Source organism: Dermacentor variabilis, chromosome 11 (assembly GCF_050947875.1).
Source record: "Dermacentor variabilis isolate Ectoservices chromosome 11, ASM5094787v1, whole genome shotgun sequence".
NCBI classification, from domain to species: domain Eukaryota; kingdom Metazoa; phylum Arthropoda; class Arachnida; order Ixodida; family Ixodidae; genus Dermacentor; species Dermacentor variabilis.
This window is the reverse complement of record NC_134578.1, coordinates 98853878-98998056: the sequence shown is the minus strand read 5'-3', so window position 1 is coordinate 98998056 and position 144179 is coordinate 98853878. Positions and strand designations below refer to the sequence as shown.

Sequence of the window (144179 nt, the reverse complement as noted above, 5' to 3'; positions counted from 1 at the left end):
GAATAGTGAATCGACAATGGAGCACACCAATATTGCAATTTTGCGCAGAACACCTTGCGCATTATTCATAAAGCTGAACCCAAGGAACTATTCATTGCTTTGTTATAAAAATGAAAAATTCCAATAACTTGTCCCTCACTTTTAGTGCCGGCCTGTCTACCACCATATGAGGTTTCATTTCATTGTCATTTGCATGTTAAAGCAGCTACTAATTATGAAAGACAAATACCAAATCACTTACTACATCAACCTTTTCACACCACGAGAGATCACTCAACCCACTGAAAAGGTAAGTTACTTGATAATCTTGGGCTGCTGTCAGATAAAACACAGGTAGTGGCCAGCTGTTTGTTATGCTATGTATTTTTTGAGGCTCCTAGAATATTCCTACGCATGAGCTTGCTTGGTTGTTGCTATATAAATACATAAACAACATGCAGCCCGCGCACAGCTCATTATAATAACCTGAGTAGAGCTTACAATAGTTCACTTATCGTGTGAATCATGTGTTAGCTTATTTATATATACATAATCGAAACACAACACGCTTGTATGATGCTGACAGTATCAAACGGGCTCAAGTAGACCATCCTTGTTTGCTAGCATGGCTGCCAGAGGGAGCATCCTGTCATGGTAATGCTCTAATTCTTTGTGCACTATGTTGTTGTGCATCGTTTAAATGCTGAATTAGGTAGAATGGCGGTACAATAGGTAATGAAACGGCAGATGGTGTAGCCCGCAAAGCACATGACCACATAAAATTTATAGAAGTGTTTTTACTAAGAATGAGACTTCAGCTTTGGCGAAGAGATATGTACTCAACAAACTGCGTTGTAGATGGTCTTCACTTTCAGGCAATTGCAAGTCTTTGTTCAACATCAACTCACAACTCTAATCAAGGCTACCACGATGTCTACCACGGCATCGGGAGACCCCGTATCACCTGCTACGACTGAACATTACATACACGAGCAATCTTCTTTTTCGCAATGGCCAGACAACAAATCTACGTTGTGACAACTGGGGCGCCGTGCAATCTATAAAACCTCTTGTTCGAGTGCCCACCTTACAGAGAGGAGCGTCATCGATATAATATAGATGGAAAAGCTCCACCAAAGCCCGTTGACACGGATGCTGGGTCCCTGGCCTTTTCGATCAAAACAGCTCAAAGCTCTGGACTTCTTGTTTTGTTCTATTGAGTCAATTGGTTTGCTGTCTAAACTAGGGCTCACGCACGTCCTCTGATGAGGTTGTGATCCTATTTTCTTTTGCGTTCATTTGTCTACCTGGATCGCCTCGGACACTTACTCTCCTGCTAGTAAGATGACACGACCAGCATTTTTTTTTCCTTTGTTTCCTGCTCACCTTCTTCTAAGGCCTTTCTTCTCCTTCGTCCCATTCCCTGCAGAACAGTATGTAGGCGAAAATATGCTAACTGAACGCTCTATATTAAGTAAAAAGCTTTCTCTCTCTCTCTCTTTCTCTCTAAGTAGTGAAGGGGCAAGAGATTGGGCACCCAGACTGGTAAGAAAGAATGTAATTATTTGATTTCACTCGAAATAAGTCGTCTCATCACCAGTAAAAATTATTCGCTTTCAAATAAATTTTCTGCATGAAAACATCTAATGACCTGGATAAGGTGACCGCTATACGTACATATTGCTTTTATGCCAGTCATATTGAATTGTACACTTACCGCTTAACCTTCAATTCCTTACTGCGTCAAGTCAACTCCTTATGCAGAATTTTTTTTACGAATGGTGACGACTTCATCTATGAATGAACACATCTTTTAAGGTTTTATTTAGTTTGGAATGTTTACAAGCAGCAAGTATTAAATTTCTAAGAGGCATATTTTATGCCGCACTTAGTCTTGGTAGTTCCATATATGTAAAAAAGGAAAAGGCACTTCATGCCTCCAAGTGCTTTAAGCACACTATTAACATTGGCAGAGAGAGAAAAAAGACGCAGTTTCGGCCGAAAGACGAAGCATCCATCGCGATATAATATTAGTAGATAGCTATGCGAAGTAAGGTTGGTAGTTTTATCAGTCGTACGAACTTGTAAACATTTCCTTACTAAATTAACAAGCACGGTGTCACGCGGGCACAGGTAAACATGAACACATCTCGCTCGATGAGCACGGAAACTCTATGTTAACACGCTGGAGTGAGATAGGAATTGGGCATCAGCAGTGAGCGAATTGACGTTCGTGCATCTATCGCTTCAACGCGAACGAAACGTCGAAAGCACAGCGCATACAAAGCTACTGGCAACCCGCCGTGGTTGCTCAGTGGCTATGGTGTTGGGCTGCTGAGCAAGAGGTCGCGGGATCGAATCGCGGCCACGGTGGCCGCATTTCGATAGGGGCGAAATGCGAACAACCGTGGTACTTAGATTTAAGTGCACGTTAAAGAACCTCAGGCGGTCGGAATTTCCGGAGTCCTCCACTACGTCGTGCCTCATAATCAGAAAGTGGTTTTGGCATGTAAAACCCGATAATTTAATTTAAAGCTACTGGCACTACGCGCGCTCTGCAAACATCGCAGATCGCTTTGAAGATTAGGCCCGCGCGGGCGCGCCCTTTGGCCACGTTGCAGATTGTTTTCGAGATACGGCGCCCGCACGGCCGCGCCGTAAGCAGCAGCCGCCGGAGAGGGAAGCTCCCCCCATCTCGCCGCACCCCCCCCCCCCCTCCATGCCTAACGGGCGACAGAAGTGGCGCGATTTCGCCCCGGCTTCCTCGTCGCGCGCGAGAGATTCGTCTGCTCACCCTCGCACGCATACCGTGCGCGGCGACGATTTTATCACTCTTGGACTATATAGAGAACCTCACGGCGACGGCAACGATAAAGGGCGCCTGATGTGTCCATATGATTGTTATCGCAATAAAAATCATGAACAAGCAAACGAAACCATATCAGCAACCACTACTCGGGACCTCACACGCGTCCTCAGTGGTAAAGAGGGGTGTCTTCTAGACCTACGCAGCTGCATTCCGCGGCAGTTGTGCGTCTGTTCTGTGTTCTTGCAAGCTGTCACTTGCACTGCAGAAACTGCGCCCTCGCCCCGGACGCGAGGATTTTGGATGAATCGTTTTCGGCGATACTATCACTTTCCCGTGACGTAGAACGCGGCACGTTGGATGATTCGAGAGGTTTTGCTCAACCAGCCAAGACAGCGCTCACTGAAAGTGATCGTCCGAAAATTCGTCCTATGTTGACACATGATGCGATTGCAATACATTTTCACTAGATGGCGCAGATGAGATGACTGTGCAGTGTTTCGAACAAGGATGACGGCGCCAATGCAACGTATGCGGCGTCAGATCAGAATGTGACGGCCTGGAGTCGTATTTTCACCGTGAAGCCGAAACTTGAAGTCACATAGGCAAAAATATGCCAGTGTCGTCCGCTGTCAGAAACAGTTGTCAGCCTTGACACCTTTGCTCCGCTGCATGGTTGCCAGCAGCCAACAGACCGCGTCATACAATACGAGTGCGAGGCGCTCGTGCGTGTTCGGCGAGCACCGAATTTTGCGACACGATCCGCTTTTGGGCTTCCGCCCCGGTGTGCACGGGGGCGTGCGGGAGCGGAGCGGACGCACAAATGGACCATGTTTCGGCCTTAACCCCACGTACGTGCCCGCCTCACCGTCAGTTCACGTCTGACGCAAGGTAGGTAATTCTACTGGTCGCGCCGACAACGGCTGGCAGGTGAACAAGGCTTAGAAGGGGGGTTATAGCGAGAGCAATGCAAGTTTTAAAAGAGTAAGAAGGTAAACAGGGCCAGCGATTCATTCCGGATAGAGTGAGTTTCTTGAAGCTTCCAGCATGCCCCGTTTCGTTCGACGGCCAGTGTAGAGACGTTGCTGAAATGGGCATGCAGCGTGCCATCGCCGTAGATGTGCCCAGGGACAGACCTGGGCACACCTGCCTGAATCCCCTCGCCAGACGAGAAAGGGAAAAGCATATATTGTACAAACTCGTTCGATTCCAGAGGCTTTTCGTCCAGAAGTTGCAGTTGATGTTTCCACCGCCATGCGTCAGCTGACGCGATGCTCACGTCGTGACGTACGTGTGGTTAGCGCTTTATGGTGGCTGTTTAGCTGCTGCGGTCGGTAGTGGCGGTGTGCTGCCTTTGTGTGATGGGTGTTGCGGGGTGTGCTCGTCGCGGAAGTGCACTGCGGCCCTCTTGTCACGCCTCGTCGTGTCTTTCTGATGGAGGACAGCTTCGTTTAGACCGACTGCTACTTTGAGTGAGATTCATTAATAGCGACTATTGGAGAAAAAACCAAAGGTGTGGTGAAGAAAAAGTCAAATTTTGAGAACTGAGTCGTGCGATGCACCGCATAATTTGCCCCGAATTCAAAAGTAACTTTCAATCTAACACTATAGTAGGTGTACACCTAAAGATATCTACGGAATAGTCGCTAGAAATCGGTTTGTGAATGTGGAAGTTCGCAAAAAAAAAAAAAACGTCATCGTTCTTCTCAATTTAACTCATGAATTCTGATTTCCTGGCTGAGAAGTGACTGACCCCCGCAACTGATTAGCTTTGTAGGTCATGCTCAGAACACTTATGACATTTTGCATCACCTCTGAGAAGATTCAGTTGAACTCTCGCAATACAGGTAATGTTTGTCTCTTACGTTTGATTTCATGAAAAGAAGCCGCAACAGCGAGTTTATAAATGTTTATAAAAAATTGTACGCCTGTGAGCAGACAAGTGCATTCATCTCAGTATCGTTAACCGTGCCCACTGACGCAGCAATTCCCCATCCCATCTCTCACGCATACGTGAACGTCACAGGTCAAACGACAAATGTCCGCTTCTGTGCCTCCCTGTACTGTGTCACAAGTTTGCGCTGTACACTTCTAGTGAATATGTCTGCTTCAGGGCAGATAGCGGGAAAATGCCTGTAACACCGAAAACGCTAAAAGCCGCAACAGCGTAATTAAATTGTTGGCGTCTGTACATCAAGCAGGCTGGTACGAAAAATAATTAATGAAAGTGCAACGCGACGCTCCCACGCGCTATATATTGCTACACTAGAGGAGCGCCGCGCGCAAAGTCGTGGTTAGAGCAGCCGGTTGAAGAACTGTTGGTCACATGGCAAGACAGAGCCATTTCCGTCACAACGCAATGTGGCTGCTTGCTATAGTAATTGTTTTCTCGAGCTCCGTCTCCTGTATCGACGTCACGGACGTGGATCGACATGCCAATATGAGTACCGTAAGTTTGCATGTGTTTTTTGTTCCTTGCAGTTTAGCATTTTGCACGGCCTCACTGAGGCTATCAGCTAGTTCACTGCATTTTAAACTCTACACTGATTGCCTTGCTCGCATTACCGTCGACAGTTATAGTAAGACGACTTCTGCCGAATTCCTTTAAACGCGCATTCTCACTCATTAAAAGCTAAAGCTAATGAACGACTGGCTTTATTTGCAATGATGCGTCAGCCACTGTGCCTGAATTTATGGAATAACGCAATAGTCTGTATTGGTGTGGTCTACTCGAGTCATAATAGATTCATTAGCAGAGGATGCTGAAGGTTTTCACAAGCGTTCTTTAACCGTATCTTTTACATGTCTTGCCCTCCGCGATTGCAAAAGGCCTATAATGAAACTATACATGGGTGCTATATATATAAGTAAATATTACCCAAATTAGCACTCTGCGCAGTTACAGTTAGTTGGTAAGAACGACGGAATATATTGCAGACAATCATATCCGCGCTGTCCGAGGGTAGTCCCTATCACTATCGGCAAAACTTAAGACGTGTGCACGAATCTTCGTAGTCGCAATACAGCCGGTAAATCTTGCAGAAGTGTTTGCGTGCGCTACGTGCATGGCGGTGTCTAAACGCCCCGAAGAAAATGGTTCCAAAACAAATGTTTCACATTCGCCGTTGCAGGTGTAACTACATAAGTAAATATTACCCAAATTAGCACTCTGCGCAGTTACAGTTAGTTGGTAAGAACGACGGAATATATTGCAGACAATCATATCCGCGCTGTCCGAGGGTAGTCCCTATCACTATCGGCAAAACTTAAGACGTGTGCACGAATCTTCGTAGTCGCAATACAGCCGGTAAATCTTGCAGAAGTGTTTGCGTGCGCTACGTGCATGGCGGTGTCTAAACGCCCCGAAGAAAATGGTTCCAAAACAAATGTTTCACATTCGCCGTTGCAGGTGTAACTACATAAGCGCATAATACAAATATCGTCTATAAGCGAAGAGTTCAAGGCGACGCCGCTGCATTAGGCGCTGAAAGTTGCATAAAAGATAAGTTCTCTACAAATGTAGAAAGAGGCAAGCGATCAAAAAGACGTTGCTGGCAAAGCGCATGACACGAGTTAACCGAAATAAAAAAAATGCCAAAAAACAGTGACAGTCATGGCAAGGCTCAACACTGCGCTCGCGCTCCTCGGTCGGATTCTTCGAATACGCAGGGGGCGGTATAGCGCGACGCAACGCGCGAAGCAACAGGTGTTGGCCAGCCGGGACGTTCACCTGGGAACTCGCACGCGTCTCCAGCGCTAGCGTAATCGGGCACCTGCGCCTCCCACAATGCTACGGCGTTGCGGGAGGCGCAGGCCGCGGCAACTGCACGCGCCACACACCGATGTGCGCGCGCGACGAGACCAACGGGAAACCTTCGGCATTCTTCGGTGACGAGTTTTAGGATGAGATCGTTTCAGCTGGACACGTCTATTCTCCGTTGCACTCAGACCGCTGCTCATCTAAGCCGCGGATGGCAGCATTTTTTTTTTTTTGCCTTGATCCCAATGACGAGTCGAATGAGCTACGATTGACGAGCCTGAAGCGGTGCCTCCACTTGACCGTGTTCATTCCGCAGCCGAACCCACTGCGTGTCGCTTGCTTTGGTGAGAATTTCGTAACCTCCCGCACGTGGGTGATCTCTATATTGCGACAGCACGGCGGCGGCGGTGGTGTCACCGACGGCGGGTACGCGCCACTAGCGTCTCTATATTTACTCGCGCTATAAAAAACATTCATTTATTACGTCGTTTGTCACTAACGCGCTGGTTATCGTGAAAAAAGGTAAGTCTGGCAACTAATTTTCACTATGGCTGAACGAGCACCAGAAAAAAAATTTCCCCTACTTTTCTGAGTATGAACGTCTGTTTGAGAAATGTACGATCTTGTCCCTGCTGCGGAAAGTGTACGTCGTGGTTTCTGTTTGCCCCGGAGTCGAAAGTCTAGGCTGCGGCCAGATGTCTACGATGTGGAGCAGCCGCCAGTGATACGAACTCGTGCTCTCTCACATTTGCCTGCCGTCAGCATTGTATCAAACGAGCATGTGCCACAAACATGGCCCTATCCCAATTAAACACAGCGATATCCATCGTCCCTCCAACGGTCGCTTCGCAATGTAGACCCCGCGATACTTATCAACACTCCCCTGGCCCACGAATTTGTAGGTCCGGTTGGAGTAGGTCGCCATATGTAAGGTGAAATACGTTGAAAAACAAGAACCGGCCCTTTCGGTTAATTTGGACATTCTAAGAATAGAATGTTTTCCAAAAGTTGGCAACCATTTCATTTTGCCCGTAGCGATAACAAGTAGCTTTTTTGTGTCGTAATGTTTCGCATTTTGGTATTACCAAATAACCCCTCCTCTTCTCGCAATTTATGCCTCGTGTATTGATGCTCTTGCCCCGCACTGCACAGGACACGAAAGCCGATTTGGTTATATTTAGTCGATACTAAATTTAAGAGTTTCGGTATATGCCACTCCTGTTTATACCTTCGTCATGATTTATTCAAGCCCGCCAACGTAACATAACAAATGCGCAGATACACCTAAATTACCATTAAGTCACTTAGTGCACAAAGCAGCCCATGTCACCAGAAAAGGACACCGTCACAATTGCGACGTTATGACGAAAGTCAGGCTGCACCCAGTTTTGATTTCCTGCCGCACATGGGCCCTTCAGTGTCACTGTCAACGTCTACAAAAGCCAATCGCGACGTGCGTGAATGTCGTAGCTTCTGGAAATGAAGCTGTGGACCATACACACTTAGCACAACGTCTCCCTGAATAATTTTCTCCCAGAGCTCATAGTTTGCCTGGCACCAATTACCGGGCCAAAGTTTTCCGGGTTTACCTGCCCACTCTTCCTCACGCTCGATCCCACTTACCAACAGTGAACAATTTCTCTGGTGCTCCATCGTCTCGAGCATTCTCAACTTTGGTGGCATCTGCTTAACGTTTCGTGTATATAAACCGAATATTGTACGGCATTCATCAAAACCTTTCATTTGCGTGTTATAGCAGGAAGGAAGGACACTTGTGCCTGAATCGGTGTAAAAAAAAACATAAAGCTTTCCCCTGCTTTGTGAAGTTATAGTGGGATGCAGCGAGGTGAGAAAATTAAAGAGCTGATGTCTCGTCGTAGCACGAAAGCAAAATCATAATTCATTCTAGACTGACCAGTCACGAATATGAGATATTATATCCGTAACTCAGGAACATAAGAACTACAGTTATTAATTGGCAAAACAGCTCAGCTTCCAAGTGTGTTGTGCTCGTTCAATGATCTCTAACGAACCACAAGTGGTTCCCAATGAAGCTGAACTTCTTCGCAATGGCGAAGGCCTAGCGGTTACCTTCCCCGTAAACCTCACCAATAACTGAGTCACAAAAAGAACGTGAATTAGCTCGCGTCACTCATTGGGTGGCGTCAACGGTGCTCCTTTCTGAAGCTAGAACAAGAAAAAGGCTCCTCAATATAGGTTGCTGTTACCTCAAAAGGACAAGTTCTCTCATTCGCGCAAGATAAAGAAAGTGCAATTTTTACCCTCTGTATAACTTTATTCGTTGTCCTAGCATTCTGTCGAGCCCTCAAAGTGTAACTTCATCACCCCGGCGTGGAGTCCCTGCCACACAACTTTCTGTAGCTTCACGGATAGCTTGGCGTTGTGCAGCTCATGACTTGAACGAAGGTGTTACGTCCTGCGGGGACGTAATAGGACCAACTAATTACGATTTTCATTAATCACCGACGTGGCATGCTCACAAAAAAGGCCGCTTGACATATCCTGATACCTCATAGCGGTTCAGGAATAGGGCACATACAGTCCGCGCTGTGTGTGCCCTGTATAATAGAACTTAAGTTGGTAATTCATTTATCTACACCCGTGTTTAACCTTGGTCCTGTACAATCGCAAAGGAAATACCATCGGCGTTTCTAACGTAAAATTTACGGTCCGTTCCGCTCAGGCCACTGTACATGCAGTGTGGTGCAGCATGTCCACAGCTGAACAGCAGGAACGGTAGCCTTTGGGCACAAGACGCCGATGCCAGCAGCGGAAGACAGAACACTGCATTGGCCATTGAACACTGCATTGGCCACTCTGCTGCATAAACAATTGAGCAAGGCAGGACTGCGCACCAGCTTGGTCCTTGTCGTTCAGTTGGCTACGTTGGTTTTGAGACCATACGAACTGCGCGTCTCTCGCTTTTTTTTTCGTTTCCGTCTTTCCTGCTCCCCGCACGAGCAACACACCATCCGTCGATACCGCAACAGCACGGCGGCGTGCCTCGAGTGAGCCTCTAGTTGCCATTGCAATAAATGTGCAGTCATTAGAAGACCAGCTCAATTGCAACGGAAGAATCAAGAAGTTAAACCCCACTAGGGGTGGTTATCTAGTACACGATCAAGTTGCGCCATATTGTCCAGCTTGCACCTTGCCTGATCTAATTGGCCCACACAGCTTCCGAGGCCTTTCTGGTCGGTCTAAAATAAAGACGAGGCAGAATCGGACAATATGGAGAAATTTATCACCCCCCCCTACACACACACACACACCCCGCAGAGTAGCAGCCCCGGAGACCATTTTTTTTTCAGATTACCAGCGTTTTCCGGTGACAGACCGACGAACCGAAGGAAGCCACAGCTCGAATGTTCGTTTACGATACGTAAAATGGCTATTGTAATGAAGTGTACGCAGCAAAAATGACGTACGGCCATTGGCAGCATTCGTCATGAGGCAGTGAACAGATGGCGGGTGTCGTTGGCTTTGCCGGCCTGGAATGCTACCGCACGGTGCACTCGTGTCAAAGTACTACATACCCTTCGTTGATGGTATCATTTGGCCGTTGATTATTTCTTTTATTTCAAGCTTTCTTTTTGTGATGTTATCTGTATTGCTTCTGTGTGTTGCGCTCCGCGCAGCTGTTTGCTTCTGCAGCCAGACCGAAAATGAGCTTTTGCTCCTTTTGAGCTACACAGAAAGCTACATCATCGTACGAGAGAAAGTTTATGAGGCGGTGCCAAGTCATTAAGTTTCAAAGCTGCATTCTCCACGCAGCTGTATTCCTATTTGTTCCACTGAACATTCGTTTCAGTGGCGGTGTAGCAAGGCCATTTTACTGAGGAGCAGCGGAGCACTACATCCGGTATATATTTGTTACTTATTTATTAATCACTCTCGGTGTGATTTATCAATTCATTTCTCCCTTTGCGAAAGAATAAATGGCGAAAACCCAGACGACGGCAAAGAAAACAAGCAGTGGAACTGCGCTTTTTTTATTTTGTCTTTCAAAAGCACCGCGAGAGAAGCTTTCCACTGCAAGATTGGGTGGTGATATGGGTCATAGGACGAAGTGGCCCTGTCGCCTGTTTGTTTTCTTTTTTTTTGTCCGAGTTGCTGTTCCTGCCGTTTACCTTTCCCTATAAGTGACAAGCTAACGATGCTACATTGTTTTATGCACTGGTTTCGTCGTTAGATTGCTCGTTTATTGGGTTTTACAATCTAACGGAACGCAGAGACTATTAGAGACGCAGTAGTTACTGCAATTGTACGTGTCCGCCACCCTGACGAAAAAGACACATGTGAAAACGTAAAATTCGTGAATTTACGTAGTGAGCGCATGCGTCCTACAATGATGTATCATTATAACTACAATTATAACGATACGTTATGGATGTACACTAAGTTTAGGTTAGTTACAGCTAACTTTATGACTGTAGTTTAGTGCTTCAATTCGATTATCACTCTTTGCCTACTTCATAAACCCACAACCCACAACCTTCGCGAAATGCGAAGGTTGTGCGCCGCAGCCGAGGAGCGAGCGTCGGCGCGCGTCAGAGCTTGTGTCCAGTGGTTGCGCGCACTTTTCGCCCTACCGACGCGAAGCGACGCGTTCGCTTGTCGGCGCGTGCCGAAGCGTGTCGACGCGTGCCACTGGTTGGGCCTTAATGGTGTGCCTAGCCCGTCGGTCATTGCACACATCACGTCACGTCACAGCCATCTGCCTGTCTAAAGGTGTGGCCTAGTGCTTGCGTCATTGGGCACATGTCGGCGCAGCCAATGGGGGGGAGGTGGCGCCACGTCACGAGAGTATAAGATGAGTGCACTGCCTCGGGCGTGTGACCTGCTGCTCGGATTTCATCGCTGCTCTCTCTACTGCGATGTACTCTCGACGCCACTTCATGAGTTTATGAAATGGACCGGTCTTTGGCCAATATATACGCAATGCCGCAATGAATCAGCAAAAATAACTTTAATGCATGTGAAATACATCAATCGAAAACATTTCCCCAAAGGGTCTCTAATGCTTTCACATTCCCACACCTAAGTACTCTTAAGTGTCTCTGCCGAATTGTTCTATGCAAAGCAGCTTCTCTAGAAGCGCATTAAAGTCATGGTTATTTATGCAGCTCTGCGCATTTTCTTTCGCGGCAGAAAGCGCGCAACTCACCTACGTTGACTATCAAAACTGCGGTTTCTTTTATTTTACTGGTTGCATCGTGAAAGAGGCCCATAAACTATATATGACCAACACTATGTTGATTTGAACAGATGCTTCGCGATAATATTGGCCAAACAATGGCATACCCAGGCGCTCGTTCTACCACATGAGCTAACCAGGAGGTCAACATACTCCAGAGCGAAGGAGAAATAACCATCAACTCCGAAACAGGGGGGCACTGAAAGGTTTTCATTTGCAGCATCATGCTACACTCCGGTGGGTGTCAGCTCTTCCGTTCAGGAATCTTCGTCCGTGCTTCCGCACAAATGATTTCCCTAATTATCTTCCTATTCAATAAACTCGATCTCGCTTTTGTTTCGTTCAACTTCTAAAAAAGACATTTAATCACCCACTCACACAGCACAGTGTTTGCCCCGTACGTTATGCTGGAATTCCATTGCAGTGCGACCTAGTCATGGACTTCGGCTATTCCTGCGAGACATTCGAGTACACCACAGAAGACGGATACGTCCTCGAAGCGGATCGGGTAGCCGCACCAAAGAAAGGAATTGGAGCAAACCTCTTTGCCCCGCATCACAACCCTATCATACTAGTGCCGGGCATATTATCCGAGTGTGGCACGTGGTTCCTGAACTTCCCATCCCAGAGCCCAGGTAAGTTCATATTCCTCTAAGGGCTCCTCGATCTTAAATAATGTGCAATGAGTTAAAACATGACGCCTACAACGTGCTAAAGATAAAATTCTGCGTGAAAAAGTACATAATTTTCCGATTAAACTGGCATTGTATAGTCTTAAGAGGAACCTTTAGTTTGGGAGCTCTTATCTAAATACACGGGAACAAAAAATCGCCTTTCTCCCCAACTAATGCATTGAGTTTGGTGAGGTTTGTTGCATCTAAAAAAAATAAAATCTAGAAACTCTAGAAAGAGAAGTTTCTATTTATATCATTATTCTTTTAGAGAAATTTCTGAAAATTTCAAGAAGTGTCAAGTTTACAATATTTTTTAGGTGAGCAAATAAAAACAATATCTCAATTTTGTAAACCGCACATTATTAGGCATCTAATGCGGACAAAGGTATCGCATTACACAGCCCCCTCAAATATATCATTGCTTTGTGAGTATGCAAAACTTGTAAGCACTGTGGAAGCTTAAAGTAAACTATAAACTCGCATATCGCATTTCGCTTTAGAATATCTAACATATGCAGCTTACAGAACTATGATATCTGTTTTTGTTACAAGGTTACGGATTCGTAAACTTCAAGCAGAATTTTTTTAGCAAGTAAATATATGGCATTTTTTGGAAACTCATTGAGCTCATATATCATAATTATTCTTCCTAGAGTTGCCATTTCTTACTTTCTTGTTTTATATGCGAAAATTTTCATTTTTGTGGGTCCAGTAGTGGTTGTCTCATAAAAGCATTTCCGCATTTACATGTGTTACAATAAGGACATCGGAGATGACCCCAAGCTAAAGCTTCTTTTTCAACGGGCCCTGAAACACTTTTCGAACATAATGATAAAACGTTGCCGATCTTTCGTAGAGGCTGCTGTGATTACGTGAGGCAAATCTTACTGCACTGCATACATGAAGCAATTTACACTGTCGTGTCAAAAACTGCAAAAAAATGCTCGCTCTCACTTCCGCAATGACGTCATGCAGCGTCATCGAAAGAAGCTGGGCCCATCAACGCTATTGGCTGATTTTGTTATCGGGAGAGCGTTCTCAATAATTCATGATTGCTCATTTGAGCTGAACAAACGAAAAATATATAGGTCTGTGGTCTCAAAGGGACAGAAAATTCATTTCACCTTCGTGCTGTGCGTAGCTGGCGTCAGCTGCGCGTGGTCTCTCAGATGGCAGCATCGCCGTCGCCTTAAGGTTCCGTATAAAGTCTAAGGGCGATGACATTGTCGCCACGCGCCGTATTTTGTAGTTGCAGTGAACGCGTGCGAGGGTGCGCCGACGATGGCGGCTCACGCTCGCAAAAGGAAGGAAAGCGGGGAGGAAGCGCACCGTCTTTCGTCGCGCGCAAGGCTACGAGGGAAGGGGAGGCAGGGGGGCGCGTTTTACTCCGGCAGCTGCTGCGGTGCGTGTGGCCGCGGATGCTCTGATCTTGAAAGCGCCCTGCGACGCGTACAGAGTCCTCCACGCGCTCTTTGCGCTGCTTAGTTCGCGTTGATGGCAGGCAGCACGAAGGTCAATTCGCTCGCTGCTGCAACCACGCTTCCTCACTCCAGTGTTTTGACAGCGAGTTTCCACGGTCATCTCACTCGATGTGTTCATGTTTGCTTGTGCGAGCGTGACACAATGCTTCTAATTTAGTTAGCAAGCGCATGCTTACAAGTTTATACCGCCGATAACAAAAGCATCCTTATTTCGTATAGCTGCCTACTAATTTGCTATCGCAATCAATGCTTCGCCGTTAGGTCGAAAATGCGACTTTTTTCACTTCTTTGTGACAATATTTTAGGTTTCATTACTTTTAGTCGACACCAACAGGACTGATCATTGATGTCACTGCTAACCTACTAATAGCAGCCATATCTTTAATAAATGTATACCTTCCTCATGTTTGCGCCATTCACACTTTAAAGAGCAATTTGTTCACTTAACTTTGCATTTATATGTATTTTTTCGAAGCCCTGATATGCATCATGCAGCCGTTACCTAGACTTCCGCCATGACAAGGTCAGAATTTTGCATTTCTAAGTGGACGGCGTCATTATCTGCCTATATGAAACGGGAATTCTCAGCAAGGTTCTTCAGTGATCTTCATCAGCTTTTCGCATTTTGAAAAAAAATTTCTTCTGAAACCGTCACGTTTATCCATTTTTTTTTTTTTGCACCAATAGCCTGTCACGAGCGCACTGGTCTAGCGGTCCTAATATCTGCCGGTGTACACCGGTCTGCGTTGCAGGAATCCCAAAGTGTTTTCCAAGAAGTTCATACAGAAAAAAAAGGGCAGAAGACTTTACCGCTTACTTTGGCTCTAAACTGATCTATTACGACAGCAGCATTCTCCCGCAGTGAAGACCAGCCTCTAATTTGTTGTAATTGTTCTGGTTGCTTGCTTCTTCCTCAAAAAATATTGCGCTCACATATTTTTTTTCTTTGTTCGCGGCGCATCAGCATTTGACTATGTAAATATATTTGATTCAGATAATCTTGGTTCATAATTTTTATTATTGCTTCTGTAGTGAACAATTTTTACATTGTTCAGTACAACAACTTACAAACACGTAACTACTCGGCGTGACTGCCATTTGGCAGTTTAGATGGCCGTGAAATTTGACGTCTCCCTACACGATTTCTGAATTCATTTTTTTCTGTGCAAGTCAGTATATGGGCCGCAGGTGACGGGGCACCTTCTGTGTTAAAGCTTTGATGTCATTAAAGCTCGATGACTTGCTTCAAAGGTCCCGCCTGGGACCTTGAAATAGACTTTCAGCCCGAAACTCCTAAGAGAGTTATGTTACGAGCTAAATGTCGCCGTGCAACGTACGAGAATCGAGAAATTTCGTTTGCCCTATACATTTGCAGCACTACATAGGGCGCTTGGCACCTGTAAATTCTGGGAGCTAATCTGTAAACAACAGACCAAGTCGCTGTAATCTGTAATCTTCCAAGTCGCTGTTGGCGGTGGCAACCTTTTTCTCGGTGCATCCTTTACTGTGAGTATCTGTAATGTTTGAGGCTTACGATCATTACTCTAAAATACACTTCATTCGTGCCACAGACGCTTTTTTCGTGAGCATGAAAATGAACACGTATCTGTAATGTTTGAGGCTTACGATCATTATTCTAAAATACACTTCATTCGTGCCACAGACGCTTTTTTCACGAGCACGAAAATGAACACTTGCACCCAAATACATCGCCATCTTGTCAACGACAATTTCTATGTGCAACTCTTAAAACGTAATCCTCCTCCGCCACAGTGCTGCCCGTTCTGACCTCCGAAACGCAAGCACAGATTCCACTGATCTAAGAGCCGGCGTGGAGCGCAAAAAGTTGCACAAAATCGCCAGCACTCTTGTGCGATAGCGCAGTGGTTAGAACACTCGACTGCTTAATGCTCATTGCCCGAACGGCATGTGCTCAAATACCACTGGAGGTGGTTGTGGAGAAGTTTGTTTTTCTACGCACTGTGGCAATGGCCGAGCTGGGAATGACAAGGTGGCCTAACAACGGCAAAACATTACCTTTCTGTGCCGTCAGCGGCGACATTGGTCAACGGAGTGGACAAACAGATGGGACGGATGGACAAGGCCAAACCTGCTCAGAGAACTTAACCGCTCTCGGAGTGAATAAAGAAAAAATGGTGGCGTCATACGTTGCGAAGCAGTGACGCGATATCTTGTAAGATTGTGAGCATTGCGTCTTGCAACATTTCACGCGACATTATTGCTACAGCAGAGAATATGCTGAGCCTGGTAAGTGCCATCGCTCCACCAACTGCTTTAATATTGGTGGAGGAGGATCGGCTTGGAGAGGAGACGCAGGAGACACGAAGAATCATAATTTCATCACAACACGACTAAGTGACGAACAAACAACATATGAAAACGCTACAATTGAAAACCATTCGTGCGATTTGCACTCTGCCATTACCCGTTCTATAGCATTTTTTCAAGATGGACTCGACGCATGTAACACACGCGTTAGTCCTGATCAGCATGGAACCCAGATTGGCGGACAAAGCGCCGTCCACGTGAAGACGACGCGAGGCTTCAGTACGCTGTCGTCCACGCAGTACCGCCAGAAATCAATGGCGCTGCGTAAACGTCGCGTCACAGCTCTCGTACGCCATCAGCAATGCAGTCTACGCAGGGCTGCCAGCACATGCCCCTCACCAGCCCGGCTGCTTCGGGCAACACACTGGTTGGCCCAGGAACTCCAGGAGCCAATTCGATCCGTAGGACAGCACAGCTTCGACCGCTTGAGCGCGTCAACTGCCGACGACCTCAGATGGCAGGAGCGCCACGGCCGTTGGAGCTGTTTCTGAATGGAATGTGTTGTGAAATCCTTCGTCAAGCCAAGGCTGTTGTCTTTGGTCCAGTATCGTCGCTTTCGCCTTATTCGTGCATCCTGTCTGCGTGAGCAGCGATCATTCATTTTATACATTTTTCGGGGCACTTGCATTACTACACGCGCAAACATCTAACCACGTGATGCTATCTCTAGATAAAGCGCGCTTTTTTTTATAGTTCGCAGGAATGAAACCCGTAACGATTGTCTTAATGGAGAGAAAGCGTCTGAAATGTTTCTCAACGCAATCTCCAAATTTTCAATTGAAGGTTTCGTCTTTGAGTTAATAAATAATATGGTAAATAATCAATATTTCCGGTTTATAAATTACTCATGCCAAAAATCGTATCGAATTTTAGAGAAATCACCTTATACGCGTATCTACCGAGGGGCAGACGGGGCACCCCTCCCCCCACATTTAAAAGCGGGCACCGTCGTCTGTACAGTGCAAAATCCAACACAACAGCTAAGGCCCAGTGGACTTTTAAAACAGCGGCCCCCTAAGTGTGCGTTTATTACTACGTATTCTCCACTCAGGCAGCTAGGACTGTCTTTCAGGACTTGCCGCCACATTCTGTAGCAGATGACGCTGGGCTGGCAGCACTACGCATGACGTTTCTGCGTGTTTCGACCCGCCTGCGGGATGAGCCTTGAACGCCTGCATTGGGGAAGGGTTGTCGCCGGGCAGTATAAAACAAGCTTCGCCTTCCACCGCTCGCTTTGTCCCCTGTTCGTTGGAGCCGTCTAACCCAACCACCTTTGACAACACAAAATTAGCTTCGCTTTTTATGTACTACCGGTCTGTAATCACTGCTGCCCTTATAGAACTTTTGTCGATATATTTGGTGACTGTCTTGTCTTTTTGGCGACAAAGTTTCCCATTCAGTGACCAGCGTCTTTTTTGGTCAATTGAATGAACAAGTGGTGACATTTTAGCGACTTAGAAGATAGGAAACTTGCTTCAAAAATGACTTTCTAGAAATCAGTTCATTAGTCACAAGCTACGTGCAAGTGACCGAGACTCGCTGTATGACGTATAGGCTCTCTGACGATGATGAAGCAATGGTTGCCTTCACATTGTAATTTTGCTTCTCAGCACAATTGTCAATAATAGAATTCAGATTGTGCTCAAAAAATTTATATTTTCTAATTCTTTGCAAAACCCACTTGAAAAGTTGAATCAGTTGAAGCGCTGTGGATTCTGCGGCATCACTGCACTGCGGCAACTGAGGCATCAATAAATGAATTCGATTACTGGACGTTCACAAGCGCAGCAGTAAATTATTTTCCCCAAACCTGTTGGCATAAATGCTTTGTTCACACTAACAACACGGTAGGTGAATAAGGCAGGTCAACTATAGAAAGGCACACAGAAATGCGTAGATATTGGAGCAGCTCAGCTCGCTAACGTGAGCTTAAACAAGTTGTTTCCGTTTCTTTCAGCTTTCAGACCAATCAATACTTCGCGGTGGCTTTCAGATAGATCAATGGCGAAAACGTAGTATTTGACCTGTATAAAGCTCGGCTCATTGTCATGCTCGTGTTAACAACCGCCAAGGAAAATTGCAGATTTAGCTGTTATGGGCTCGTTACAATAGCTGTTTATATTGGCGATGGTGTCCACCGCCGGTGTTCGGTTTCCGTAGCAGCTATCGTCGGGAATGAGAAAAAGATGCCTTGTTTCTGCCAGCATCCGGGGCCCGCTGAGTGGGAATCAGTTTCTCTACGAGCGAGCCACGCCAGCAAACCGACGCCAGGCGGACAGTTCAGATCGTTCTCGTGAAGACACCACGAAGAGACTTCGCCGCAAAGACCCTTTAGTGCGTCTTGTCTAAGAGAAAGGAAAGGCAGGGAGGTCAACCAGACGAGCTTCCGGTTTGCTACCCTAAACTGGGGTGAGGGAAAGGGCGAATAGAAAGAATAAAAGAAGAAGGAAGTGAAGACTGTGTACGGTGAAGCACCTTGACACCAAAGTGGAGTTCGATAGGTGGTGATCTGCGTTGATCGCATCTGGGACGACCAAAAGGCCAGCGGTCGTTGCGCGAGTAGGAGGCTGCGGTTGAGCTATGGGGCTTACTCGAGAGTTGCAAGCACTGGATTAAGACCATCCCAGTACTTGCACTACACTTCGCGCTGACGGAGTATGCAACTTGCTGAAAAGTACACGAAGGGTATTTAGGAGGGACCGAAGCATCACAACCACTTGCTGATCTTCGGACAATTTATCGGAAGTCGGCGCTGTAGACTGTACCGCGGTGCGCTGTATCCTTTGATGTGACTGTGGCTGCGGCTGTGGCACCGGCTGTGGCACCTGCTGTGGAATCGCTCGTGGCTGCGGCCGTAGCATCGGTCGTGGCTCCAGTTGTGGCTTCGGCTGTGGCTCCGGCTGTGGCTTCAACTGTGGCTTTAGCTGTGCCATCGGCTGTGGTCTCGGCGTTAGCTGAAGCCACAGTGTACTGCCTAAATCCTCCTCCAGCTCCTACCTGAACTCCTCCGTGTGCCACGAACGCCTTCCATTTTCCTAGCTCTCCTACACAAACGTAGAGAACCACAAAATTTCAGGGACAATGTAGACTTATGGTGCTGAAAAAGTTTGGCTATTTTTTTTTCTTATGAATCGTACTGTATTTGTAACCTTAATAAAAGAACGCAGGATTTAAGCTATCGTCATCCGTTATTTAAATAGGTTAGATGCCAACACGGATACATAAAAGGTAATTTTACGTCTGCTCAGTTTATTGAAACGGTTCATGACTTCGTAGTAGCAATTATTATTATTAACTAAGCTCACGCAACACTATAGATTTCAGCAAAGCATTTAACAAGGTTTCCCGCAAGAAGTTACTTTATAAATTAAATGAAATCCTCCAATATACAGAGTTAATATTCTGGTTGTCAGCCTAGCTAAGAAACCAGCAGCAATATGCTGCCTGCAAAGACTACCCTCCAAACGACTTTCACTAGCCTCTGGTGTTCGACAGGGATCCGTGCTTAGGCCGCTTTTCTTTTCTCGTTATCATTAATGACATAGTAACGGATATTTTAGTAAAATTCAATTGCATGCCAGTGATTCTGTTATTTAGTCAGAGTTAAAAAGTGTTTCTGACAAGCTCAAGCTGAATCAGGATTTTCAGAAGATTACTGATTGATGCCAAAGAGTGGCGAATAGAAATTGACTTGAAAATAGGTTTTTACTGCTAATACTCGGAAATGAAACCGTTTAAAATTTAGCTATATTGCAAATAGTATCCTTCTCGCTGAAACAACTCACTTTAAATACTTAGGACATCGGATTAATAAAGCCCTTCATTGGCCAAAGCACGCAGGCCACCTTAAAGCTAACCCAAACCACAAACTTCTTTTGCCGAGAGATTAGATTATGGAGTTTCACGTGCCAAAACCATGATCTTATTATGAGTCACGCCGTAATGGGTGACCCCGGAAATTTGGACCGCCTGTTCCTAACGTGCACCTAAATCCAAGTACACTGGTGTTTCTGCATCGCGCCCCCATCGAAATGAGGGCGCCGTGGCCGGGATTCGATCCCGCAACCTCGTGCTTAGCAGCCCAACACCATAGCCACTAAGCAACCACGGCGTGTGTTCTTTCGCCGAGGAATGTTAAAATTATCAAACCCTGCTGTTGGATTGCTAACGTGCAATATTGTTGTCTTACCAATAGTAGAATATGCTTCTGTAATCGGAGACCCGTTTACTGAAACTGAGAAAAAATACGGAATATTCCCCCGAAAAAAAGAAAAACGACAACTGTCCGCTTTGTGTATAAAAATTCTGAACTTTTCAATTAGAATTCTGTGGACCAAGGCTAAAATTATCTACTATTTCCCAGTGTAATCGCTGTTGCCGTCTTAATTTTTTTACCAACTAATTATTGGGCACTACAACAATAACACATCAAAAATATCGTCTTTGTCATCCAGATAGGCTATATACCAGACAAAGCCGTAATTTATTAGGAACGGCCTTTCCCGCATGCGAAAAGGAGTTCGGAAAAGAGTGCTTCAAGTACTCTTTTTTTTTCCTGGTGTCTTTAACGAGTGGAATAGCCTCACTAATGATGAAGTTCTTGAACCAAGTGTTGACACTTTTGCTTTCAAACTAGTGTCGTCAAACTCTCTTCTTTATATTTTGTTTTGTATGTGCATTTGCTAAACATATGTAAATTATGAAATAAGTAGTATTTGATAACATACACTACCGAAATCCGCAGTCTGGATTGCAGTATACATAAATAAATAAATTAAAGCCAGCTACACCCTGTTTGTAAATTCACGTTTATCCGTCACCTACAAGCACGGACATTATTACTAACTTGAAACCTCTATAAATTATTTGCCTGTATTATGCGTTGCAACATACGTGCGTCATTAAAAATTCCCTTGACAGTTTTAGTGACAATTTCATCTACTTTCTTGTCTCACTTCAGCGACACGCTTCAAAAAAATAAAACGTGAGAAAATTTTGGGCTAGCATTCACAAAACTTTTCTTATGTAAACGCGGACATTTATTGGCCGTTGACGAGACAATAATCTCATTATCACGTGCTTATCTACAGTTATTTGTTGGCTCCCGAATGGCAGCCAATCAGGAGAAGCTCTTACGTAAGGAAGGTGCGGAACTTGGGGCCGATATCATAAGGTTTTTTTTTTTTTCGTAAGCGATGTTTGCCCTTTGCCAGCGACCTTTGTTAGATATATGAGATCTGCAAGAAAAGCAACTGGGCTAGTCTTCCCTTGAATTAGTTTTTTTTTTTTTGCCAAACAGTGAACTACGTGGTCTACTTCAATTTAGTCGTCCTATAGTCACGCATTTTTCTATTGTGCTCTACGCTTATACGAACTGCTGCAGGGATTCTTCTGTTACGTCCAGGAGATTCTTCTGTTACGTCCAACGGGCCCCTGCTTCCAGAGCTTCACCGCATCTGCTTGGTGATCCCCTAAGATTAGGGAAATAAACAAAGTCATAAGGGGTAAAATAAAGAGACCAGGGGAAATGTTCCAGGATGGCGATCTTCCTTTCGTCAAGCAACCGCCGGCTTCATTCGATATTCTGCATTCGTTGTTCAGCATTCGATGTTCTATTACAGCTCCCGTCTGTCCTCGCGAAATTAGAGAAGTGCCGAAGGATTTCTGTCTAGAATTACTGGTCATTTTTCGGGTTCTATGCTGAGAGAGCTCGCTACGGACGATGCCTCTCGTACTGAAACACGTGATGTGCATGAGTTTTTGTTTTCAGTTAACTCGCCTTCTTTTACCTCAACAAAGACGGAGACTTCCATTGACCGCCTTGCAGCTTTCTGGCTCATAACATGCGTGAAACCTGTCGTTTCGTGCATCTTATGGGCGTGGGATGAAATGCAGCCGTGACGGCCGCATTTTGATGGGCATGAAATGCAAGAACAAACGCCCGTGTGAAGTGCATTGGATGCATGTTAAAGAACCCCAGCGGTCTAAATTATTCCGCAGTCCCCCACTATAGCATGCCTTACAACCATATTGTTTTGGCACGTAAAGCACCAGGCTTTCACCTTACTGACGTGCGTAAAAGTTTCTGTTTAAATGTTACGCTGAGTATTCCAAGTCTCTTATTCTGAAAATAATGCCAATAGACGTCCGGAGTGTCGACATGTCTGTCTGTAAATCGCAGGCTACATCCTGGCTGACCACGGTTTCGACGTGTGGGCCATGAACACGCGGGAGATTGCGGCCCGCTCACGCAGCATCCACAATCTGCAGCAGAATGACGACCGGTACTGGCAGTGGAGGCAAGGGACTTTCCTCTGATTACTCTCGCCATTGTAGAACAAAAGATCATTTCGACTCCCGTGATCTGAGCTTGAGGAGAAGGATAGTGCTAGCCACGGTTGGATCTAAGCTTGCTGGGGCATAACGACAATTTACTCCGCCCGAGCGCCTGTGCGCGTCAAAGAATCAATGGCAGCTGCTATCAAAATATATTGGAACGGAAAAATCATTTCTCTCTTCATTCACTGCACCGAATTTGATGTGGTTGGTCGCATTAAAGAAAGTCAGAATCAAAGATTATGGGCGTCAGATTTATTTTAGCTTCGGCCATCCATTCTCTTCAATTCTGTAAAAGCGAAAAATTCAAAAGAGCTCAAGTGCCATAGATTAATGGAAACACTTTATTGATTAATCAAGGGAAGGGAAAAGAGAATACAGAAGGGGTAGGATGAGAGGGAGAGGGTGGGTGGGTCCTTATTCTAGGACACCTGTTATCCTGGCTACCCTCTACGCCTGGTCCAAGAAGCCCCTTTGGGCCTTAGCCCTAGCCGGGCGAGGAGACTCCCACGGCTCCCTACTGTAGATATCGATCGTTATTTATTACTGTTTTACAGAGTTGAACACATGGCACTTGAGTTTCCAGAAAGCAAACTCAAGTTCCACATTTTCATCTCTGCATGTAACTGACTGAGAAATAACGATAAAATAATTATGTAAACTGATCCTATTAAGACGTCTAAGGCGCACAACATGTATATAATATACGCGACTCTCAAGTATATCATAATTTGTGAGACGCACTTTTGCCGAAACCTCCTAAACAGTGCAACAATTCCACCCAAGCCGAAAAAACAAACACCAAGCTCGTCCGCTCTAGATGCCCTAAAGGCGGAACCGCATGGCGCGATTTCAGGCGCGATGACGCGCCGATGGTGGGACGGGCGCGTCATTTTGTCGCGTGCCCAGCATGACCCGTCACGAAATCGCGCCGCCGCGTGCTGCTGCTCGGAGTAGAAAAAAACGCGTCGCGCGGCGCGTCCACCAATCAGAGTTCAGGTAAGTCACGTGGCATCTGGTCACGTGGCATTTTGTTTCTTTTTTTGCCACCAGATGGCCCTGCTCTCTGCGCATCTCGACGGAACCTCCTTGGCGGAATTTTTCTTTTTTTCTCGTCAGAACTAGCGCGCGCGTCGAGGAAAACGTGTGCTACCGTGATTTCGTTGGCGCATCGTGTTGGTTCGCGCATCCTGTTCACCTAAAATGAACAAAGCAACTTTCAACGAGGCCCTAATAACTAAAGTGGAGAAGCGTCGCGTCTCATCGCTAATACTGGCAAGACAATTTGCTAATAATATTACCAGTGTATGGTGCTCGCTCTCTTCTCAACCAGGCAGGCCGCACCCACATGTACCTCCTGACCCGCATTTTTTCTTGCTTCAGTATCAGCATCCCCCTTAATAGCATCAATCGCCTTTTCTGCTCGGTAGTAAGCGGCCGACCCTCCTTTTTATATGTGAAGTTGTAAACAAGCAGCGGCTTCTCAGCATGCGGAAGGTACATAGTCGCAGTTTCGCACACAATATTACTGCTTGAAATTAAGCTTGATAAATACACTTCGAAAAGAAATGTCGCTGTCTAATTACACTCAGAATATTTTTTATTGTAGTGTTTTGTAAGTTTAAGGGCATATTATATATGCGGTAACAAAGACAATACATGTCGTTGAGGGTCATGTTGTCTGGCAACCCGGAAAACGCGGCGCGAAAGCACCGCTCCTTTTTTTCGTACGGGTGCTCGCGCGTCGGCGGCAACGCGGGCGTTTGCCGCCCGTTTTACGCTCGCGAAAAACGCGCCATGCGTTTCCACCTTAACGGATGTGGCTTACAGAACTGCGATATCTGCTTCAAGGGTTTAAAGTTTACCGGTTTTAGGCATCTGTTGTAAAAATAATGAGTTCCTAAATCAAAGTTCGGCTTCCTGCAGTAACTAAAATTTAGCTTTCTCTCACGAATGCAACACGCCTCATTCAAACTGGTCGAGTGGTTCTTTCGTGTGCGAATTTTTGAATCTCACATGTATTTGAATAGGAAAATCCAAGTCATCCCCGAGCTAAAGCTTCCCTGCTAAACGCAGTATAGCAGCATTAAGACAACGCTTCTCATAGATATCAGTACTATTATTTTGATTACACGTAAAATTCTACCACTGCACCAAAATGGCCCCGTACCCAATTAGATGAGTTGGCGTTTATTATTACTTGCTATGCATTATCGCTCGCTGAATAGATCGGTGCAACTCAGAAACTTCACGAATAGACGAAACATTTCTCTCCGCTGAAATATTAAGCCCTCCACCAAAGCTCGTGGAGCCCCCCATCTTATATTTAATTTTCTCAAGGAAAGTTCCGCGTTTTTCTGCCACACTCATATTATCATGAGTGTGGCAGAAAGAACACCTTCAGCTCTGCTTATGGCACAGTGCTCTTTTGCTGGGCCAAAATGAAACCCGCTTCAGCCCTGAAAACATGCTTGTCAAAGGTTTTTACATGGATACATGAGTGTACCCAATGTTTTCAATTTCACGCGTGTGTCCATTTTAACTTTCATATTCTCCCTCGTTGCTTATATCAACGCGACAGGAGTGAGAAGCCCCTTACTGGGACGATACATAGAACACCTATACTCGAAACTTTCTATCCGTACTTTCATAATTTTAAGTGTGTTTCAATAATATGCAGTGCGAATTACTTCCGCATTATTCTCCTAGTAATATTTTTTTCCGATATTCTGAGATACAACAGGGCATACGTGTTTTTTCGCCAAAGTGAGAACAACAAACCAAGCCTGCGTTAGCAAGCATTAAAATATTGCTCACGTTATCAGTGTGGTTAATTTAGGGTGCTAAATAAGAGAGCATAAATAAAATAATCAAAATTCTTGCGCGGCATAACAGAAGCTCTGTACAAAACAAAAGGTCATACAACCTATGGCGCGTTTACATATTGTATGATATGGACACCGAAAGTATTATGTGGTGGTGTGCAGTAGACGCAGACACTCAAGTTCTTGTAATCAAGATCCTCGCATTGAATTACCGTCCATGTCAATGTAATATTCAAGGTTGGAGTAAATTATGTAGCACACAATATGCAGCGTACTGCATCAAGCGCACAACTGTCTTTATTTTCGGATTAGCACATAGAGCTATGTGATGTCGATCATATCTGTCGTACAGTCAAGAGGGTTGCAGGGGCCCGCCATTGAAGTGACTTACCCCGATTTTTCCATCTTCTTCAAAGGGAACTGTTTATTGGCTAATTTGTATGTACCTGCAGTTTAAAAAAATGCACATCATGACACAGTACGAAAGAAGGCAGACAAAGGACAAATGCTATCCTTTATCGGCACTTACCCTGTGCTTGTCGTATGTCTGCCTGAATTTGTCGTTTGTTATGTGATGTGCGCTTGTTAAACCCTCTTACTCGCTGGTCCTCGAGATGCACGGATGGTGTTTTCATCCATCTTCTTGCGTTCCACCCTGTATTGCGGTTGCTGCATTTTACATATCACAGTATCCTCGCATTGAACGATGGCAGAGCAAGGACACGTAGATGCATGGAGAACGGACGGCGAGGTCATAAAACAAGTGGTGGCGGAAAAAAAATGGTGTGAGCAGGATAACACCAAAATCCGAAACAAGGAGCCCGATCTCGAAACAATACCATCTAGATAAAAAGAGACCCCGGCGCGGCTGACTACGTACCCGAAACATACAACAGCGCAACGAGCTCGACTCTAGTTACGAAGATAAACAAGAAAACAGTCTCCGCAACGATATGGAGTGCAAAATACATCCAGCGTTTCAGATTCCGAAAACGGATTCTGATGAAATTCTCTTGCATGCCGACGGCAGTGTGAGCCATAAAAATTGAGCTGTCAAAGGGTGCGGATAAAAAGCGGCAGAACCCATCTCACGATGACTCTCGACCGTAATGCATCAGCATTGAAGCAACGTAGCGACACAACGTATTGCTACCGTTGAAACGATCCAGGTGTGTATGAAAAGTGTACCGCAGCGAGGCTCCTCTTTCGCGCTTCCTTAGTCACACTGGGCGCCATCTAGTGCAAATGTCCAAGTGCAAATTGTGCATTTAGGATTTTTTAGGCTTCTGCTCAGCTTCCTCACACTCCGTATTTCAAAAATTTCATGTTGTCGTTTCATCTCGGTTCAACATGATGTCGCCCCATTGGCAGAATTAGCTGGTGGTCCCAGACGATAGCTTCTCTTAGCTGCCCGGTTACTTATCAACCCGTGAATTTCATTTCGGAATATAATAACAACGCTTGATTGCCCCTACATCTTCGGGTAGAGGCAATCTACCTAGCATCGAATAGCGTAGGTGCAAGCTATTTAGATTGCCTCTACCTAGCAGTGAATAATGACTCCAGTCTTTCAATCTGTGATTTCCATGACTTTGCTTGGTTGCCAATTTCGCCAATTTTCCGGATACGTGAGGTGCCATGCTTTAACTTTTCATGAGTCACCCACGGGTGGCAAAGTTTCGTAGTTTCACTTTCTTCTCGAGCTATAACATCTTCTTATTCCTAGATCTCTGCAATGACATTTCACATCGTGTTTGTCGCATACAGTCTCATCTTCGTCGGAGTATGCACGAAATGAGCTGACAAGTAAATGCGCTTACTTTTGAAACCAAAATACACAAATGCATAACGCCAATTATCTCTGTTAACAATCCTGAGGTAAAGGTTCATGAACTTGCGTTCTACGTGGTGATAATTTTTAAGTTTTACGTAATTTTCAAAATTTCTTGCTGGAGATAACATGCTTCTAGTCCTTGAGCTGAATTATTAAGAGAGGCGGCATTGCTGCATGAGAAATTGAAACACATCTTTAAATCATTTTTGAAATATCTAAATAAATTACTAATTTATTCATTTGCAGCACAGACTGCAATTTACGATTTGTAGCCGGTGAGTTTTCCAGGTGTATACCATTGGAGTGAATTTCCAGAATGACACCAGTCTGAAGACGTGCGCCATCGATTTCACCGTAAAAATGCGCTGTTCAACTTACTTTTCTCGCAAAACGCTCTTTTATGCATTTAAGCACAAAAGTAACTAGAACGCCAATGTATTTTGCCGCATACTCTGGGAAGCAATATCTCAAAGCTGGTGTCATTCTGGAAATTCATTTCAACTGGATACGTCTTGTAAACTCACCGGCTACGATTCGTAAATTGCAAAATGTGCCATGAAGTAAATATTTAAGTAGTTTAATTAGTGAGTTTCGGTTAATTGGATGAATACGCGTTTCGATGTATCATGATTGTAACGTCCGCATCTTCAAGTAATCCAGCTCAAGGACAATAATTACGTGATCTCCCATAGGCGATTTTTTTTAAATCCCCCAGAACTTAAAAATAATCGCTCTGTATAATACTAAAAGACGGCTGCAGGAATGATTAGGTTACGGAAGGCAACACACAGTTTTCAAAGACGTACACAGTGTCATCAGGACAAGTTACTTCAATAGTAGATCTTTTGTTAACGCGAAACACTGATCTTAAAAGACAAAGACTATTGCAGCGGAAAAGCAAAAACATTCAGACTTGTGGCGCTAGCAGCCACGCCGTTACAAAGGGGGGGGGGGGCGCGAAGGGGGGCTCGTTACGTTGATCGCCCATATATCCTTATATTTATCGAGTCAACACAGACCTTCGAATCGAATCCAATGTGTGAAAATGCGGCCTACTGCACTTTGAACTTTGAACTTTAAACATTCGTCTTGCGTGTTTGAAACAGAGCTCCCGAATAACTCATCTCACTTCTGAATCCAAGCAACTCAGTGCAGCACCTTCGAAAAGAAATGCTCTACAGGTGAGACAAGCAAGTGGGTGTGTTTGTTTCTCACTGTCCTCTACAACGTTTTGCGATGTCCCCTTCAAATATGATAATCTCAGATTCTATCTGATCCAGCTTTGCCCACTTTAATTGTAATGGCAAATATATGGACACTCGAGGCTCGTTTGCAGCGCCGCGGTCGTGCTGTACTGGTATCAAAGGCGCATGCGCGGCCGGATGGTTACGGCTCCGGGACGCGCAGTGCGTTAAAACTGCAAAAAGGACAAAGCCAAACTCGACGCAGCGTCCCGCTCCGCGCCGTCGGGTTTGCCGGAGCCAAGTTTGCAGCCGAGTCACACGCACGTAGTGTTAAGACACCGTGCGAGGGGTCCAAGCACAACTTTGCTATTCTTGCAACGTTGCAGAACCTTGTTGTGGCTTTCGACCTTTGGCCCTTCTGGCGAAATTGTCTAATTTCATCATCATCATCAGCCTGGTTACGCCCACTGCAGGGCAAAGGCCTCTCCCATACTTCTCCAACAACCCCGGTCATGTACTAATTGTGGCCATGCCGTCCCTGCAAACTTCTTAATCTCATCCGCCCGCCTAACTTTCTGCCGCCCCCTGCTACGCTTCCCTTCCCTTGGGATCCAGTCCGTAACCCTTAATGACCATCGGTTATCTTCCCTCCTCATTACATGTCCTGCCCATGCCCATTTCTTTTTCTTGATTTCAACTAAGATGTCATTAACTCGCGTTTGTTCCCTCACCCAATCTGCTCTTTTCCTATCCCTTAACGTTACACCTATCATTCTTCTTTCCATAGCTCGTTGTGTCGTCCTCAATTTGAGTAGAACCCTTTTAGTAAGCCTCCAGGTTTCTGCCCCGTAGGTGAGTACTGGTAAGACACAGCTATTATATACTTTTCTCTTGAGGGATAATGGCAACCTGCTGTTCATGATTTGGTAATGCCTGCCAAACGCACCCCAGCCCATTCTTATTCTTCTGATTATTTCCGTCTCATGATCCGGATCCGCCGTCACTACCTGCCCTAAGTAGATGTATTCCCTCACGACTTCCAGTGCCTCGCTGCCTATTGTAAATTGCTGTTCTCTCCCGAGACTGTTAAGCATTACTTTAGTTTTCTGCAGATTAATTTTTAGACCCACTCTTCTGCTTTGCCTCTCCAGGTCAGTGAGCATGCATTGCAATTGGTCCCCTGAGTTACTAAGCAAGGCAATATCATCAGCGAATCGCAAGTTACTAAGGTATTCTCCATTAACTTTTATCGCCAATTCTTCCCAATCCAGGTCTCTGAATACTTCCTGTAAACACGCTGTGAATAGCATTGGAGATATCGTATCTCCCTGCCTGACGCCTTTCTTTATTGGGATTTTGTTGCTTCCTTTATGGAGGACTACGGTGGCTGTGGAGCCGCTATAGATATCTTCCAGTATTTTTACATATGGCTCATCTACACCCTGATTCCGTAATGCCTCCATGACTGCTGAGGTTTCGACTGAATCAAACGCTTTCTCGTAATCAATGAAAGCTATATATAAGGGTTGGTTATATTCTGCACATTTCTCTATCACTTGATTGATAGTGTGAATATGGTCTATTGTTGAGTAGCCTTTACGGAATCCTGCCTGGTCCTTTGCTTGACAGAAGTCTAAGGTGTTCCTGATTCTATTTGCGATTACCTTAGTAAATAGCTTGTAGGCAACTGACAGTAAGCTGATCGGTCTAGTATTTTGCAAGTCTTTGGCGTCCTCTTTCTTACGGATTAGGATTATGTTAACGTTCTTCCAAGATTCCTGTACGCTCGAGGTCATGAGACCTTGCCTATAAAGGGTGGCCAGTTTCTCTAGAACAATCTGCACACCATCCTTCAACAAATTTGCGGTTACCTGATCCTCCCCAGCTGCGTTTCCTTTCTTCATAGCTCCCAATGCTTTCTTTACTTCTTCCGGCGTTACTTGTGGGATTTCAAATTGCTCTAGACTATTCTCTCTTCCATTATCGTCGTGGATGCCACTGGTACTGTATAAATCTCTATAGAACTCCTCAGCCACTTGCTCATCCATATTAGTAATGATATTGCCGGCTTTGTCTCTTAACGCATACAGCTGATTCTTGCCAATTCCTAGTTTCTTCTTCACTGTTTTTAGGCTTCCTCCGTTCCTGAGAGCATGTTCAATTCTATCCATATTATACTTCCTTATGTCAGCTGTCTTACGCTTGTTGATTAACTTCGAAAGTTCTGCAAGTTCTATTCTAGCTGTAGGGTTAGATGCTTTCATACATTGGCGTTTCTTGATCAGATCTTTCGTCTCCTGCGATAGTTTGCTGGTATCCTGCCTAACGGAGTTACCACCGACTTCCATTGCACACTCCTTAATGATGCCCACACGATTGTCGTTTATTGCTTCAACACTAAGGTCCTCTTCCTGAGTTAAAGTTGAATACCTGTTCTGTAGCTTGATCTGGAATTCCTCTATTTTCCCTCTTACCGCTAACTCATTGATCGGCTTCTTATGTACCAGTTTCTTCCGTTCCCTCCTCAGGTGTAGGCTAATTCGACTTCTTACCATCCTGTGGTCACTGCAGCGCACCTTGCTGAGCACGTCCACATTTTGTATGATGCCAGGGTTAGCGCAGAGTATGAAGTTATTTCATTTCTAGTCTCGCCGTTCGGGCTCCTCCACGTCCACTTTCGGCTATCCCGCTTGCGGAAGAAGGTATTCATTATCCTCATATTATTCTGTTCCGCAAACTCTACTAATAACTCTCCCCTGCTATTCCTAGTGCCTATGCCATATTCACCCACTGCCTTGTCTCCAGCCTGCTTCTTGCCTACCTTGGCATTAAAGTCGCCCATTAGTATAGTGTATTTAGTTTTCACTCTGCCCATCGCCGATTCCACGTCTTCATAGAAGCTTTCGACTTCCTGGTCATCATGACTGGATGTAGGGGCGTGGACCTGTACAATCTTCATTTTGTACCTCTTATTAAGTTTCACAACAAGACCTGCCACCATCTCGTTAATGCTATAGAATTCCTGTATGTTACCAGCTATATTCTTATTAACCAGGAATCCGACTCCCCGGTAGCACAGGACGTGCCCGCTATTTAGCACTGTATACGCTTCTTTTGGCCTCCTAACTTCACTGAGCCCTATTATATCCCATTTACTGCCCTCTAATTCCTCCAATAGCACTGCTAGACTCGCCTCACTAGATAACGTTCTAGCGTTAAACGTTGCCAGGTTCATATTCCAATGGCGGCCTGTCCGGAGCCAGTGATTCTTAGCACCCTCTGCTGCGTCGCAGGTCTGACCGCCGCCGTGGTCAGTTGCTTCGCAGCTGCTGGGGACTGAGGGCCGGGGATTGATTGTTGTGTTCATAGGAGGTTGTGGCCAAGTACTGCACCAGGGTGGCCAATCCTGCTCTGGTGAGGGAGTGCGTTGCCGGTTCTGGTCACCGGGATCAGGCCACACTCCAGGCCTGTTTGTGCAATTTTTTCAACACGCGGATTTTTTTAAAAATCCGGTGGAAAATTGCCGGCACCGGGATTCGAACCACGGACCTCTTGCCCGGGAGGCGGGTGTTCTACCTCTACGCCACCGCTGCACCTTGTCTAATTTATTTTTGCCTTATTTCGTGATTGTGCTATCTTCTTTTCAGCTTTAACGAGATCGGCCGTTACGACGTCGCCGCTGCCATTGACCTCGTCCTAAACACCACGGGCGCCCCCAAAGTGACATTGCTGGCATTCTCGCAAGGATTCACTTCTAGCCTCGTCCTCCTTTCCACAAGACCGGAGTACAATGACAAGGTACGCTGCTCATGACAGAGAGGGGGCTATATAGCTTAAATAGTCAGAGAGGTCAACCCGGGCATTGTTGCCTTCTGCTTTGCAACCTGCAGTGGTTGCTCAGTGGCTATGGTGGTGGGCTGCTGAGCACGAGGTCGCGCCATCGAAATCCGGCCGCGGCGGCCGCATTTCGATGGGGGCGAAACGCGAAAACACCCGTGTACTTAGATTTAGGTGCACGTGAAAGAACCCCAGGTGGTCAAAATTTCCGGAGTCCTCCACTCCGGCGTGCCTCATAATCAGAAAGTGGTTTTGGCACGTAAAAGCACATAATTTAATTTTTAGTTTTTTCTGCTTTTCACTGTACAACCCTGAAAATAAAGTACGCAGATGCAACGCACTCTACGGAATATATTGACACGCGCGCATTTTTATATTTTTCTGGTGACCGCTGCCCACCGGCTAAAAATGCCAAACGTTATCTCTCGGCGCACGCCGCGCCTGCATGTATTAGATTTTCTCGAATGTTACCGATGGTTCCATCCGTTGTCTCTTGTCACCAAACCTTGTGTGATCTGATTGTATGGGCTACGCGAATAGTGTAGTACTTTCTGGTAGGCACGCGGGCACGAGCGATTACGCTGTAACCTTGGACGGGTCATCTGTAGAAGCCGACGTGCTTGATCCACTGAGCAGATTTGGACGATCGTCGACAGAGCTCCCCGCTATCGCTGTTCTTGAGTATAACTCGTTTTTTTTTTCGGCCACTAGCTTGCCCAATAAAACGTTCCTTCGTGATTCACAGTTTTTACTACCGTGTTTTTCATCGTCACCACAATGTTACAATATGTAAGGCGAAGCTTTGTTGAAAGGTTACGGGTCAATGCTTTGCAAAGAGACACATGATACGTGCAGATTTATTTCAGTTTCAGTTTATTATTCTTTCAATATACATAGTTGGTTCTTTATAGTATATAGACGAGGGTCCCAAAATCAAACTACCGCAGCGAGACCCTCAGTTACCAAGATTGGAAGAAAACGATTAGTTAATACAGCAGTGTAAAATTATGCAATATATAAGTTAATAGAAAGTGAACGAAGTAGCGGAAAGGAATACATTCAATTTTTATACAAGGAGTCATACATGACGAAAAATTCGCACGTTACAAATCTAAACTGTTATAACCTATTTAATAAATTAAGTACACACTTTATGTACGAAGTAAGTTAATCAGGACAACTAGTTATACAAAATGAAATTTTTAAGTTCATATCTGAATGCATGCAAGGATGATGATGATTCAAGAGCATGGGGTAAGTCATTCCATAGTTGAATCGCTGAGAAGGCGAATATCATTTTGCCGTGATTCGTGTTGCATTGAGGTAATAGAAAGTTGTGATTATGTGCAAACCTACTGCTATTGGTATTAGTGAGCAACCTAGGATCTATTAATTAAAACGCGAGCTGTTTGTTAAGTAATCTACATAGAGTGATAAGTAAATGTAGTTTAAACAAGCCAGATGTAGGAACAATGAAGTTAGCCTGAAGGAGCGGAGCAGCATTAGAGTGAAAAGAAATGTTGGCAATAATGCAACAATAATGCAACAACAATGTAACATTTGCAACAATTCGCGAGCGTCTGCCGGACTTCTCACGAAATGTTCGCGTTTGTCACCCATGGTAGATCTCCGTCATTTGGCTTGGCAGGTAATGTGAATGTCATTGTATCCGTGCTCTGCACCCCTTTTTTTTTGCTGCGTAGCGAAACCTTGCCTAGTCTTCAAGACGGTTGCTCTCGGCTTACAGAATACGCTTCGTTCCCGTGACACAGGTTCAATGCGACACACTGCGGCAGTGGCGAGTGTTTATACACACAGATTTACCCAGGCAGCGAACCGACCGCGTGTAAACCTCCACAACGCGACTCAAGTGACCCGCACGACTGCAGATTGAATAGCTGCAAATATGGGGCCACGTTTGATTACACTATCTCCGGGATGGAACCGCTTTAATAATAAGCCGTGACCGCGGTTGGCCCAGTTCTAAATATATAGCGCAGCGCCCGGCACTGAACTGTGTCTTACATCCCTAACATTTCCCTAAAGTCAATGCTAGGTACCTACGGCCATGGCAAACATGATGAATCATTTTAAAGACGCGTGGTTGCAGCCATCATTTAAAATAAGCAAACGTAGGCTGCCTTGAAACTATCAAAATGAACAAGCTTGCAAAGTTCACCACCTTTATATATCAAGACCCGTTATGTCTAGAATCTCCAGAAAACTTAAACAATTCTAGCATTATTGCGATGGGATAAATTTGCAGCCATTCTATTTCCTAAATATCTGCGTCACTGGCCGCTAACAGTCGGTAGCATTTACGAGTGCGGTAACCACCACCGGCACTCTGTATTGAAGAACCGATCCAGCGCACTAATGCCTTTGTGAGTAGAGCATCCGATAATGTTTAAATACGTCTACCGCTACAAACAAGGAGCGAACTGTGCGATGCTACTGAACGAGGAAGATTTGCGACATAATACATAGCCGAGTTGTGATGTGTAGCATTGCTCCAAAGAATAAGCACATGGTGCACCATCGTACAAGTGCTCCTTAACAATCAATGGTCGCGTGAAATGGACAAGAGGGAGACATACTTGAGGTCACCTCAAGACGGCTTGTTATATTTATTACCCGTTTTTCCTTGTAGGTCGACCTCCTCATGGGCTACGGTCCAGTGGCCAACTTATCGGGAATCCAATTCCCTTTTCCCCAGATCATCGCATTCTCTGATCCAATCTTCGTAAGTAGCAGCTATGTCTGGGCGTTTGGGTAATGCACATTGGCTGACTAATCTGGTCATTTGCTTTAGCAACCGCACAGTAGGAAAATATGTCCACAAAATGCCCTGCCAATCAACCAGAAGAGCAGTTGAACAATTCATGTATCGGAAGTTGATTATTGTGTAAGCAGCGCCTAAGTAGCCAGAGAACAGAGTTCAATACTCATCTAACCTGAGGACATGCTTCGTTAGCTTTTCTACGGCATTCTGTTGTTTCGCGGCGAACGGCCAGGAGATCAGCTGAATGAATGTTCGTTGGAAAGTACCTTTCCTATTGCGATAATGTAGTACTTTTTTGTAGTAGGATTAGTAGTACGATGTTGTAGCACGTTTCTTATTGCAATAAAATAGTTTAATGTCCATCTACTGACCTTCCTTTCATGACGGGAAACAGACTTTGCCGGCTAAGTTAAGCCTACTGGACGAGAGAGCGTTCGTGGAACATACCGAGACCATTGATTAGACTAGGTGGTTCCAAAATTTCTAGCCTTGTCGAACCCCATCTGCCTTCCCACAGTGCCACGAAACCCGCCCTACTTATTTCGGCCACTACTGTGCTTATCCACGGCCTCGCGATGAATGTTGCGAATAATCCATTGGACGGCTTAAATGTGTCAAAAGTGCACCAATTATAGAATCATTTAAACGGCGTAATCAGTGTGTGGCTCAGTGCCAATTACGCCCCGAGGTTGCGTCGTAGTTGCATTTGGAGACGGCATGAAGGGGTATTATAATCCGTCGGCCTTCTTAAGCGACTTCAAGCGCTTTTTGGAGGCTATGTATGTATGTATGTATGTATGTATGTATGTATGTATGTATGTATGTATGTATGTATGTATGTATGTATGTATGTATGTATGTATGTATGTATGTATGTATGTATGTATGTATGTATGTATGTATGTATGTATGTATGTATGTATGTATGTATGTATGTATGTATGTATGTATGTATGTATGTATGTATGTATGTATGTATGTATGTATGTATGTATGTATGTATGTATGTATGTATGTATGTATGTATGTATGTATGTATGTATGTATGTATGTATGTATGTATGTATGTATGTATGTATGTATGTATGTATGTATGTATGTATGTATGTATGTATGTATGTATGTATGTATGTATGTATGTATGTATGTATGTATGTATGTATGTATGTATGTATGTATGTATGTATGTATGTATGTATGTATGTATGTATGTATGTATGTATGTATGTATGTATGTATGCATGCATGCCGCTATGTATACCGCCGTTTTCTCGCCTACCTGAGTCACTGCGCAGTCTATGCTCCAATGGGTAACCCATTGGGCGGCTGTGCTCAGTGTACTAACTTGGATGACTAAGTGTAATGGTTCGGCGTTGTTTCGAGTCGACGAAGCGCGGCTCAACCGGCGCCAAAAGGACACGGGAGTAGGAACCACCGAGCAAGACTGGTATTGCCAATCACTCGGGCCACGGCTGCAAAATGTAAGGTGTGGCATGCTGCCGGTGACTAGGCGAGCGGGTGACAAGCGGAGTTTTCATTGCGTCGGCTACTTTGGGTGAGGCCGCTGCACATCGCTGAACGATATAAAGCGATATTTTTTTTTATTTACTGATTTCTTTTAGCCATTAAATAGCAATTTCAGAGCTTTCTTCCTTTCTTTTTCATCTTTTATCGTGCGCATTAGTGTGTTTCATGCCTATTTGATGGCCTGTGGGATGGCTACACAGCAACAAAAACGACAAGCGGAAAGGCTGAAATAAGGTCATGGATGGCGGCAATGGAAAAGAAACCTGCCACTAGTAACTACTTAAGAGGAAAAAACGAAATCAGGAAAGAAAGAATTTATGATAGCTCAAAGGGAAGCTCATTACTTTTCGAAGCGAAATCCGGATGTCTTAGAACACGTACCCATAAAGCGATATGTAAGAAGAAAGAACAAGCATGTGCTTGCTGCGGTAAACCTAAGGAAACAATGGAGCATGCTTTGTTATAATGTGAAGACATCTGCCCAGCGGTCGATTTAGGAACCACTGGCCTCCCTGAAGCTCTTGGGTTCTGCGAGAACAGAATAAAAGTAAACATGTCCGCAATAGAGATTAGTAAGAGGTGATGGGAAGATTGGTGAAACAAAAGCAGGGAAACGACAAAAAAAGGAGACGTGCAAAAGCAAAGTTCGCAATAGGCGACAGAAAATTTGGTTGTGGGAGTTCATAGTGTTTTTTTTTTATTTCTTTTTTAACCTAGGTACGACATTAGGCCGTATAATAGCAAGAGCTTGGTGGCGCAATTGATGGAAACAACTTTATTTTGAATCCGGCAAATTTGACGACCACCCACCCCTCCGTTGTAAAGGGCACGCTCATAAGATCCATCCATCCATCCATAGAGTTTCTCACTATAACACCCAGAGGGAAAGCTGGCGCCACCGTCTACGGGAGTTTCTTAAGGGGCGCCGTGCCGTCATGGGAATGACGGTATGTGTCTGCAAGGCTTGTGTTGGCTAGTGTTGTAATAGGCTTCGTCTAAAACGTGGATGCGGCTACACAAATAATGCGTTCTTAAAGTAATATCCTCATAAAATGTTTCCATTCATGTATATTACATCTTTACTCACCTACAACGAATGACCAAGCGAAGAAAAGCAAGAACAGACGACAAACTATTCCAAAGCGAGCGCGAATCTTGTCGTCTGTCCTCCAACTTTAGCGGTCCGCTGATACTTTTCACGTATCATATAATTGTACATGCAATAACAAGTTTGCATAGTTAAACAAAAGATATTTTTGCGTAATAAAAAAGCTAAAGCAGCTTTTTATGTGCTCTTTTATCAGAAAATTAATCCTTGTAACAGACGGAACGGCGCTTGCCTAGCTCTCCGAGAACGATGCCAATCCGAATCCACAATATAGAGGCATTCCCATGCATACCAGTGCGCAGCAGCGCCAGATTTTCCTCTAGGTAATATATTGAGAAACTCAATGCATCCATTTATCCGTTGGCGATTATGTTAGTGGCGGATGGACGTGTCTTGCCAGCCCGTCGTGGGGGCGACGAAACCATAAGTTTTTTGTGCATGATTTCGTTCTTTTTTGTATTTGCTGATTTTTTTAGCCTTTAAATAGCAATTTGAAAGTTTTCTTTCTTTCTTGTTCTTCTTTTATCGTGCGCGTGGGTGTGTTTCATGTGTATTTGGTTTTGCGGGATAGTCAGAGCGTCCTATCGTGCCATGTGTTTCAACACGTGCGACCATGTGGGACGTTAATTCTTTAAAGCCTTTAATAATAATATATGGGGTTTTACGTGCCAAAACAACTTTCTGATTAAGATGCACGCCGTAGTGGGGGACTCCGGAAATTTTGACCACCTGGGGTTCTTTAACGTGCACCAAAATCTAAGTACACGGGTGTTTTCGCATTTTGCCCCCATCGAAATGCGGCCGCCGTGGCCGGGATTCAATCCCGCGACCTCGTGCTCAGCAGCCTAACACCATAGCCACTGAGCAACCACGGCGGGTAAATTTAAAGCCTTTAAATAGGAGTTTAGAACTTGCATGAATATAAGCTATTAGTGGTTTTAGTGTGTGTACATTGCTATTAGGAATATTGCTTGGGTAGGACCGTGAGAGCGTGGCCGCGTGTTTGAACACGTGCGAACACGTGTTATACCTTAAGTCGGTGAGGCATTTATTGCTCTTAAAACATTGGCGATAATTAGTTTGCAGCATTTTAAGTATTTAGGTTCCATGCGTATCTGCCTTTGCTGGTAGTTACGTGCTCTTTTCCGTGCAGCACCAACGACTCATTTTTGTTTTGGAACGCATACGTAGCATACCATGCCGTAATTGCTAGAGTTCAATTACCGTTTTAAAGAAACGCACAGTCATCGCATTCCACCAGTGCTAACATATAGGGCAGAAACCTGGAGATTAACTGAGAAAGCTTGAAAAGCAAAGGGCAGTGAGCTATTGAAGTAAAGGTTTTATGCGTACTGATAGGAGAGATAAAGACAGCGGTGCGGATTAGAGTGGAAATGGGATTAGCGATATTGAGACCAAAAAAAATGGAGTGGGGCATGCCATGAATGCGAAAGGCCAATAACGATTGGTCTATCGCGATTTCAGGATGGGTGCCAAGAGAAGCGAAGTGTAGTCGAGCAAGGCAGATAATTATATGGTGTGATGAAGTTGGGAAATGTGCAGGCATAAGATTGGTTCAGCTGGCGCAACACATGGGTAATGGGAGGTCGCTGAGAGAAGTCTTCGTGCAGCAATGGACATAAATGGATGACGTTGATGGTGATGAACAACGCCTCCTTTGACGCAGATGCTCCTCGATCCAATAGGCGACAGCGGATATTTCTTCCTTCCCGATGCACCCCGAGATGCGATGCAGGCAATCTGCGACAACTACAAGGGAGAGCTGTGCTCCACTTCCCTAGTTGTCACAATGGTCAGCAGTCCGGAGGAGGTGAACAAGGTAACACTCAGCGACGTCCCAAAATTGAAAGGTGCTTTAGCAACGTTGACACCAATGTGAGTGCTTAGGCCAGTGTTGTAAAATTACCGCGCCGATGCTTTCTCACTTTCACTAAAGAGTGTGTCATTGGACACAACCGGTCAAAGTTTTAATACTAAGCTACCAATTCACATCGTAAATTGCATAGCTCATCGTTGAGTACTGTCCCATGCGATATTTGTACGCTCACAATGTTCTGCTTTCTTGGGTAGTCATTTTCGTTGCTTCCACGCTACTTTGTACGAGATATTTTGGCAGTGGCCTGTATTTACTGCATATGCAAACACACTTATGAGATATCTCTAAAAGGTGCCTTTAGGGGTTAAATAGATTAAGATAATTATCATGACGATGATGACGACCATGACGATGATCATGTCGTCGCAGTCGCCGTGTGTTCTGTATAAAGTCCAAGGGCGATAACAGCATCGCCGCGCGCTGTATTCAGTATGTTGTAAGAGTTGGGGTCGGACATGTAAAGAGGTGCAGCTGGTCCATGCCGTCGTCCGGCTCATCTTGGCTAAGGACGTTGTTGAAGGGAGGAACGCGTTCTCGTCAAAAACGAGGAGTACTGGCTTTATTTGCAATATCTACATGAAAAGTGGGGAACGTTACATCTCATTAGTCTATAGTGTCACCTAAATGAAGCACACTGAGGAGACGAAAAGGTTCGCTTAAACCCCTTCTGTTCTCACTAGCTCCGTAGGCAACGAAAGTCTGCCGCCCCACCTTCGTCCAATCGGAGTGTCTAAAATCGTTGAAGGACCCGCGCTGAGGGTGAGAGTTCCCACAATTACTCTCGCACATTTGTTCACGAAACACATACAAAGGAGGGGAGCTTTATAAACATACATTGTCACGCTTGACTCATACTGGCGCGTCTTGGTTCCTGGGATGACCCAGCAGTTTGGTGGAGCATCTATCAAACGACCGTGTCGGTTACCGGAGTCCGTGAGGGAACGCCGAAGAACACCTTCTTCCAGGAGTTTCTTGCTCCTATTGACCCGTGACGCGACACTGAACCAACATACAACACTCGATCCGCCAAGAGTGTCGTGCCCCGCTGGCACCGCAAGTCTGTCCGAGGGGGAGGCACTGTAAGCGTCACGAAGTGATTCATCGCAGTGTTGCAGAAGAGGCTTGAAGGTCAGTCACTTCACCCACTGGCCGATCGTATCATTGTGCGAGTAAAGCACGTGAGGATGGCGGATGATCGCAGCTCAATCTAGCGTACGCTAGGAAGGAAAGCGGAGAGCAAACGCGCCGTCTTCCGTCGCGCGTATGGCCGTGGGGTACGGGAGGGAGTAGGACGGCGTTGGGCTTCGGCAGAAACAGCGTATTTTGCGACCGGGCGTAAGGGGAACTGACTATCGCGGCTCAATCTCACACGCGAAACGGGGGAAAGCGGGGAAGCAACGCGGGAGGAGGGCTTTTACTCTGCCAGCAGCTGCGTACTTTGCGCGGCGGTGCGCAGTCGCGCGCGCCGTATTTTCAAAGTGATGTGCAGGCGGCTCATACTTACCTTTGTGCGTGCTGTTCTCGCCGCTCAGTTTGTGTTGAAGCGATAGACAGCACGAAGATCACTTCGCTCGCTGCTGCTGCCGCGCTTGCTCACGATAGCGTTCTCACAGCGAGTGTCTGCAGTCGTCATGTGTGATGTGTTCAAGTTTGCCTGCGCACATTGACACAATGCTTGTTAATTCAGTTAGTAAGCGAATATTTTCAACTTTATACGGCCAATAAAGCTACTATTCTTACTTCGTACAACTCTTTACTGATTCGCTTTCGCAATCGATGCTTCGCTTCTCGGGAGAAACTCTATTTTTATGCACTTACATTCTTCGAATACTTGGCGCGTTTCCCACGATGTTTGCATGTTTGTTTCTCATGTCTCTAACCTCTTTCCCGCGAACTCTGGTAGTGCATCGGGCTGCTGAGTTGAGGGAACCGTGTTCGAAACCCATTGTTGGATCTGCCTCGCTCCGTGATTATTGTCTCCCTTCTTTCTATTCCCCTACTAGCTTCCCCCCCTAATATATATGTATATATATATATATGTATTCAATGAACATCTTTGGCACCAACTTGGGTCACTGTGTATGTGTCAGTAATATCTACCACTCTTCAATAAAGCTCTTTGGCTCTATCTTGGATAGCTGAGCGGCATTGAAGCTGTGTACTCGCACATGCACAACGTACGGGCTTCGCGGTGGCAACGCTAGATGGCGCAGTGTGTCCAAAGGGAAGCGTGAGAGAGGACCCTGGCTGTATACATGCCATGTACACGACGTGTTTTTGTCGCAGTACGGTGTGTCGCTACATTCCTTCAAGGTTATTATCACCAACGTCGAAATTTATTGGGTTCTGCCGAAATTTTTTTCGTCTGTTTTGTCGGCCATAATTTCGGTAGATAGCCGCCTCTGTATTTTCTTTTAAGTTGCTTTCTGTACCAACATGGCAACTTCAAGCTTTTGAACTTCTTTGTTAGCATGTATTCAATGCTAACAATGAAGAAAAAAGTCGATATGAAACCGACCATTGAACGTAGTTAGGCCTCGTTGTGTTCACACAGCGTTTCTGCGACAGTAAGTGGTCTCACTAAGTCTTCCACTACGTAGCTTCATAACTGTACTTGACGATTTTACACCTCTCGGCTTCAAGACTGATTTTCCTTTCTGCATGGCACTGCCATGCTAAACCTATGAATGTTTTGCCGTGAATGGAACTCATGAATAAAACATCATGAATGTTTAGCCGCTTCCAATAAGTTTTGTTTTGTTCGTTTCAGACGCGAATGTCAGTCATCCTGGCTCACTACCCAATCGGAACGTCCTATCAGAACCTCCGTCACTTTGCCCAGGTGAGTAAAAGACAGGAGAGTCCTGAATTTTACTAAAGCGGTCTGCGAACATTAGAAATTTCAAATGCCAATCGAACAGTCCTTGCTATTCGATTCGTATTCAACTGCACAACTCGCTTTTAGAATTGGTCAAATATTCACTTCTTTCGAATATGTATTGGATATGAAATCTGATGGAGATCCAAAAAGAGACAGAGAATGCTGGAATTGAGGGAATTCCAGATGATTCTGCTGCACAGAAGCCGCGGTTGCTGCACAGGGACACCTGTTCCTTAGCGAGCGCACAAAGGATGTACCTGTTCTCAATAATTTTCAGTCATTTGTTATGAACGTTTCACTTTTAGGCACCCCATATCTCAATTTATTGTCTCTATTTAGGCAAATGAATTATTGGCCACCCGTACCGTGACCTCCCCCCCCTTCCGATTAAAAATGTAAAACCCATCTGCACTATGTGCTGTGGTCTCGCACTTCTCTCATTTAACGAAGTCAACACTCAACGCGCATCTTGTGAAGTGCCTGTTCCTTTCCTTCGTTACACTCATTGCAACAGCACACCAGCTAACTTGAGTCAGTTATTGATCATCGGACCGTTCGCAAATAGACATCCGGCCCACGTAAATGAGTCTTGTTGCTTTATTATGAGGACTCCACAGAAACTTCATATTCTCATGTGTTTAGAAGAAACATATTTGAAAACTTTTTCGATATTCGAAGACCAGTTTTCTCGGATATTCGTATTCAATCCGAGATATAAATTTCACTGTTCTATCACGTCTACTAAGACGCATTCTAGCCTTTTCCTTGAGCAGTGTGCCTGGCGTAAATACGGGGCAATTCCTGTACAACGGAAGGAGAAAGTGAGCACACTTATCTTCGTCTTGTCACTGATTTAAGATATCAGGCAGAAAAAAACCCGCAAGAAGGAAGCGGCAGCAACGTGCAGAACCTCAAACGCAGTGCATATAATTGTGTGTTCTGATGAATTAGATCTGGCAGAGTTTTGACATTGCCGGAACGTTCATTAAATTTTCTTGCGAATGTCTTGTACGCCCAAAGTCCAGACTTTTCCTAAATAACTTTTCTGTGGAACATGCCGGATTTCACTCCCTCAATTCATCCTATCAGGATGATAAGGTTATTTCTTAGGGCACGTGTTATTACTTAGGCAATGTTTTCAAAAAAGTCATCATCATCATCATCAGCCTGGTTACGCCCACTGCAGGGCAAAGGCCGCTCCCATACTTCTCCAACAACCCCGGTCATGTGCTAATTGTGGCCATGTCGCCCCTGCAAACTTCTTAATCTCATCCGCTCACCTATCTTTCTGCCGCGCCATGCTACGTTTCCCTTCCCTTGGAATCCAGTCCGTAACCCTTAATGACCATTGAGTATCTACCCTCCTCATTGCATGTCCTGCCCATGCCCCCCCCCCCCATATCTTTTTCTTTATTTAAACTATGATTTCATTAATTCGCGTTTGTTCCCTCACCCAATCTGCTCTTTTCTTATCCATTAATGTTACATCCATCATTCTTCTTTCCATAGCTCGTTGCGTCGTCCTCAATTTAAGTAGAACCCTTTTCGTAAGCCCCGTGGGTGAGTACTGGTAAGACACAGCTATTGTACACTTTTCTCTTGAGAGATAATGGCAACCTGCTGTTCATGATCTGAGAATGCCCGCCAAACGCAACCCCAGCCCATTCTTATTCTTCTGATTATTTCAGTCTCGTGGTCCGGATCCGCCGTCACTACCTGCCCTAAGTAGATGTATTCCCTTACCATTTCCAGTGCTTCGCTACCCATTGTAAATTTCTGTTCTCTTCCGAGACTGTTATACATTACTTTAGTTTTCTGCAGATTAATTTTTAGACCCACTCTTCTGCTTTGCCTGTCCAGGTCAGTGAGCACGCATTGCAATTGGTCCCCTGAATTACTAAGCAAGGCAATATCATCAGCGAATCGCAAGTTACTAAGGTATTCTCCATTAACTTTTATTCCCAATTCTTCCAGTCCAGGTCTCTGAATACCTCCTATAAGCACGCTGTGAATAGCATTGGAGAGATCGTATCTCCCTGCCTGACGCCTTTCTTTATTGGGATTTTGTTGCTTTCTTTATGGAGCACTACGGTGGCTGTGGAACCGCTATAGATATCTTTCAGTATTTTTACATACGGCTCGCCTACACCGTCATTCCGCAATGCCTCCATGATTGCTGAGGTTTCGAGAGAATCAAACGCTTTCTCGTAATCAATGAAAGCTATATATAAGGGTTGGTTATATTCCGCACATTTCTCTATCACCTGGCTGATACTGTGAATATAGTCTATTGTTGAGTAGCCTTTACGAAATCCTGCCTGGTCCTTTGCTTGACAGAAGTCTAAGGTGTTCCTGATTCTATTTGCGATTACCTTAGTAAACAATTTGTAGGCTACTGACAGTAAGCTGATCGGTCTATAATTTTTCAAGCCTTTGGCATCCCCTTTCTTACGGATTAGGATTATGTTAGCGTTCTTCCAAGATTCCGGTACGCTCGAGGATATGAGGCATTGCGTATACAGGGTGGCTAGTTTCTCTAGAACAATCTGCCCACCATCCTTCTGCAAATCTGCTGTTACCTGATCCTCCCCAGCTGCCTTCCCCCTTTGCATAGCTCCCAAGGCTTTCTTTACTTCTTCCGGCGTTACCTGTGGGATTTCGAATTCCTCTAGACTATTCTCTCTTCCATTTTCGTCGTGGGTGCCACTGGTACTGTATAAATCTCTATAGAACTCCTCAACCACTTGAACTATCTCATCCATATTAGTAATGATATTGCCGGCTTTGTCCCTTAACGCATACAACTGATTCTTGCCAATTCCTAGTTTCTTCTTCACTGCTTTTAGGCTTCCTCCGTTCCTGAGAGCATGTTCAATTTTATCCATATTATACTTCCATATATCAGCTGTCTTACCCTTGTTGATTAACTTCGAAAGTTCTGCCAGTTCTATTCTAGCTGTAGGGTTAGATGCTTTCATACATTGGCGTTTCTTGATCAGATCTTTCGTCTCCTGCGATAGCTTACTGGTATCCTGTCTAACGGAGTTACCACCGACTTCTAATGCACACTCCTTAATGATACCCACAAGATTGTCGTTCATTGCTTCAACATTAAGTTCCTCTTCCTGAGTTAACGCCGAATACCTGTTCTGCAGCTTGATCTGGAATTCCTCTATTTTCCCTCTTACCACTAACTCATTGATCGGCTTCTTATGTACCAGTTTCTTCCGTTCCCTCCTCAGGTCTAGTCTAATTCGAGTTCTTACCATCCTATGGTCACTGCAGCGCACCTTGCTGGGCACGTCCACATCTTGTATGATGCCAGGGTTAGCACGGACTATAAAGTCTATTTCATTTCTAGTCCGCCGTTCGGGCTCCCCCTCGTCCACTTTCGGTTATCCCGCTTGCGGAAAAAGGTATTCATTATCCGCATATTATTCTGTTCCGTAAACTCTAAACTCTCCCCTGATATTCCTAGTGCCTATGCCATATTTCCCCACGGCCTTGTCTCCAGCCTGCTTCTTGCCTACCTTGGCTTTGAATTTGTTTTCACTCTGCCGATCGCCGATTCCACGTCTTCATAGAAGCTTTCGACTTCCTGGTCATCATGACTGGATGTAGGGGCGAAGACCTGTACAACCTTCATTTTGTACCTCTTATTAAGTTTCACAACAAGACCTTCCACCCTGTCGTTAATGCTATAGAATTCCTGTATGTTACCAGCTGTATTCTTATTAATCAGGAATCCGACTCTTAGTTCTCGTCTCTCCGCTAAGCCCCGGTAGCACAGGACGTGCCCGCTTTTTAGCACTGTATATGCTTCTTTTGGCCTCCTAACTTCACTGAGCCCTATTATATCCCATTTACTGCCCTCTAATTCCTCCAATAGAACTGCTAGACTCGCCTCACTAGATAACGTTCTAGCGTTAAACGTTGCCATGTTCATATTCCAATGGCTGCCTGTCCGGAGCCAGGCCGCCATTGGAATATGAACCTGGCCGAAAATTACGACCACCAATAGAATCTTCTTTGAGTCGAGGCGGTTACAAATAGTTACCTAACTGACATAAAATAATTATGACTTGCTTTATATAATGTATCTAGTATTGTGCGTATTTTTATATGCATTTTAAAGGTATGTGTGCCCGTGAATCCCGCGCTTATCTTTTCCCTGCTCTTTTCACGCCAACATTTCAATCCTCTCGTTCGATGTTCCGATGGCTGCGCCACCAATTGGTGTGGCATAGTGAAACGTGCAAGATAGACCAGTGCGGCCGCGAAAGGGCTGATATGGGTGAATAATGCTTCACAATATTTCTCTGATTTAATCTTATGGCAAAACTGCAGCGCGCACAAAGAGCGACACACACAGGCAATTTACAAACAAGAGTTGATTCATCAATTAAATGATTTCAAGAAAAAATTATACATATATACCCCGGGTAACTGCAATGAGCACGTGCAGAACGTTCACAGAAGCAACAAAACCAGAACGTCGTGTGTTATAAAAGAAAGGAATCCTTTCCTAGTGATTACAACAAATGATTACAACAAATGAGAAAGCACGCGCATATCTGCGTGCTTTCTCATATGGAAGGCCTCGGTTATACCGTGCTTTAGCTTATTGCGAACGCAATTATATGGACACGTTAGGCCCATTTCTGGCGTCGGTGTCGCTGTGAGGTTCCTTATAAAGTCCAATGGTGATAAAGTCGGCGCCGAGAGCTGTATGCTTTATGTGCGAGGGTGAGCCGGCATGCGCGGCTCACTCTTCTGTCACCCTTCTCACCCTCTTCTATCATGCGCGAGGCACGGGTGTGAGGTGAAGGATGGGGGGGGGGCGTTCTCTGGCTGCTGTAAAGCCCCTTAAACTTCGTAAAGTAGCGACACTCTCGTCCTCTGCCTTCACTCCTCCTCGTATCTCCTCTCACGCTCCCTCCTCGACCGTGGCGCCGCCTACACCGCTCGAGCGTAGCAACGGTAGCCACCCTAGCAACGGCACCAACATGCGACCCTCGCCACTCCGTAGACGCTTCTCGAGCAAAAATGGCGCTGATGCATGGCGCGAGGGCTCACGTGATGCTATTAGACCAATAGCGACGCGGCGTCGGCCTCGGCCACAGCGCGCGAGGAGGAGGCGGCATTCTTCAATGCGTGGCACTACTTTACGAAGTTTAAGAGATTTTAGGCGGCTGCTGCTTACAGCGCGGCCGTGCGGGCGCCGTATCTTGAAAGCGATCTGCGACGTAGACAATAGAGAGTTTTAGCCCAGCGGGTTTACGGCCAGCGGAGCGGAGCGGGCGAGCGGAGACACGACTGCGCATGCGCACAACGCTGAGGCGGCCAGCTGTTTTACGGAGCAGCGTTTACGCCCGCTGGAAAGCACTCCCCAGCGGAGGGTATACGCAGCGCGCGAGCGTGCGTAAGCGCGCGCGGGCGTGTATGGGAAATGCAAGATGGCAGCCGCGAACATGAACGCCGGCAGTTCTGCATCGACGACGGCGACTGCGGCGCTGACCCGTACATTAGTACTCATTATATTATTAACAAATAATGTACTGAGAACATGTAATATATCTTTATTCAACATTTCTTGCATTATAAAAGCAAGCGTAATTCAAATTCATTTCTCAGTAACTCCTATTCGGACCACTAGGTGGGGAAGCAGAGCGCCCCGCTCTCTCCGCTCGAGCGGGTGAGTGATCCGCCGGGCTAAAATTCTTTTTTCGCGAGCCGCTCCGCTGGCGCAACGGTGGAGACCGCGAGCGGAGCGAAACGTAAACCCGCTGAGCTAAAACTCTCTAATGTGCGCGCCCGCGCGGGCCTCATTTTCAAAGCGATCTGCGATGTTTGCAGAGTGCGCGTAGTGGCGGTAGCTTCGTATGCGCTGCGCTTTCGACGATTCGTTCGCATTTAAGCGAGTGATGCAAGGTAAATATACTTGGTAGCGAAGCTTCCATAGAAGCCTATACGTTCAAAACATGGTGGTTCATGGGGCTTAGCGCCATCTGTATGTGGAGGGAACACTTCCGGCGGAAGAAAAGATATAGTGACGCGGTATTCGTTAAAAACAAAAGTGACGTCATTTTGTTTTTGAAGGCGCGAAATTTGCTTTATTGGCCTGCTTTTATGGCCATATATTCAACTGCCCCGCTATTCAACTTCATGGGAGTTTCGAGCTCCCAGCGCGGAAAGCGATGCAGGAAAAGACCAGCCTTACGGTGGTCGAAATCGCAACCCTGAACAGAACATACTTTCTTTGGAGGCCGACGAAAGCTTTAGGTGCAGAGTGCTGGTTCTATCGTCGGACGCCAAGCCCGTCGGCCAGAGCAGCCGCACGAAACCAACTAAACAATTATGTGGCGGTCGTAACTCACTACTTTTGACTGAACAGGCTAAGAAGCGATGAAGCTACCCGCGTCACCAAATTCAGACAAACGTCGACAAGCAAAAAAGCACTACCTGTCAGGGGGGCGAATTTCTACAAGTGAACTTTACGAGTGCGCCTTTCTGTACATTTCGAGAGCTGCATTGCATTGCGAGTGATAGCGGCGTCAACGCCTCCTGTAACGATGGGCGCTGAAAAGAAATGTATTTATTAATGATAAGAAAATTACATAAACTTGTATTTTCTTAGCTTGTCACGAATATATAAAATTTACCAGAATTCTTTTTCGTTTAGTGAATATAACTGTGTCTCGCTTGAAATAAAAAACGTTTTTTTTTTCTTTCCCAATGTTTGTTCCCTCCAAACATAGTCGCGCTTCGATCGCTGCTCCCATAACCATCCTTGCTGATGTCAGTGACAATTTGTACTGAACCGCTTTTCGCCCGAACCTTCGCGACCTATTTCGATCGACCTTTAGTGATACACGAAGGTAAAATCGCTCGTTTCGTCTGCCGCGATTTCTCACTCGAGCGTTTTCACAGCGAGTTTCAGCGGTCATCGAGAGTGATGTGTTCATGTTTACCTGCCCGCGCATAATATCGTGCTTGTTAATTTAGTTGGTAAACGATTGTTAATAATTTATATAGTCGATAAAACTACTAACTCCACCCGCCGTGGTTGCTCAGTGGCTATGGTGTTGGGCTGCTGAGCACGAGGTCGCGGGATCGAATCCCGGCCACGGCGGCCGCATTTCGATGGGGGCGAAATGCGAAAACACCCGTGTGCTTAAATTTAGGTGCACGTTAAAGAACCCCAGGTGGTCAAAATTTCCGGAGTCCTCCACTACGGCGTGCCTCATAATCAGAAAGTGGTTTTGGCACGTAAAACCCCAAATATTGAAAACTACTAACTCCGTAAAGCTTTCTTAATGCTTCGCATTCGGGGCGAAATTGCAAATTTTTTTTATTTGTGAGCAGAAGCTGTGCATCACAAAAAAAAAAGGGCGGCAGATCCCACACTTTGTGGGAATCGATGTCATGTGAAGCAGTGTGCAGTGAGCCTACCAAGTTACCGAAACGACCATGGGGGCACCAAAACGTAGGCGGCTGTTTCATGACCTACATGACGCACATGTCACGATGTACAAGTCATGACCGATCATTTATGTTCGTGGTACACACTTGTCATAATATGCCAATTTTAGTACATACCAAGTTAACGAAACTACAATGAAAGCACCAAGATGTAGGTGGCTAGATAGCACTGGGGCAATACAAGAACGACAAGACGCTGACGCCAATGATTGCCCGACTATTGTGCGTCACTGAAACCATTTTATTAGACAAGGCCGACACCGACGCAAACGACGGGCTTTCTTGTTGACGGCGTCGCGACAAAATCAGCGTGCCGACCATCGTTAGGCCGAATCCCACACGATCGGCCATCGAACCGACAACGCGATAGCGAAAGCGTCGTCACTTGTATATGTCACGCTCAAAATGAGTCAGGCACGACCACCAAGTTGAAATGCACAAGCTTCAACCCTCTCAAGACGTGCACAGCGAAGGTTAAGTCTGGCGCTGTCGAGTTCGTGCGCCCGCTGTCAGTATGCCGGCGCACCTGAATTGAAATGTAAGGAGTTAGGAAGATGGCAACTGCTTTTATAGTTCAGTTCTGGCCTTAGCGATTTGAAATCAACTACACTTCGGATGGCGCGTACACAATAAGCGGTAAGAGGAGACACAGCGCTGTGCGAACATCTGTACGTCACCGTGCCTGTATAGGCTGTCGGTCGTATTCGCTACGTACACGCGTGGGTGTGTACGTGTGAAACTGCTTTTACAGTTCAGTTCTGGCCTTAGCGATTTGAAATCAACTACACTTCGCACGGCGCGTACACAATAAGCGGCAAGCGCCGACACAGCGCTGTACCAACATCTCTACGTCACGGTACCCGTAGGCTGCCAGTCGCATTCGCTACGTAGATGGGTGGGTCTGTGCGTGTTGTTATGATGACACATTTCTCAATTTCAGAGATGCCCTGTTTACCTCTGCGTGAAACGGGAAACAAGAGACGGTGCACAACCGCCTTGCTTAATTATAACAACTCAGCTATAGCATCCCCGTTTCCACGAGGAACAGCATGGCCTATAAAGGAGCATTTATGCGAGCACAATTTTCGCTAATAATGCTTTATAGCACGCGCATACATTAAGTATGATGGAGTTAAGGAATAGCAAGAATCAGTAATAAATTAACAGCCCGTAATATCTCAATCTTGATCACAGTTGCCGTTGTCGAAGTGGTTCGGCAGCTCATATTGACTCGTGTCAGGGCGGAACAGCACGGCGCATATGCGCAGATATGTACGTTTTGCTACGTTTTGACATTATTTCGTATCGGCGATGCACCTTTCCTCAGATATTTGACGTAAAAAAAAATTGAGGATGTAGGTATCAGTGCTAACAAGTGCATGCTTTGCTAAACTTCGAAGACTTCTTGAATACGCGAAGTGTCTAAATAATGTGTAAAAAGAGCACAAAAAGCGAGCACCAAGGGCAGAAATCAGTGACAACGAGCTCCAACGCAGCCGCATCGGCAAACGGGACAGAGCATGCCTTCATCGTCCGCATTGCTTTGCACAGAGGCGCACTGAGGCCTGCTCACCCAGTAGCCGGTGACTGCTACATGGTGTCCAGGAATTACATGCTGCCCCGAAGAAGCCATTAATAATGATTCGCTATCCAGGAAACGCACAACCAACGCGCATTCAACGTGGGCTCAGGTACAGAAATCAACCAGCGAAAGCCCCGGCAACCTTCCAAAACGTTTTCAGCGGAGTGCGGCAGAGGGCAGCACAGGAAAATGAAAAAGGCGTATTGCCGGCTTCGGTCAGTAGTTAAGTGCCAACGGCAAACGTAATGCGACACCCACGTAGCGACGAATGCTTCCGCCACTGTTTCGGCCATGATGTCTTGTAGAGGCGTCACCTCAGGCCACCTTGAGTACCGTTCGACACACGCGAGGATGTACGTGAAACCATGGCACGGCGGAAGAGGCCCTGCCAAGTCTAAGTGCAGGTGATCGAAACAGATCTCTGACGGTCGAAACGGCTGCACCGATGAACGCGTGTCCAGGGTCCCTTTCACGGCTTGACAGGCTTGGCAGCTTCATGGCCAGCTTCGACCATCTTTGTTGATCCCTCGCCAGACGAAGGGGTCTGTGATGAGCCTCTGTGTCACTCTGATGACGGGATGGCTTAGTCCGTGTAGTTAATAGAATATAGGCCGCCGAAACTTATGGGGCACGAACAAGCGAAGAGCTCCCTGCGATCTATCGCACGTGACCAATGTTGTTGTTTAGGGAGGCGGCAGCTCCGCAAGCTGGAGCGACGAGCCTTTTTAACGCAATTGGCGCAGCTTGGGGTCGTTTTGCTGGGCGGATGCTCGAGCTTGGAAGTCCACGGGGCAGCAAGCACAGCACGAATGCGCTGCAGTGCGTCAGCTGCCTAATTTTTAGTCCCAGAGATACGGCGAATGTGCGTAGAAAATTCGGCGATCAAGCAATGTAGCCGAATACTATGTTCTGAGTCCGAAAAACTGTTCTTCAAACGGAAGGTTACCGGCTTGTGGTCGGTCAGAATGTAAAAGCTACAGCCTTCAAGAAAAAAAAAACGGAAATGCTTGACAGCGCAATAGTTGGCCAACATCTCCCTCCCGAAAGTGCTGCAGCGAGCTCCTGTCTCCATGCAGTCTGTGCCGTCGTGTTGCTGCAGTACTGCACCTACTACCATGGTCGACTCGCCTACGAGTCGACCATGGTAGTAGGTGCAGTTGTGTAGGCGTAACCATGTGTAACCATGGTAGTAGGTGCATGGTGTAGGCGAGTTGGCGCGTCGGGCAACGTATCTATCAGCAACACTGCAGTCGCCAATCGTGTTCAGGCTTCCTCGAAGGAGTGTTCGTGCTCCGAGGACCAGTGGAAGGTAGGAGTTTTTTTTTTTTTTTTTTGAATCGCTACATAGCAGGTCGGTAAGCGGCTGAATACCTTGCGTACAGTATGGTATGAAGCGCCTGCGAAATTTTGTGAGACCCAGAAACTCGCGCAACTTTCCGAAGGAGGTTGGAGAGAGGGGAAGTGCTCGATTGCCCAAACCCGCGATTCCAGTCGCTTCATGCCTTGTGGTAAAATGCGATGGCCGAGAAAATCCAGGGCTTCAACTCTGAAAAGGCATTTCTGGGGCTTTAGGACCAGGCCGTGTTCATCCAGTCACTCACATAGAAGGCGAAGGTGCTGTTTGTGCTCTTCGTCTGTGCGATTTGCCACAAGAATGTCGTCAAGGTAGACGAAAATGAACGGGAGTCCGCGCGTAAGCTCGTCCATGAACCTTTGAAAAGGTTGCGCCGCATTCTTCAAACCGTAAGGCATACTGACAAACTCAAATAAGTCAAATGGAGCAGTGACTGCTGTCTTCGGAGCGTCGCCGTGTTCGAAAGGAATTTGGTGGTACGCGCTCATCAAATCGGTCTTGCTGGATATTTTGATTCTTGCGAGACGGGCGCCGAAGTCTTGTATGTGGGGAAAGGGATATTGATCCGAAGTAATGACGGCATTCAAAGCTCGGTAATCACGAAAAGGTCATAATTCGCCAGTGTCCAGCTCTGGAACCAGATGGAGAGGTGAAGACCAATTGCTGGAGGGAGGACGAATAACGCTGAGCTGAAGCATGAGTTCGAGCTCCCAGTGGGTGACTTCTAACCTCTGTCTAGCGATCTTCGTGGCCGGCCGACGATAGGTGGGCCGGTGGTGGTGATATGATGCGCCGCCTTGTGTTTCACGGGCAGCGCATTGTTTTGGAGCTTCGCGAGTTGCGGGTACTCAGCAACTGTCTTGTCGTATCTTGTCAACTATCTTGTCGAGACCGGCCGAAACGTACGGATACCAAACAAGGTGAGGTTGCACTGCAGGCCAAGTACATCGAGGCATGTGACCTTTTTCTTTAGGCGCCGATCGTGGACACTCACATCTAGGTTGAAACTGCTGAGGAAGTCCGCTCCCAATATGGCACAGCTTACGTCGGCGATCACAAATATCCATCAGTGCAAGCGCTGGAGTCCGATGCTTATCGTTATTTACCGGAGCCCATACGATGTGATGACAGTTTTGTTCACTGCGTGGAGCGTGGGCGTCGGCGAGCTGCGGCCGTAGCGGAAACGATAGAAAGCTCGGCTGCTGTCGATGAGGAGGCTCGCGTGCGGGTGATGCGGTCGACCACGAAGAATAGCGGCTTGCTCGAGGGCCGATGTCGCATGGCGCCGTTAGTGACTGGCCGGTGCATTTCCTGCCCACTAACAGGGCTGAGTGCAGCTACTTGCACGACGGTGGTACCAGCACAACTGCCACGGCGAGTCTCTAGGTGCACTGCGAGACTGTGAAGCCAAATGGTTGCGCTGAAGTTGGTCGTCAGTGTTGCCGCCAGTCGTGAGCTTCCCAGAGCACTGGTAAAGCCTATTTATGGTAAAGCCTATGGTAAAGTGCACTATTTCCTCCAGGCGAGTAGGTCTCCTGGCTCTGATACTCTCGCAGCGGCGATAGATATCTGTGCCGAAGACTAGCAGTCGCATGTGCGGTCAGCGAGTGCAGCTAGCCGATCGAGACTCATCTCGTCGGAACCCACACGTGCCACGCGTGCGGACTGTGGGAGGCGTTGCAAGAACAACTCGCGCAAGATTGGAAGCTGGCTCTCGTTAGCGGAGTGCTCACACGATAACTGATGGAACCGATGCAGCAGTTGTGACGGTCGTTGGTCACCGAGTTCATCGGCGGGGAGCTGTTGGAGCCTACTTCGTTGCTATGGCTCGAGGCGCTGCACGACCGTACGTTTCAGGTCGTCGTATGCGGTGGCCGAAGGCATACCTGCCAACAAGTCTTCTATGGCATCGGTGGTCTCGGAAGGTAGCGCGGCGACGACGTCCCGGTAGCTTACTGGGTGAACTGATGCGCCGGGGTTGAAAACAGGCCTGTACTTGCATAAACCCAACTCGTTAACTCTTGGACCAAAAGCTGGGAAGCTGAAGCTCTGCGGCGATGACAGTAGACGTAATCGTGGCGTCGTCTCTGTCAGCAGGAGCACAAACAGCGCCATCGATGGCTAGTGTACGAAAATAACGTAAACATCCTAGGTAACCTCTTGTTGGGAGTTGGGTTTATCGGAGGCAAGGATTCTCCGTTTTGACAGGTTGAGAACGCAGAGTCGACTGGCGTTATTCAAAAGTAAATGCAGGTTTGCCGAGTGGCAGTGGAGGAGCCCCACTCGGACAGCCGCTTCGCTTCCAAGCGCAGGCGGCAATGACCCCGACGGAGAGACAAGCTGGATTTCAGGAGCAAGGGGCAATGACCCCCACGAAGGGGACAACGAAGTGACGGACAGTCGCTACACTGTCAAAGTGGCAAATGTTCGCCAAAAAATGCTTCGCATTTAAAACAGCGTCACAATAACAACGTTTACCGTCGTCGGCTCAGTGTGAATGGTTATTTCTTTCCTTGCGATTGAAGATACTCCAAGGATGCACTTTAAGGCGTGTATTAACACACCGACCAGCTTGCCCTACGTAACTTTGGTCTCATGTTAAAGGCAACAACTACGCTACAGCTGTTTTGCGTTTAAGAAACTTTGAATGTTCTTCCAAGGTAAAGACACGTTTATTTTCTGTTGTGTCAGTCTTTCTTTTACAGAGATTGGCAGAGTTCTCGTAGCTTGTTAGGGGCGCTGAAATCAACACTGACACCAAACCGGCTTGCAACGTTCTTTAGTTCATGAGAAAAAGGACGGCCTTAAGGCACGACTGCGAGTGCTGTCGCTCTGTGCCTTCTCTCCTCCTTATTGAAGCGGATAAGATTGGTGAATGCTTAACCCACACAGCTTTCAATTCTTCTGATTAGCACTGTTAGTACGCACAGAAAAGGCTTGAGACAGAGACCGTACGCTCATCTGCTAGACATCAAAAGGAACGTACCAGCAAATTTTCTGAAATTTTAGACCATTTGTTTCAAAGCAGTATAGTTGCCGTTGACAGTGAACCAAATCCAGAAGTAGGAAACGGCAAGAAGATTCATCAGAACATGTCGGTCTGCCACCCTAAAAGAACAAATCACTCAAGGGAGCCATTCGAATGCGCTGAACTATCTTATTTTTATCTTTCGCACCTTTCAAATGTTCCAACGCTTTTCATTTCAGGTGCACAGATCCAAAAGATTCGCCATGTATGACTATGGAATGATACAAAATTTGGCAGAGTATGGACAGGTGACGTAACATTTCTTTTTTGTTCCGCTATTTCTTCAATGCTGCTTGTATACCGTTCAATGTGTAGACGTGAACAAACATTCATTCTCCTGTAAAGGACGACCATTCGACACGTCCATTTGCTTTGCTGCGCAAGGCAGCAATGATATAGCGAATAAAATTTGAGAGAGACGTATTCTATTTAACCTCCTTTATGTAACAGTAGTTAGTTACAGAAGAACCGAGTTACGGGAAAATAATATACAAAATAATAAAAAAGGAACGTAAGGCCGACGGCAGCCATTGCCAAGTCATGGCCGGCAGCTTACCGTCGTCCTTAGAGAGCAAAATCTGAACTCACGGCATGCTACCGGTACTAAAATATGGAGAAGAAACTTCAAGGTCAGCAAAGAAGCTACCGAATAAGTTAAGGAGCGCGAAACGATCGGCGAAACAAAAGATGTTAGGCGTAACCTTGGGAGACAGGACGACAGGGTTTTGTACCAGAAATAAAACGCCTGCTATCGACGTTCTAGTTAGAATTAAGAAAAAGAAACGAAGTACAGCAGGCCATGTAATCGCGTAGGGAGGATAATCGGTAGCCTCTTCGAATGTAAAGAAAGGGCGTCAAGAGAAAGCGCATTCGAGGACAGCTGGCATCTATGTGGCGTGATTAAGTCGGGCCCACTGGCGCGGGACGCGTGTAATTGGAGTTCGCTGGGAGAGGCCTTCGTCCTGCACTGGACATGACGTAGGCGGAGGATGATCATGATCTAACAATGCAGTTTTGTACAGATGAGCCTCACGGCACTTGCAACCACGGACAGCAGCAGTGTCACACCATTCGAAAAAGTGAGTTTGCTATATTTAAAGCGTTGGGGATGTTAGCGGATACTATTGGCAGCATCGCTTGCTGTCTGCATTATCACGCATCGCTGCTTTCACAACACAGTGCCGTTTCAAAGCGGTGCTATCAGTGTTCGGGCTTACTCACACACTCACGCATGTGCTTGCTCGTACAGGTGACCACGTGCTCGGGCCCGGTCGTCCTCTAAACACGTGTGGTACTGGCCACGACGCGTCGGCCGCAGCATCGTCAAAAAGCTTCGGTTGAAACGTTGTGTAGAGGGACGGATGCTGAAATATTTGCACTTGTTTGCCTAGTCGCATTACTCGTGTTTGGAATAGTAAAACCTGCAACACGTGTACGACGCAGTGTCAATTAACTATCAGTCTCTTTCACAGCCTAGCATGGCGTCTACGTGGTGTAAAGGTCGTCAACACTTTCTGAAGTACTTGTACAAACGCATTTACCAGAGCCAACATGTGTATTCCTCGTCTACTGCTATCACGTCTCGCCCGCTCTCAAAAACGAAGAAACTTCGATGTTTTTTCATAAAATGCAACAATAAATGAACGAGCGTAGTCCTTCGATTTTGCTCGGGTGTTTTATTCCCGTAGAACCTTACAGAATCTTCACCAAGCTTCTAGGTTGCTAGGCTCGAAGTTTAAGAGCGCAACGCAATGCTTCTGTCATTTGTACTCCACACAAAACGGCGTGAAAAATCATCAGGCTCTTCTTTCGTGCCTCAGCTGTCAAATATGCTATTTCTCTCTCAATTGCCTTCAATTTTAAATTGACTGCGAGTATGCCATTATACTGTTGACGACTTCACGTTATACCTTGCCACTTACCACAGATAGTGCCTCCTGATTATCCCGTGGAACAAATCAGAGTTCCTGTGGCGCTGTTCTCGTCAGAGGGCGACACCGTAGCCGACCCGGATGACGTCGCTGCCCTCGCTGAAGCACTCGATCCGACGCTACTCTTCCACCACATTGTGCCTCCAAAAGACTTCCGCCACATGGACTTCGTGCTGGGCCATCGATGCACGGATATCCTTCACGAACAAATGCTTGGCACCATCGACGGAAAAATTCCAACAAGATAATGGAGAGTTTTCGCTGTGCGTTTGCCGTCCGCTCCGCTCAGACCAGCATACGCTAGTAATTTAGAGAACAGCTGCTTAGCGGGAACGCCATTTCACTCGCGCGCAGCGCTGATGCCGGCAGCGTAACGATGTTCGCCTCCTTCGCTTCGCTTACGAAGGCGATTGAGCGGAGCGTGAGAGCGCGGCTACTTGGCCTCTCGGTCATTTTGCAGCCGAGCAGATAGAGCGTCGCTCGCGTCCCGCCAAGACGCACTTATCAAATGCGAAATCTACGCAGTTCCCTGCAGTGACTCAGCGTGTGAAATCTGAGCGGAGCCGAGAGCAAGCGGCACTAAAAGTCTCTGATAACGGAAACGACGTCGTCGTCTTCGCACACGGTTCACATTTTGCCGAAAACATTGTGATGCATAATGTCATGAGCTTTAAAAATGCTTAGAGGTGAAAATAAATTCCAGCAGTTTTGCAAATGTACGTCTGAGCTTTCTGTAATTTGTGGCTGCCGTAAAGTAGAAAGCTGGCGAGTTGGTTCTGTTGCATAACTTGCAATCGGTAGAAAAAAATTACAATAACAAACTTGCAGCTGCTTATTTTTCTTTCGTTTATGGTGCCGAATTCTCCGACTAGGCGTACGAGATGAAGATGCGCTATACAAGATACATTTCTTAAAAGCGAGAGTCAATTGATCGGAGTTAAAAGTGCCGGCGTAGTGATACCAGCTAATATACCCCATAGCTTACACCTTCAGATGTAACGCACAAATTTATTTGAAATCCATAATGTAATTCGCACACTCCTGATTATGACAACTGGACAAACTATACAAGAAGGACCACGAGTTATTATGAATAATGTAAAATACGCGTCCAACTCACCTGCAAGAAGTTGTGTCAGTAACTTATCATTGCAACTGGTAAGCTTTAGTGGGAGTATACATAGAACGTCAGGTAAAACAATTAGTCCTTGAGAAATAGTATAAATGGTTCCAGTCGGTGTGAGCCACTGTTGCACCTTGGGGCAGCGTTTAGGCCAGGAATCCTCCAGGCATAGGGATGAGTGCGTCCGAGAATAGGAGCAAAAGAAAAAGGTTTATTTACATATTAGTCAGAGTCTAATCAGACCTCTCTCAGTCACACTCAGGAGGCACTTTTCAGCAGTTCTTTTTCCCTAGTTCCCTACAGAAGGGAATTCGATGACCTTGTGGTGGCCAATCAGAGGGGCTATACTATTCACAGAACTCCGCCTCTTATGTCCAACCTTCGAAGCAAGGACGAGGCAATCTGCAAATATGGGTTCACGCTCCTTCCCCGAAAGTTGTCAGCAACTGTTGTGCTTGCTCACCGTGACGGACAGGGGGGACTGGCCTTCGCGGTCGTTACCGCTTCAACGGAGGGCGGTGGTTGTTGCCGCCTCGAAGTGAGCTTTTTAACGCGATAGCGTGAAGGAGCTCGTGTCGCAGAAAAGCCGGTGTCGTCGGCGTCCGCGGCGTTGGCCGTGAGCGATAAATCACGGCAGGCACTTCATAAATAAAAAGCAACTTCCAAGATGGGCTGGGTGAGAATCGAACCAGGGTCTCCGGAGTGTGAGACGGAGACGCTACCACTCAGCCACGAGTTCGATACTTCCAAGCGGTACAAACGCGCCTCTAGTGAATGCGGTGTTGCCTTCGAAACGAGCCGTGGAAAGTTATACTGCGGTGTATATCGGTAATTATGAACATGTAACTTACAGAAGTCGCAATTACACGAGTAGCGAAGTGCGTTTCCGCTGCATTTCTTCTGGGCTTTCCGCACACGCAGAGCCATCTTGCGGCAAACATAGAAGACCCCCTCCTCTCCATGTACGGCGCTGCCCGACAGATGGCGCGCCACGCGCGCATTGGAGCTGTACGAGGACCGGTGCGAGGCGGATCGCGGCATGGACACTCTCTCCCCTGACAACGCTTCGCCTTGCTCCCTCTGCAGAATCATGCGGCCTTCCTTTCTTTAGATCACTATCTGTCTATCTTTCGGCCCGTGCCGATCACGACGTTTGGCTGGCGTGCATCATTTCCCCCTCCGAGACACCGAGTTCTTTGGTTCGTTCCGCTTGCTCAGGCGCACGTTTCGTTGCTGCGCCGAACGCTGCGTTGCTCGACCATATGGCTCGACGCTCACCGCGTCCGATGCGGGGCGCCTCGTAAGTGATGGCTGCCCTGTAGCCCATTGTCTTACACCCCTTGGCGGGTCGACAGGAACGCTGTCGCGTTCCACTCTTGAAGACGAAGCTTAAGCGTCCTCCAATTTTTGTTTGCATATCACAGTCGGTGTCGGGCCTCATTGCCGTCTAGGCGGGCGCTGATGAAGGGGCTGCCAGGTGAAGCACTGAAGGAATGCGCACTACCAATTCGGATCGCAACACCACTAACACAGGATACCAAGCAACTAACCAACGAACCAGAAAAACGTCTTGTTGGCTACGTTAGGCTGGGGGAAGGGTATAAGAATATAAAAATGAAAGAGACGGAAAGTTGCGGTGAATTTGTGCACATTTACAGACGGCAACACGAAGTCAAAGGCGTTCACATGGGCCAGTCACCCTCGAGAAGCCCTGAAGTGTCCTCAGCGCCTTGTGGGCCGGCGAGCGATGGTCGAGTAGCTCAGCGTCCTCATAGACAGCTGCCGATCGTCATGCCGTCGCATTGCGTTGGAGCTCGAGCGTCTGTCTTTATTACAGAAACCTGGAGCAGTGGCACTGTTCCCTCTTTCGCAGGTACATGCATCGCAGGTAACACAGTTAGTCATTCCGATTGGTGAAGGCCACACCTGACATGGATAACCACGCAAGCTTGCATGCATAGCCGCACAAGCCACGTGAGCTCGCAGAGGGCTCGAGCCCTCTCGGAAGTTTTCCGCAGGGGGGCAGAGCTCCCCTCCTCCTGGCAATGCCAATGCTCGTACTTTCCTCCCACGGCTCTCTGCGCCCTGAATTGTCATTGCCAGACCACTATAACCCACATTTGAAGTTCTTTTTAAGTTATTCAACCTTTTGCTTCTTAATATTTTTTGTTTCAATTGAGTAGAGAGACAGATAGAAAATAATGCAGAGAAAAACAGAGAGGTTAACCAGAGGTAGTTCCGGTTGGCTACTCTGCGCAGGGGGAAGGGTTAAGGGGGATAAAAAGAGAAACAGAGTGGAAGGGGGAGATAGAATTAAAGTAATTGAGTAAATACTTGTTACTGTTTTCGGGTTAGACGTGCGCCGCTGTTTAATAAATAATATTGATACAGGGATTACGCGTACGTCAAGGGAAATAATGTGTGTTTATACAATATATACAGTGGGATAAAGCAGCCAAGCTGACTGCGAAATCGTGCACCGCTTCTTCCCTACCTCGCCTTGGCACCCAATACACCGTTGTGGCGTTCGTGGGCAAGCATCACGTGACATCACCCCCCCGACAGACTGAACGCCGTCACGGCGGCTGCCATGTGATGTCGTGGAATGCGCGAACGGTCCGCGTTACTTGGCCAAGGGCACTTGTAGCGGCGAATCCAACCTTACTGTGTGCCAACGAGTGAACCTCTCCGTTCGAAGTGGTTAAGTGCCGTACCTCTGCCACAGCGCGTTGGCAAAGAGCCGAGAAATCGCATAGTGTGCTCGCTGCACTTTTGTCCAGAGGATTACGAATTCAACGCCGACTTACTGAAGTCGTGTGGAGTGCCTTTTAAAGCAATGCTTTTCCGTAGCGCTGTTCCGTCGGCCTTGCCTGCATTCTCCGAAGCGCAAGAACAACTGCAGGTCGAAGACGGGGCGGTGAGTGCGGCATTTGGTTTTCACGGAGGAAAAGCTACAAATGTGCGAACATGTACAGCCATGACATACAGTTGCCGTGGTAGTAGTACGCAACGACGGGGCAGCGCGAGCCCTCAGCAGCAGGCCAAATTCATCAGTGCTTAAATCGCTAAGTCAAACCCAGCATCGCGAGCCATGTGTCGTTGTCAGGGTCGGCCATTGCAGCGAGCGTTGAAGTTGGCGTCATAAAATAAAGAACCAGCTTATCGTCGCGCGCTTTCCCTTCCGCTAGTCACCATAGTTCAACTTTCGCGCTGCTATCGGCTCTGTCTTGGCTGTTTCTGGCCGCGCGTTTGCGTTTTGCGCAGAAAAGCCGTAGCGCCGTCTGCGGGCGCCGTTTTACTCACCGATGGTGCAACGCGTGCAACGTCACTATGAGAACATGGCGTCACCATTCCTCCGTCGGAGGACGGGCGATTTGAACTGCGCTAAAGGTACGTGGACGCTTCAGAACGCATTAATTTCTCTTAAAGTAAGTATCTTCTTTGCATGAAACAAGCGTTTCGAGGTTTCTGCGATGGTATTTAAATAGTCCACATTGACTTAATATTAACCTTTAGTGTCCCTTTAATCTGTGCCAGAACGGCGTTAAGCATATATCATGCTTGTTCTAAAATCGGGGCTAAAATTCCAATTCCTATTCAAACTTTTCGCTCATGAATTGAATCAGGAGTAGTGTGTTTTGATCTTCGTTCTTGATTTGACAAATATTTTGAAGCAGCGGCTTGTCCCCTTCCTGACTAAGTAAGAAAGCAAAAGTAACGCATAAGTTCGCATATTGTATAGTTTTTTAAGTCTCGTTTTCTCTAAATAGCACACTGGCGCTTTTAAAGCAGTTAGTGCCGACGTCGGCTGGAACCAGGATCCAAAATTTCTGACTTCCGTAAGGGGACGGTTGTCAGTCATCTTGAGCGTAAAGTTTGTGGGTGCAAAGAGACTACAGCACACCTTCTGCGTGACTGTTGTCGTTTCAATGCACAAAGTCATCAGCACCACGTTGACTCAGTATGGTTCCTCGGTGCGGTCACCATCTGATTATTTTCTGCTTAATCGCTCGCGGGTGTGCTCCATTCCGATAGATTTGTTCTTGCTGCGCACAAGGCTTGAAACGCAGCCATTTTGTACATTATAATACCTTATGGCAAAGATGTATTATCGACAGTAACTCGCTTTCTTTTGTGGACCGTCACGAAATATTCATCTTCGACCATTCGTGAGCTATCGATGTAGTCCATTTATTGTGCGTTTATATCGAGCATACATTCAAGCGTGCTCCGATTCACTTATTCTTGACACGGGCGATAGAGTGGGCGTAAGTTTCCTTGCCAGTGGGGTAGATCTGTACAGATACCGTGCGTGAAACGAGTGGTACTCACTTTTCCGGAGCTTCCGGGACGTTCCGTGGCTGGATCCCTTTCTTTGAAGGCGGATGAGCAAATTTCTGTATCCTCGAGGAAAGCCGCGCACCTAACGTACGTGCCGGTAACACGCACGGGCATTTTCAGCAGCGGTTCGCAAACTATATTAGCCACCCAGATTCATTGCATTCCTTTATATGCCAATCACTTTTCTTGAAGTCAACTACTGCACACGTCTTCAGCCCACGTGATTCAAACCCTGCATGATTGGAGCACAGTGCGTTGGCGAAAACTAAACTGCGCTTCCGACACACAGGAGCAAGGTAGAAGCGGTAATGGTTTCGTATTCGTGCGCTGTCGCTGAGGCCAGATGCGGCGTGCCGCCGAAAGCGCCACCTCGTTTCTCTAGAGCAAACTGCTCCGCGAAAATGGCCCATAGGATCTCACAATATAATGGCAGTAACGTCTGCCGTACTTTCAGAAGCTATACACAGATATTCTGCACTGATAGAACGACGCTAAAAACTGTAAAGTTTTCTGGTCAATGAGTGTTGGGATAAAAACAAATTAGAGTTCCGCTTATAAGTGGGGATGCACCATCTTTTTGTAGTTGGCTAACACGTGTGATAAGGTTGTCTGCGTCCGATGACTGGCGCTTGTTCGTGTTCTCAGAACACAGTGTTCGAAGGAACACTGTTGTTGTGAACACAGCCAGACACCTGCCGCCAGTGAAAATGCTCAAACCCTGTGAAACGTAAAAAGTGAATGACAACCAATCGGACCAAGCTGACGTTCTTCCAAGAGGTTTCCAAAATTTAACGAGGGTTTTCGTTTGGCTAAGTCACTTGTATTAGTGTAAATGCATGACATGGAAACGAATTGAACCACTCATAATTGAATTTAGCTGCGTGCACAGTGTCGGAAGCCACGGCACTGTGCGCAGGTCGAACGCTCCAAAGCTGCATCGAGCGTTGAACTTGCTTCTAAATTTCTCGTGAGCACGCAAACTGGCAACTCACCACGTTGAATGAGAAAACAGCACCTTCTGCTTGTACCGTTAAACTAAAGCATGCTACGAAAACAATATGTCGCCTCGCGGCATAACAAGTATCATGATCAACTTCGTAACCTTCGAGGCAGTTCTCATTCCTGCTACCGTGCCTGCAGACAAAAGTACATTTGCGAGAATATTCCTGCTGCTTAAAGCATTAGTAATGCTGGCGCAGAAATCTATAAACGAACAAAAACAAAATGAAGCGTAAGCGTACAACACCATAATTTAATTATCAAAGCGCCTGCCTGAACAAAGTGAACTCTGTGATTTGAAATGTCAGCAAGATATTTAAAATAAACAAAAATAATCTCGGTGCCCTTCTACTGTGTGAAGAAGGATTACCAGCGAAGCTGTGTATGTGGGCCCCTCCTTAATGGCGAACTGTACCTCTGCCGCGGGTCCGCCCGGCATTGCACTATGTTCGGGATCGACCCACGTGTGGGGAGTGCTTAACGCCTGTTTTACCTCTGACGCGGGTCGGGCCGGTATTGCACTATCTTCGGGATCGGAAGGCGTGTGGGGAGTGCTTAACGCCGGCTTCACCTCCGTCGCGGGTCGGCCCGGCATTGCACTATCTTCGGGATCGGCCCGCGTATGGGGAGTGCTTAGCGCTTGCTTTACCTCCGCCTGGGGTCGGCACGGCATCTCACTATCTTCGGGATCGGCCCACGTGTGGGGAGTGCTTAACGCCGGCTTCACCTCCGTCGCAGGTCGGCCCGGCATTGCACTACCTTCCGTATCGGCCAAAGTAAGGGGAGTGCTTAACACCTGCTTTACCTCTGCCGCGGGTCGGCACGGCATTGCACTATGTTCGGGATCGGCCCACGTATGGGGAGTTCTTAGCGCCGGCTTCACCTCCGCCGCGAGTCGGCCCGGCATTTCACTATCTTCGGGATCGGCCCATGTATGGGGAGCGCTTAACGTCTGCTTCACCTCTACCGCGGGTCGGGCCGGTATTGCACTATCTTCGGGATCAGCCCACGTATGGGGAGCGCTTAACGTCTGCTTCACCTCTGCCGCGGGTCGGGCCGGTATTGCACTATCTTCGGGATCGGCCCACGTATGGGGATTGCTTAAGCCTGCTTCACCTCCGCTTGTTTACTTGCTTAGAGGCCTTCCAGCCTCTGAACAGTTAGGGTGAATTTGTATCTGTGACCACTCAAGGACAGCAAGTATCTTGTAACTTCTGGTGCCTGTGAAATCAGTTTGGTTTTGTGCTGAAGCAAGTGTCTTGTAATTGCTTTTGTACCTGTGAACTCTCCAGTAATGTTCGTTTCTGCAACTGCTTAAGCAATCCTTTAATAAGTTTACTAATGACCAGTGTATCTATCAAACCTTTAGTAATATTACTCTGTGCCACATCTGATGCAGGCCTGCAGAAAGTCTGGAGTAGGTTCTTTCATGGCTAAGATACCTGTGAACTTTGCAACATATATTGCATTTATGTGCCTGGGACCGCTGAAGTGAGCCAGCCTGCAGTAGGCCTCCTATTAAATTCCTTTGTACCCCCATCTTGCAGAGGGCTTTTAAAAATTATTTTACTGGCCCAAGTGCATCTGCAAAATATTAGCTCAACTGAAGTGGTCTCATCACTACACGAAATTGTTAATGTTTGCTCTGGTGACCTTTACCAGAAATTTTTATGGATGCAGAGTGCATTTGCTCTATAAGTTGATCAAACCAGCAGCTGTTTGTGTCTATACGCGTATATGACCACTGTAGTCTCAAGTAACTTTGTTAATGCCTAATGTAGTTATGACATCTAGCATAACTTGTGTTAGTGTGTAACGACTAAATATGGCCTAGAGAAATGCTCTGGTAACTTAAAGTGGCGAACGGATCTGGACTGTTGAACAAATTTTGCGTTCATGTGCCTGCGACCACGAAACTGAGCCCACAGCAAGCCTCATGGTTCTATGTAATGCATTAGCTTACCGTAGCAGGGAATTATGTGCACAATGCTTAGCTCCACTGCACCTTTCTTTAGCGTGCTTTCAGATGCGCTGTGCTGTATTCCTGACCTGTCTCCTGGTACATATAAGCTTTTACATGACAAAAATGTTTGGGCACCTTATTGGACCACTGGGATGGATCTTCAAGAACCATGCAGTTCTTTTTTACCATTGCCCCACAGGCCAACACAAAACCGGGCCAAGCTTTGTTAATGGTAAGTAAAATGCAGCAAGCCTGCTGCACTGCTAGGGCATATTATGAGGAACGTCCCTATTATGTTAATTTGTAATCAGTATGCACGTCCCGTGGATATCCGAAATCTGCAACCCAATGTCCCATAAATGTCCGTTGGACGACTGGTAATACAAAATGTCTCAGAAGCGTCCTACATCCTGACAAAAATGTCCTTAGGACGTAATAACTTGTCGGCAGAGGGAAGGGAATGCTTCGGCGGCCTCTCGCTACAACGGGTCACCGAAACTCGAGATTACGCAACCTCCAATACTAAACGCGCGGAAAGACGGCTTACATGGAGCAACGCCGTCTCGGCGCGCCCATTCTTTGTACACGTGGCAGATTCCCTCTAAAGCAGGGTGCGCTACAGTAGCGTATGCTCTCACCAGCGCTTACAGCCACGCGCAGCCACGGCCGAGACACGAGCCAGAAATTGAGGCGCACCAACTTAGCCCCCACTCCGCCCTCTCACGCGCTTGACCACGTTACCGCGAGCTCTCCCCCCCCCCCCTTTTTTCCCCTTTGCTCGCGCGGGAAGGCTGCACTCGTGAAGTCATCTTTCTTACCCTCGCACCTAAAACACAAAGTGCTCGGAGCACGATAGGATCTTATCGCACTTCGACTTTATACAGAACATGATTCGGCTCCACTTCGGCGGTCGGTCTTGTCACACGGCACGTGATTCGAGGTACGTTTGCAAGCAGCGGCTTCCAATCAAATCATTTGATCATCTGCGTCCGCGTAAGTTTCAATTTATTGTGGCATTCCTGTGCGGCTGCAGTGAAATTCCATTCTATTGAAATCGCACACACACACTTCGTTATATTGAGGTTCTAAACATTTTCTATGGAAAAGAGGTTATAAAAAGTTAAATACTGTATTATATCAAGAATTTCGTTACATCGAGGTTTAAATGTATCTCGGAAGTATAAAATCGAGACGCAGACATTGTTCCTGCGAAAGAAATGAGTTCTAGCTGATGCTTCTCGGAACACTTGACTTGGGATGTTGTCTCCCCTATACGCAATGGCCAGGAGTGAACCCGCGACCTCAAGCTTAGCAGCACAATGCTGTAGCTACTGGACAACTATGGCTGGCTGTCACGACCACATAACTCCACTATTGCAGAATTAGAAATATTCGGCCCAGTGTTGAGGGCCAATATCCGCCGGATGGAAAAAGAAGGTGCGCAAAGTTCATACACCCGCAAAGGGAGTTGAACAATGTTCAGGGCACCTTCATCCGTTTGTGGCGTGTGCGCCTCCTCTTTGTCCTATTTCTACCGTGCCAGTAAGATGAATGAAGAATCCCGCAACCAGCTAGCCCATTTAAGAGCACTACTTACTGCTCAGCGCCTCTGCAAAGTTTACCACTCAAAATGGACATGCACAAACTAGCGCGAGTGAGACTCGTAGCTCTCACGTGGGCAATGCTTGCAAACACATCTAGGCTGGGCGGTACCACTGCCAACAAGGCCCCATGTGGCATAGGCACTCTTTGGTAAATTTCCAGTCGTCTATTTGCAACAAAATTATTCTAGCCGCTGTGCCAAAAGCATGATTTAATGCAAGCCCACTACCATCGCTCTTTCCTGCTAGTCTCAAGGAAGCTGCTAGATGCAAGAGCATTAAGGATGTCACTCACCTTGAGGGCACAAGAAAACGAAGCAAAACTCTGTATAATGTACACAATCATTTTATTCAATCACTATTGTGCGTAGCTGCACGTGGGCAGCACCTTTGCGCAGATCGAGCCTCGCGCAAACACATAGGGTTCGATTCCATAGTTGGCGCTGCGCACACTGAACTACGCCGCTCGCAGCATCGCACACTGGACGGCTGCTCACGGGGGTCATGGGATGACGTATCGTACGCTTCCAGAGCACTGTACAAAACACACAACAGCAGACCGGCATATAAGAAGAAGAGAATCACGTGGGTGGGGAAACAATCAACACTAACAGGCGCTGAGGAGCAGGCAATAAATAGGCTAGTCAATAAATAGGGGCCAGGATCAGGTGGATGCAGGGAAGAGTGAGGGGCGTGGGTTGGTCAGTGGGCCGGCTCGGGGGCGACATAGAGGCCGATGGGAAAGTATTTGATGTGTGTCTGCCACTGGGCGCTCAGCTGGAAGAACTTGACGCCTGTCCACTCTACACCGTCGATGGACACTGCAGAAAACGCAGGAAAGCCAGAGCACACAAATCAATGTGCGTGCTTCAAACATTGCCACAACACTCGCAGCAAACCTCTATATTGAACACGGATGTAAATAATCATCGGACATAATAAAGTAAACCTACATGGCTCAGCGATACTAATGTGTAACAAACCTCAACGATACGATCCTGTTACATACAATTTCCCAGTGCCAATGTTTTCGATTGAGAACAAAAAAATTTCCCAATTGAGTTAAGTTTATTTTTTACTGGTTCGTATGTTCCTGCAAAAAAATAAAACGAGAAAAAACGATTTCGCCACCAACATTCAATACATTGACAAAGTGCTATCGTATGACACGTTTTCGCGGCCGCTAGATGCCGTGTGAACAAGAAAACGTGTCAGAAGCGCGCAATCGAGAGCAGTAGCCACCTGCAGCGGCAGCTTCACCACAGTACTCGTCCACCCATCTCACGTGAAAACTACGGCGTGCACTCAGTTTCTTATTCCGGTACCAGCAAATCTCCTCCCAGGTCCTCACACGCCGCATCCACAGCTATCGCCGCCAACCTTATGGCGATAAGCACCTTCACCTTTTGTATTGCAGTGTGTGGGGCATAGTGCTGTTGGAAGCATACTGCGCGCTTTTAGTACGCAATAACCCAAATGCACTGCCATTCCCTGCTGCAGGTGACGTGATGCGAGCATCACGTTTTGCTCCAGCGGCGTTCGGCGGCACCCACTAGCTCTATTTCGTTTTGTTTTCCCATCACCATTCTAAAACACTGCACGGCAGGAAAACAACAAGACACGTCTCATGCTTCCAGAGCCCCACCTGCTCAACACGCGTCGGCGTCGTGTGCCGCAACGCTTGATGCTACGTAGATGTAAACTACAGTTGAGCCTAATTTTTTACTTACTTCATATTGTATGTTTTTCCAGTTAGTACATCTTCCCTCGCATTTTTTTTTTTCACGAAACGTATCAACGAGGTTTTACCGTATTTGCTTATAGCGAATATCGGGCACAGAATGAAGGTATTTTTGAGTAGGATATGACTCGCCTGTTACAAGGTTCCGCTTACCATGTTACCAGCAGAACTTGATTGAGGATACTAGAGCCACTAAACGAGTTCGCACTGGCAACATTATTTCAAAGTATTTTCATTCATTCTGCAGAAAAACGTTCCTCATAAACTTCATGCCAGAACTGCAGTGCCAGTACATCAAGCTAAGTCATGCATCTCAAAGTACATTTGAACCTCATTGTAACGAAGTCGCGTCGGGCACAAAATACCTTCGTTATATCTATATACGTTCACGCGTGTATGCAGATATTGGCACGAAGAACCTCATGATCACATCTATGCAAACGAAATTCAAGCGGGGGATTAGCAAAGGTCTCCTGCAGATATTGATGGCCCGTCGGCATATTGTCGTCTTGATATGAATTGAGCAAAAATAAATGTACATGCACATGCTTGGCATCACTGCGAATATGAAACCGTGTGACTGCTGTTACCAAGCAAAAACAGCATGTTGGCTAGCTGACTGCAGTCCAACCAGGCAAGACACTAGGCCAAAACACGCATGCGTGTAAGTATGTCATTTCAAGTTGACACTGCTGAGTTTTGCTGCCGGCAGACTTTTCAGACAGGCAGGGCATCGCATGTGGATCCGCACTCAACTACTATGGCCGTCAGTCTAGCCGGTGCGTCTTATTTCATGCTCGATTGGGGAAAAGTCTACGAGTACAAACATATTGATGGCAAGCTTCCAGTAACGGCTTATCACCAGCCACTCTGCCTGCCACACTGCTTAGGCCGCTAGGCCTAACCAGCACTGTTTTATTAGAATTGGCACCTAAAGTTGCGGTTTCGTACCAATTGACGTGATGGAAGCTTTGCTTGTGGCTGCCACATTTGTTGCATTTCATTCCCAAGATGTCTTTCGGCAAGCAGTGGCAAAGAAAAAATTTGCTTCGCCATAAATAATAAAATAATTCGTTATATTCATGTTCATTAAATTGTGCTTCGAATGTGCTTTCTCTATTTTGGCTTGTTCTAGTGAGGAAAAATGTCTTTATTTTTCCTAGATCAGGGTGTCTACCAAGTTAACATTTCCAAATTCCCTGAGTTTTCCAGGTTTTCCCTGAGTGCCTTTGCGAAATTCCCTGAGTGACGCAGAACAACGTTTTATGTAAAGACGGGCTGAAACCATGTCCCCCAATGCTGTCACTCTCTAGTAAGCATATGAAACAAATAAAAAAAGGCGACTTAATCAAGTTTAAGTACTAAGGAGTAGTGTTTATGTTATTCAACAAAAAAAAAATAGAAAGGAGGGGTTAGTAATATGCACAGCAAATAAAATGTGTTAAAAAAAATTGCAAATCGAGTAGGACATCCTAAATACGAATAAAAAGGAGATACATACAGAAGCAAATATTTTCTAATATGAGCTATTTCTATCAACTGATAGAAAGCTCAGTGGTATGAGGCCTGAACTTTGTCACAATTGAGATTCTTTCTCAAGAGCTTGTAAGTCAACCTCAGCCCGCACACGACGTCTCAGTGTTGCGTTTCACTGCTTTAAAGAGTTTGTTGGTTTGGATGATGGACACCTGCATCCAGGCATCAGCCAACACTTTTTTATTTAGCTCAAGCTCCTTCGAAACGGCGGTGGCACACTTCCTTTCCTGTTCATTCCTCAATGCGTAGGTTCTTTCTGTTCTTGCCCTCCTTCTGACACTCGTTCGCCCCACGAACCATTTGAAGCATCTTCTTGGTCAGTTGCACAGTCCACGTCCGATTTTTCGTACTCCCTAGGGGCCGCGAAAACGTCCGAAAAATTGGCCAGTTGGAAAAAATAAATGCATGTCATTTACTGCCCTTAAGGGCTGATACCGCCACAGGCACATTCGAAAACACTCTGAAGGCCTGTCGGTACACGTATTAAGCATATCGGTGCTCATACTGTAACTGGAGATCCCGGATGCGCGCGTGTATAATTAAGGAATACATATTGTGACCCACGACAATACCCCTTCCGACGTTTGTAATGCTTCACCGTAATACTTTTGCGTATGCTTCACCACGTAACATTGCTGTAATGAGCCGAAGCTGACTTTTAGGAACCGGCGTTATCCAACCCACCGTGCTTTCCTAACTTCGAGCCAATTGCGATGACCACAAAGGCGCAGTCGGTGCCATTGCTGACAGCAGCGAATTCTTTCAATGAAAAAAACACGGCACCCAACGGCAAGAAGCTTAATAGCTAACGTCGAAGCAGCTAGGTCTAGCGTTGCCGCAGTACTGGCTACGGCTGTTAGCGGAACTGCGTGCGAGAGCGCCGGTTAGAGGCGGCGAGGTAATCAATACGACAGTGGTGTTGGCTTTGATTAATGCCGTTTCGGACCTGCGGTCACGGCAAAAAGTCCGGAAAATCGCAAGGCAAAAGGTTCTTGCGTCCGAAATTTCATACGTTCCGATACATTGACTATATGGGGTACGTGGTGGTGCCGCGAAGCCGTCCAAAATATCGGGCATCCGGAAAGTCAGTCGTTGACTGTACACTGGAAACTCCTCCAGCCGACGACAGGGCGACAAGATGATTTATTACGATTCCTATCTATTACTCGAGCCAGCATTACCGTGACTTTCGACCCTTTCAACAAAATTACCGCTAACTTTCCCTGATAGAGGCAGAAATTCCCTGAGGCAGAAATCCCAGAGAATTCCCAGTTTTCCCGGTTGATAGACACGCTGTAGATTGAGCCCTTGGTTCTACAACAATGTTAAATATTTCTTATTTACCTATACACAATTAACTAGACAGGGAAAGACAGTCAAAATATATGACGTCATGGCGAGGCGTTGTGGAGACCTCAGCAGTGTCACCAGTCTGATTTTTGTGTCCTATACACCTCTCAAGTGGGCAAGTTCAGTGCACTTACGGGGAAGTGCACTTATGGGGAAGTGCACTTATGGGGAAGTGCATTTACAGGGAAGTGCAAGGGGACCTTGAGTGACACTTTAGGCTACGCAGTGCTAAACAGGAACACAAAGCACACTCGCAGTAAAAAAAAAAGAATTGCTGACAGCCTAAGAGCGAATTTTTTGAAGAAGTAACTTAAAAAGAAAAAAATTTCTCAAAAGTTATTGTTTTACGTTGCACTATAAATAAAAACAGCCATAATGTAAATTTTCTCAACAAAAAACAAAAATATTTTTATTATAAGAGTGTTGCAAGTGAATGCCGGCCAAGACGAATGTCTAGCCAATCCAGAACAACATGGTGGCGTGCGACGAGACTGCATTTGATCCTGCTAAAACAGAATATAAGCGAGCTCTGTTCTAATTATTTTGTTAAAAGCTGTTCAAGAAATAAAATGAACTTATGTGCCCCTTTTTTTATGCATTACATTTTGTAACATTCAAACCGCTGGCGGCGAGGCTACGCACTCGGCCAGCAAAGTGCGTTCCAAGAACCCACTCCGACCGGAGTGCACTCTTCGCCAAGTACACTCCACTTGCGACGTTTCGATTTTTAACACAAAGCCCAATGTTCCATTCCTGATATGCTGGAGTGAAGTGCCAGCTGCAGATAGTTAAAAAGAACCAATTAGTACGTTAATAACTACTTCACTCATTAAGTTCAAGTTCAAATACCATTTCAGCGTTTTTTTTTTACACTATACAAGCTATTTGTGACGTGCGACTCAGGTGCGTGCAATTTTATTTATTGACATTAGCAATATGCACATGTGCTCTCACATTTAGTTTTCAACTCTACAAATGTATACAACCACTTGTTTATGACAGATGTTAAGCTAAAAAGCTGTGCTTAGTTCACTGTCCTTGGCAGGAACCCCGCCAAGCTACTGTTGTAGTAGCGTCTTCTTGTCCAACATTCAATTTTTCTTTGTAAAGAGGATGTAATGCTAAATAAAACATTTTGAATAAAAGCCTCAGTCTGACAAAAAGTGGCAGCACTGGTGGAAGGCATTTGACCTCAGGCTTCCACAGGGTGGCAACAAAAGGAGACAGTGAACAGCAACATGGCACCCATAGTCAAAGAGGCTCTAAGAATGCATGGTGGCACCAACATAAGGAAAATTGCTAAATACTATACCTGCTAAACTGTAAATTGAACTTTTTTTTTTAAATCCTGCAGACACGAAGCTGACAAAGGGGTGGGGGGAGATATCACACAATTTCTAATGTTCAGCTGATTGTTATTGAGCACTCTAGTGCGCCGTGATCTCCGGCTCCTCATTCAGCTGGTTGAAATGAAGGCTGGTTCCGTCTGTGCAATTGGACCTGAATGAGAGAGCTCACAGACACTCCAACAAGCTGTTTCGACAATTCCGTCACAGAGGCTCCGAGATCTTGCCAAGCTTTCATCACGTGACAGCAGCCCCTTCTGCATGCCCAGTCGCAAAGTGGAAGTTGCCATACTTTTCAAGTCTGCACTGCAGTCGCGTAATTGTGGAATTTGCATATTGATCCGTTTCAGTCACTCCAGGCATGTTCGGCAAAGGCGCTATGCCTCTGGCTTGGACGGAGAGCGGATACAGACCTGACTGCTCCTAAGCAGAGCCTTCAAACAGCCAGCCGATATACCATTAGTCTTTCCTGAGCACACAATTCTTGTGGGGGGACATATGAACTTTATTAGCAATAATTTATGTGTAGCATACAAGCGGCGGCAAACTTGAGACAGCAAAGACTGACAAACAACACATTGTCTTTAAATCATAGCGACTTTTCCAGAGACACTGGTGTTGCCGATTCTGCCTGCTACAGGAACTGCTCTGAATAAACTAGCGACAAGCAAGTGCCCCTCTGGTGTCCTTGCGCTGCCAGAAGACTTGTACTGGTTTGATCAGAGACCGGTGGGCCAAACTTTTTCAGGAACAGAAGTTCTCGTAAGATTTGACACAACACATTTCGCAAAACCATAGCACACGCCCCGATATGAAGTTTATAAAACAAATCTGGGAGAGTAGGCGTGCATGAAATAGCGTCAAGTTGAACAATGTGTCTGCAATTTTTTCATTTTCTGGCACCACGTCGCAGCTCATGTTCAACACGACTGTGTGGCTCATGCGAATGAGCCTATGTCAAGCGTCCATCCATCCCCTCTCACCTCTGAGCGGCGGTTGCAGGTTGCGGCACGAACAGATGAGTCGCTGCACGCCTTCGACTTGCTGGCAGCGTCTCGCTTCCCGCTCGCCTTCCTTCTTCTTGCCCAGGCGCATGACTGCACACAATCAGTGTTATCATTACTAAAGAGACAGGAAGATGAAGAACGAACCCAGACACAGGCTGGAAATTGTGTCCAAAATGGCCACAGTGGCTCACCTAAAGAAAACGGGAAGACAAGAAGATTCACGAAGAATGGAGAAAGAGTAGATGGAGAGAGGAGATCGCACAGTCACGAATGTACAGTGCCGAGCCATTCAAATGTGATGCATATAACACATGCCTGCCGAGGCTTTTGGCGCTGCTGGTGGGCACTAGAGACAGGGAGCTAATGCATGGTGGTGTACGAAGAAAGCGAATAGCCTTTGTTACACACAGTGACTGAGCTTGGTCTCCCAGCGATCACCCAGTGCTCCCTGGTGGCACTAAAAGTACCGTAATGCGTGCTGATTTTCATGTTTGGATCCCTATGCACTGTACATACACATACTAGACGCACGAGGTACTTGAAGATGTCGTTTCGAATTGTCATTGACATTAACGCTTTTATTCGTCTTCGCTGACCACACAACTTCACTCATCAATAAAGAGCATTTCTTCCGATAGAGCAAACATTCATTCTGACACAGTGGCTTGCATTGCCTTACGTGCTGGACGCAGCAACTTGAAGATCACCACGTTCTCCAATATAACATATTCCGACATTTGCTGAGTGAGACAACAGCTTATGGCCAATCAACATCTGTGACAAAAGATTTATGAGTGCTGCCAGTGGCAAGACGTCATTCAGACTGTTTAGTTTCTCCACCAGGTGGAGGCCATCGTGAGTAGGAACACTGAAAAGCCTATGATGGCCACTGCGGAGCAGCTTTAGGCGATGGAGTCAACAGTAAGAATTCCTGTTCATGAGGATATTAGGTGCCACTCTTTAGTAATGGTCTGCTTGCTTCCCACAAGGCCAGTGACAGAAGAGGGTCTGCTGTGAATTTCTGCATGCTCAATGTGACATTCGACTTTTCAATATTTAAACCTGCTGCAATGCTATCTATGGGGAGTGCCACTCAGGAGACTAACGTGCAACAGCAATTGGCAGCCGTGGGGCGATTGCTTGTGACCACAAGCAAGTCTCACAGGAAGTGTACAGTGCATCTTGTCATAACGCATACAATTTTGTGCGAATAAAATTGAAACAGGACAATTCAGGCCCAAGCATGGCTCAAGCATAAAAAAATGTCAGACCTTTGTTGAAGGGACACTAAATGCAAATACAGTCTGCGCTCATTACAATGGGCCTACGTACAACAGACTTTCGGATATAACGGACCATATTTCAACTTTAGTTTGGTCTGCCTATTATTAATGCAACAAAGTTTGCTTCTAACGGGCCGTGCTACAATAGACTATCGGCTACAGCAGACAAAATTAGCGGCAATTTTTGTCAAAATTGGGGGTACATAATGGACTTTTGCTGTGTCGACATGGGCTGGCCACTGACTTGCAAGGGTCAGTTGACGATCGCGGCTCAACATCTCGCGCGCGAGGAAGGGGGAGAGGAAAACGGGGCAAAAGAGCTTCGTCTTTCGCACGCAAGGTATGGGGATGAGAGGGAATGAGGGTGCTCTAGTCCAGTGGCTGCTGTTGAAACTCATGCGGACAAGACGAGAAAGAAGAAGACGGCGGGCTCCAAAGGCGGGCACGCTACAAGAAGCAATAAAAAAGAAAAAGAATCTTGATTTCGTTTGCATCGAACGCAGCTGTCTCGTCACGTTTCTGCAGCAGCTGCTGTTAAAGGTGCGGCTGCGCGGGCGCCGTATCTTGAAAGCGATCTGCAATGTGGACGAAGTGTGCCCAGTGCCAGTAGGCTTCGTATGTGCTGTGCTTTCGACTTCGTTCGCACTGAAGCGAGAGACGGCATGAAGGTGAATTCGCTCGCTGCTGCTGCCGCGCTTATCTTGCTTAATTTGCTATCGCAATCGATGTTTTGCCTTTTGGGCGAAATTGCAACTTTTCTTGCTTGTTATTTTATTTTGGATGTTCGTCACCCACTCTTTGCAAATAAAGTTGTTAGACTTTGCGACGAAAGTTCTGGAAGTGAGGCGTCATAAAACAGATGTTCTTTGTCGGCTTATCAGCGTCCACTGTAATTATAGTCGACTGTATTAAGTCAAGCTAATCACGAACAGGTGTCAATATAATCACGAACAGAGTCTTAGTAAGCCGGAAATTGAGGAAAATGCTGGTCATGATTAAAGAATCCGCCAGGACATTCGCATACTTGCCCGACGACGGAGGTATTCCTCATTTAAATTCTGTCACCAGTACACAACCACTCGTTATAATAACATCATTGTATTGCATTATAAGATGAAAGAAAATGCTACTTGTCCTATTCTACTTCCTATTTAGAAAAAAGAACTTTTAGAAAAAGGTTTCCTTTTCGCTCGACTCTACGCCGCCTGCGCTTTTGCGTTTCAGTAGTTGCGTTATCACATAGTGCTGCACTAATTTTGATGGCTCGCGAAACTCGTACAAACTGCACATAGCAGAGAATTCTATTTCCATGTGATGTTGCAGGATGCCCGAACGGTCCACGTCACTTGACCAAAAGCAACTGCAGCGGCGAATCCATCGCTCTGTCATGGCTTGGTCTCTCCATGGCCACACATTTGCGTTTTGTGCAAAAAAAGTCATACCACATCTCTTGGACACCATTTTATTCACCAACATTAGCAAAGAGTAGTAATGGCGCAACTATCACCACTCCCCGGTTGGGTGGCAGGAGATTTGAATTGTGATAAATGTACTCAAACCCTTCCGAAGCAGTTTTCTCTTTTCCTGGCACGAAACAAGTGTTGGGGCCCTATAACGTTAAACTATTTCAGTATGTTTCTGTTCCAATTCCTGACGTCAAATTTGCGTAACCGCCAACGCAAGCATCAGGCGGTCACCCGCAGGGTTGTGTGAACAGACCAATCAAACGCTCTCCTCGTTCATAGGAGGTCACTTTTGTTGGCTTGAAAAATGAATAACATTGCCTATGCTGAGCGGCTTGTCTTATATAATTGGCTGACAAGAGGTGAGGAGCATGCTCAAGCGGAGAGGGATTCGATAGGGCCAAGCTGCTGCACTGGAAATCGATAACCTGATGAAGAGGGTGGTGCTGGTGTCTGCGATTCGTCCGCTTTCCCCTACTTAGCTTACGTTGGCTGGTTGAAAATCGCGGCCACATTGTTGAAGAATGACGCTAAAACAAATACTCAGCAAAGAACAGTTGGCAGAACGAGGTTGTAAAGGTGCCGAAAGAGCTCAAAAACATTGAATGCCCACCCAAGAAGTTTTGTTAAACGCAAATAAACCCATGCTTCCAGCATGTGCGAGTAGCCAGTGCCTGAGCGATTGGCGGCAGCCATTTTTTATTCCTTTCAGAATGGGGCACCCTGCAGCTATTCAGAAGAAAATTCAGTTTTGTTTGGCACATTAATGCATCTTTTAATGCATAAACGTCACTTTGACACTTTTGCGGTTTGACGAGTTTTTGCAGTTTTGTGACGTTTCGTGAAAAGCAGGTGAAGTGGGTGCAGCCCGAAAACGTTTGACCATAGCTGAGGGCTAATGGCAAAAAGGCGTCGAAGCAGAAATCACTTTCTTTTTGTTCAGTCAAATCATGCATAATCAGTGTGTACATGTCATACGACATAGGGAGCTATCCCGGTTTTCGTGACGTCGCGTGACAGACAGGTGAAGTGGGGGTGGTCCAGAAAAGTTTTTGACGAATCATGGAGGGCTGATTGCAGAATTGGAATAGAAAAGTTTGGAATAGTTTTATGTTACAACATCCATGGAAAGTTTCTTGAATGGCATTTAAACAGTCCACGTCAACTTAGTATTTGCCTTTAGTGTCTCTTTAGGGTTTCACATAAGGGTCCAATTTGTTTGCGGCTACAAAGGATGGTACATTGCATATGTAAGTTATAATCGTGCACACCAAATGCATCTTCTACATCAAACAGAATATTCAAATCTTGTTTATCTTATTTGAACTTTCTTGTCAAACTTTAGTTTGCTCAGGACTGTACAGTGTGCACTGAAAGTAGGTATAGCACACTTGATCTGTGCTGTTATGCACATTACAACTTGATGTAGGCGTGCGTCGTTAACAAAGTGAGCACAACAATAACAGCAATTGTTTTCATGTGACCAAAGTACACCTTTTGAAAGGTGCAAGAACTTTCCGGCCGGCCACATGGACAAAAAGGAAGAAGCGAGGACTCACTCTTTTGCTTCTTCTCTCTTGTGACATAGCTCAAACTGAGGCAAGGGCCAAGCATCTCGGAGACTGCCAACCGCCACACCTGCATTTAGAGGGATCCACATGATGGCCTCGGATGGCACATGCTACATCACAACACTCAAAGCTGACCAACAAGAGAACCGAGACAACAGCTAAGGCAAGTGGGCACTAGAAACTGAATGCTCCTTCCTGACCTCTCAAGGCAATCCTTGAACCCTGAAAATATCTTTGCTTTCTACTGAACCATTTTGTGGAAGCTGTAGAAATGTGCTGCATTTTTGCACACAAGCTACACTGATATAAAACAGAGCACCTCTAATGACACTCTTTAGAGAAAAGAAAGCAAGCGCAAACAACCATGCATGAATACACAAACTGTCGACAAAAGTAACCCAGCACAATCCTTGCAACCATTTTTTTTGTTATGTTTCAATCGCCATTCCTTTCGCTATTACTCTCTGTCAAAGTATGATGCAACTTTATCGCACCATTAAGCATTTCATCATCATCATCTTCTATTTTATGTTTAACTACAGGACGAACGCGTCTCCAGCAGTCTCAAATTACCCTCGTGGCTATGCCAGCAAATTTCCTAATCGGCACACTACCTAATTCTTTACTGTCCCCGACTACCTTTCTTTTCTGTTGGCCTCTCATTCCATCTTCTAAAAAACAGTCTGCTAACTGCCTTACGAAACACATAACCTGCACAACTCCACTTCCGTCAAATGTCAACTTGTCTACCTGTTTTTACTCTCCAATCGCATTTATTCACACGTTTCTAGTTCAACTGAGGCTTCACTGTAATGTGAATGGTGTCTCCAGGCACGTCTTCATGGCAGAGATAAATTTGTCTTTAGGTAAGGCAACACCGTTGTACACTTTATGCCTCAGCAAAGCAGAGTTTTAAGGCGAAATCTATGTGTAATCCTCTATCGAACCTTGCACTTAAAGTTCTTGAGCTGCGCATAGAATCGACACAGCAACGAGACAATTACAGCAACAAGTCATGCAACAAGGCACAGAAAGAGATCGTTAACAGATACCAGTGCTAACAGTTTTCATCAAATTTACATCCCTCAATTATTACAAAACTGCATTGCCACGTGATGGGCAAATACATACAGAACCAAGCTCGCCAATTTCATTCATGTATTCCAGGTATTTTTCTATGCTCAACTTAACTTATGAAGTACCACTAAAGTAAACTCGCACAGTACCAGCCAAGTGCTCTAACTAGTCACCATGGTCATAGCTAAGTAAACTTACGCAGAACTAGTGAAGCACTCTCACTAGCCATCACAGTGTCAGCTAAAGTAGGCTCCAACATGCTGCACTTGAAAGAGAACATTCTCCGTATAAATTTTTTGTTAGCAGGTTCTTCACCTGCAGTGACCGGAAGGCGCCCTTGAGGGAGAAACGACAGGGTTCGGCGCCTCCTTTTCGCTGCAGGGTCCAGTAGTCCAGCTGGAGTTCCATGGCCTCACATGGACTCCATGTGCCACCCCTGCACATACAGCACATAGCCGTTCTTTATTCACTACACAAGGTCAGAAGACTGGGGGTTGCGTTATTGGCTGATCAAGGAAATTAAATGTCACTGAAGTTGCTGTTTGTTCACCTTTGAAAAAAAAAGTAGCCATCATCATTCACTGACATAATTATAAGTTGAAAAGGGCAATAGTTCAGGCATTCTATATTTGCAAAAAAAAATTACAACCATTCCATTCTGAAGATGGAATGGCAGCGCAAGCTGTTGACAGTCAAAGCTCTCCAATGATAAGCAAAGTACTTTTGCTGCCATTCCATCTTCACAGAGTGGAATGGTTGCTCGGGCTAATGATTGTCATTTTCATTTACCATCGTGGAAATGTTCTTCATTGGTGGTCATGTAGTGCTGGCGCCGTTTACATTCTCATTGCTGTTCCATCCAGCACTCCTCGCACACATGTTGTTCTTCGGGTGTACAAACTATACGTGTTCGCCCCATCGATACTGCAGCTGTTTTGAGCGCCACTACCTCTCCTGCTTATATACTGCGATAACCTTGACATAACGCTATTGTTCACGGCGAGCGTTCTAGTCTGTTCCTCATTCTTATGTCTGCGCCGCTGCGCTGCACTCGTATGGGTTTGTTCGAAATCGCTAAGTCTGTTTTTGTTGCCGAATTCCGAAAAAGCTATGGAAGGTTAGTCCATATCCAGCTTTCGCTGTAAAAATTAAAATCTTGTAACGGTCAACCATCACTGTCCATATCCCAAAAAACCATCGACGTTCCTGGGATATTAAAGCCCAGGCGTGCGGATGCGCGCAAGCTCGCATCCGTATGCCCACGTATGCGCAAACGGTGTGGCATGGCTCATATGCGTCGAAACGTGGCGTGATCCCGAGGAACAGCTCCTCTGTTATCGCGCGCTTGGGCTGCCATGCGTCGGCGTGCCTGGCTACGCAGCTATGGTGCTGAACATTCAACTCTCAGAGAAGCAGATTTATATCATGCAAGAAAGTGCTTCTTCTTTCCTTTTTGCGCTGACCTAACAGCTACAAATACATCACAATTACACCTATAGATATCGAAGCATTTTGAAACACTGTCGATAACAAAGTAGGAAGCGACGTCTGCCAAGGCCGCTGTGAGTGAGGCCAGTGAGCGCGTGGTGTCGCGCGTATTTGTGGATGCAAACCACCATTCCTCGTGAGACACGGCAGGTGCTAGGCGCGTAGACGTGAGCTTGCGTGCATCCGCAAGCGTACGTGTGGTCTCAGCTTAAGACTTTCTAAAGATGTGTCAGTATTCCTCGAATGCAACAGATGGTGTGGTTGAGGGTCCTTGAATACCTTTGACGAATGCTTGATGCAGGAGCACTTTGCGCACTCCCCTCCATCGGAATGCCCCTGATGCAATATTAAAACGAGCCCACGACCTCGCCAGGCCACGCCATGCATATTTTAAGCTTACTTTCGGATAAGCACTTTTGCATACATTCACGAATTCTCTAAGGCAACGAACAGGGACAAACTAATAATGACAGGCTGACTGACCCTGATGCAGAGCTGGCCATTTGAGCTGCAGTGGCCACGCCAGTTCCCCCTATACTGGGTGATGACGGCGGTGTTGTGCTCTCGGCAGCTGGGGGAGAACTGCCCAGGCATTCCTCCACATCCACTGCAAATGAAAAGCACGTCATCAAACGTGGCCAAGTTTGAACATAAATACAGCATTGCTAGATACTTTTTTTTTTTTGTCATCTGAACTACTGTACCGCGCCTACTCGCCTATGATCGCACTTTGTTGTAAAAAAAATTGCCACAAATTCAGGAGTGCGATCATTATGCGGGTTAAATTTCCCATGAAAAGAAACATTTTTTTTCCGACATTTGCTGCGAGATGACAACAGGTCAACGAACCAGCAGCTGCCACCGTAACAGTGCGAGACACCGAAACAAAAATGGCGGCCGGTGGAGCAAGCCGAACGTGCTGAACGCGATTCTTTTTATTTTTGTGAGTACATTACGCACATTGAAACAGTCTCTTCCGTATCAGTAATGAATAATATCATTAATATCATCAAGTTTACGGCAATAACGTAGCCATGTTCACTTTGAGGGGACAAAAACAGAGATGGGTGCGCTTAGCTGCCAGTGACATAGAAACATATGGCGGGCATGCTGCGGAAACTGCGGCATTTTTCTCTTCACTACTATCCTAATACAACACAGTTCTGCTAAGGGTGGGCGAATATCTTAGCTGTGTTACAAGTGTCAGCGTATGAAAAGGGTACACTTCGTGGCTACTATCATTGCCGCTCGCGATTTGTTGCGGGCCCACGAGTGCAGATGAGAAGAATTGAAAGGAGCCTTTTTTGTTGTACGCAACCATTATAAAGCCTACAAATAATAAAGCCAAGGCAAGTTTGGTTGTTGCTTTTTTTATTTCATGGAAGTGTGGCAACTGATGAAAGGAATAAAATGGGGCATCTGCTTAAGAATGTTTAGTGCATGCAGACCGCTTGGTATGTCTTGAAGAGTCGCTCGCATAGCATTCAACAGCATTGAACAGATGGTAAATGCGATCATCATTAGCTAGACTCGGCACACAACATATCGCTGCAGCAAGTTCGGCGTGTGATCATTACACGGGAAAGAAAAGAAATCAAGTTTTGACGACAAAATTCAGGAGTGCTATCAATACGCGAGTGCGATCATTACACAAGTAAACACGGTACATAGTTGGCATCACAAGATGCATGTGACGTTTCATCAACAATGGTTCTCGTGCATACTGTCTCTTATGAATGCTCTATTGTCTGATAGCAACGTGTACGTTGGAGTTGGCTCTTGTTTATCCCATGTCCTTGAAATTATATTTTTTAGAACAAACTAGATTTCCCGTTTCTTACAGGTTACGTGTGGGAAATTTCGTTTGTCCAAGAATGAGCAGAGACATTGTTCTTGTTTGAAAATCTTCCGGTTTAAAATAGCAATTTTTGGCAGAAGATGATGTGTGTTCAATACATTCACCATCCCCAAGCAAAGTCAGGACAGAAACTGCAGACATTAGGGTCACCAGTGAGGTTACCACCAGTGTCAGGCACGCTTGTGCCAACCAGCGAAGTTCGAATCATTGGGTGGGGGCCGATTTCAGGATCAAAATAATGAGTGTTTTGGCCCATAGAAATGAACAGGAAGTGGGCGGGGACCTTCAGTTGAGATCAATTTTGCCAAAAATGTCAAATTAATGAAACCCTGCTGTATGATGATACACATTGTATCAGCAGCTTTGCTGCACAGTAGACTCTTCCATTAATTTGACTCTGGTTAATTTAATTTTTCAGTTCGTTCGATCATGACAGAGAGTCCCAGCCAGCACTCGCACATTTATTTCTATGGGCCCGAATTTTCCCTTTTCAAACCCAAGATTGGACTTCGCCGGATAATTAGAACTTGGCTGGTAATCACACACACAGACGAGCCCTATGGTGGCCTGGGAAGATTTTTATGGAGTAGCCGTAGCTCACAATGTCTTATAACAATATTTACCCGATTCTAATGCGCGTCTTTTTTTTTTCGTTTCAAGAAAATGTGGCCGGAAATTGCCTGCACGGTGCAGTCGGATACGAAAACAAAACCGCTTTCGCGGGGTTCGTAGGCTTTACACATGACAAGAATGTAGTGTGGCGTAGCTGACTTTAAAAACCAGTGCAGTGAAGCCAACTTGGGGGAATCGGCCTTCATTGTGCAACACATAATTTCCTTGCTGAGAAATTGGGTGCGCGCTAAATTTCTGCTTCGTTTAGGAGCTTTAATGCAATTTCTACATTCGTTTATTACTTTGAACCCACACAATATGGGCACGAATTTGACTCGGAGGCGTGCTAGAATCTGGCAAATACTGTGAAACAAATTGGTGGTGTGTTGCCATCTTTTATGCATCTTGTCTAATTCGATCCACTTGATAATTTGATCAACTTCGTTGGTCCAGCCAGTGTAAAATTAATGGAAATCGACTGTGTTGCTTTATTATCGATTAGGTGATGTCAAGTGAAGATCCATGTTTATTTTTAGAGGGGGAGGGTCTGACTTCGAGATGGTGATTGATGATGCTGATAAACTTTTACGTGCTGGCACGTTTTCTCGTATATACTGGTTATTAAACCTTTGTTGTCGCTCCAGGGCAAAAGAACAGTAACAGCTGTGAAGAATAACCTCACAAGTTTGTCAAGTGCCATACGCTGGTGCTATAGCAATAAATTTTAAGGGCGGGGGGGGGGGGGGGGGAGGGCTCAGTACGTCCAGACACACCCTTTGGACGTGCGCATGGGTGCAATGTGTGTCTATAAGACAAACTTAGCTGCCTAAAGAAGCTTTTGCCGTAAAAACTGCTTTTATGTTCATGTGAAAATCCAGTGCAATTTTCAATGATACTAGGAACCAGCATTTGCTCCTGAAGTGGTGTCCGTCCCTCACAATTGAGTCATCACAGCAACTCATCTACCCTATTTTTGCATGTATAACCCACGCCAAAATTAATTAAAATTTGCGTAAGGTTGGGGCGTCTCTCACCTCCTCAGGTGCTGCGTGTGCAAATTTTGCACGCCAAAATAATGCATAAAAATTGGGGTAGGACAATAGTCCAAGTTTTGAATACAAATCGAACATTGCACATTAATTACTCGCATTCGTATTCAAAATTGCCTATTCAAATGTTTCTGAATCTAGAAGCTAACCAAATATTTCACAAATGCCAACTGTTAAAACCCAGTTACAGATCTCTGTCAGCTAAACTAAGTATTGCGAAATATCACAAGTCAAACGACAAATGCTTACAAGGCAACGAAGTAACAAAATCGAGCTTTGTTTTCAGTATTGCGGCAGAAGCAGGCATGATACCCTGTGATTCTCGCTTGTAACTTGTCATTTCATGTTTTTGTCAGTCTAGTCATGCAGCAGTTTTATCTCTTAATTACAGCCACCGATGTTTTCCTTGAAACGGGCCCTATTACATGTGTCTATGGCACACAAGTCCTTCAGCAGGTTGCTTTTCTTTTTCCACAACTTCTTATCTCTTTTTTTGGCAACCAGTTATAATAGCATTCTTGGAAAATTAGTCATACAGCAGACATTCATTCTTGAAAGCTTGTTTGTAATATAGCTCCAAAGATGTAGAAAGATATCGGTGCAATGTTTTTTAATCAAAATTAGTGGTCTTGAAAGTGATCTCAATGATAGGTCTTACTGATCGGTCTTACTATCTGATCTTAAGACAAGTAAGATCAGATATGTAAGAACTGATAGGTAGCTCTTTTTAAGTCAGTACAAGCATGGTGCCCAATAATACCAAAACAAACATTCCTGCTATAAATATATGCATCTGCGTTTGATTCGATGAGAAATGAAGTGGAAATGCTCCCAATTTCAATTTTGCAACTGGTTTGCAGCTGCAATTTTTTCCTGAAGCCTTGTGTGTTCACGTACAGGTCATGAATGCGGTGCAACTCTCCATGAAGATTCACATTAAGCTTATTCATGCAGTCTGTGAAAATGAAACAAAAGGTCACTTTCCAATCAATAGTAAATGAACAGCAGTGGCTCAGGGTGACCTTTCTGTGCAAGCAACTCTTTATTTCATTCATAAAGGTAAAGAAACGAGAAGAAACTCTTACGCAGATTAGCCGTTGAACATCAGGTCCAAGAGGCTTGATTCTGCCGCCCTCAAAAATTCGCTCAACTGGCTACAATTAAGTTTATGCGACCTGATAACAATAACAACTGAAAAAACTGGTTTCAGAACAAAGGGTGTGTCTACGTATTTCCCACATAGGACCTGTTGGTGAATCATGCAGTGTCAAAACTTAGACTTTGAGAATCCACCAACTTCAGCAGCTTTTATTACTGGCCCTGCCCCTACTAGTCCTTTTTTAACTGCACACATGTTCTCCCCCCATCAGTTGCGAGATTTCAGTGTGCCCAACTGCAATGTGTATTCAGACAAAGTGTTTTCTAATGTCCTACTCTGCGACGTTACGATGCATATTGTGCGCTGAAGCACATTGTGGAAAGAAGAAAGAAGCTTTACACTACCTCCAATTATTTACATGCCGTAGTTTCAAGGGCATAAATCTCGCAAAAGCTCTCCAAGGCCATGTAGGCCACAGCACGCCAGAGCGCAGTCGTGAAAGCTGTGACGTGTCCACCAACATGTTCGCCTGGACTGGCCAATCGGAGCATCATGCTTGCCACGCGATGATTGCATAAGGCTGTTGATTGGTTGGTGCTGGGTTGGACGAGGTGATGTTGTGCGTGATCTTGTAACTGCAGTGAAGCTGGCTCCCAGAACAAAGTGCAATAGTACGTTTCGTGGGGAAGCCTCGCTTTCAGGCAGAGGCTGCGCAAGGAAAAGTGGCCCACTTACGGGCTGGCCGTCACGAGATGGACCGCCACCTGCCTCAGGCCGGTCAGATGGCCTATGCGGGCCGGGTCTGGCCCACAGGCCTCACTTTGGGAATGCCTGGTCTACTCTGACAGGTGTCCCAAAGCCATCCCGAAAAAAGACCAAGCTATTGCAAATGGCTCAAAGTCAAATGCACTCACCCGACGATGACCCTCCTCCTTCGGTGACACCGATCCTGACGTCCTGCAATCAAAGGCCACAAAGCATCATGCCGTCAGCACAAGGGCATGACAATGAAAAAAAAAAAAAAGACCACGCAGAAAGTAATTTTGAAAAACTGGCTGATTGACCGATTGAGGAGGAAAAAGTAATACGGGGAACTGAATAGCTAAATTTTTCGTTAGTTGCAACCAAATGAAGCCGAAAGACAACGAAGCCAGGGAAAGCGTAAGAGAAATTAACTGTTTTTAGAGCGTGGCTCTTTGGGGCCCGATCGCACGTTGCGCATTGCCGTCATGCCTTGCTGTAACCGGCTCCGTAGCTGGGGCCAGCGCACTGCTCTAGCTGCACGCGCTCCTGGCGCCATCTCTTGCGCATGGCGTGAGCCTTGCTCTTCGCTCCTCCTCCATAGCTGGATCACGTGTTCTCGCTTACCCTCTCACCCCTTTCCTCCACACAGCGCTGTTGCAGTGACTCTTGCCGCTACCGTTCACTCCGCCTTCGCCATACCTTCTCCCGGTGTTACGGCACTGCCGCGGTGCCGGCAACGAGCGCTCCTTGCCGCCTCGCGCATGATCCACGGCTGTCTGCTTCTCCATCGCGTCTTTCGCTTCCCTGTTTGCGGGGCGCATTCTTCAGTGGCATTTATCGCCTCTGGTAGTGCTTGTGCCTGGTTATCCTTTTCCCAACTCCACTTTTGCACTATGCCTCCCCTTACCTGGTGCAGTGCCGCTGCGGTGACTCAAAAGACAGTTATGGCGTTTCATCCCCTTCTATTTCCCAGTCCAACCTTGTGCAACCACACTGAGGCCTGTCTGTGAGTGAATGAGTGTGTGACCTCTACTCAATACCCCTGTTGGCCACCTGTTTCCTCATCCCACCTCAAAAGAAAAATTAAATAATAACTGCTAATCCCCCCCCCCCCCCCGTCCGCAGCAGTGCCCCCCTATAATATGGCGCAATAGTACGTCACCGGAGCACCAGCTTGATAGTGGCGGATCACGGCGTGTGCTGCCCAATCCAAAACGCAGAACCGCCTCTGTTCGGCACTGTGTGTTCTGTATGCGCTTGCCTGTTGTTGAAATAAGGGAGCAGCTGCGCTCAAAGATTGCATTACCAAAAAGCGTAATCGTCGGCCAATTTTTTAAAATTTTGACCCAAAACGTCTTTAAAATAGGTTTGAGGGGGTTGCTTGCTAAGACCGCAGGTAACAAGAACATTTTATACCATCATTGCTTATATCTTTACAATCGTACTACTCATGCACCTTCGGTAACATGCAGAGGAAAGAAGCCATTACTCAGTCATGCATGTGGTCCAACCTGATGGCGCCGTTCTCGTGCCACGCTTGACGCAATCAGCGCTGAAGTAGGCTCTTGCTTGGCGTTCAGAGAGTCTTAGCTCAGCAGTACATTTGTCCTTCCAACTAGAAGCGGTCGCGTTTCAGAGAGCACAAGCTGCCATGGTAGGCATATTTTTTATCAAACTCGAGCGGATGCGCATCAGCAGTTATAGGAGCTACAAGTGAGCACTTTATTGCTGAAATTTTATGTTTGCTCGGCTATGGCCCCTCTTTCATGAAGATGTAGGGCCGAGAAATGGCATGAAGAGAGCCGGGTAGCAAAACAGAAGGATATCCATCACCCCAGGCCACAGCGGAACGTCTCCATCTCCATAGGAAGCGGAAGCGCAGGAGATGGAGGCAAGTGTAGGAGCCCCAACGATCTACAAGCGCAGCGGGCTCGGACGCGGAGGAAGTCTTGGGTGCTACCAGTGGGAGGGGGGGGGGGGGGGGTCACTTCAGCAACCTAGTGCTAAAACACCCTCTGCAAAACATGCAAAACAAGCGAGCCCACTACGAATAGGGTGTGAGCACGACTGAAAAATTATACCACAAGACCTCCACTAGCAGTACCATAAGCATGTGGACTTTGAAATGAAAGAATAAATGTAACTTGTGTATTTGGTTACATCATTTCTGTACCCTAGTGCCTGTGCAGCCCCTGAAGCACACACAAGATGTTTCACGGATCCCACTGCAGCTGCTTCCCTGGTACAGCCTAACCGTCATTTTATTTGATGTGTGATAATACAGTTGATACCCATTATTTTAACTAATGATAGGCGTCCTGACAGTCAGCGTGTGATAAATCCTGCGGGCCTTTTCTGGTCCATGTACTTTTTGTTGTGCGAGTAAAAGATTGCGGGCTGAGTTCATGCTCTGTGAGCATGGAGCAAAATGTCTGATGTAGTTTCGGACTGCTTTGGACCAGGTGACACAGTGATAGCCTCAAAATTTCTGTCGTTCCATAATTCATGGGCAAACGATGCTTGCTGTGAGTGGCAGGGCCTTAAGGCAGAGATGTCAAATTGAAATTTCGAGTTAGAACGTGAGCCGAGAGCTCATGTTTTCTTTTGTGTGTGCATATAACCATATTTGGCCCTGTACTCTCGGTTACAAGGATAAACTGAGAATAGTAGGACAGCCATGTCGTGGCCGCTCTAACTTCATAAAGAGCGAGATAAGCAGAGCAGGCGTACACTTACACTGATGAAGGGCACAAACACCTGGCTGGATTCTTCTTCTGAGCTGAAAGGAGAACAAGAATCGATTAGACTTGGCTAATGCAATACCAGATAGGTTAACACAAGTGAATAAACTACACAAAATCATAGTGAATAAACTAAACCCCAATTACCTTGAGAGCCCGAAAAGAATGGAAAAATTCAGATAACCAGAGTTCCAAAATGAACAACTTTTCAGTGCACCGGCCATGCACCACAAATTCTGAACTTTAAATTATCAGCAATCGCAAAGCTGCTGTCGGTGCATAAAGGCATTTGACACAACACCGCATGTACTGGTATAACGTCAATACCCGATTTTTCTACTCTCTAAGGACAGCAAAAACGTAAAAAAAAAAACACTAATCAATGTCTTTGACTGCTTTCAAGGGCTAAAACTGCAACCCCTGTGCACTCTTTGTATGCTTCACTGCAATACGCTGCACATAGTTGACCGCATAACACCGCTGTGTTGCGCGCGCAAAACTTAGTTCTAAAGACCCGCACTATGCAACACTCAAGACCCTTGGCATGCTTTCCGCACTTCAATGCCATCAGCAAGGACGATGAAGGTGGAATTGGCAACATAACGGCGAATTCTTTAAATGAAAACCACGGCACCAATCCATGGTTTTAACAACCGCAGCTTGCTACACGTGATCGGAGCGTGCAGGAAGCAGAGGCAAACAGTTTAATGAGTGAACACAATCGGCACTCAGATGGAGGAATGTGGTCGGGAGGGGCAATAGCTTCCCCATCACAACAGTTTTCTTAGAACAGCTCTGCCATCCCCCTATTTTGATTTTTTTTTCCACGTCACCCAGTTATAACAATTATCGGTTATAACAACGAAATTTTCATGGCGCTTGAATATTGTTATGCGTGGGTTTCACTGTATTGTCAAATGGGCACTTGGGCAGTAGCCGGCATTGGAGGAATTGCCGCTCAGCTAATTTGCAGCAGAACAACCGGCCCCGGCCCATAGCATAATCGAACAGTGTGTGTGAATGCTTGCAAGAAAACTTTTGATGGTTGTGTGCCTGTTACAAAAAGAAAACAAGTCGCAGCAATCTTTCGTCCCATCGCCAATGAGCGGTAATCAGTTTTCTCAAGTCTCAAAAAAAGAAATGCAGGCATGGCAGCATCGTTCGTATAAAGCAGCATCATTTGCATGTATTACTAGTGCCTGCCCGTGAACAGATGTAATCGCTACCCTGTGAGCAACAAACGTGCTAACACCATGCGGTGACACTGAGAAACTAGAAACCAGACAGACATCAGTTTTTACGAGCGCAATCAATGGAAACAGGCCGCAAGACGAAACCAAAACTAACCGCCGTGAGCAGACGCAGATGTGCGAGCAGTCACTGAAATGCCAGTGTAAGGAAGTTGTCAAATGAAAACAAAATGGCTACAGAGTGAAACAAAAGAAAAATTCCTTGTATCCACACAAGAAGGCAACACTTACTGGGAACACAGAGTTGAAAAATTAACGCATTTTTCGAACTTACACAGGATGCCGTAAGTATACATCATCGACCATTTGGGACTTGTTTGCAGCACCGCATAGGTATTTACATCTTTGACCGTCAAAGGGTTAATGCCATTTCAGACCTGCAGTCATGGCAAAACTTCAAAGAAATCGGATGGTGAGGGGTTTCAGGGACCGACATTTCAGATGTCATTTACATTGGCTCTACGAGGTACGTGGCAGTGCCTCAATGGCGTCTGAAATGTCGGGCACGTTCAAAAAATTGTGCTTCCGAAAAATCGGTCGTTGAATGCATCTGTCTCAGGCGCACAATAACGAATGACTAAACTTCGTCCTTCTACGTTTCTGAAACTTAACAACTCCTGGCAATTTTCGTAAAGATTCCGTGTCACAAGTGAAAATTCTGCTTCCTATAGTCATCACCAGAATGTAGCTTTCTCTCTTTAATGCAACAAATCTCATTGAAATCGGTCTAGGGCATTGTCTCATAAAAGGATTTCTGCATTTTAAATGTGCATACTTAAATAGGTGGGATCCGAGTTGGCCCAGAGCTAAGCGTTCCTCTTAAAGGGCAGCTGAAGAGGTTTTAGAACTGGAAGAGTTGCGGTGGTTTCAAAGGCTGCCACAGTGCAATTCAACTCCTGCAGTTATTTTCTCAATTGTGCACGTAGCAGTGCTGCAATCGCCGTTAAAATTTTCATTGAAGCTTCCCCCCCCCCCCCCCCCCTTCGTAAGCCAAGCGTAGCAGCGAAAAATGGGGCATGAGGATGCTGTCAATACAGGGGTCACGTGAGCGCTCTATTCGAATTACGCATCCCACCGACACTTAAGATGACATCACGATTGTCTTCACCATCAGAGCCCGTCAACCGAAGTGCAGCATTTCCCAAAGAAGCTGCGGCTTGTTTTTGATAAATAAAACGAGTAGCGGTGACTTTTGGCCTGTTAAACTATGATTTTCGTATTCAGGGAGTGAAAAACTAAGAATTCGCTGAAAGTTAATTTATTTTGAAAAGTGCTTCAGCTACCTATTCACAGGAGGTTCAGTGTACGTAATGGTTCCCTTATTATAGGTCTGCTGCAGTAAAAATGAAGGCATCAATCCTCTACATTTTTTATAACCTTTCCCACCTTCCTTTCTTTAGAGATTTCTTTACACTACAGACATCAACATGCAGCAGAGAAGTTGTGTGGGCAAATGCATGCAAGCAAATGGCTCTGCTTTTAAAGTCCCATCTCTTTCAGCAAAGAAAATATGTTGACCTACCAGTCAACCTGTGAAGGTTAAAATTCATAAAAGTCACATGGCCATGACAACGAAACGGAGGGAGGAGATAGCATGCAATTTTTTTGAACGCTTGCCCCAACTACACGATTTTAGTGAGATACATACATGTTCTTTTACCGATCATTTACATTTAGATGAACCACACGAGCAGCGACAAACTCTTAAATGCAGACAGGGACAAGCAGCACTTCCGTTTTTAGATTAGCAATTTTTCAACTTTGCTGTTGCCAGTTTCACCTGCATCAAGAACTCGGCTTAAGAGACTTGCTTGTGGACTTGTGCCAAGCTGGTGGCGGTATATATGGTGACAGTCACTGTACGCCACCACCAGCTTGGCACGAATCTCTTTGGACATGCGTCCCCGGAAATGCAGAAAGTGGATTGCTGCCAGTGTTTCAACCAATTCTTCTAATGAACACTGTCTATTTTTGTTTCGATGCCCTAGCAGCGTTCAGCAGTACATGAATAGAATTTTTATATTCTGCTAAACCTTTATAGACGTGCGCCAATTTTGACGCCTATCGTGTACATGTGCTCCAAATCTGTGGTACCAATAGGATGAACTTTATGAATGCTCCTTCCACTTATCAGGCATTCTTTAACTATTAGAGGACTTCCAACGAAAGGTTCAGAAACTGACCAGCGAAATGTCTTTGCAAACAAATTCCTTTTCCGTAAAACTCGATGCAACATCCATGAAATGGTATAACAAGTCCAAATTCATAAACTCTATGCAAAATTCAAGAGAGCTGGCAGGTACGCACCTGTTCTGTGGCCGGTGGTTGATCATGGCTTCGGCTATGGGCAGCTGGAGTGTTGCGTGTGCCGAGGACAGGTAGTCAGCTGCTCGTTGCTCAGCCTCGTCCAGCCAGCCTTCCGAGAACTGGGAGGCATAGCAGTTGTCCACGGCACACAGGTGCCGTAGCAAGGGCCCACTTGCCGTACCTGCAAGCCAATCAGTGTCGTGTTCGAATGGACCACGTTACAGCTATAAGGAGCAAGCTAGAGTTGCGTGCTGGTTCCGCATGCATCGGCATTAGTCGAGCATGGAAATTCGGTCAACATCTGCATGGCCTGTGCTGCCTCACTGGGGGCGTTACCGGCGAACAGGCTTGCACGGCCAGCCGAACTGCATCGCAGCAGACAGGGCGACGACAAGTGAAGGAACAGACAAACAAATGGTCAAAACGAAATTCTCTCACTTTATTTCATGCTACACTTAAAGCACCTAGTTTGGCCGTACATGTGACGTTGGCACCAGACGTAACTAGGCAGGCTTCGAAGCGCACAAAGCCCTATCGCAGGCTGACAATGAAAAAGAAAGCTGCTACATCAAGCAAGTTGAAAGCAGCCGGTCACAAGCCAACATGGGCAAAGAGTTTGGAATTTCAAAGCGAATGGTTTCGGACTTCATGAAAAACAAGTTGAAGATCGTGGAAGTGGCTGGAAAGTCAACTGGGGCTCAAAAAAAAAAAAAAAAAGGGGGGGGGGGGAATGCAAGTCAGGGTGTTTACCCAGAGTTTGAGGAAGTGTTACTTGTGTGGCTAAATATCGTGATCATAAAGTGAATCCCGGTCTCTGGTTACATATTGAAACAAAAGGCAGAGGCTTTCGCACTTCAAATGAATGTTGAGGACTTCATGTTCAGTGATGAGTGGCTTAATGAATTCAAGAATCGCAATGAGCTATCTAATTGGCTACCCAAGGCACGTCATTGATAATTTTTCCAACTTTATGGCATACAAATGTTGTCCTTAATAGTTGGAACGTTAGTTAATTTGTTCTATAAAAAAGAAAATAAAAGGAAGAATGTACGACAACTTATTAAAGACTTCCGGCACACAGCAAATGCCATCTGCTTTTGTTATAACGTGCTCCGTGTTGACGAGAGCTCTGTGGTCAATGTTGGTCTTCATCTCATTTCACAAGCACCATGGTTCACCCTTGTTACATTGTGGGCTGCAAACACAGCAAGTGGCAATATGTCAAGCTGTGACATCGTGTCCCACTGCAAGGCAGCAGACAAGTGGAGTGGCTGCAGTCCATTGGAGTGTCGGTATCCAATCGGCGCCAGGGTTTGCACATTTGTGCTCGTGACTTTACGATGGAGGGTTACTACTACAATAGTGTTTCGCGTGTCCTGTATTCAGTTAAGCTCAAGAGCAAGCAGACTGGGTTCGGGTGTTTCGTGGGATGAGCAGAGGCGCAAACGTGAATGGTCTGCACATTCCAACCCCCTGGTGGAGCAGAGCTCAACCAAACACACAACTAACATAGCAGTAACGAAGTGTACTCTACTTTGCTGCTGGTGCAAATTTTGGGAAGGAGCGTAACCACGAACACATATTTTTGAAGGCTTAAAATGTTTTACGCTTGGTTAGAGCAATATTAGCTCTTTGTTTCACTGGTTAAACTTTGCACCACCAGGTGGCTGGACTGTGTAGACCGATCAGGCTGCTCACATACGTCTACGCCAAAGCTTCTTCGTCACAGCAACAGTAGTATGGAGAGGCTTTAGTATATGCCTCCACCCATCCGTCGGAACGCCCAGCTCGTCTGTGGTTGCCGGAATACAGGGCATGCTCGGTGCTGTGACCGAGTGCTTGGAAGGCACGCTGCTTCGATAGCTCTCGCTTGGAATCGACTGACAGTCAGCTGGTGGAGAGGCTGGACAGGCTTCACACATTGGCTCCAGGAGAACTGACTGGAAGTAGACGACATGACGCCCCACCATGATGCAGAGCCAGTAAATGCGGACCTTAGCCCTAGTCACTTGGCAAACGAGTTAAGTGGAAATGCACTGCTATGGAGGAGGGTAACTTATAACCGTTCGCAGCTCTCTTAATATGAGACACTTCACACCAATTGTGGTGCAAATGATTTACTGTAGCTGTAATCTACGCATTACAAAATTTGTCCGACTGTTTCAGGGATCCTTTAAGGTGGCTGCCCTACCTGTTCAGTAAGAGGCCAACAAAAAGGCCTGGATAACACAGCAGTTATTCGAAGTGTACATTTGCATGCTGGGCAGAAGATTCGAACAGCAGAATCGAAAAGTTCTGATGTTTGTAGTCAACCGTACTGTGCATGGCCACATCAAACACCTAAAAGCTCTACAGATGGAATTTCTGCTGCTGAACAAACACCACAGCAATCCTGCAGCCGATGGACCAAGGCGTGATCCGCAACCTGAAGCTTCTGTACAGGTCATGCATGCTCAGCTGTACGGTGCTGTGCTCAGACAGCAGTTAAAGTTACACTGTTCACCTTACGTCTGCTGTCGGCACGCTTGCAAACTCTTGGAAGGCAGTTAAACAAGAGATGCTTTGCAACTGCATTTGCCACGCGGTCTTCACACTTAACACTGAGACGGTTGTCGCGCCCGGAAAGAATGACGTGTGTGATCAATTTCCTTTCATGGGCTTTGTCTTCAACGACCTGCATGCCGCTGGCATTTCGATTCCAACCGGCACAACTTTTGAAGGGTTGACCGATGCGGACACAGACCTTGATCTCTGTGCAAACTTAAAATCAATGATAAAATGGTCTGTCAAAGAGTGGTGGATTCGGACGACTCTGACATTGAAGAGCCAACGTTTGTTCAGCCGACAAGCTCAGAGTTGACAAGCGAGCATTGATGACACTGCTATCAGTGTACAGCGATGATATGACCCTGGCTGAAATTGAAGCAAACATCATCATGTGCAGGCAGAACACCATGCAAAGAGGATCAATGATTTATTCGCCCCGCTAAGGCAGTAACAGGCAGTGCTGAGCCAGCTGAAGATAGCTTCAGCTACATTAACGGCACCTACTGTCAGGCTTTTAAAGATGTTCATGAACTGCTTTTTTCAGAGACACCTAATGCATTGGCATAGTTGAGCAAGTCTAATATTCTGTGCTTGACCCTCTCCATCCAAGAAATACATAAGGAATGGTGCATTTTCTGTATGCATTCGTTTTTTCGAACTGCCCGATTTTTTCAGATGTTTTCGTGGACCCTTGGGAGTCTGAAAATCAGACATTGGCTTAAATAAATAAATAAATGTTGACCAACATTGATGTGACAGCGCTAACATAACAGGAAAAAGACAATGTGACCTGTGAGGAGCGACGGCAGCACTGACCAGAGGAGGTTGCCGGCATGGGGAAGAACCGCAGGTAGGCCTGCCACTCGGGCGGCTTAGCCGATAGCTGCTCAACGTAGAGGCGCACCAGTGCCGACAGGAAGGCCTCCGAACCGAGGACTCCCACGCGCACCGTGCCCGGGGGCCTCGCATTGCAGTGGCAGAACTTCTGCAGCCGCCCGACGAGGGCACCGAAGGCGGCGCGCAGGTCGGCACTGCCCAGGATCAGCACAGGCAGTGAGGGCAGCGGCCGGGGCAGTGGCGCTTCGGCCAGTATGAGTTTCTCGGGCAGCGCCGACTCTTCGGGTGGCAGGAGGCGCGACAACTGTTCCAGGACCCGCTGCATCCCAGCCGCCTGATTGACGCACACAAGCAACCCCAGGCACCATAAGCACAAAAGGCGCCTCTCCCTTGAACAGGGAAAACACGGGGAAGGTGGAAATTTAAAACGATGAGCAAAACGAGAACGAGGTAAAAGCGGGAGCCAATGTTTCGGCAAGTAGACTTCAAGAAGACAAGTCCACGTGTTGAAGCGTTGGCTTTTCACTTTTACCTTGTTCTCATTTTGCTCGTCCTCCCTTGAACACTTCTTTAACAACACCAGTACTGAAAGTCTGCATCAAACTCCACACAGATGACTAAGCAAGCAATATGCAAATGGCACGGAATAAAGAAGAGGACGGGAGTAAGGGCACATACACAATACACACACAAGCAGCCTATACAGTGGAGCCTCGCTGATACGATCTTCACAAGAACCGGAAAATGAAACGTATCATCAAAAAATTGTATTATCCAAAGCAAGCTAAAAAAAAGTATGAAAATAGGCCTAATCGGCGACAAACTCAATAGCAAAGATTTGTGGGGAGTTGAGTGATACTGCTCCGCGTAACACGCCATGCAGAGCAGCGTCACTCAATGCCAACCAAATCGCAGTCAACAAAATTTTGCTTAGCAACGTTGAAATACCTTGTCAGTTTGTGCTGAACTTTCTTCTTGTTGATGCCCGTAAGAATGTTCTTCTGGAAGTTAAAAAAAGAAGCTGCCATTCCCTCACTGGACTCGGCAACGGCGCATCGCCAGTCGTTGTGGCCGCACAGCCTCAGCACCGTTTTACCACCCGTGGCATGCCACGTGCGTTGTTTCTCCAGTGTGTCTAGGGCTTAGCACATTGTTTGTGGGTTGTCGGAATGTTATTTAAGCTTGTACACTGGAATATGAAGCTAAGAGTTTTAGAAATACCAGTAAAAGCCCACTTCTGCAGTCATGTTATCAAATTTCAGTTGAAAATGCGATCGCAATAACCGTATGAAAAAAATTGCTCTTGCGGCATGTTGGCTGGGAAGAGCAGAAGAAACATATTATCCAGAAAAATTTGTTATGCAGAATCACATCAACAAGGTTCCACTATATACTGACGAGTAAATATACAGTCGCCGACTGATTTTTCGGACTCCAAAAATTTGGACATGCTCGATTATTCGGTCTGCCTCGCGGCACTGCCATTCTCCCCATAGACCATAATGTATAACAACTGCTGAAAGTTCGGACACCTTGCATACTCTCACCTGATTTTTCGGACACTCCTTGAGCCAACTCGATCGAGAGCACCATGCACCGACTCTGACTGGTGCACGGTTCGACTTGCTGAATGCCATTTTTGTTTTGAACGAAGCTTCCTTGCTGCGCCACGAAGTGGTGCTACTGCAAATCCCCGCTCATCATCATAGTTTCTGCCTGGTTCGTGGCCACAGCAGTTCCGGTCTCAGCTTAGTTAGCCATGTCAAGACAATCCAGCAGCTGATTTGTTTCTTCGTGCACGACACCGCGAGTAGGCCACATTTTTCGTTTGTGCGACTGGTGTCGGCGTGGTGGTGTTTGCTTTGTGTGCTGTGTCGAGGTTGCGGTGATCCAACGCGGCATACAGAAACATTGCGTCAAGTGTCTAATGGCGCCGACAGTGCCTGCACAGACTGCGCTGTGGAATGCTGGCAAGCGGGTGCCAGGAGGCCTAGGATTTGTCACTTTCCGATGTGCTCCCTACTGACGCCGAAATTGTTCTGCCGAGACCTGCGCAGCGGTTGCATTGCCATTCCGGACAACGTCTCATTTGACAGTTTCACAGGTGCTGACACTGCTGTACTGACATGCGCAGAACTCGACAATGGCGAGATCATCCGTCAGGTTTCTGCTGCACTGCCAGACAATGACTCCGAGTCGGAAGATGACGCACCATGTGCTACGCTGCCGTCGCATGCGGAGTGTGTACAAGCAGTGACTGTGCTTTCAGCCGCCTATAGTGACCGTACGATCCTCTCCAAGATTTAGGCTTATCTGATTGTGCGTAAATGGAACAGCGTGCAACGGCGCATTCACGATTTCTTCAAGCCTACTGCCGAGCCCGAACAACTGCGTGGAAATAAAGGATTTTTTTTCTTAATCTGCTTTTTCGGACACCCGTTTATTCGGACATTTCCGCAGTCCCCATGAGGTCCGAATAAACGGTCGGCGACTGTAGTATGTACACTTATAAGAGTTACTCATGAAAGGCCCACACCTTTTTATGCGCATTCTTTGTGGGGTGCGGCGCACACCTTTCACTGAAGCGTTGAATTGCACCGAGACTGCGATGCAGAACAAAGCAACCACTGACACCCAACAACAAACACCTTCATTCACTCAGTCCTCGTCTCTTCTGATGCCCTCTTCAATTGATGAGCTTGCCTTATTCGTACTCTTCCAAAGCTGGTCATTCTGTGCCCAGTCCATACTGTTTAAGATTCCCATCCCTTTGAAGCTCTTGATGACATTTTTGAAAAATGCACCTTCAAGGGGCACCTTCAAGAGCCACATGCAAGTTAAAACCAGCCGAAAGCATGATGCAGCGAAAAGCACCAGGGAAGAGCCAATATCGTTGAAGCAGAGAACATTTAAATAGCAGCTTGCAAAAATTAATAATCATGGGAGTGTGCGAATGATGCTTAGCGAAATTTTTCCCCACTTTTTCACACTCCAAAGTGGGGGAGTGGGCACAACATGGGGGGGGGGGGAGGCCGTGCACAAGGAGATACAGTATAGACAGGCAGACAAATGGATCAATAGAGAGATAGGCAAGCTATCTATCTATTATTTATTTAAGCACTCTTGGGACCACTTAGGCATCACCGAGAGTAGTAATTATGCACGCACAAAAAACATGTCTTATACAATCTGTGTGTATACATTGTTAGGGATAGCAGTTTTCAATGAAGCATGGTTAGGAGTGCTGGAAATGGGTGTAGGCAAGTGGTTCCAGTTCGAAGCAGTCATGGGTACAAATGAGTTTATGTATATGTTCATGCAACAACTTCGTAATTGCACCTTGAGGTGATGATGAATGCGGGGAGAGATGTATGAAGGGGCGTAAGAAAGATCAGTTTTGAAGACTGAAATATAAAAGTATCTTTTATGGAACAGGCATATTTGTTACTTTTAATAGCAGTGACACTGGCAGTTTGGGAGCACCTGGCAACAACGGATTTCGTGAGGAGGTTGTGCGTGGCTTTGATAGAACAAGAAAGTAATACTGAATGAGGATCCCATGCCGATGAGGCACACGCCAGCTTTGGTCGAACGAGCATATTTTAAAGTGTCTCTTTGAGAGACCTAGAAGCAGAGAAAAAATTATGGTGCGTGAAACTAAGTGTGTAATTAGAATCTATCTATCTACAGATCGATGTTTTGGACATGGCCAACAATTCAGACATCTTCACAGCACTGCAACGTATCCTCTAAAGCCAATGTATAAGGACGTCTGAAATTTCAGACCTGGAAGTCCCTCGTCGTCCAATTTTCGTTATTATTTGATGTGACCGCAGGTCCGAAATCATATTAGTCGAAGCCATCGCCGCCGGAATTTTGATTATCTCACAGCCTCGAACCAGTGCTCTCACTTGCCAATCTGCCAGAAGTCATAGCCACCACCGTAACACTGCTAGGCCTAGCTGCTTTGATATCTGCTATAAAAAAATCACGGAATTTTAAGTGCAAAACCCTGATCTTATTATGAGGCACGCCGTAATGGGGGATTCTGGAAATTTTGACCACCTGGGATTCTTTAACTTGCACGTAAACCTAAACATTCGCTATCAAGCTTCCCACTATTTGTTCTCGTGTTTTTAGCTGAAAGAATTCGCTGCTGTCTGTAATGGCGCCACCTTCGTAATTCTCGCGGATGACTTCAAAGTGCGGAAAGCCCGGCAAGGGTCAAGCGAAGCACAATGCCAGTGTCCAAAAGTCAGCCTCACCGCAATGCAGTAGCGTTACACGGTGAAGCATATCATCAGTGGAGCGAGGTCACTGTTGTGGTATACAGAACTTATGTATTCAGAGTACGAGCACCGATACGCCGAATAAGTGTAGTGGCAGTCCTTTAAGGCTGTTTCAGACGTGCTTGTGGAAATTTGAGCCCTTGGGGGCAGTACAAGATATGCTTTCATTTTTTTGAACTGCCCGATTTTTCTGATGTCCTTGTGGCCACTGGGGAGTCCAAAAAATTGAATGACCCCCCCCCCCATCTCCCGCCCCATCTCGCCTGCCCACATCCATCCATCCCTCCCTCCCTCCCTCCCTCCCTCCCTCCCTCCCTCCACCCACCCACCCACCCACCCACCCACCCACCCACCCATCCATCCATCCATCCATCCATCCATCCATCCATCCATCCATCAATCCATCAATCCATCAATCCATCCATCCATCCATCCATCCATCCATCTCACTTTCTGTTCTACTCATGGAGGAAGGAAACAAAATAGGAGAGGCCCTAACATTATTTCTTTAGGCCAGATGTGGTGCACGCTGTGCTAGCTTGGTGGGCCACACTTGCCATCCTTTCTAAAAACCCTTTCTGCCATGCCCTTTCCCGAGGGCCCATGGTTCGCCTCGCAGCACTGGTGCACCGCGCAAACGAGCTTGCATTGTAGGGATTTCAGGATACAGAGTGAAAGCAAAAGCTATGCGAACACATGCTGTCAGAGTGGCATGTGGCAGTTCCAAGCATTGTGCAAACACGGACCTGACAACGCAGTGAATGCCGCTTGCATCCATTCACCCGACTAGGCGACCAAGATAGTTTCTATGGCAACGTTGCTGTTTGTGCCACCAGCCCCAGTGCTGCGAGGGCGAGTCCTAACCAGACCAGTCTGGATCCCATAGCTGTCATATTTATTACTACTGCAGCCCGTGAAGTGTGTGTGGAAAGAAAAAACAGAACGATTCTCACATCTTCCCGGGGTGTGGGTGGTGGCGGCACTGCCTCCTGGGTGGGCGGGCTCTCCTCGTCCGTGTCCTGTCGGTCAAGACAAGCTCAGTGAAAGGGAGCCCTCCCCCTACTGAGTGTAGCCCCCACGAGGACAACACTCACCTGTATGCTGTCAGAGTCCTGACCCTGCACAAGGAAAAACCAGGTGACGAAAGACTCAAGGCACCCGTTATCACATCCACTACGCTTTAATGGTCTAGCACACTTGCAAGAACACTGATTCCAGACTGCAGACAGCAGTTTGCGTAACTGGTACTATCAGCAACATGTGGCTGTCGAACAAAAAGCTTAAAGTAAAAGTTCCCTTAAAAACACTCTAAAAAGAAAGTGTCAACCAAGTGTATATGCTAAAGAATAAAACGTCGAGGTACATGGTTGTTCAAATGATTTGATGATTAAATGTTGATTATATGTGTCTATTCTATCTCTTTTTCATGTTTATTATTCCTTTAATTTGTACCTTAATCATATATTTCATACCCAATTACTATGATGCCCATCAGGTCTCCTTGGCTGTCCTTCAATATAGGAGACGCTCGTCGTATTGTTCAAAAGTCTCAGCAGCCATGCATCTGCGTTGAGTGACTCTTTTCCTAGGGTCCCCAAATGCTGCTCGACAACCCGCTGCTCCTGGTGAGCATCACGCATTTGGGCAAGATGGACCTTGCGAGCTACGAGCCTCTTCGCGGTGCGGCCAGCATGTGCGTATATGCACAGGCAATCTCATTGGCCCGACAAACGCATGCAGCCTGAGTGCGCTTGCCTTTGTTATTTTCAGTGTCAACAGCTGTCTTTCGACGTTGCGGCATGTTGCAGTTTTAAATCCCTCACAGTCAACTTAAAGTCTGTCATTTTCAGCTTGCCAGGCAGTGGCTGGCGAAGTCGGATACGTCATGCCGGCAACACCAGGATTGCCAAAGATTTGCCCCCTCTGTAACCTGGTGCAATGAACGCCCCCTAGCAGCATGGTGATCAGCTGTTGCTATAGAAAACGCGCAGCGAGCATGCGCTTCTTCGTTTGAAGAAAGCAAAAAGTTGGCACGCTCTCTCCAGTGCAACCGAACTGTAGGCCAGCATGCTGCGAGCCAGCCAAGCTAGCGCACGATGCACTCTGGCCTAGCGGCTTCGGCGAGCGATAGAACGTGCCGGAGTGTCCGTGCTGCTGAAGTGTGCCAAACGTAGCTGGTCACGCTCACTGTGCCAGATGCTAGACTATGAGCGTTCACTTTGCACCGGCATAGGGAAACTGCATCACATGCGGTGAACATCTGCGCTATGCGGGAGCACAACTTTCTCGTCACACACTCTCGGATACCACACTGCAATAGGGCTTCTAGGGTGGTTGCTTGGGCTAGTTGGTAATCCATGATAAAAACAGCATGCAGCGCGAAGGACAAGTACTGCAGCAGACGACATACGCTGCGCCGATTTCCAACAATGTTTTCTAACAAATATTGTTGGAAGTCAGCGCAGTGTACTGTATGTCATCTCCAGCAGTCCTTGTCTTTCATGCTGTACGTCGCTTTTATCATATTTATAATAGGGATTCGTCAATGCCGGCCACTCACAGCTTCTTCGACACAGCTCTCCTCCCCATCAAACGCTAGGGTGCCTCAATGCCCTTCCTCCCATCATGCACGATGACGTGTTCACAACTGGACACCCTATCAAACTTAGGCACTCTATGTCGTCTGGCAGAGGGTACGGCAGTTAAATTAGATGTCATTTGCCAGCGGCACAGCAGAGGTTCACAGGGATACACACTCACATCCCACTGTGTTTTAGGCTAGTTACACTTGTTTTTGTTTATATTAAATCTTTAGTTGCTGACTATTGCTACATATTGTAGGCATAAGAGATCATTTGATACCATTCTCATGTTCATACGACATCTACAAGTCAACTAATCAATGGTTCTTTTTATAAAGTGGCTACAAGATACCCAGATCCCAGATACACAGAATACATTTGAAGTTGGCTAAGAAGACCTTGTCTTTAAAAAATACATTTGGTGCTTACCGTTTCTCTGTTCTTGCTAAAGTTTTGCCGCAACATACCTTTCTACATAGCTTTCGATTGTTAAATTGTTAAGTGGAAAATTTGGCACTATTAGTACCCTAATATCTACGAGAAAAAAGAAATGCAAATTTGCCTTCATCAAATCTCTCACCTTAAGTTATGCTAAAAATATGGCAGCTAAGATGTCACCTGGTGGCTTCTGTCATTTACTACAAGCAAAAGCAAGGCTTTCAAGATTGGCTTCCACTGGGGGTGGGTGAATACCAAACAGTAGATGTTGAATTGAATACAAAATTGAATAAAGAAAGAGAAAGCAAAAATTAAATTGAGTATAAAATGGCAGAAAATTTAAAGAAGTACTGACACAAAAGTTGGAAGTCGAGTTAATGAGCCAGATTGATCTATGTGGGCACACACATACAGTCTGCAAAATATCAACGGCAAATATAGCTTAGAACATAAGCAAAACCTCGTTAAACCGTACCCGCTTAAACAGTAGTTTCGTTTTAAAAGTAGTAAACTCAAATCCCCGACTTAGCGGCCATTGAACATAATGTGTTTTGTATCCGCACAAACCGTACCACCTTACTGCGTACGCATCGGTTAAAACGTAGCGTTTCCACTTTTCGTTGCACAAACGCGGTGGTGCGTCCTCTCTAATGGGCGGCCCGGTCGAACAACAAGCCTCAGAGATCAGAACAACGGCCTCCACGCACCCTGTGCGTTTGCGCACAAAGCCACATCAACATCATTTTGATGCCGCGCCAGAGAACGTTGTGGCGTCGTGCTAGCGAGGACTTGCGTCATGCGGAAGCTCGAATAAAAAAGACGGCAGGTGCTCAGCATAGAAGAAAGATTAGGCATCGTCCGTGCTATCGAACATGACACGAAGAAGTCGGCGCTGGCACGCGACAGGGATCTGCTGTTGACTACGGTGTGTGGCATTTGGAATGCGAAGGAGTTGCTCGGCAGCGCTGCTGTGACCGCGAAGAGATGTCGGCTGCGAGGTTCGACTTTTCGCCATCGTTGCCTCTGTTGTTGCCGAAGTGTCGACTAGCGACAGTGACGAGGCCGACACGGAAAGCGATGCACGGGCGATTCAGGCCCGACAGTGGCAGAAGTTGCACGTTACGTCAGCTTCATGGATGCAATCGTCGCGACGAGAACAGGGGCGCGATAATGTAACTATTGTAAACGAAAAATATTCCGAAGTCCGGCACCCAGCAATGAAAATGGCGCCCCGGGACTTCTGCAGCACTACTGCACGTGTGCACGGAGAATACATAATGCCAACGAGCAATCTGCCATGCGAGTGTTTGTCGAGAAGAGGGGGCTGGCTGAAAAGCTGGCACGCAGCTTCAGTAAGTTTGAGGTTGCTGTTGTCGCGGTAGGCCACCGCGACATCAAGCGAAAATAACACTTTTTTCGCGCAAAGTAAATAAATATTGCATGTTTTTTTCCCTTTTCATCGCACTCTCTCCGAGTTCCGTTTTTGACAGGTTAAGTGGATGAGCTCGTGCTATTTCGGTTAAACAGTACTACCGTTTAGTACATACTTTTTTCGAGCTCCGGTCAACTAGGTTTAACGAGGTTTCAGTGTATTTAAAATCAATTTTAAAGTATGTGCACACAGCCAACTACAAACTGCAACACCTCACGACATCAACATTAAAAAAGAATTGTAAACAACTGAGGACGTCATGAGTTTGCCTTGCCGTCGGGATGGGACCGGCAAGCAAGTTCCTCGCCACTCCAATCGTCCCAGTGTCCTTTTTCTTTCTCCCTGGTCGTGATGCTGACCTCTTTCACTGCTGACGGCGGCATAAAAATCGGCTAAAATTTGTTTCTGATGCGAAATAACTCATAAAGTGACCTCAAAAGTGTGCACGTTATAAAATGTTGCGCGATATAGTAAAATAGTGGCGTGATTTTGACTCGCAACCGGTCAGTGTCGCCACTGCTGCAATCTTCTCTGAGAAGTGGCTCGCCCGGCTCGTCACTAGCAACAGCATCGGGGATGTCACTTATGAGCGACATAAATGTGCAGACATTGACTGAGTTGAAGAATATAGGTGCTTTATTACGAGCTGTGGACAAATCGCAAGGGCCGTCAGCCTCAAATCCGACAGCCAGCGGTGCTAGGCCTATACTGTTTTCCAGCGATTTCCCAGCTCTCCAGGCTTGCTCGTTTGCAACCGTCGGCGTCGATAAGCGGCAGAAGTGGTCCGAGATCGTACGCACCGCTGGACGCTTAGAATGGACCTTGCTGAAGAGCAGCCAGATTTGCTAGTTCCATTTCGAGCGTGCCTGGTATAAACAAAATCCGCCAAGCTTAGAGAAGTCCGATAATCTTCCACCAGGACTACGTACCCCTAAGCCTGATGCTGTGCCGACTTTTACCCGCCTTGTGTCCTGCTCTGGAATATGCTTCATTCTCAAGGCGCCCTTGACGAATGGTTCGTACTACTAGTAGCGGTGCATATGCATACTGATAGCTGTCGCCAGCCGTACTTTCAGAGTCAATGCTTTGTAGTGGATCCAATCAAAAGTGGTTGGCCACGTCTAATACTAATCATTCATGCATTCTAATCATTTCTGTCACTCTTTCTCCATTTTCTTGACTGCAGGTCAGTAGGGAATAAAATTACTATTTCCACCACCAAGTATTAAAACTATATGCAGCAGACAAACACCTGTCAAAGCTCCATGCAGCTGGGCTAGGTTCTACGATGTGACAAGCGTGCAGCTGATTTAGGTGTGCAGCGACCCATTCAGGTGAAGGCTACGGTGGCACCATCAACTTTTCAATAAAGAAGCCTCAGAGGGGAACCTGCACTGGACCCACTTCCCCTATCCAGTACTCAAATTCTAACCAAGAACAAGTTGTGACTTCAGTCGACTTGTCTATGGATTGAACAGAGACGAAAATGTACAGGTAGCAAACGCTAGAAACCACCGGATGTATCCCATTGCCAGCCGGCTGCTGTGTGCTCACGTGACAGCCTGCGTCTGCTTAGGGCCTTTTTTTTTCTCACAGGGTACCAGATTGTATGAGACAGGGTTGGCGTAAAATTGACGTATAATCAAGATTTCTAATACATTATTCCTACGAGGGTTCTCTGCTGGGACCAAACTAAAAAATGCTGGTTGTCGCACGACTGGGGGACGTGTAATCAAGGCTCCGCTGTAACCCTTTTCGTAAAGCTAGCTGTTCTGCGAGACCCATCGAACAACTTATGGCAGTATTATGTATGGAGAATGCAGATGTGGCTCTCGTGACGAAACGATGTGCAAGAGACAAGCCCCGGCATGTACAGCTAGCACTATGCCTTTATTTGGAAGGTGACCGGTGCCGCCATTAGTTCGGCAAATGTGCCATACCATACAGGGAAGGGCACTTGCAAGTTATGAAAAAGTTCTCATTAGCAAAGAGATAAACGCATCAGTCAGAAGGCGTAGATGATTTGTTTTTGCCGACTGTGTCCAGTAGCGGCAAGCCAAAAACCACGGCGACTGAGCTGCTGGCCACTTGAACACTTACTTTCCCAGTGAGACTGCAGCTTGCACTGTAGCCTGTAGAATATTCCCATACACAAACACTTTCCTAATGGCATGAACTACCATGTTCGATGGAATGATTGACGAGCCGCGTTCTATCAGAAATTGTGAACGAGACGTTTTTCTCACCTCACGATGCTAGCAGTTGGTAACTTTTGAATGGCGTTTGAAGACACAAACGATTTTTACTAAAGAAAATAATAAAAATTAGTAGAACTTTTGAATATTGCTACAAGTGACTGCACACTAAAGAGAAATTTAGGTACTATTTAACTACAAGGGCTCACTATAAAAAGTACAAAGGATCGTCCTACCATGTTCATTTTTTTAACCCTCTAATTCTTCAGGGATGATACGATTGGGAAAGGAGTCTGTGCTGTCAAAATCCCGACAGAAACCTCGTGAGCACATAAAAAGGGAGGCTTGGGCCGCTCCTATGGTGTCTATTTTCCATGCGGCATCCCAAAACTGCTTTAAGGTGGGGAATCCCTCAGGTAGGAGACAAACACTCCTCTTTAAACATTGAAGTCCCATAATGGCCAAGCAGCTGGCTGGGAGCCCACTTGTACCTATTTTACCATTTTTTTATTAACTATACTGGTATTATTCTAAATATATGTATGCAGTGCTTCTATTTCTTTTTGACGCAATATGCATTTGTAGCATGGTTAGAAACCAGACATATGTTCTTAAGAATTATGGGAAATCCAATTCAATAAAAGGGATGATGATAGAATGACTACTGCCATCTACGTTGTGAGGTCGTCGAGGTCTAATAAAGGTTCAAGTGGAGCCTGCACCATCCTGGAATAAAATTCAATTTTCACGCGTTTCTGACGGTGCGTCACATTTCGCGACTAAAGGGGGTGAAGTAAAGCGAGATAAACGATAGTTGGTTGACGTTCATTATAACTTATAGAAGATGAACCAATGACAGGGATGACCTCATCGCAACAGTGGTGAAATGGTATACCATCCGCCTCGTATGTGGGAGGTACCAGGTTCAAATCCTGGTGCTGCCGGAAAGCCACCGGTTTTTTTTCCCTAATGGGTTAGAAATGTGCCCCGACAGACAAGGCAATTGCCAAGTGCCTCGTCTCATCGTTTCTTTTTTTTGCCTCTCTCATCTTTTGACTGCACTATAGATGTTTTCACGATGGGCTAAGTGAGGCCTCTCACTCACCGGTGCGTCGTCGCCGAGCGGCACCAGCGTGGCGGAGGAGAAGAAAGGCCTGAGGCTGGGCTTGGGCGTCGATGAGCACAAGCTGAGGTCGTCCTCGGCGCCGCCGCTGTCGTCTTCCGACAGTTCCAGTTCATCCAGAAGCAGCTCCTGCAGGCCAGGCTTCTCCAGGAGTTCCTGCTCCAGGCCCGGGTCCGTGCCAAACGCCTGAACGGGCAACAGACACGATAGCAAACAGTCCAGGCTGTGGCTCTGCTCAGCTAAATGGCACAGAGTGCAAATCCGAGCTGCAAATGTTGACCGTCTTGCTAAAGGTCATTCCTGGTGAAATCATTTTATTTCTATTAACATAACCCTCACCGATTAGGAGTATTGTATGAGAAGGGGTAGCGCGTTGATATCACGAGTATATAGAGCATATAAATCAAGGAAAGAAGAACAAAGAAAGAGACAATGTACGAGCTAAAAGCAATAAGAACACTTTTAATGAGACTGGCATTCTTTAAGAGCTTTACCCACTTTGCGGTACTACACATCTGACCTCTTTCACCCTGTGACTCAAACTGTCAACTAGATTGCGCTGCAGACTGCACAATGGGCTACATGTTGTCGCCAAGCAGACAACATGGTGCGCTGGGTATGTGCCCGAATACACAACTCGCAGCTCCGTGGCCTAGTAGGCAACTTGGGTCGCTAGGTATGTCCCAACGAGCATGTGCCCTGACAACTTCGGCACTCACTATGCACGTGATATCGGTACGAGCCCATTCTTGGCCGTCAATCCGCCAGAACGGACGAGCCAAGGTGACACAAGCGGTACGTAGTTTTAAATATAACAAAGCGACAGCCCCCCACTGCAATGCACAACTCTGCATTGAGATCAGCCACTAGATAGACAGACATCGCAACGAAGTTGAGGTTGCAACGAAGTTGAAGTATCCTAGTCTCACCCTTCAGTTGTGCAGAAGTTGAGATTAGGATACTATGGAGTTTCAAGCAAGGTGCTCGGATTACATGATATGCTGTGTCGTGGCACCATTGGGCCGTATTGAAGTAGACAATTTTATGGGGGTGTTTAAATGCCAACACTTTCAAGCTGAACTGAATAAGAATTTTGAAACACACAGGCTTAGAGTGTAAAATCAAATAGCAAATGTACTTTCACTTCAAAAACCGAACAAGAAATTTACACAGTGAGGAAATTTGACCAAGAATCAGTATTATTTCTTACAATACACACAATGCTAGCCCGAGCCCAATTAAGTGAGTAGCTTTCAAGTCAGAAGCGTAACTGTTGTGTTTCGAGTTACATATTTGCTCCAAGCCAGTCACCAACTAAAATCGGCATTTATTTCTTTATTTCAACCACCCACACATACATTAAAAAAAAATTAAGGAGCAAACAAAACATTAAATGGACACTAAAGGCAAATATTAAGTCAAGCTAAAGTGATAGATCAATGCTCGAGGATGCCTAAGGTGTTGACATTATGGCATACAAAGTTTTAGTAATCGAGAAACTGAGGTAAATGCAGGACATGATTTGCGACTAACCAGAGACATTCAAGTGCTAGCGCGATGACGAAGGCACTCATCTTATTTCTGTCGCTAGTACAGTGGAATCTCGATTATACGATCACGGCTAATACGAATTTCTGGATGGTATGAATTTTTCTGTGGTCCCGGCCGAGCCCCATTACTTTGCAACGTGCTACAGAACGGTTGTTACAAATCAATTTTCGACCCTCATCAGTTGATACGAAAATTACCGAAGACACTTTGGAAATTTTAAATGTGCTTGGCGAAAGCCAGACACTGCTGCCGTCTGCGCTCCGCTTCCCTGGCTTTGCTGTTCGGTGAAATGGCCAGTCGCTGCTGCCGTCTGCGCTCCAATTCATTTGTTTTGGTGTTCCGCGATATCGCCTGTCACTGCTGCCGCTTTCGTTCTGCTTCCCTGCCTTTGGTACCCGGCGATCTAATCAGTCGCTGTTGGCGTTTCCGTTCGGTCTCCCTTGCTTTCGCATCTGGTGACATGTTCAGTCGTCGCATGCGTATTCGCACCTTGTTCTTCTGGCGTTTAGTGTTGGGGGAATCCGGCATCCGCTGCCGCTTCCCCGAACCACTTGGCGCGCAATCACTGGGCCGCTTCGGAGCTATGCGCCTCACTCACTTGACTACAACGAGACGTCTGGCGAAGGAGCAGCGGTGCAGCTGCCACTGCCGACGCACGCGCGCTCATTCTACCGCTATTGTGTGACGTCATGGTTGCTATGCGCAGCTGCGCCCCCCACCGGCACGCCGGTTGCTAAAGAGGGGAGGAGGTTGCACCGCTGCGCGGAGAGGCCAAGTTGGCACCATTTCAGCGCACGGACGGACGCGACCGCGAGCATGAGCCCCACCGACGGCAGTGAAAGAGAACAGCGTGCAGTTACGCGATTTCTCCCTCTCTCTTTTGGTGCGGAGGCGCAGACGCGGCGCCGGACAGCGCGGAGGCCGCGACTGGGCGCGAAGAGTTTGAAGCGGTGGCACTCTTGTTGCTTTTGTGCTTTTCCTCCTTTTGCACGTGCCATCGGAAGGAGTGGCTGCTGTGCTTTGGGCTGCGTTTTTTGTGTTAGACGTGGGCAACGATGAAGGACCACCACCGGCGGCTGAAACGCTGCATGCGCTCGAAGTTCTGAAGCGTGCTATGGCCGCGGATGAAATCAGCGACGACAGGTGTATGCGTTTTTATGGATTTGAACAAAGTCTGCTAATTGACCTGACAAAGACAAACAAGCAGGACAATGGAGACTTTTTCTTCAATAAATAAATGCTTTTTATGTACGTGTGCCTGAGTGAGTTCACCTCTGACTTTAATTTAGTTAGTTTTAACTGTTTCGATGATACGAATTTCGGCTAATAAGAATATTGTTCGTGACCCCGTGAGATTCTTATCGAGATTCCACTGTACTAAACTTCCTGTAATAAAAAGATAATTGCATAGCATTATAAGGCAGAAGGAAATACTATCTGCCCAGTACTATTCACTGTATAGAAAAAAGAACACGTTGGAATTCTCCTTCAACAACGACACAGGTGGTCGAAAAGTTTTGTTTTCGCTTGACTCGGCACAACCTGCGCCTTCGTGTTTCAGTAGCTTTGTTATCGCGTAGTGCTGCGCTGGTTTTGCTGGCTCACGAAACTACCACAAAATGCAAGTAGCAGGGATTTCCACGTCTACGTGAAAGCAAAAGCAGCTGCAGCGGTGAATCCAACACCTCTATTTTGGCTCGGTTTCACCACAATTACGCGCTTGCATTTTGTACAAAAAAACTGCACTGCAGTCTGTCGGGCGCCGTTTTACTCGCAGGCTGTAAAGGACGAAGACAGCGTATACGTCACCACTACCCCGCTAGGGGGCAGGCGATTTGAATTGCTCTAAGAGTAACCGCAGCGTTCCGATATGATTTTCTCTTAACCCTTTGAGGATAGATTTTTTTCGCCATATGCGACCGTCCAGGGTAGATTTTTTTATTTTATTGCAGATTCCAAATCTTCTAAGAGACCTATTGCAAAAAAAAATAGCGTGATTTTTTTTTAGGGTGACCGTAATGTGGGCAAAAAATATTTTGTGTTGGTATATATGTACTGTTTATTCATAAAAAACAATAACAAAAGGAAATAAACTTATAAGAATAAAAAATTCGGTGCATTGTTATACACGTAGTTCAAGGCTTAGAAAATGCGCACCCGAGAATATTTCGCAACTAGCAAATGTTCCTGCTTGTAGGCGAGCGCACTCAAGAAAACTGTATGGTTGTGCGCCCGTCAAAAAAGCAAAATGTGTCACAAACTTCTCCTAATCTTCATCTTATCGCCAACTCGAGGCAATTAGTTTTCGCACATCTCCAGAAAAGAAGAAAAGGAAACAAAAGGAAACGCATGCACGGCGGCATCCTCCCTATGCGCACCCCTGTGAGCACTAAACGAGAGAGAAACAGGCGGTTGCTCTTTGAGCAATTACTAACGAGAAAGCCATAAGTTTTGCGAGCGCAAGAGGCCTAAACCGTCCGTGGAACAAAACCCAAACTGCCGCCCGCCCGCCCGCACGCATACGCGCGCGCCAACGTACATGCGGTAGTATATAGAGATGTCGGAGCAAACTAGCCCCAAAACAAACAGTGCAACAAAAACTGAGAGAGGGAGGCGCGAGAAAAAAATTCCCTGTATTCCCACATAGTGGCAGCACATGCCAGAAAAGAAGAAGTTAGGAAATAGGCGTGCTTTTTAAACGTACAGACGGTGCTGTAAATATACGACACCGACCATTTTGGGCTTGTTCACGGCACCATATATTTACGTCATTGACCCTCGAAGGGTTAAACGAAGTCTTTTCTTGGCACGAAAGAAGCGCTGCAAGGTTTCTGCAATGGTATTTTAACAGTCTACGTTGACTTAATGTTTGCCTTTGGTGCCCCTTTAACACAGTAAGTGCGAAGTATTGGTACGTCTATGTTTTGCAAAAATTGCTTCAACTCATATTTAGTGCACTGGTCTTCCTTGTGCTAAAAAGCAATGTAAAGAACCCTTCTAGTACACTTAGTAGTTCTGCAAGATGAGATTTGCAGCGGCAGCAGCATCGGCGTCGCACGAGAGATGACGTAGACGCCCGCGTCTACACGAGGCACGAACGGCTGGCATGCTCCGGCACGGGCTAGCGTTCCGAAGGAGATTATTAAAAGAATGCTACGCTAAGAGATCGAGTGTCGGTTCTTCCTCTCCTGCGAGAGTCCAAGATTTTACCGGTCTACGTGGTCGCTCGTCGCCACAGTTTGGTGACCCCGGACGTTATACTGCCATACGCTTCTGTGGTAGAGACGACCATGGGCCAGACCGACACTATGAGAGCTCAAGGCCAGAACCCTTCTGAAAAACGTGGTGGTGAGCCCTCCTGTTCCGCCATCGCTGTCCGCCTCCCACAGTACTGGGACCAGCATTCTTCGGCGTGGTTTCTTCAGGCCGAAGCGCAATTTCAAGTCGCTGGTATCCGCTCTCAAGCCTCGAAGTTCCATTACGCCATTGCAGCGCTCTCGCCCGCCGCCATTGACGAGGTAGCAGATTTGTTGAACTCCCCATTGTCTGCCGCCACCTATGACGATCTCAAGGCAGCACTGCTACAGCGCACAGCAGCTTCACAACGTTCTCGCATCCAGCAGCTTCTGTCCGCTGAAGAACTTGGCAACCGACGCCCTAGTCAACTTCTTCGCCGAATGAGCCAGCTGCTCGGGAACAACAAGAGATCCATCGACGACACGCTGTTGGGCGAATTGTTTTTGCAACGACTCCCGGCTAACGTGCAGATGGTTCTGGCGACAGCCTCTACCACGGACCTTACCGGACTTGCCGCTTTGGCTGACAATGTTATGGAAGTAGCCACCCCAACCATCGCAGCCACGTCACCGTCTCCAGGTAACAATACAACCGCTCTGCAAACTCTTCCCTGCTCTTTCGCAGTGCAATCTCCGCTCGACTCCTTGTGTGAGCGCCTGGAACGCATCATCTGTGGAGCGGAACATCGCCGCACATCTCGTCACCCACGCAGCCGTAGTTCCAGCAGATCAAAACGCACGGGCACCCGCAATGAAACCTCAACTACAACGCCTGGTGTTTGCTACTACCACCGCCGTTTTGGAAACGACGCTCGTCACTGTCGGCATCCCTGCGCTTGGCAGGGAAACAGGCCGGCCGACGTCTAACGGCGACGAGTGGTCCCGCCCAGCACACAAGTCGCCTTTTCTACGTGACGGACAGAGTTACGGGACAACGATTCTTAGTCGACACAAGTGCTGACGTCAGCATTCTTCCTGCAAAGCACTCCGACCGAAAAGCGACATCTGTCTCGTTTTTGCAAGCCGTCAACGGCACCAGGATTCCAGTTTTCTCGTCACGCTCCGTCATGCTAAACCTTGGCCTTCGACAAGCGTTCCGCTGGAGTTTCCTGGTTGCAGACATCCATCATGCAGTCATTGGAGCAGACTTCTTGCATAACTACGGACTCCTTGTGGACATCCAAAAACGCCGTCTCATCGACTCCGTGACCCAGCTATCCGTTCCCGGCGGCCCATCATCAGGCACATCACCCATAACGCCCATTTCTGCTATGTTGGACGAACCTTTCGCCACGCTCCTACGCAAGTTTCCCACTTTGGCGCCTGCCGGACTGGACGCAACCGGTGCAACATGACGTGTGCCATCACGTCGTCACCTCCGGCCCACCGGTCTATTTCCGACCCCGGCGTTTGTCCCCGGAGAAACTCAAGATCACTCGCGCAGAGTTCGAACACGTGCTGCAACTTGGCATCATCCGCCCTTCCTCCAGTAACTGGGCATCACCACATCACATGGTGCCTAAGAAGACGGGAGACTGGCACCCATGCGACGATTACCGGGCACTAAACAACGTCACAGTTCCTGATTGCTACCCTCTACCGAACATTCAGAACTTCATGGTAGCGTTGCACGGTGCGACAATCTTTTCTAAGATCGATCTCGTTCGCGCCTATCATCAACTACCGGTCGCTGAAGAAGACATTCCCAAAACCGCCATCACCACACCCTTCGGTCTTTTCGAATTTCTCCACATGCCTTTCGGTTTACGGAACACGGGCCAATCCTTTCAGCGTTTCATCGATTCCGTCACCCGAGGTTTGCCTTTCGTTTTTGCATACATTGACGACCTTCTCGTCGCAAGCACTTCGGCAGAAGAACATCTTCACCACTTGCGGCTGTTGTTTTCACGCCTTGCCAGTAAAGGAATTGTCATCAACGCCGCCAAGAGTGAATTCGGTCAACCTGAACTCGAGTTCCTCGTTCATATCGTCGACGCTAACGGCATTCGACCACTGCCGTCCAAGATTCGCGTCATCAAAAACCTTCCCTGACCGACCACACTCACCAAGCTTCGCCAATTTCTCACATTCGTCAATTTTTACCGCCGATTCATTCCTGAGTGCGCATGACTTATGGCTCCGCTAGACGCTCTCCTGGTAAATAAATGCAAACAAGTGCTTCAGTGGACTGAAGAAGCCACCGACGCTTTCACAAGAGTCAAGTCCGCCCTCACCGACGCCACGCTGCTTAGACACCCAAAGCCAGACGCACCCACTGCCATCATGACCGACGCTTCTAACACCGCCGTTGTAGCCGTTTTGCAGCAATTCATCGACAATGCATGGCATCCACTTGCTTTTTTCTCCAAGAAACTGAAGCCTGCGCAGTCCCGCTACAGCGTGTTCGGCCGTGAATTACTCGCTGTTTACCTGGCTATCAAGCATTTCCGCCATTTTCTCGAAGGCCGTGCATTCACTGTCTTGACTGACCATAAGCCCCTTGTGCACGCAACGAATCGTTCGGCGTCCTGTTACTCGCCCCGCGAGATTCGACACCTTTCCTACATCTCCCGAGTTTACAACAACGTTCCGCCACATCAAGGGCACAGACAACGTTCCAGCTGACGTTCCGAGTCGTGTCAATGTCGTTTCCACTTTGACATCGGAACCTTTCATCATCGAGGCCGATTTACTCGCCAGTCAACAGCGTGACGACACTGAACTTCGTACACTCCGGAATTCGTCAACGTCCCTGAAATTGGAAGACGTCGTTGTGACCCCAGATGGTACGTCCGTCGTCTGGGACACTTCTAACAACACACCTAGACCATACGTTCCGGCATCCCTTCGCAGACTTCTATTCGAAACCGTGCACAACCTGTCACACCCTGGCATACGCGTGACACAGAAGCTTCTTTCCAGTCATTTCGTTTGGCCTCGGCTAAACACGCAAGTTCGCGATTGGGTTCGCTGCTGTTTGTCATGTCAACGTTCGAAAATCCAGCGTCACCCCATTCCGCCTGGCAAGTCTTTTCTTCCACCGGATGCTCGTTTTGACACCGTGCACCTGGACCTCGTCGGCCCTCTCCCACCTTCAAAAGGTTACTGCTACATACTGACATGCATCGGCCGTTATACACGGTGGTCAGAAGCTACACCTATATCTGACATCTCAGCGCCCACTGTTGCAGCAGCTTTCGTGTCTACGTGGATCGCAAGGTTCGGCTGCCCATCCACAATAATCACAGATCGCGGTCGACAGTTTGAATCAGCACTCTTCAACGAGCTACTCAAACTACTCGGAACGACACGTTTTCACACAACTGCTTACCACCCGCAGTCCAATGGACTAGTTGAACGTTTTCACCGGCATCTCAAGGCCTCCCTTATGGCACCTGAATCGCCGGAGAAGTGGGTCCTGCATTTGCCCCTCGTCTTACTTGGCATCAGGGCCGCACTCAAGAGCGACCTAGGTTGCTCCTGTGCTGAGCTAGTTTACGGCACTCACCTACGCCTTCCGTGCGATTTCTTTGTCGCCACCCCCAAAACGCCTATGCCATCACTTGCCAAATACGTTGCCGAACTGCAAGCCTCCTTCAGGCAGATACGCCCCGTGCCTACACGTTCACAAGAAGCAAGGTCCCCATACGTTTCTCCCGCACTCACCTCTGCTACCCATGTTTTCGTGCGTAACTGTGCAGTGCGGAAGCCTTTGCAACCACACTACTCCGGGCCATATTGTGTTCTAGAGCGTCGTCCGACGACGTTTGTTGTAAATTACAACGGCCGATCAGACACAACTGCCCTGGAATGTCTCAAACCCGCCTACATCGAAGCACCCGCGCCATCAGCTGCACCAGTATGCGACGCGATCCTGCTGCATCCTTCGCCGCCTCCTGCGCACGTGACACCCAAGACCAACGCCAAGACATGCCACGTCACGTGGACTTTCTATCGTTCGTCGAACTTTCCTCCTCTCTAGGGGGGAGCCCTCTGTAGCGGCAGCAGCATCGGCGTCGCACGAGAGATGACATAGACGCTCGCGTCTACACGAGGCACGAGCGGCTGGCACGCTCCGGCACGGGCTAGCGTTCCGAAGGAGATTATTAAAGGAATGCTACGCTAAGAGACCGAGTGTCGGTTCTTCCTCTCCTACGAGAGTCCGAGACTTTACCGGTCTACGTGGTCGCTCGTCGCCACTGATTAAAGATTTTGAAAAAGAGGCCGCTATAGTCAACATCCTGGAAATGGGACAGCAAACGAATGGGCCAGCTAACAGGTGTAGCACACCAGTTGCGAACAGCGCCCTCTATGACTGTCATCGCTGCAGCAGCTCCCACGCACCCATTTGGTCGCACTGCAGATGGCACATTTCCGGGTATTGTAGTACACTGTACGGACAAGTTGTCCACACTGCTGCATTGCCTGCTGCTATGTCTGGCGCTGTGTACTGTGCCAAAGTTTTCAAACGCTGTTCGTGTGACTGCTCGTGCGATTTTTCCCCGCGTTGGACAAAAGAAAAAAAAATGTCCTATTCCATATTTTAAGTAACTTTTACTGTGGCATCACCTTAATTTCCTTGTTGACAGTGGCGGTGTACGTCAAGAGATGCAAATATGTACTTGGCCGTTAGTCCTTAATACTGTTTAGTGCGTAGTTATGCAGTGTTCCCGTGCGGTGCATATTAACGAAGTTTTACTGTATACAACCTGCATCTTTCCTGGGAAGTGACACTGACTGCAGTTTACGGTTCGGTGCACAGTGAAGGTGCGTTAGAAACAGTTACGAGAGAACGACTACTGCTATGAAATGAACGTTCTAGACTACTGCTATGAAATGAACGTTCTACGGTGCAAGTGTGATAAGTCGTCGTGTAAATACTTGCACCAGCCGACAGCGCACCAATATAGCGATTCGAAGCCCAATGAGAGCAGTGTAGCCCACCTCAGCGTCAGGCACCCGGAACTTCTTCAGTAGGGCAATGAACTTCTGCTTGATGTTCCTCTGCAAAACAAAGGGGCTTGCATCAGAAACACACGAGCACATACGGCTGCATGGAGTGTGCCGAGCCTTCGCAAACTTCCTCACTCTGTATCCTGCAATAACAACTCCAGCAACATCTACAATTACACAATTAATTAATTTGGGGATGGCCATTAGAGGCTGTCAGGTGTTGTAACTCGAAAACTATAACAGATAGCACAAAACTGATTTCACTTATGGTATCAGCATAACAAATCATACCTTGAAAGAGCATAGGTTAGGGTGTGTTGGTATTCCAATCCTGGGGTTTTTAGCGCACGAAAACAGACGAGCCTTGTCGTCCCTTTTCGTGTCTCTCGTCCCTTTTCGTGTGCTAAAAACCTCACAAATCATACCTGCATGCCAAATTTCATGAATTTATTCCCATAAATTTAAAAAAAAATATTTTTCATTGCTACATCCCTCATTAACAAGGAAAGCTGTCAACCTAGACATCTAGAAGGCAGTGTCATGCTTGCACATTGGCTGTTTGCCACCTGGAATCAATTCTTGCACGCAGAGGTAAAGCAAAGGGTTCTCTCAAAAAAGTAATTTTCTTTTGAAATCAATGTAACGGCAGCACAAATGCCACAGTGACATACAGAAGAGAAACTCGTAGAAAAAGTGTGGCTGTTCGGTGTGTTTCTTTCCTCCGTGTCGTAATCTCATTTGCAATGCCGTTACAATGAACAACTAACTACAAGCCTTGCACTTCATTACTGTTGCATGGTACTGCTAATTTCACTTCACTTCTTCACCTTTATCACCACCAAGTTGGCAAACACTCACTCTGTTCCGGGGCCCTGGGCCAATTAAACCAGCCAAACACCTCCTAACTAACAAGCAGTTGATGTTGCCCAATAACACATACAGGTGTTGTGACTGGAGAAAAGAGTCTTGGTAATTCAGCTGCCAAAAATAGCATGCTTCATTTTATTCCCTCTAATAATTCAAATTGGGAGGTTTAATGTCTCGAAGCTACAAGATTGGCTTCGAAGGATGCCACAGTGGAGATCCAAGCTCAAAGTACCATTTTTCGAATTTCTCATCACAACCCCAATGCCAGTACATCAATGTGGTGTCACATATTCCAAAGTATATTTATTGTTTGGACCACTGTGGCCGAGCAAAACTTCTTAAAACTTCTTCTGTTCAGTCTATGGCTCTTTTACGATGCAATGTGGTCCTTCTTTACCGATAAAGATTAACTAGGCCAAGCAGACGCTGTCAAAACACGCAAAGTCACAGTGGCAACTTCAGTGCAGGAACTCCAAGGTGGGGTCGCTACTCGTCTTTCATTTCTGCACAGTTTCTGGCTTACCGCGCCGTGACAACAACACTGTGACAAATGAGACATGACAGAGAGGACAGGGCTAGGTTCCGAGTACACGACAAGGTGACGAAGTCAGCGCGTAGTCCTGTCCTCTCTTTCCTGTCCTTTTTGTCGCGCTGTTTTTCCGTCGCGAAACCAAGCCAACAAGCTCAAGTTTAGACTCTATTTACTATGCCTCTTCTCTCGGCAGAGGCGGCTTCTTCTCGGAAGGTTAGTTTGCTAATCCAGCTCGAATTATTTTCCTACTTAACAACCCTTTAATGTGCACCTAAAGCACAGTAGACAAGAATGCCGCGGCCACAGCCAGGAATCGTACCCATGACCTCACGTCCAGCAGCACAATGCTAGTCACCGAGCCAGCACAGCAGGTGCATTCCCGCTTGTAGTAATTACAGATGCGCACGGTAAAAAAAAGTGACCCCGGAAGAAAATAATCGAGCCGGCAACAAGCAGTGTCGAAGCCCCTCTCCACCTTGCGCATCTGGGATGACCGCCGGCGACAACGCAGCAGGGCTTCCTCATTGTGCGGCTCGTCGCCCGCTGCCTCGCTGTCACTTGCCTCCTCATTGGACGACGACGACGACTCCTCGTCCGTGGCTGACCGCTCTGCGTCTGCGCAATCAAACGCATCCACTCGTAAGTGGCCTCTGCTGATCCCTTGGTCACTGCCAGAATAACACCACGCTACGATGACGCGACGATCGTCATCACTGTCGTCAGCCTGTTCACGTCTACTGCGGGGTAGCCTCCAAACTACATCCAGCACCCCTTACAAACCATATACTTTCAGATATACCAGACCATTCTTCTCACTTTGTCTGTTCTGTGTATGCCATTCCTGCAACAAATCCCACATTTAATCCCAGTTGCAATCAGCTGCCAACTAAAAGCTTCGGGCTTATTGGGTCTAGATCGGGGGTTCCCATACCGGATTCCACAGAACCCAGGACTTCCGCAAACAGAATTTTGCAGATCCGCGAGTGGCCAGTAGGAACCCAACCTCATCCGCCTTTCGCCGTATTTTTGCATCAGAGTTTGTATTTAATAAGACCACCACACAGCTGAACACATCAGTAGTACAGTCGACTCTCGTTACATCAGACCCTGATAATCCGACAATAAATGTCTGTTGTATCCGAAGTCCGTAATATCCTAAACGCCTGACTTCCGCAACTTTTGTCACAATGTATAACTACTTTATTGGGTAGAGTGAGTGAAGAACTTCAAAGTAAAAAACGAAAAAAAAGCTGCAGTTTCGCTCAAAAGGTGAAGCATGGATTGCGATAGCAAATTAAGCAAGATAAGCGCAGCAGCAGCAGCGGGCGAATTGATCTTCTTGCTGTCTCTTGCTTCAACACGGACTAAACATTGAAAGAACAGCACACACGAAGCTACCGGCACTGGGCGCACTTTGTCCACATTGAAGAAGAGGCCCGCGTGGGCGCACTTTGTTCACATTGCAAATCGCTTTCAAAATAACAGCGCCCATATTTCCACACTGCCTTTCTCCGGCCCATGCACGATATTGAGCCACGATCGTTGGCTGACCCTTGCAAGCAAGTTGGCAGCCTGTGTCGACAAGGCAGAAGTATGTTCCATACGCCCGATTTTTAAAAAAAATTGCCACTACTTTCGTCCGCTGTAGCCGATAGTCCCATGTAGCGTGGCCCGTTAAAAGCAAACTTCGTTGCGTTAATAAATAGGTAGCACAAACTGAGGCCAAAATATAGCCCATTATATCTCAAAGTCTGTTGTATGCGGGTCTGTTGTGACGAGCGTAGACTGTACTCGTGAGAAATACCACCACGACAGCGAGGTGCAAGACTCATCGCTGTGCTATTTGTAGGCCCACAGTGCCCGCGGTGAACACATTTCATTAGTGCTTTGAAAGTAGTCCATAACAGGTGAATGAGAATAGATTGGCATGTTCCGCAAATGTGCATTGTGCGTTGACTTGTTGCCGATGCATGACGATCAGGTGTTTGAATGACATACCGTGACGGACATGCAGAATGTATTGACAAGCGATGATGTCGGCACAGAGCAGTGTCCTCATATACATGCTGGTTCGATTCTGCACTGCGTCTGCTTCGTCCAGGACAAAAAACTCCAAACAAGCACTCTGGCTCACACGACATGCACGGTAGTCCTATGCAACCAGGAGGTGCAGGCTTTTATTGTTGCGATCGGAACCTCAATGACCATTCCATCCACAGCACAAATGACTGGGGACATTTGTGCACAAAAGCAGAATGAATAAGCAAACTTTTGTGCGTCCCACAACTCGCATGCATCAGGACTCTCTTTATGGCATGTTGTAACTACAGCTGCAGCCGAATTGTCAGCGTGTACGGCATTACCTTATGCAGTGCATGCCAGCAATAGTCTATTCATCCAACGCTATTGCTAAACCAGAAATGCATTGTAACAGCGAGCATAGATCAATATGCTTAAGGGTGAGTGAAGTACAAAACTGCAATGTGTGGCAAAAGGATAGATACATCTACAATTACAAAAATGATGCAGTTCCATCTTGTCGTTGTAAATTATCACTGCACGAATGACGTAGACGCTACATGAGAAGACACAGAGTAGGCACCCTCTAATCTCTTCTCTCAGCAGCAACCACCACGCTGGTCGAAGCATGTGAGAATGTTAACTATGCGAGTATGTGCTCACATAGTTAACTTTCATAGTAAACTTTTGCAGTCGTCTACAGCATGCCACTGCTAGCCCTTTCCTCCTCACCGTGCTGCCCAGTGGCCTTGAGCTCTTGCTCCACCGGCTGGCTGCTCAGGGAGTCTAGCTGGACTCGGCCCACAGCGGCTGGAGCAGCGCCGCCCCCTCCACCACCGCCCGTGTCCTCCGAGGCGAGCAGCTCCAGCTCCCGATCCAACGGGCGCTGCAGCACCTGCACCCACATGCATCAGAAATACTGCCTCGCATTCAACATGTCGCCACGTCACAAACATATGACAGGATTGGCCTCGCAGCTGGGAAAATACTCTACCAGCTCCCACGATGTAACGCACCTCTTTTGCGACTGGTAAAGTGTAGCTGAAAATTTGTTTCGATGCATGTCTGCATGAAAGAATGTGCAGTCTGGCCAACTTCGTTGGACTTTCCTACACTAAAACTAAGTGGACACCATTCTGTATGCACCCATTAATCAGAATTACTGCATATGGCACCTCTCCAGAGTGGCGTGCCAGTTTCCCGTGCGTCGCTCATGCTACAGCTTGCCAAGCGTTGCCATGTGGTTCAAAAAGGAACTATGCAGTGCACGGAAGCCACCACCAGGACACAGATAAACAAAGTTGGCAATGGCATTGTTACTACCTCACCACAGTTTGGTGCTTTCTTTGATGACCAATGTCCAGACAACTCCTTCCAATAACTAATTAGTCTTTATTTTTCTTTCTTCTAAGTGCAATCAGCGCTCGAAAAACACTTCATTTTTCTTATCTTTAAATTGTTAGCGGTTGCTGATTGGCATGTGTTTTGACAGGTGGCACCACCGTGCTGTGCACAACGATGGGCCCAGCGCTAGGCCACAGCAATGGATATTTCTATTTGTTAAGGAGAAATCAAACAACCACCATAGGTTACATGTGTTCATCTTGGGTTAAAGTGGTCTTCAAGTGTCCCAAATAAAGCAGGTGCAGTAAACCCTCGTTATAATGCAGTGAACGAGATGGCAAAAAAATTCAATATAAACAGTAATTCGATAGAAGCAACTGCTTCATAGAATCTAAGAAACTTGAGCTGAAGCAGCATAGCGACTCCGCGGAAGTCTAATACAGGTGTCGCATGGCTCAATCACAACAAAGTCTTTTGGTGCCTGCCACTAAAGTTGTCACCTGGCATGATGACAATGCAATTGCTGCAGCCATAGCCAATCGCAGTCAGCGCTTACAGAAGAGTGGCTACGTGAGTGCAGGTGTTGTTTCCATCCCTGTTCTCCTCACCTCGGCCATGTTGATGGCACCCGTGGCGATGGTCTTGTAGCCAAGCATAGCACGGTTCTTGTACCGCTTGCGGCGCTGTAGAGTCACCAGCAACTGGTTGGCACCGCCACCGCCCCCTTTGAGCAGGTGCGGGTACTGCATTGAAAGAAGTACAGGCATTGCCTTTTTAAGAACTGCTGGTTTTGAAAGGATTCCGAGGCAGAATGGCAGGCATTGTAAAGCTGCCAAGAACAAATTTTTAGGCAGCGTCCCTGTCTCCGCTGGTAAGAAACAGATAAAATGACTATTAGATAATGCGAAGAGACAGGATAATGGTAGTAAAAAGAAGAACGCAAACACGGGTATAGCTGCAGAGGAACTGAGAGTTGCGCAAGTTGATAATCTAGCTGAGATTAAAAGGAAGACAAGTCGGGTGGATCATATTTTATTTATTTTATTTAACACTGTCGACTGTTGCAGGGCAAGTATTGGTGGACACAATAAACAAAAATTACTATAAGAAGCACACATCACAGAAAGCTTCAGTGAAACACAAATTGCATGCACAATAACTCGGAACAGTAATGCTAAATTACATGGCAAGGAAACCACTACAATGACCTATTTTAGTTTGGGACCAAAAAATTCCACACTTAGCGCGTCGAAGAAGAGCCCTGGGACTGAAAACAGTATACATCGGCACAGCTAAACTACAACAACAATGGAATGTTTTCTACAAACCAGCCGCATTGATATACCAGCTTGGGCTTCTTGAAAGGCAGGACGGCCACTTAAAAAAATTAAATTATGGGGTATTACGTGCCAAAACGAATACCTGATTATTAGGCACGCGGCAGTGGAAATTTTTACCACTCGAGGTTCTTTAATGTGCACCTAAATCTAAGTACACAGGTGTTTTTGCATTTCGCTCCCATCGAAATGTGGCTGCCGTGCCTGGGATTTGAGCCCATGAACTCGTGCTTAGCAGCACAACATCTAACCCACTACGCAACCACGGAGGACAGGACTGCCACTTCACAGCTTAGCAATGTTTATGTGTTAATACAAGTTGCTTACTGTTGTACTTTTGCTAAACTTGATAGTTGATTTTTGCAATAAAGCTTCACTGTGCTTTGCAAATACTTGTATATAAGCGTAAAGCAACAAATAATCACAGGGATCATGCTGTAGACAGATATATTATGCATTGTGCACACATCAAAACTGACAAACACTTGCATATTTGCAAGGTTTAATGACGACAACAAGGTGTCCTCTATACGAAGAGTAGCTCATGCTCAGTTTGGTGGGACAAACGTCTACAATACTAACTGTAAAAGTGTTTATTAGTCACCAGTGTTCTGGCCGACCGTCGGAGCAGGCCATGGGCTCTCTGCACGAGCAGCGCTCATCAAGCAAAGCGTTCGATAGATTGAGCCATTGTGGCATTCTTCTATTTCACTACATAACGAAAAAACACTACTCTGCCTTCCCATCAGAATTTGAGACCTGTGCTTGTTTCGGAACATTCTTGGTGTTGGCTTGTTGATGGTCAGAGTGCCCATCGCTGGCCTTTGCAGCTGCAACTTGACGAGAGAATTTACTGTAAGGTCCATGTATCAAAGGTCGCGTACATGTGTTATTGGACTTCATTCAACCAATTACTGTCACTTGTCACATACTGTTTCGTTTATGTCAACCCACTACTGTGATATATTTTATGAGATAGATGCAACATGCAGACGGTTGACTATGAACAGAAGAAATTTGAGCTCTTTATTAGGCAGACGTGTGCCCTCCAATGCATTCTTAATCTACCAGAAGTAATAAGAATTCTAAAGGTTACTAATTAATCAATTATGGGGTTTTACGTGCCAAAACCACTTTCTGATTATGAGGCACGCCGTAGTGGAGGACTCCGGATATTTCAACCCGCTGGGGTTCTTCAACGTGCACCTAAATCTAAGCACACAGGTGTTTTCGCGTTTTGCCCCCATCGAAATTCAGCCGCTGTGACCGGGATTCGACCCCGCGACCTCGTGCTCAGCAGCCCAACACCATAGCCACTGAGCAACTATGGCGGGTTAATTTTAAAGGTTACTACAGACATGACGTGCGATCTGATGAAACAGGAGTGCTTTTCAGAAAGTGAAGCAGCTACATGCTTCTTTACATAACGATGCTGCAAGCGCATCTAGCACACGAACAGAAACATAACATTGCAAGCATTTAAAAAAAACGAGGGAAACAAAACACACAAGTGGCTTTATGTGGTTCACTGTGTCTGTAGCAATGGCAGTGTTCTCGCATAGATAAGCATGTGACACATTGACACACCTGCACCTCCTCCCACCGCCCCCAAACTTGTGAACATTAATAAAATTCCAAAAAGCCTTGCAGATAACACCAGGGAATGGGGGGTGGAGCGGGGAAGCAACATGCATTGTTTCAAGGTTTACCCCCAGCACACACCTTTTGTGGGATTCATGTACACTTTATTAGCGATGATTTAGCTTTAGACGCAGGACACAAACAATAGCAAACTTGAAACAGCAGAGACACTCAAGCAACAGATTGTTTCCAGACCGCTGCAACGCTTCCATCAACTTTACTGTTGTTCATTTCGCCTGCTTCAGGAACTTGTCTGAACAAACATCCTCAAAGCAAGAACCCCTCTAGTGCTTCTCAATATGGTGCAAATGAAATTTATTATCCAGAAAACTTGATGCGACATTTGCAGGCTTGTGCAAATATAAATTTTTTTTAGGTTTGAAGTGAAGTTGAAGTGAATAGTAATTATCGTAGAGTAATTTAAAAGCAAATAGTTCAAACAGTCGTGGGATTTGCATAAAACCTTGACGTAAGAGTCAGAGTTGAGGCCACGGGAGCATTTCGGCATTCACTCATCGTGCATCGTTGCGATGATGTGAAGTGTGACCTTGACTGGGCGACACCAGCAGTTCATGCTGTGTTGCGCAAATTCAGCTTCCATCTACACACAAGCTTAACTCGCTCCATTCGGCAAGTGCACCGACAAACTTGGTGGGCACACTCGCCACTTTTGCAGCCCTCAGTCTAGCCTGCGTGCATAATCTGAAGCCAAATCGCTGATGAGCGGCAAACTTCGCGAGACGGTTCCCCGTCCACTTCCGCACCTGCCTTCACTGTTAGGCCTAACCAGCTTTGCTTCGTCATGCGTCAGCCATCATAGTTACGGTTTAGTACTGCGTCAGTGTAAAACTACTCACAGTGGCCGTACAGATCCGGCGAAGCTGCACGGCCGTTGCAAATATGTTTCCATAATCGAGCAGGTGTAGAACTCAGTAGACAACAGTAATTGAATTTGACTTTGCTTTCTCTTGTCTATGAGATGCAACTTGCTCATGAAAGCCAAAGCTGTCAATTATACATTAAATGTTTGCCATATTTTTGCATGTATACCACGCAAAAAAACTTTTAAAATATTAACACTAAAATTGTGGTGCAGGTTATATGCAAATTTAAGACTTCAGGTCTGGCTTCGCGGCAGCACACTTCGTACTGTGGTTTCATGGCAATGCGGCCTGCGCTGCCATGAAAACATTTTTAAGGCAAAGTTATCCACCATCAGTGTCGCTGAAGATGTGGGGAACAAGGTGGGGCTGAAGATATGATGCAGACCATTTATGGATTTGAAAATGGATGTTTTTTACAAAAATGTGTGCAGTTATTTCTGCAGGTTACAGACATGGATTCTTTTTCTTTTTTTTTTCTTTTAAAGGTGTATTAATTGAAGGTCCTGCTTATATGCAAAAATAAAACATATATTTGTTCATTTCGAATACTGAAATTTGAGTAGAAGTGATTATCGAATGGCATAATATTCAACTGAATATTTGAAAGATTGAATATTTACACAAGCCTAAGCATTTGTAATATTGTAGAAAGAGAGCCAGAATTTGTAAACTTTATGAAAAATTCAGAGAGTTGGCATGTAAAAAAAGAGACCGTCAGAATTGAGACTTAAACAGACCACTATCAACTGTGACATGGCTCCAATATGCAAGTGCCAACCACACGCCACCGTTCATTACTGCACCCTCCAGCGCCGAGTTTACGACGTGGTGGAGCAAGAAGTGCTGCCCACCTGAAGAGAGAAGGAGAGGTCGAGCTCCGTATCCAGCAGTCCGCTGCTCGGCACCTGGATGTCATTGGAGCGCAGCGTCCGCTTGGAGCTCTGCACAGTTGGAGGGGCAGTGTGGGAAAATTGACTGCCCGACGCAATTTCAAACATAGACGCACGACTTCAGACGAGGACATAGACCACGGACCAGACAACAAGAAGTGCTGAACTTCAAGTGAGAATCTTCTTGTACGAACGAAAAATATAGGCATGTTGCAGAGTGAAAATAAACTACAAAGAAAGAAGCCAGAAGAGCATCACAGATCAAATACCGATAAAGACACTAACTTGCTGCCCCCTATATTGCATGCCTACACTCCCCAAAAGTGACTTTCCGCTATAAATTTTGGGAGAGCGTGGGCATGCAGCATAGGCGATATAGCAAGTCAGGTTTTCATTGGTATCTCATTTGTGCTACTATGTTTGCATGTTTCTTTGTGGTTTGTTTTCCTTTTTCAACATGTGTGTACGTCATTTTTTTTCTTTGGATTAACATGTTGTATCACACGGAAAATGTACGCAATGTGTTTGAGCTCTTCTCCACTCACTAAGATTCATTGTAAAACGAATGGTATGATATAGGTATGGTATTGTATAATATACATATGAGCATCACTCTCCCATCACCTTTACTGGTCGCAGAGTAACAGCTGCGGGCAACACTGAAAAGGTTATTACAATTGTGCAAGAACCAGTGAGCTTGTGCCCTCGGACTGAAAACTGCACTCAACAGCCCCAGTCGCTGTAACTGACCAGTGGCACTACAGCAGTAGCAGCTAAGTATGCTACACCATGTCAAGCACATTCGGCAGGCTACCCCTTATGTGTGTTGATCGAGTGGCCAAGCTACTGCTTAGTGTTTTGAAGTAAGTGTCCAGGGTTAATTGTTGGTATCTAGTACCGAAAAGCTGCACAGTTGACTATGAAGGACACTTTAGCAGAGAGCATGGAACGAATTTTGGCAAGGGCTTTTTAATGAGCACTTACGCTTAAGCGCATGAGCATTTTCACATCCCACCCAAACCTAAGCTGGAATGTGACCGACGACGTTTGGTTGCACCGCTCAGCAGCAGAATTCCATACACAAGCAACAGGCAAATATTTTAACCCAATGCTCCCCTCTGAAAGCGTCATTCTCCCTCACTGTTGGACAAAACTTCCAATACACATACGTGCACAAAGGTGCATTACAGTATCATGAAAAAAAAAAAGCAATGCGTTGCAAGTTACATAAATGATGTTGGACTACAGTGTTAATACCAAGTAAAGACATCATTTGGCTACTAAAATCTCACTAAATTTAGCAACTTTTTTGTTAAGTCAGCAGCACTGCTGGACTGAAGTAACAGGAGATCACTGGGAGAAGCATTTCTCCTGTAACGAACCTAAGTAAGCCGATTGTGATCGTGGCGACAGTGAGGCAACACAACATTGCCAACTTGCACAATCTTTTTACCTGCACATGGGGCATGCTGACTTGGCCTACCTGCATCCTTACAGCGATGCTGATCGCAGAAACCTCGCCACCAAGAGGCCGAAGCAACAGCAGGCGGGTCAGCGTGAATGAGCATTGCCTGCATTGAAAAACAATAATGGCCTCAATACACGTTGAAATACACGCAGGTTTGTAACAACCAAACAGAGCCAACAGAGAGGAAAATGCAGAGCAAGAGTACTGTGTTTTTGCAATTGAAACACGAAAACATTAATGAAATGAGAGATGAAAGTCAAAGGAAGACAACTTGGTAGCCAGTGGGAGCCAAACCTAGAAAATCTGCTTGATGAATGCAATGCTCCATCAATTTAACTATGGCAGCTGTCCCTCTATTGGACTGCATCATTTGTTCACACAGACTAAATTTAACCCTGGGAGTATTTGCCTGTGCCACTGACAGGTGGAAGATGTAGAACAAACTGTCAACGACAGGCCTAACATAGTAAATGAGCTTAGGAGCCGGCAACTAGTCAATGAAATTCTCGTATGCCACTGCAAAGCGTCAAAGCTGGTACAGTCAAGACCTTGGCTATGCAATGACTTGCATTGCTAAATTAAATTGTAGAGTTTATTTTATTTACCGCAATACCCTCAGGACCCATAGGGCATTACAGAGGACAGTGGGTATGCAGGCTTTCTTTTAAAAAATAAAATACAACATAAAAACTGTACAGAAGAATGAAAAAATATATTGGACATACAATGAAAGTTTACAAAAAGAATATAAAAGACAATACACATAACCATAAAAAAAATATAGTGTAGATAAATACAAAAAATTATCAATGATAGCTGCATTAAATGACACGGTGGTGGCAATGGAGTGGGGAAGGCAGTTCCAGTCTGAACAAGTTTTAGGTATGATGACGATGTGTGGTGTTCAATGGCGCAAGGGCCAAGTCTGTCCAAAGAGCGCCAAAGTTTTGGGTATAAACGTGTCTCAGAAACATATCAGTATTACAAATAGGAATAGACACTTTATGTTGGTGATCAGTGCGCAGCAACAGGTAAGATGGCTGTGAAGTAAGCTCACATTTTAAGAGATGGGTTACGTAAGAATATTTTCTTCAAGAGGCAGAGACGTGATATTTTCCTTTGTAAAAGTAAGTTCGGGAGTCCGAAATTGGCCGTCCTAGTTGAAATACTGCCAGTATAATTAGTTAGAGACCATAAAGTGAACTGATCGATTTTGGACTAACCCTATTGCACCAACCAGATAGTGAAGGCCTGGGTCCCAGATTGCCGAGGCGTACATGAGCTTAGGTCAAAGCAATATTTGGTAGAGGAGGTGCTTGAGATGGGTTGGTGCTTCTGCTAAAGTGCGATGCAAATATTCGAGGGTGCGATTAGCATTGTAGTAATGCATTCAACACACATATTCTAAGAAAAATCGTTCATAAAGGACACCAAGGTACTTACAGGAAGTGACATGCTTAAGCAATGTTCCATTAATCTTGTAAGCAAATAATGTGGAAGAATTACTACACCACGTGAACTTCATGCTCTTACATTTATTTTATTTATTTTAATCAACCACTTCTTAAACCTGTTAGACACTATTTAGTCTGAATGCAGGAAAGACTTATCAGAGTCGTTAGTTACTTCACGATAAACAATGCAATCAATAATTTGTTTTATATAAGAACAGCTTTAATCTACTGTAAATGCACAATGGATTATAAGGAATGCCATACTGGACAGCTCCGGAATAAATTAAACCACACAAGGTTCTGCAACTTGGACCTAAATCAAAATACATGAGCATTTTTGCATTCCCCTCCCACCAAAGTGCAGACGCGACGGCCAGAAATCGAACCTGTGCCCTCATGCTTAGCAGCGAAGTGGAATAACCGAAAAGCCACTGCCTCAAGATTTCTCACATTGCCTCATATAGATTTGTAATGTGCTTACCCGTGGAATGCAGCCAGTCAGGTGGGCAAATTCAGGGCCACTTTGAGCGAGCATACTTCACTAAGCACAATTTCAGTGGCTTAATGTTAGAACCGAAAACCGTGAGTGGTTAAGTATTGATGGCTATGACAACTGCTTACACAAAAACCACCTGATTAGTATTAGCATTTAGAAGGAGCTGTTAATGTTACTTTTTGATCGTGAGAAACATACCTGCCAACCTGACAACATTACAATTAGTAAAAGGCTCATAAACATTGCAGAGAGGGGGGGTCGAGGGGAATGGCACAATTTTTTTTTTAAGAGATTACCCTGAGCATGTGCCTTGTCTGGAATACATGTGCACTTTGTTAACAGTGATTTAATTTTAGACACGGCACACAAATAGCAGCAGAGTCAGAACAGCGCATATTTACAAGCAACACATTGATTTTAAATCATGGCGACATTTTCACTGGATTTGCTGTTCCCCAGTTTGCCTGCTTCGGTAACTTATCTGTGTAAACTTGCTTGAAGCAAGTGTCCATCTGGCATCCTTTCCACATCAGAAGACTTCCGACGGAAGGTACGGACACTCGAGAGAAATGTTGCCATGAACAAAATTTATTTCTCTTAGTACTTGATGCAATTATCGTAAAATTGTAATAACTGTTTAGAGTTCGTAAACTCTACAGAAGATTCTGAAGAGTTCGCCAGTATTTGTAATACAGCTTCTGAATCGTATTCTGACAAATCACTTTGACAACAATAGCCCTCCTCGTTAACCTTATAATTCACTGTGATACTCAAAGAAATAGGACAACAGCAGGGTAGACACGATAGCAGAAGCTGCTTAAAGAGCAATGGAAGCGCAGGACAGTTCTTGCTGAATGAAATAAACACAGTTTTAATAATACCTATACAAAAATATCACTTTTTCTTTCCCGCAGCTCTTGTTTTCTTAGCACTGCTATTGTTTTATTGTACTTATCAGGTGCAAGTTCACTGAACGCGTTTCGCTGTCAAGCACACTGCAGTTTCATTAAACTTTCCCATGTGACAGCTTCGAAATGACTAACACTAAGTGACACTTGCTCAAAATGACACATTGCACAAAAGGTGCAGATTCGTTTTCTAATAAATTATTTTCTAAATATCTAAATAAATAATTTTCTACATAATTTTTTCAAAATATTCTTCATAACTCCTTAGTCTCTTACAAGACAGACTAGTGCACATTTCAATGATGTATTCTGACTTCTTTTTCTTCCTAAACTTCTTTTTGTTCTGCGAATATGTCAATGCTGATTACCTTCTGCTGGTTTCTGTAGCCTACTTCCCACTGTCTTTTGTATTTTTCCTCATGTATGTACACTTACAACTCAAAGATCAAAGCTGCATAATTCGTATGATGCATCTATACTCATATGTGTATTGCTCATGTTTGTGCCCTTCCTGTTATAATAACTATTAAGCTTGGTACCACATTATAAATTTAAAAAAATATCTGCCTTCTTTTCTTTCGTACACATTTTAATTTTGTTTCCTTGCGTACCGCAACAATGTGGCTTCATGCAGGCAAACAGCCTAAAATGCCTCGCAAGACATTCAACCCATTTATCTACACGATACTCATCAATGCAATCAATTTCCTGAAATATTTATGGCGTTAATGTCAAATCAATAACATTCCAATTCTGAACAAAAACCTACCTCTTGGTAGAAACTGATGAGAAAAAAAAAAAGCTTTAGTTACCATTATTTAAGCACGGCTCGACTCAATGGAAAATGGGCCCATCCCAAAGACAGTTGTCCTCGTCGTGTGCCAGGTTGTCATTTGTGGACACGAGTTGTTTTCGCTCGTTCAGTCAAGTGGCCAAGAAAAAGCAGCAGACAATGAGCTTCAGGTGAATTGAACCCTCTGCATGCTGAAGGGTTCTTCCTTTCACTTTCAAGGTGCTGCATACTGTTACAGACGACCACTTTGCTGGGGGTACTACAATGCCTCACAGGATGTGCGACGTGATGCGTACCGGCAACAAAATAGAAAAAAAAAATTTTTTCTCTGTTCGTAACGCATGCTGTCAATAATGAAATTGTGCATGTTCCCTGTGCTTGAATTTTTTTCATGCAAGAACGGAGCCATTACTGGATACACAATAAATAGATAATTATTTACCTTCCAATTACAATGACTCGTCAGAAAATGCACCATCCTACTGACTTGTCCTTCTTGCAGAGCAGCGTCGCGCGCTACGGACTGAAGTTGTGTAAGTTTGACATTATTTATAGACGGTCTTTAAAAGCTTGTAGTCACTTTAGCATATGCTACAGAGGATGAAGGCGAATGCCTGCATGCCCACGAGACATTTGTCACATTACTTGACATTTTCATTCAAATGAGTTGTTACTCCCTATTACCTGTTTTCTCCCACCAAAGATCATGGGTTAGAGTGCCTTATTTTGCAGGGCCTTAATTAACTTTGGCTTAATTAGCAGTCCAGGTCGTGCTGACGCTTCTTTGCCTCAGCTTCACGCTTCCTTAAATATATTGATGGCCTAATTCGCTTTAATAAACACCAAAGGTCGTGGGCTCAACTGCCACCAAAGGTCGACGGTTCGATTTCCACTAAAGATCATGGGTCTTAACTTTGCCTTAACAACACAGGTTGCGGGTTCAACTCCCACCAAAGGTGGAGAATTGGACTCCCTATGAATTTTGGGGCCATAACGTCGGCCATCAAATTTTTAGGCCCATGAGGCATCGAAGCCATCCACCCATTAACCAACAATAATCTAACAGAAGGGACCGGTCTGTTAACCTGTAACAGACCGGTAACACCGGTATGTTAGTGTAATTGAGAAACTAGTACAAAATGGTGTACATTACGTCTATTCAAACAGTGCTCCACAGATATCAGGTAATCATTTAAGTTTGTGGGTTGAGGTCAACAGAATATGGGGGCTTGTCTCTGTTATGTGGTGCATTCGGAGAACATTCATGTGTTTTATTGCTGCTGCTGTTGCTATTTCACTTGCTTCCTCTCCTAAGACTGCCATAAATTTACTTTTTGTGCTTCTAAACCATCTCCTTATTGACCCCATGCTGCAATGGATTTCTCTTTGTGCAACATTTACTTCAAGAATTATCGTATGCCAGTGTTGGAAATGTTAGCATTTCCTTTATTGCACAGAAAACACAGTCCATTTAATGCCTTGCTATTTTATCCAAACTAATATATATGTAATATATATATAGTTTTTTTGCACACGCAACTGCTTTGATAGTGCTCAAATTTCACAATCAATGAGAATGCCTTTATTCAGTCCCCGTAGTGTGATACACCACTTGGCATCAAGGATTGCCTGGTTTGTGCTGAATAAGAAACCACGCATCACCATCTAACAAGTGAGCAGCAGCTGAGACATGGACTTGCTTTGCCCAATCAGCAACTAACAAAGTACGAACAGTGTTAATAGTGGCAGAACAGCCACCTTAAGTAACGCTGCTTTGTTTCGATTAAATGAAATAGTTTTGTGGTCTCGACGAAACCAAGACGATAAAAACAAAATGTTCAGATCAACTGTGGAGCTCCATGGTGCCATTCTGCTGCTGCAAAATTATCTATGTTTTTTTTTCTTTAGTTGCAAGCAAGAAAGAGGTGAAACCAGTCTACAACTCTGCAGCATCTCACATTTCTGGTGCAGATTAATAGCGGTCGAATAATACAGGAGTCACACGTTGCTCTTTAAATCGCAATCAAGTTCGATCAGGATCAAATTTCTTGATTGCAGTTGGTGCCTTTGCACGAGCTGCAGAATGGAACTAATCACAGTTAAGAAATTTGATTCTGATTGAGCACGATCACGATGGAAAGAAAGTGGGAAGTGGGCCATGTCCCTGAGGCCAACATGTCGACAAGGCAACTTGGCATCCTGCCCCCCTGGCAAAAGGTTCCCTTCTCAAAACATTGGCTCCGGTGTCAATTTTTGTTCAACCAGCGTTGGGGAGCTATTCTGTAAGCGTCCAGCTAGGCCGTGATTTTCTAGCAATGGCTTTTCCGATGCTAATGACTTTCAACACTTTTCGCATTCGTGAGCGGTCAAGAGACACTCCACCCGGTGCGGAGCGTCTCTTGACCACTCACAAACACGGCCACTCACGAATCTGAAAAGCACCGAAAGGAAATAGCATCGGGAAAAGGCACTGCTTCAAAATAGCGGCCCTACTGGTCATGTTCATTTTGTTTGCTGCTGAAGTGCTGATTGGCTGGGGGGCACCTGCCTTCTTCTGACACCCACCCCAGTCCAGCCAATCAAAACTCCAGCAGCAGACGAAATGGACATGCACACACTTGCAGAACAACCCCCCGGGTCACTTCGTTTTCCTCGTCTCCTTGTGAATTACTCCGTCTTCTTTCCATTTCCTTGATGGCGAAGTGCACATTGCACCACTGTTTCCATTTTTTTTAATTGGCAATCTATGCAACGATAATGCCAAATGCTGCACTGAGCAATGCAGGCCACAAAATGCCACCTTGTTAAGAAATTTGAGCGCTGGCAAAGCAGCGGCAAAGTGCACTATGTTTCTTAATGTTGACACTATAAAGATGCAAGTTAGTACACATAAATGGATCACAAAGACCTACTGAGTGACACAACGTGTATGTGCACCTAGTTTCGATGGATAACCTATCAGCCAGCCTCCAAAGAATTTAACTAGAACGAAAAGAAAGCACAGAAAGTGTGCGAGGATTCGGAGCTACCCCAGTGGAGTGTAATCAGTGAATTTCACCACAAAAATGGTATGGTGCAAATACTGGTGCTCAGGGGCGCGATCTCCAGCAGACATTGTTAAACATTTCAAAATGCCTCAGTAATACAAACGTTACACTATACTACACAGAAACCAAACTAGCACAACGGTACGATCTACTTCTCCGCGCCCACAAGGTAGTCATCCCAGAATAGAAGCAACAATTTCTCCGTCTAAATTATTACTGGTGTTTCGTAATCGACATTTAACTGCGAATCATCTCACTGTTGCCTATATGGCTTTTATGGTTACCGATTCGCGGTATTAACAACCGAAAGCAACGTAGAGGATACGCTTCCGCACACTAACACCCGGCAGCAAACTAAGTGGTGTGACGAAGGACGTCGGAGTCCGGACGTTCGCAGCGACGGACGCACGACGTTCCCTTATTAACGTCAATTTGCTACTGTACGTCATCCGATAAACAAACAGCTGCACGGGAAATGGGTGCTTGTGGTGCACCACAGTGCTCGAAGTTGCGAAGACGAATGCAACCGGCACATAGTGCTTGCGCAGTGCTGCGTGTGTTACCTCTTACGATACATTTTTTTCAAGCACTGCGCGACAGCTGCCGATCGCGATAACGGTCCTTCTCCTCGACGATAACCACGCAACAAACGGATATGGCACATTTCGGCAGCGGCCTTAGTCACCACAGGCGTTGCCAGTGGTCGTGAAACCAGCAAATATCCTCGGAGAGACGTCGCGCGCGTCGATTCTAGAGCAGCGGCAGGCACTAGTTTCGCGAGATCGCTGGGGGCGGAGCATAAACTACACAAACACGCCCGCGTCCGAGCACGCACCACTTTTGCACAGATCGGAAAGGCCTCGGGCGTGATCGACGGGCCTTTGGCGTGCGCGCTGTGCAACCGGTGATTTCTGAATGAACGCACGCACGGGAGGGTGCAGTCGCGGAACGAGAACAACGTAAAACCCGCGCCTGGAATTCCGTCCCCACGCGCGGGTTGTCGAGAAGCAACGACATGCCTGGGTATGCAGTTGGGCGTCGTCTTGTCCACCTCCCAGGCGGCGAACAGCTTCATAGGCACGGGCCGAGCGCTCGGCGGGCGCGCCGTCGGTTTGCCGCTGTCCCCCATGCTGCGCGGCGAAAGGAGGCTCGTCGGCCCAGCCCAGCGTGTGCGAGTGTAAGCCTAAGGAAGCGTCTCGGCGATCTCAGCGGTCTCCGGCCGGCTCGCTGCCACCACGATTTGTTGTTCCTGGTGCCACTGTCGCTGCAGCCATGAGCGTCACCGTCGCGAGCTCACGCACGTTCACAAAGCCCGAGGACGCCACGATAAACAACGCCGAGCCCACCGACGACACACACTCATGATCACACGACCCAAGCAGCGGCGGTGACCGTGACACAAACGCGCACATACGGAACCGAGAGGGGGGCGTTGCGCGGCGTACAGCCGTGGAGAGGTGAGTGCACTTGAGCAGGCCTGAAGCCTTCCTAGAGAAATGATATTACTTTACAGTAGGTGCAAGTTGCTGCTGGCTATTGCCCACTGATCTTTACTACACCTGTTGGTTGTTTCGGCAAGCATTTATCAATGTAATTAGCATTCCTAAAATATTTCACGCACTTTCCAGGAGCTATCTATATATCGGTGTCTTTGAGCGCTTTCCTGCGAACTTGGGTCAGTAGTGGGCAGAGCATATGGTCGGTTTGCTGAAGTAACCGGGTTTGAAACCATCCGTCGGAACTTGAGTCACTGAGGATATGTGCTGCCCTTTAATTAAATGGACTGACAACCAATATGCATGGTACCTTTATAATTTTTTAGTGCAATGAAAAACTTATTGGTCAGAGTGTCTAATCATATAAGTGCTAACGCGGAAAACACCGTGCAATATTTATTGTCAGAATTTTTCAATCTTCAGTAAGGATGTAGTCGTTCACTGGAAGCATGCTGAAAATGGTGATAAATTAGCGCGATAGTGATCATACGCCGGCACGGAGGTATACGCCGGCATTGGTGGGGAGGGGGCAGGGGGGGGCAGACGACGCGAGACATTCATTTGAGGGATCGCCACTCGTTTTTGCGCAGGCGCCAGTAAGAGCGGGCGCGAGAGAGAAAATCTGGGGGCTTTTGCTCCTTGAATATATGACCATGCCTAGGTACTACGGAGGAGGTTTCTTAGCGCGTGTTGTAGGCGTGTGTCCCTAGGCATGCCGGAATTGCGGAGTGGAGTTGGTGGAGTCGAGTTTGGTTACGGTCGGACGCTGGCTGCCGGGGCGGTAAAGAAGGTGAAGCAGCGGGCTAATAAGTCGTGGCGGATCGTAGCTTTCTCGCGCGTTAAGGTGATGTACGTACCTTGTAATCACAATAATCATCATCAGCCTCGTTACGCCCACTGCAGGGCAAAGACGTCTCCCATACTTCTCCAACTACCCCGGTCATGTACAAATTGTGGCCATGTCGTCCTTGCAAACTTCTTAATTTCATCGGCCCACCTAACTTTCTGCAGCACTCTGCTACGCTTCCCTTCCCTTGGAATCCACTCCGTAACCCTTAATGACCATCGGTTATCTTCCCTCCTCATTACATGTCCTGCCCATGCCCATTTCTTTTTTTTTTAATTTTAACTAAGATGTCATTAACTCCCGTTTGTTCCCTCACCAAATCTGGTCTTTTCTTATCCCTTAACGTTACACCCATCATATTCTTCTTTCCAATGGCTCGTTGCGTCGTCCTCTTTTTAAAGGGACACTAAAGTGAAAAATGATTTCGGCTGCATCAGTAAATTGCCGTTCTACAACACCAAAAACACCACTCTTACAACGATAAGACGTTTGGAAAGCCAGAAAAGGCGCAAGAACGAAATACGGGTGGCGACGCCTACTTCAGTTCCCGCACCTGGAGTTTGTGACGTCTGGATTTTGATGGCATCTTCTAGGGCCTACTAATTGTATATAGCGGTACAGATTGACTACATTGCGTTCTAAAGGAACCAAATAATAAACATGACAATTTTCGGGAACCTTCATTCAGCCAACGCTGCCCAAATGCGAAAACATACTTTGGAATCCCTGACGTCACGCTAACGTACCGGAGCTGGGGTTTCGGCGCGACATTCAAATACTGATACTTGGAGCTTAATTTTCTCATCTATTAATCAAACTATTTTTTTGAAATGACTGCCTGCAGGGTTCTCAAACAATGCTGCATTAGTCTAAACTGATTTATTGTTTCGCTTTAGTGTCCCTTTAAATAGAACCCTTTTCGTAAGCCTCCAGGTTTCTGCCCCGTACGTGAGTACTGGTAAGACACAGCTGTTATACACTTTTCTCTTTAGGAATAATGGAAGCCTGCTGTTCATGATCTGAGAATGCCTGCCAAACGCACCCCAGCCTGTTCTTATTCTTCTGATTATTTCAGTCTCATGATCAGGATCAGCGGTCACTACCTGCCCTAAGTAGATGTATTCCCTTACCACTTCCAGTGCCTCGCTACCTATCGTAAACTGCTGTTCTCTTCCGAGACTGTTAAGCATTACTTTAGTTTTCTGCAGATTAATTTTTAGACCCACCCCTCTGCTTTGTCTCTCCAGGTCAGTGAGCATGCGTTGCAATTGGTCCCCTGAGTTACTAAGCAAGGCAATGTCATCAGCGAATCGCAATTTACTAAGGTATTCTCCATTAACTCTTATCCCTAATTCTTCCAAATCCAGGTCTCTGAATACCTCCTATAAATACGCTGTGGATAGCGTTGGGGAGATCGTATCTCCCTGTCTGACGCCTTTCTTTATTGGGATTTTGTTGCTTACTTTATGGAAGACTACGGTGGATGTGGAGCCGCTATAGATATCTTTCAGTATTTTTACAAACGGCTCGGCTACACCCTGATTCCGTAATGCCTCCATGACTGCTCAGGTTTGGACTGAATCAAACGCTTTCTCGTAATCAATGAAAGCTATATATAACGGCTGGTTATATTCGGCACATTTCTCAATCACCTGATTGATAGTATGAATATGGTCTATTGTTGAGTAGCCTTTACGGAATCCTGCCTGGTCCTTTAGTTGACAGAAGTCTAAGGTGTTTCTGATTCTATTTGCGATCACCTAAGTAAATTCTTTGTAGGCAACGGGCCGTAAGCTGATCGGTCTCTAATTTTTCAAGTCTTTGGCGTCCCCTTTCTTATGGACACGGAGTAAGACATATAGGAGGTCAAACTCTCGTCCTCGCGAGCGAGCGCGGGCGACCAGATAAAGTCACAATTGTTGTATGCGCCGACGGGGGTCATATACAGTGGCGGCGCCATGCGGCGCGTCGTAGAAGCCGCAGCGAAAAAAGAAAAAAAAATGCAGCGCCCGGGCAGGCGGCTCCGGCCTACTCCGGCGCGCTCTCAACGGCGGTAATTTCTTTCCAGGCCGCCAGGCGCCGCCAGCACGATAACGGCTCCGCGGGCTTGTGACCTTTTCTGGTCGCCGCAAACAGCGGAGTTTCCACTCCTAAATATCTCTTGCTCCGTGCTTATGGATTAGGATCAAGTTAGCGTTCTTCCAAAATACCGGTATGCTCGAGGTCGCGAGGCATTGCGTATTGTTGTGCCCGTACAACCAGCCCGGATTCTGAATCTACAAGATGCAGAATTAATCTTGCGAACGCCCTTTGGACAAACCCGGGGTTGCGCCGAAAGGCACAGTGCCCTAACGCTCCCTTGACAAGTCAAGATGCTGCGCCGCCAGGCAGCGGCGTCCTGTGGAGGAGCATCGGCGAGCAACATGTCCAAACAAAGTGCTAGACAGCCATGCGCCGTATTTGCTTTCCCCTGGAGGTCACCGCACGCGGCAACTTTCAAGCGGCTGGCCAGCGCGGTCGCTGGTTGGACCTCTCGGACGACCGTCGAGTGCTGGCTTTGTATTGGGCCGTTTGAGTGACAATCGTTTCTCGGGGCTTTATAAGCCCCGACGCCGCCGCCTGGAGAACCGGATCCACCGAACCACCGTGACCCGAGTGCCGCTCTCGAGTGGAGTGAGATGTGTCACGCATTGGAGTCTCGCCGGACGTCGCCGTGCGGGAACAGTCGCGTTTGCTGTTCGCTCTCGGCCCCAGTGACGATCCGATCTTGTCCTGTATAATGACCTGTATATAGCGTATAAAGTCCCTTTTGTTATTCTCGCCGACGCCTGACTCGGAGTCTTCGCTACGGATTAAAGGGCTGGCAACGCTCTGTCACGAAACGGATGACGAGCGCTACTAGACCACCTCAAAGTCGCAACAGTATACAGGGTGGCCAGTTTTTCTAGAACAATCTGCGCATCATCCTTCAACAAATTTGCGGTTACCTGATCCTCCCCAGCTGCGTTCCCCTTCTTCATAGCTCCTAATGCTTTCTTTACTTCTTCCGGCATTACTTGTGGGATTTCAAATTGCTCTAGACTATTCTCTCTTCCATTATCGTCGTGGGTGCCACTGGTACTGTATAAATCTCTATAGAACTCCTCAGCCACTTGAACTATCTCATCCATATTAGTAATGATATTGCCAGACTTGTCTCTTAACGCATAGATTTGATTCTTGCCTATTCCTAGTTTCTTCATTGCTTTTAGGCTTCCTCCTTCCTACGAGCATGTTCGATTCCATCCATATTATACTTCCTTATGTCAGCTGTCTTACGCTTGTTGATTAACTTCGAAAGTTCTGCCAGCTCCATTCTAGCTGTAGGGTTAGAGTCCTTCATACACTGGGTTTCTTGATCAGATCTTTCGTCTCCTGCGATAGCTTACTGGTATCCTGTCTAACGGAGTTATCACCAATTTCTATTGCACACTTCTTAATGATGCTCACAAGATTGTCGTTCATTGCTTCAACACTAAGGTCCTCTTCCTGAGTTAAAGCTGAATACCTGTTCTGTAGCTTGATCTGGAATTCCTCTATTTGCCCCCTTACCGCTAACTCATTGATCGGCTTCTTATGTGCCAGTTTCTTCCCTTCCCTCCTCAAGTCTAGGCTAATTCGAGTTCTTACCATCCTATGGTCAGTGCAGCGCACCTTGCCGAGCACGTCCACATCTTGTATGATGCCAGGGTTAGCGCAGAGTATAAAGTCTATTTCATTTGTAGTCTCGTCATTCGGGCTCCTCCACGTCCACTTTCGGCTATACCGCTTGCGGAAGAAGGTATTCATTACCCGCATATTATTCTGTTCTGCAAAGTCTACTAATAACTCTACCCTGCTATTCCTAGTGCCTGTGCCATATTCCCCCACTGATTTGTCTCTAGCCTGCTTCTTGCCTACCTTGGTATTGAAGTCCCCCATCAGTTAGTGTATCTTATTTTGACTTTATCCATCGCCGATTGCACGTCTTCATAGAAGCTCTCGACTTCCTGGTCATCATGACTGGACGTAGGGGCGTAGACCACTACGACCTTCAAATTGTACCTCTCATTAAGTTTCACAACAGGACCTGCCACCCTCTCGTTAATGCTATAGAATTCCTGTATGTTACCAGCTATAGTCTTGTTACCTTGTTCTTATTCTTAGTGCCTCGTAAATAACATCACAAATGTTTCTATGGGAGCTGTAACGACTGTAGCGGAGCCCGGGCCTCATATATTGAAAATCTAGAAGGCAGAGCGCCTTAACAACCGCGGTTCATCGTAAGTGGCTGAAATGCCGCCGGTGACGATGACTGACCCAGTACCAGCGAGTACCAGCGCCGCAGGCTCGAGAAAGTCTGTCCGACGTACCCTCATCACTGCAGAGGCAAAGTTCTGACTGGTGTTGCAGTAGTCGCGGGGCGCGGTATAGTGCTGAACTTAGCGTCACAAGTTGGCGGCTGGATGTAATTATATTTATTCAATGGTGTTTTTCACTTACTGCAACAACGTGTCATTTTTTCGCGATCATTGGCGGCGCCTCCAGGAAACCAAAGCGGCAACGGGGACACTAAAGCTAGAACCGTGACTGGTCCGTGGGCTGGGGCTCGCCGAGGCCTGCGCGTACCAGGCGTGTGTAAGATCGGCTATCCGCTTTTGCGGACAGCAAATTTTTTATGTGAACACCCCCTGGCAAGTTTCGGCCTCCGCGGCCCCAATCCACGTGCCGCCCTGCTTCTAACTTTGATCCCCCCACTAGCCCTTGGGTGCCCTCGAGATCCTGCGCCGCCTGCTTTACTATAACCTCAGGTGCTTTCCTGAGGACTCCGTTTGCCGGTTACATGTGCCCTCCTGGGAGCACTGCTCGTAAAAAATCGAATCTATCGTCGCGACGAAAAAGGCGACCGGTGACTTATACAACACCAGTCAGAAACTTGCCCCTTAAGACACAACGATCACCAAATGCCGTGCCCACTGCCTCACCGCGCGTGCAGCCAGCGGCGGAGCGTAAACTCCACCGCACTGTGCAATGCCGGCATGTCTAGGCGACAAACGCATGCAAACGCGCCTCCGTAGAAATCTCCTCCGTAGTGCCTAGGCAGAGTCATATACTCAAGGAGCAAAAGCCCCCAGATTTTCTCTCTCACGCCCGCTCTAACTTGCGCCCGCGCACAAACGACTGGCGATCCCTTAATTGAACGTCTCGTGGCAGAATACAAGTGTGATCCGTACCTGTAACAAAGGATGATTTTGTTTATCAAGTCGATGTTCCTGCGAGTCATGTTTTCCGAATTGTTAAATTATTTCTGCGATAACAGCGACGTGTTTTCGTGGTTTCGTGTCCAACTGCTCAGAACGAAACTAATCGGATGGAAAACAAAACGACGCCTTTACACGTGATACCACGGAGGAAAGCGTTGTACGGAGTTCAGCGTGTTGCCGTAGCCACGCGTGCGCGTTTGATTTCCGAAGCGTAGAATAAAGCGCGA

General features: G+C 46.4%; 3 protein-coding genes across 5 annotated transcripts; 2 read left to right on the top strand and 1 right to left on the bottom strand.

Annotated features, from left to right (window-relative positions):
• Positions 1-3550: 3550 nt before the first annotated feature.
• On the top strand, positions 3551-32259 carry LOC142563394 (lipase member M-like). Its single transcript, XM_075673948.1, has 4 exons — positions 3551-3676; positions 12188-12398; positions 22449-22566; positions 32094-32259. Exons 2-4 carry the CDS (start codon positions 12200-12202, stop codon positions 32257-32259), a joined length of 483 nt encoding a protein of 160 aa, XP_075530063.1. The 5' UTR covers positions 3551-3676; positions 12188-12199.
• LOC142564878 (gastric triacylglycerol lipase-like) lies at positions 32049-58547 on the top strand. The gene is made up of 6 exons (XM_075676069.1): positions 32049-32244; positions 34934-35026; positions 39388-39540; positions 42368-42439; positions 56104-56172; positions 57852-58547. The coding sequence occupies exons 2-6, from the start codon at positions 34946-34948 to the stop codon at positions 58101-58103; spliced, it is 627 nt and encodes a 208-aa protein (XP_075532184.1). The 5' UTR covers positions 32049-32244; positions 34934-34945; the 3' UTR covers positions 58104-58547.
• A 9665-nt stretch (positions 58548-68212) lies between these two features.
• Positions 68213-137770, bottom strand: KrT95D (phosphofurin acidic cluster sorting protein KrT95D). Of its 3 annotated transcripts, none has more exons than XM_075674613.1 (19): positions 137347-137770; positions 129645-129732; positions 128123-128212; positions 124018-124152; positions 122798-122960; positions 120522-120661; positions 118639-118698; positions 108830-109033; positions 102172-102195; positions 102031-102096; positions 96768-97107; positions 93405-93585; positions 89843-89885; positions 87277-87319; positions 82228-82351; positions 80572-80692; positions 79168-79246; positions 74839-74952; positions 68213-68703 (listed from the first exon to the last, which is right to left on the bottom strand). In XM_075674613.1, exons 1-19 carry the CDS (start codon positions 137454-137456, stop codon positions 68585-68587), a joined length of 2244 nt encoding a protein of 747 aa, XP_075530728.1. In that variant the 5' UTR covers positions 137457-137770; the 3' UTR covers positions 68213-68584. The 3 variants fall into 3 exon arrangements, with proteins under 3 accessions (XP_075530728.1, XP_075530729.1, XP_075530726.1); XM_075674614.1 differs by having other exon boundaries at positions 96768-97122; positions 120609-120661; XM_075674611.1 differs by having other exon boundaries at positions 96768-97122; positions 137347-137769.
• Positions 137771-144179: the final 6409 nt, after the last annotated feature.

What these genes read in the sequence shown, in the direction of transcription:
- LOC142563394 (XM_075673948.1), top strand. Translation starts at nt 12,200, where the DNA reads ATGGACTTCGGCTATTCCTGCGAGACATTCGAGTACACCACAGAAGAC. An exon ending in CTTCCCATCCCAGAGCCCAG is followed by an intron (nt 12,399 to 22,448) that starts GTAAGTTCATAT and finishes TGTAAATCGCAG; the next exon opens with GCTACATCCTGGCTGACCAC. An exon ending in GACCGGTACTGGCAGTGGAG is followed by an intron (nt 22,567 to 32,093) that starts GCAAGGGACTTT and finishes TCTTCTTTTCAG; the next exon opens with CTTTAACGAGATCGGCCGTT.
- LOC142564878 (XM_075676069.1), top strand. Translation starts at nt 34,946, where the DNA reads ATGGGCTACGGTCCAGTGGCCAACTTATCGGGAATCCAATTCCCTTTT. An exon ending in GTCCGGAGGAGGTGAACAAG is followed by an intron (nt 39,541 to 42,367) that starts GTAACACTCAGC and finishes TGTTCGTTTCAG; the next exon opens with ACGCGAATGTCAGTCATCCT. An exon ending in ACCTCCGTCACTTTGCCCAG is followed by an intron (nt 42,440 to 56,103) that starts GTGAGTAAAAGA and finishes TTTTCATTTCAG; the next exon opens with GTGCACAGATCCAAAAGATT.
- KrT95D (XM_075674611.1), bottom strand. Translation starts at nt 137,456, where the DNA reads ATGGGGGACAGCGGCAAACCGACGGCGCGCCCGCCGAGCGCTCGGCCC. An exon ending in GTGCCATCAACATGGCCGAG is followed by an intron (nt 122,961 to 124,017) that starts GTGAGGAGAACA and finishes ATGTGGGTGCAG; the next exon opens with GTGCTGCAGCGCCCGTTGGA. An exon ending in GCGCCTTCCGGTCACTGCAG is followed by an intron (nt 79,247 to 80,571) that starts GTGAAGAACCTG and finishes CTCTAAATGCAG; the next exon opens with GTGTGGCGGTTGGCAGTCTC.